The sequence below is a fragment of the Onychostruthus taczanowskii genome, unplaced genomic scaffold (genome assembly GCF_017590055.1).
Source record: "Onychostruthus taczanowskii isolate IOZ18803 unplaced genomic scaffold, ASM1759005v1 scaffold22, whole genome shotgun sequence".
Classification (NCBI taxonomy): Eukaryota; Metazoa; Chordata; class Aves; order Passeriformes; family Passeridae; genus Onychostruthus; species Onychostruthus taczanowskii.
The window spans coordinates 4494605-4612522 of record NW_024499462.1 but is presented as its reverse complement, the minus strand read 5'-3'; the positions used below and the strand labels follow the sequence as shown (position 1 = coordinate 4612522).

The window sequence follows — 117918 nt, the reverse complement described above, 5'->3', positions numbered from 1 at the left end:
GCTGCCAGGAGAGCATCCCGGGCAGGAGAGGGAACACCGTGCTGCCAGGAGAGCATCCCGGCCTGGAGAGGGAACACCGTGCTGCCAGGAGAGCATCCCGGGCGGGACTCGGAATACCGCGCTGCCACAAGAGCTGCCAACACCAGAGGGCACTCCCCGGCTGGAGAAGGAGCACAGTGTGTGCTCGATAAGGCATATCGGCAACAAACATTTCAGCAAATTTAACAAGTCAAGCATCTTTCTGGTAAGATTATTAAGAGGAACAGATAAAAGAAAAAAAATCCAAAGAGCTCACATTTTATTTTCTTTTAGCCTTTTAAGTCTTCCAAGCTTGAGGGATTTTTGTTGAAGTGTGTAAAACCTAACAGACAAGGAATAGCATGAGACAGGCACTTGCTAAAAGGACCCAAACACCAGTGGTCCCACTGCCTCTGAGATGTCAAACCAATCATTAATGGAGCGAAATCTCATATAAAACAAACACTGTGGTACTGAGGACAGTCACAAATTTCATCATGTTCAGGTGGGGAGTCTTATTTCAGGCACAATCTGCTCAGCAAGCTCCTATTTCAGGCGCCCCACCTCTTCTCCTGTAGTGCCCTCGTACTAAGGGACATCCTCTGGAATATCACTTCCCTGACTCACCAACGTTTTGAGACTTAACCTCCCACTGGAGCTGGATGCCCCACCTATACTCTGGGACACACAAAACAGACTGCAGTTTGTCAGGGCCCTTTTTGGGAAGCAATTTGGTCTGACCTTGTAGCCTCTGTAAGAGGCTAAGGATTTGCTTATAGGGGCCAGGAGCCATCCCCAAAAAACTGCAGAGCCTCACCTATACTGCTTTTGCATTGAGGAAAGCTCTCTGAAATTCTACTTCTCCCCCTCAAGTTTACAAAAGCATTTGAACAAGGACAGGGCTGACAGCAGAGGACACCAAGCCAAAGAGCCAGAGATGCTGTTTCTTTCTGCAGATGTTGGTATCAGTGACACAAGAGGGGCTTTGACAAGGTGGCATAGAAGTTCAGATTCAAAAAGATGGTTTCAGACTCCCATTGTAATGTGCTCTGAAAGCAGAACTCGGTAGGAAGGGAGACCTCCAGGAGCCAAGGTGAAATCAGAAGAAAACCATGAAGACTCTGAAAGTAATGAGGTAAAATTCACTTTTGTTAGGAGCTTCTAAGGAAATGAAGGGCCAAACCTGAATCCACATTTTGAATCCAGCCCACATTTTTTATAAGTTGCCTACTGTGGACAGGAAGCCTATTTGCCTGGACAGATTTGTCTGGAATGACATTCATTTTCAGAAGGGCTCTGCAAGAGCCTTGATAAGGGCTTCCAGTGAGATACATTAGTCCTGACCCTATCCCACAGCATTTTCCAGGCACCAGCACCATGGTGGTAACTGATACCAGCAATTTTTTCATTCTCCTTCCAGCAGCCAGAAGATTATATTTGATTGAGCTTCACTACTGATTAATTTCTGTCTCCAGGGTTCTCTGCCAGCATACAAACCCACTAAGCCCCTTTAGCCTGTGACTCATAGGAGAGCCCAGCATGCAGTGTGTTTTCTGCTCCAAGACTATGATCCTAAGGAAATACTCAATCTGAGTCTCCTTTAGAGGCCTCTGAAAATAACCACACACAGTCCACTGTCAAGGTAATGTGCTGTTAGACCTGGATCTCACATATCTGCTACATGAAAAACACCACAATACCCAAACAGGGCCTCAAAGCAAATAGCCAAAAATCTAGCTTCCCTGCTTTTCATTTTCCTCTGGGACACAGAGTTCAAAAATCAGCCCAGCAACACCCAAAGTGGTACTAGCCAGCACAGCTGAGGTGGTACTAGTGTTAAGAAAAACTTCAGTTTTAAAAATAAGAAATCCAGTGCTGGGTCCCACACTTTTTGTCAAGGCAGGTGATGGTTTTAAAAATATTAAATGCAGCTCCACTCTGAGCTTAGGGCATGATCTGTCTCACCCAAGGTTGCAAACACAACCAGAGAGTTAGACCGAACTGTTGCTATTGACTGCAGCGCTGACAAGTGTTCATCTCCTGAGGCTGCACCCACTGAACTCCCTAATTAGGGAGTTAATTCCTTCTTTCCTTTCTCCATTCCTGATACACAGAAAGTCATCATAAGCATGAGCTATTTGGCTTAACATTACCTCAGTGTCATGACTGGGGCCAGGTTCATGACTTTCAAGCATTTGGAGTTGACAGTTACCCATGACTGGGGTTTATGAGCTGCAGATCATGAGGGATCATGAAAGCCAGAGCAGTTTGCTTACAATGACAAACAGGAAGGATTAAGATGTTTTCTGTACATGGTAGAAGGCTTCAACTTGAATTCTTTGGCCTTTTTTTCCTCTAGAAGAATCCCAGCCAAAGAGGGAGCCAATATTAAGCACTCCAGTCAGTGACAAGTGCCTTTGAGGACAAGAGCCATCCACCCACAGAAAAGGATTCTTTTCTTTATCTACAGTTCAAGCAAGGAAACACAATTTTATTATTGGGTTGGCCTAAAAAATAAAAAGAAAGTACTTCTATTCAGGCAGTTAGTTTCATATGTGGGCCAAACCCTCAGCTTTTGTAACATGGTACAGTCCTCAAAGCCAGATTTTCAAAAACAGAGTGCCAGTTTCTCAGCTCAGACTGAGAACCCACAAATTGGCCAGACCATCAGCAGTGTTTTGCACATATTATCTCCTATTGGGACAAAATCTTTTCAAATCTGCCTGTAACTCAATGAAACCACAACAGTTACATCTGCAAACAATTTGGCCCACAATATTTTCCTCTCTAGTCATGCTTATGCAAAGGGAAAAAAATGCCACTTTCATAGTGACTACTTTATCCACGTTATTCACATGTACTAATGCCCAATAGCATTGTTTTTTAGAATACCCAGGAAAAAGCAGAAAGGTGTTTTATTTTATTCCTCCCAAAAAGGAATTTCCACAAAAAAGCAGTCAATTCTAACTCCAAAATACAACTAATCTATAGCTAAGCAGCAGAACAGCTCACTTGGAAATGAAACTTCTCCAAAAGAAATATCACAATTCCTACTCATGCAAATGGTTTTCATTTGCAAGAGTGGTTGTTCTTGAAGAAATGACTCCACAATGGAATTGAAAGGTGATTCAGAACTGTAAGTCTGGTGCTAGAAAGGACATTAGAGTAGAAATCTGCAGCTCACATTGTGTTGGGCACAGACAGTTCTGGCTAGAATAACTGAAAATTACGTTATTCAATGGCCTTTCGAATCTCAGAAGCTGGCAGCAAACCTACTATTTCAGCTATTTGGATAAAACTGTTCCTTTTCTCTAGGGTATTGCTGTTTATTTGCCTCAACTCTATTAATTCCATCTAAACCAGGTATTCAGAAAATGTGTGATAGCAGAATTGATCAGTCAAAACATACCGAACATTCTTTTCCAGAGGATTGTGAAACAGCTCATTTAAGTAGTTCTTTTGCAACATCTTTTGGCTGCACTGTCTTTCCCACCAGCTTCTTACAAGAATCATAGAATTACATTTATTATTGCCTCACTACACTTTCTTTCCCTACTGATTAAGATAAATTATCACCGAGTATTCTGAAAAGACCTACAAGGATCATCAAGTCCAACCCTTAAGTGAATGGCCCATACAGAGATGGAACACACAGCCTTGCCATCATTAGCACCAGGCTCAAACCAATGGAGCTAAGTATTCACATGCATTTTTACTTTATTTAGAGCAGGAAGTTACTTTTTCTTCCCTAACAGAACAGTTCCCCACCCGTTCCAAGAAAAGAAATAAACTGTCATAGCAAGGCCCCAGGTAAAACTGTAAGCGTGCTCACTTCCCACTGCTAGAGCATATTTAAACATAGGCAAATGGAAATAAAAAGATAATGGAAAGACAAAATCTTAAAAGGAAAACTAGAAAGCTACCCACAGCTTGCAGACAGGAAGGAGCCAGATCCACGTACCTTCAAGGTTACTTTGGGCAGGTAAAGAGACTGGCTTTCTGCACCTTGCCTGCCCGGTGGTGTGTGCTCACTGCAGCCATCCACAATGCTCAGGGGATATGGAAAGGGTCAAAGTGAGGGGCACTGTCCACTTCTATCCTTACTGCATTTCCCACAGTCAGAGAGGCATCTCTCCATTTCCTGGAAAATGCAGCATTGTGGCAAGACTGCAGAAAAAAAAAAAAAAAAAACGAAAAGAAAAAAAAAAAAAAACAGCAAAAAAACACAAAGCTATATCACAAATCTGAATGTTGGATTCCCAGCAGAATAAGGGTGAACAGCATTTGGCTTTTAGGAAATTATGGGTTACTGTCAGAACACAGCTTTGATTTAAGCTCTAGTTGGTCTGGTTCAGGCTTGTGTTCAAACCTTTTAAAAACCAGTTCAGTTAGAATAGTTAAAATACTATAGGGTTTACTGCACTTTTTCCTTTAGCAGTGAAATGTTTTGACTGGAAGCAATGAGGGTCAGGAGCCTTTTATTATTACATGCATATTCAGGCCACAACACTGATCCTGATGGGCTTAAGTGCAGCGATAAACGTGGTGATCACCCATTGTTTATTCTCATTCCAGAGTAACTGGACAATTTTACCATTAGGTGGCACCAGAGAATATTTGAACATCACCAGGAAGAACAATTAGAACTGGGATCTGGGATAGTATTAATTAACTATAGTCCTCTTTGCTATGCATATGAGCTCTTTATTTACTTACTACAAGTGATACACAGCTCATCAGAACACATGTTGCAGCTACAGCCACGATTTATTAGCAAGTGGTCTTTAATCATACATGAGAAGTATTTTACATGAAATTGCCATACAGTTGGATTTAACTGAGATGAACGGCTTTGTGGGGTTTTATTTGTCTTACTGAAAAGAAAAATATATTTCTGCCCAGACAATTCCAAATGTGGGCTGTTAAAAAAGACCCTTTCAAGAGTCTCTGTGCATATCTGGTACAATTCCAGCAAGGTCTATGAATAATTTACTAGCTAATGAGCTCTTTTCTGTTTATGAAATAATACTCTTAAGAATAATAAGGCAGGACATAAGCAGTAGCCATATGTTTCTTCTCAAGTTCTAGCCAGACAAATGACCTGAAAATTGCTGTTGCAAGAACTTCTAAAGCATATGGCTAAGTACAGGGAATTTGTTAACTTCTTGTGTCAGATCCAAGAGTTTCTAATTATCAACAAAAGATGGCATACCAACCCAATTACTCCTGATATATTCCAGTCAAAGACAGATTCCAAGTAACCATAGCTGTGTGGGTGTATGTGGTTTGAAATAACAGGAATCACTGCAAATTTAGTGTAAATAAAAAAACTAGACCCACAGATCACATCCAGACAAATGTGTCCCAGTGTGCTGAATGTACTTTCAACAGGAAGCAGGAATTTTTAGGCATTCTACCAACACTGACTTTGAGCCACCATAAACTATTAGAGGTACATTTACTTTCCAGCACTACAGAAAACTCCAGCAACAGCTTATTTCATTTGTCAGAGAGGAAAAGAAATGTATCTTTCTTACTTAAAAAACCCAAAAGTATACTAAATATTTGACAATTTTTAAATTATTAATTACAGATTGCTTTTTAAGACAGCCTTCTCATCCAGCTGGATAAACACCAGGACACTGGTATATTTTATGTATATTGCTGATACATCTGACTAAGCAACTGAGTGCAGTGCCATGTTCTCACTCACAGGAATCCTTAGCCCCAAACCCCTGGACACAATGTGTTTTCATACCATGCCTGAATCATAGAACCTCCAGCCATTCCACTTGACAGCAAGATGGAAAAGCAATGACATATTTACAACAATGGACCAGAACTCATAAAACCTCTAAGGGAAAAACATGAGGAACCCATTTGTACACTAAACAATATTTCATATTCATACTAAAATTTATTACATCATCTTAAGAGCCATATAAACTGTCAGGGATTATTCCCACTGTACTGGGTCAGTGTGTCAATCCAGGTCAACAACAGCATATTCTTCACTAAGTTAAGAACGTTTCTGGGTTAATTTTTGTTTTAATCACACATCTTGCAAGGAAAGTGAAGGTCCACAGGTCATTGCTGTGCTTATGTTTGAATTCAGCATGTTGAAAGTCACTGCCTAGGTCCTTTTTTTATTTCGCTTCCAGCGACTGACTGTTCAAGGCTTATGACATGGGTGGCGATAAACACACAAAATGCCAATTATCCACAGACCAGCCAATGACTGGGATGCTTTCCTCAGTCAGCCACAGCCCTGCAGGCACTTCTCAAGCCTGGGTCCTCTTGGGTTGAGTTGCTCAATCCAGAGCAGATTCCACTACACTGCAGAGCTGTGGCTTGCTCCAGGGAAGTAAAACCTGACTAAAGGATGCTGGAGAATCCCTAACAGGCCACAGGCTGAGCAAAAAGAAACCATGACACTGGTGAAGGGAGAGCAAAAACCCTACAAAGGCCCAGAACCACCTCCTCTTTCTCAGGATTTCCAGCCAGACAAGTTGATAATGAGAGAGACTGATCCATTCCAACGAAAGTCAGCAAAATCTATGGAAAATGATCGCCAACTACTTAGCACAGACTAAACATTAAAGTAACTGAATGGACAAAAGATGTGTGAGAGTCTAGAAACGCAATCTTTTCCTAATGGCTCAAGTTTCACTTGCATGAAATTGAAAAAATCACCAATTTAACGAATCCTTCCTTTATTATACTGCCTTAAGAGTAGTACCTGAGCTGTAAGCATAAAAATTGGCATTTTTTGAAAAAAGCACAACCTGCTCTAATTAATGCATAAGAAAGAAAACAAAAGGTGAAAAATCACACTTTGGACCTGCCTAAATTTCTATAACTACAGTAGAAAGATCCCAAAAAATCCGAAAAGTAATTCTGAAATTTGCTCTGTCCATGCTATCTGACTGTACATGACTGATGTATTTCTCCCAAACACAAGATTAAGACTAAACTGTTGTTCCTTATCATAGCAAATAATACCTGGCACTGTTCATAGGCATTTCCAATATTAACCCACCTGTAAACCAAAGAAAACATTTTCTCATAGCTCAGGAATCACAGTGCCACAGCAGCTCATTTCTAAGACCCAGGAATGCTGCTTGTGAAACTTAACCTGGTGTGAGCACATGGAAACTTTTCAATGATTAGCTATTGTCTTATCAGCTCCATGACAGGAAAAGATGAGTTTTCACCAGAATGGTAATGATATTTAACTGATAAAGCTGCCTCAAAACCAGACTATAGAGAAAATACTAATAAATACAGAGAAAATACAAATAAATAGTATTAGTAGCCAACAGCTTTTCCTCAGTGCCCTTTTACAACTTTTTTCTACTAAAGTAGGAAAAATACTCTAATGCCTGTGCCCCCAATTAAAATACATACTTTTAAGCAGGAAACAATCCACCTTCCAAAACCCTATTCCTCACTGGATGTTACATTCCACTTGTCATGCTTTGTCTCTTTCAGACTTGTGTATAACAGTCAAATATAAATTTTAATCTCCTTCTCATGCCATGCTGCTGGGGATCATGCTTTCCTCCTGAACTGCATTGTTTCACATGGCACAGCTGGAAGTATCACTTCCTTCCAGCAAGAGCTACGCAGACACATGAATTCAATCAATTAAACCTATGGATTTTGGTGATTTTGTTTGTAAACATGAAGCCAGGCTTAAGTACCACAGTGAACAATGCCTTTATCATCCCACACACTGTCCACAACCATCCAGCTATGTTAATATCAAGGTATGCATACACAATCAGTCAGCCTGAGCTACTTCACAACAGTCGTGTCCATAGAAAAATACTAATAAATATATTTATATAATAATCTATAATCATATATAAATAAAATATATAAAAATACTAATACGTGTGTCCATGGTTTTGTGGTATTAGCCAAATATTGATGCTGTGGTATCCCTAGGTATCTGAACCCTGCTCTCCCTCGCCTCCTGAGGGACAGGACACTGCAGGTGTGTCTCGTGACCACTAGACTCTGCAAGGAGGTTCAGGAAGTCTGTTCTCAGCACCACTGCAATAGTTGTTCAACCACTGGGGGGGTTTATCTGTTGCACAGTATTTATTATTTTTTCAATATACAGTGATCAAGTACCTTCCATCTTCCCTCACCTGTATGCCCTTTGCTACTCCAGCACTGTGCAGCTTGTTACAGAAAATGGGTTCAGGAGAGGCACAGATTAGTTAAGGGAGCATCATTTGGAACACAGCACCTGTACAGAATCCCTTGGGCTGCAATATTCTCAGTTACACCTCAAAACTGAGAGCCCTCACCTCCCTGCTCTTACAGCACTCTGCAAAAATCACAATGCTCTTCCCAAACTCCAGCAGCTCCTTCTCAGGCATGGTGGCTGTATGGAAGAGCATTGCTCTTGTCAGTTGAAATCCCTGCTGCACCTGTTTGGATTGATTTAGTTCAATGCTCTCAGCCAGTGCTTTTGTACTAGATTCAAAAGATTTATTTTAAATATCCCAACAGAGTCAGATTAAGACACACTCGGCCCATTTCAGCATAAAATGCAAAACGTTCTTAGAGCAAAATGTGCAAAACTCCCACAACTATTTAAGTTAATAATTAAAAGGCCTTCCCCTAGGGTTAACCAAGTCAAGTTAGTTATTCATCTCATTTAAAGTGCACATACTAGGACCAAAAAGGAAGACTGTTGGATGATTTTGCATTTCATCCATGCAGAGCTGTGCATTATAACCACATACAGAAGTGCAATATGCTTCCAGAAAAGCACAATATTGCTCCATACTTTGGCATTTGTGACAGAGTGCAGCAAGCCACATACCTTGAAGCCCCCCAAGCCTCTCAGATTGCTCTAGAAGCCATACCTGCATACCTGAAACTGCTCTGGTGGCTGCCCCATCTTAAACAGCAAGGCATTCACATGGAATGTAGGCAGCTGTACATATAACAATGCATTTACAACGTTACTTGCCCTTCACACCTGCTGTATAGACACCTTTCTACCTTACACCTATGGGGACTTGCAACTGTCAGCCCCAGCCAGCCACTTCTCCAAACAATGCTTTAAAAAAGCAAAATTTACTTTAATCCCAGTGCTGGTCCCAGCTTTGCAGGAAAACTAAACCATAGGAAAAGGTAACACTCTCCCTGTGAAAGTGCTACAGTAAATGACCACCCTTAAGGTGATCATGTTCTGAATAAAATCTGTTCAGGACTGTGTGCTATCCTGTGCCCACTACCTCCATCCTGTCATCAGCTGACTGCTTTTTTAGAAAAACAGAAAAAGAAAGGCTCTCAGTCAGGCAGCCCTGCTATCTTGGCACACTGGAGAGTCTGCTGAAGGCAACAACAATTATTCCAGAAAAACATCATTAAAATAAGTGCTTAACTTTAGAAATAAACACTACATTAGAGCATAAGTATTTCAGATGATTCTAAAATGTCACAGAATCTTCTGGAATCTCAGGCTTTTCCTTACTCTTTGTAGCCTATACATGCACAGGACAGAGAGCATTCCTACATGATTAATCTTGCTAATAAATGCATATAGAGGCGCCCTTTTTTAAAATTTTTTTAAGGGCAGTATAAACATTTGCCCAAAAATAAACTTTATATAATAATCGGTTTTTTTTTTTTTGGTTTTTTTTTTTTGTTTTTTTTTTTTTTTTTGGACAACGAGTCTTTAAAATTAGCATTCTAGCATTTTGGGATTCGGGTATTTATTAGGAAAACTGAAGCACATGCTTGATGGCATTACCAAAGAGCATTCATTACACTGAGATCTCTGGATCAAATCTTTATCTGTTTCATGTCCAAAGGCATTTACTCCAACATATCTGTGTGAAAACATCCAAGAGCAAGATGTATTCCTAACGTTCACTGGAGTTCTTGGACATTTGCAATCACTGACCTGCAAAACACTATTACAGACTTGTTTTAGGAATGTTATTCAGTCCTTTCAGTGCTTCCTGTCTCTGCCTCTGTGGGCTAGTAAACTTGACTTGAACAGTTTGGTTACATTAACCTAGCTTTCCTTGCCATTACTATGATATTTTTCTTTCTTGTGAGTACTGTGAGTCATTTCCTTAAATCTTTGCTGGTTTGGCTGCAGTCTTCAGGATAGTAGGAACTGCCAATGCTCCTCTCCTACTCCTGGTTTTAATTGAGCTCTGTGCAAGAACTATTTCTCTATTAGAGTAGTTTTATCTTTTTAGTTGAAACAATTACATTTTTGCCTAATGCAAACCATTGAAGTTCAGTTGCCATCCTAAGTTCCTCAAAGCCATATAAGGTTTCAGGTGTTGAGGGTCTGAGCCCAATTTTTTGTGACTATTCTGACAAAACCCCTGCAGACGAGCAGAGAGCCTTTAGAAACACGGCCATGCCACTGTATCCTATCATACCTTCATTTAAGCAGAACAAATAGAAAGAAGTTTTTACACCTAATTATATAAAGTCTACCAATGCATTCCAATGGCTCAAATACTCCTCTGTGTATTCCTAGGCCTTGGGCAGAGGAAAACACACACACACACACAAAAGGAACAAGAAAACAATACATGAAAACCCATCCAGGGAGCCCCTGAGGTAGCAAGAAGGGGCAAGACAGGGAACCACCTACCTGTAACACAGAACCAACACCAGCTCAAGGTAGAAGCAGAGGCTAAGAGCCAGGGAAGCTCAAACCAGGAATGAGGTCTGGGCTAAGCTTAAGTGGAGCTCCTGCACCCATAGGGACAGGGTGTAGGTGTGGCTGATCAGGGCAATTAAATCCTGTTAGACACGGAGGGAGCCCTGGCACTGCGGGAGAGGGGCTTCCCAGGGTTCAAGGATGAGTAGCTGTGACAAATAAAAACAGCCATGTCCTGAGTGCTAAATAAATCCAGGTGCTTTTTACAGACTAGTGACTCACCAAGTGCAAACAATTTTATAATAAAGAAGCCACATATTAAACTTGTATGAAAGAAACAAAGCAAAACAAGAAATCCTCCAATCCCATTTTTGTTCAGTTTCTGATAGAGGCCCCAAAGCTAATCTCAGCAGCCACTAGCTTTTACTACTGAAGGGGAAGTGCAATAATTACTTCAGCCATACAATGTGAAAGCCTTGAGAGACTGAAGGAACCCCTGCAGTGTAAAGATTTTTTTCTTAGTTGAGGGACTACACAATAATGGAGTAAATCTTATCTGCTGTGACAAGAATAGATTTTTTGAAATGCATCATTGTTAAATGCAGCATTTTAAGGATGCTAAGAAGGATGTACACTACATCATATCCCAGCAAAAGAAAATCAGAATATTCCTAATAAAGAAAGTTGATCCATTTGGAATCTGAATCCAGAAAACACTTTTATCTATCTGTAATTTTATTTTCATTCATTTTGGAAGAAACAGAGAAAAATGGATTCAGTATGTATTTATTTTAAATCAAAGTATTAACTCCAATTGTAAACTTATATCAGAATTTAGTTCAGATGCCTCCTTCAATAAAACTACTTTTTCCTGTTTGACACTTTATGTGAGTGAAATAGAAAGAATTTAAAACACCTAAAAATCACCTGGGAAGATTACAGTGTAAAGAGGCAAGTTTCAAAACAGGAATATTTTTTCTTAATCCAGGAGAGGTTTTTTCCAGTGGCTTCTGAAGAAGAGAGAGAACCTTTTTTGTTTTTAAGTAAGGAAAGAACATGGTTATCAAGTTCAGGATTTAGATTAGAAACCAATTTTTCCTTATTTATAGATTAGTAATGCAGTTCCTTTAACAGCAATGTAGGATGTTGACATCTGACATGACAGGAAGATTGCCAGTGCAGGATCATTGCTCTCATTCTTTTTGGTTTTTTAGAGTGCCATATTAAATTCTAATTCATGCTCTTCTTCATTAACTACTCTCCTTACAAATATCAATCTTCTTTTTCTAACTGGTAATATTTAAATCTCTTGTTATGGTGTTTTCTAATTAGATTTAGAATGTGAACTGTGACTTTGCATCTGAGAGCCAAAACAGACAGGTTTCGCTCTTGCCAGAAAGCGCCCGTGCCATTTCCAAGAGTGAAAATTCCTGGACTTCTGAGCCTTGTACATTTGTTTCCAATTCTCCTAACATTTCAGAAAAGACAAGGTTCACATAATCCATCTGTTGAAAAATCTTCCAGAGATTAAGATGTTTAAAACTGCACGGCTCTAATAAATAACAGTGTGTATATAAGGTTATACAGCACATTGAATGTTACCAAATGTTAACACCTCGTGTGTGATCACTAAAACTTTTAAGCTGAGATCCAATGGTTTTCTGCAAGGTTCACCAAGGCTGTATTTATTTCCCTGCTCATTCTTACAGCCATTAATGGCTCTCTTTAAAATCCTTTGGTGATGGGTGAGTCACCAGAAAACAGAAAAAGATCAAACATAGTGACTGTCTGTAAAAAGGCAGAGAAGGAACCAATAAATTCTAGATTAGTCAGTTTAACTCCTTCTCCCAGAAATATTCTGGAGTAAAAAAAGTGGTTGGAACAGGTAATTGGTACAGGTAACCTAATAACAAGAGTCACACACAGCAAGTATAGCTACTACAAGAATAAATCCTACTAGACAAATGTGCTACTGTAACAAACCAGGAATGTCTGCAGCAGCAGCCATAACTCAGGACTTCAGCAGAGTTTAACTCCTATTTCCTGTAACATTCCCATAAAATACAGCAGAAGTTGTCAGTGACATAAAAATGTGCAATAAGCATCCCCACACAGGATGGTTGTGACCATTAGGATGGAAGGATGTATCAAAATAGACAGATATTCTGTCCTGGGCCCACATCTGTTCTGTGTTTCACTGATGATTCTATAAGAAAACTGAAAGTATGCTCTGAGGGGTGTAAAAACTGAAGCTGCAGAAGTACAGCAATAGTGCAAATAGATGTCAAAAAACAGGAACACAATATTTAAGAAAAACCAGGATCAAATTCATTCGGGACAAGACCAGGAGAGCATGCTGAGCAACAGTACTCAACACCAAAATACACCAAAGAACAATCAGCTGGACCATGGTATTTTCAGAAAAGGACCTGGAGAGGGTTACAGTTCATCAACGCGAGCCAGTAATGCCATGCAGACAGGAAAAGCACAGGATAAAAATGAATATTCAGGAGTACAGGTTGTGAGCAGCAGGTAAGATCATGCAGTTCTGTCCAGCACTGGCCAGGCCTCAGCTGGGGAACTCTCTCCAGTTTTGTGCTTGTATTTCAAGAAGGATGTATCTTACTATGGAAAGAGTTTGTTGCAGACCAACATCAAATATGACCTCTGAGAATGAGCTGAAAGACTTAGGAGTATCTAGCTTAATGAAGGTAACTCTTAAAGATTAATCAGTGCTTGATGAAAGTATTCATAAGCACCAAAGTCTGATAGAAAGAAGAAATAATTCATTCAGTGTGTCCATGGTGGACAGGACAAAAACTAACAGCTGTAAGTTGCAGGAAGAATAGTCCAAGTTACTTATTAAAGGGAGAAAAATTTTCATGATGGTAAGTGAAACACAGGAATTTCCTGGATAGGTCATGAAGACCTCATAATTAGAAATTGTAAAGGAATGAATAAATAAGTATCTATCAGAAATTAACTCAGCGTAGTTAGGAGATACACAAGATAACCTTTTTCATTATCTTTTTCAATCTTTTTGTTTTATGGTTCCATAATTCTGTATCACTAAAAATATGATTCAGAATCTCTCTGCCCTTTTGGTTAGAAAAAGAATTTATCTGGGGAATTTCTAGGGGTGGAAGAGTTTTTGTAACGGCTGTGGAAGATGTTTTATTTATTTGCTGGTGGGTACACAGTACTTTAGAACACAGTAGGACACATTATATTATTCTGAGAAATTTAAGTTATTGGGATTCAAAGGGGGAATATGGCATAACATCATGAAAGACAGAATATTATAGGCTCTTACTTCTGTAAAATAGTGAATGCAATAAAGCCTTTCAAAACACCACCAGCATTAACTTTCACCAGCAACAAAACTATCCTAAATAACAAACCCCAACTTTAGCACTCCTTCTAGAAAAGCATTTCTAGACACTAGAGATGATGAAAGAATCTGTGTACCACCTTCTCTTTCCCCACCCTCAGTCTGCACCTTTCCAAGCTGCCCTTTTTGCACCCACCTCAGGGAACTACAGAAAAGAGCACTTTGCTTCATTGCGGTGCTGTGAAGCAGAGAAACTTGAGATCAAGAACAATAAATAAATGCAAGCTGCGTAATACAGACTGTGCTGTATGAAGGGTAAGTTCCACTGTCATACTCTTTGTTTGTATTTCACTTCTCCTCCTGCAGACACAGCCAGCTATCAGCCCCACGCACTGGGAGCAGCCCCAAAGCAGACCTGAGCACATCCAGTGCTGCTCCCTGCATGGTGACCCTCACTTCTCATCCCCAGGGCCAAGGGCAGAGCCACACGCTTCCCAGGAGAGATCCTGGGATTTGTGCAGCCCCAAACATGTGGGATTTATTACTGTGCATCACCCAGTTCATGAAGTTCCTTTAAATCCCAGGATCTATTTCCCCCCAGTGAATGTGGACCCTGCACAGAGGCTGAGTGTGACAATGAAACATTCTCCAATTCAGTGATGCTTTTTCTGAGATTTGCAGATATTATGTGTGTGTGTGAGGTGAGGGAAGGAGACCAGGAGGAAAAAAGAAGGCAGAGAATGTAGCAAAATAGACATGGTACACCAGAATGAGAAAGATCCTGTTATTCTTTTCTTTGATCAAGCTATTGGCCCCAGAAAAAATGGCCAATATAAATTATATATGCCAAAGTCAACTTCATCTGATGTTCTTTCTAGCCATTTGATCTTGTATCTGCCAACTTCTACCCATTTCCCCAATTTTATCCACATGTAATATTATGTAGCCATTAAAAATGTGTTTTTCTACTTAGTTCAAGTTTTCTGTGTAACAAGCATTTTATTCTTCCCCTGCAATATACTATGAAAATAAAATGTCATTTATTCAATAAGTGGTAGAGTACTGAATTTAACTACCAATAATGATGCCTAACCACTGTATCCTTTTAAAAGCATTTATATGGATCTAAGTAGGAAATCAAAGAGTTTACTTCTTATTTTTTAATCTAAAAGCACATTAAGAAAGGGTTCTTTTCAGTGAATAAAAACTAAACTGTGGACAAAATTATTTTTAAGAGGTCTTTGATTGATTATATAATTTTTATGGCTGCTGAAAAAAAGATCATTTCTGGGTTCAACTAACTGATGAGAAATAAGGTTTCTGTGGCTGTACTGTAGGGATAAAACACAAGGAAAGAGACCACCTGGACTTCCTACACTGTAGGAATCTCTGGCTGTAAATCTCACTAATTTAGAACTGGAAAATACCCAAATAATTGTTTTGCTCAAAGGAGCTAAGCACCTGTAGCTGTTATGGATTGTAACTGGTGCTGTCAACACTCCTCACTTGTGAATACTTGGATTGTGCAACTGACAGGTCCTGGCATCTAGAAGACACACAACTCCAGCTGGTGTTGCTCTGGGGTGAGGCAGCACACTTCCCTGAATTTCAAGTGTTTTGATAAGGACAATGTTCACTTTCTCATCTAACAATAAAAACAAACAAAAAAATCCGAACAAAACCCCAAACAAACAAAACCAAAACAAACAAACAAAAGGTGCTTGAGGACTGTAAACTCCTCAACTGGGAAGGAAAAGACTTTTAGTCTTTCCTGAAACTGCCCCACACACTGATAGTGAGATCACACTACAAGAAAATGTTAAGAGAAAGGGAGATTGCACTGTTTTCAAGACCTACATTCATATTTTGTTCTAGAGTTATTGACTTTAGACACTTTATTTCCTGGGGCCATGGGAAGTATCAGAGGACCTTGTGAGCAGTGTGTTGTTACCTGCAAGCTGCTGGCTAGCATCCACAGAGGCTGAGAATGCCTCACTCCATGCACGTAAGGCACAACTGGAATCCTGGGTGTTGTAGAATTCATACTGTCACGGAACTAAGTGGGAAATATGTGAAGACTTGGTAAGCCCAAACTGGAACTATATAAAAATGAGCACATGTTGAGACTGGGCACAGTGCAGGTCCCTGGATCTACCTGGAGTACCAGCAAATCTCCTCACAAATGTTAGCATGGTCCTTCAGGCTGATGTTATCAACAAGGTGAGGTTACCATCACATCAGCTGTAATTTTTGTACTGCCATCCAAAATGCATCCAGTAACCTGGTTTGGCCACCAGAAATGCATGGATGCTCCAGCTCTGGAGGAGACAGGCATCTGCAGCACTGCAGTGTAGGATACCAAACTCCAGACTGCTGGATCATTTTCTGTCTAGCAGACTGGAAAACAGCAGAAAACAGTGATTAAATGAAGCAGAAAGCTTTCGTTGGAGTGTGTGGTATGCAACTTTTTGTGTCAGGAAGGACTTCTCTGATTCAGTAGAAACCAAGCAGACCCAAAGACAGTGGAGTGTCTGTGCTTCACTCTTTGTCCAGGTGATTTGGGCAGTCACACTTGGGCAGTGATGGGCCTCCCGGGCAGTGTCCGGCTGTGGGACCAGCAAAATGCCACCAGGCCAGTGTGGCAGCTCATGTTGATGTTTCCTCTACACCACTGCGTGCTTCTGAGCTCAAACTGTTTGCAAAGCGGTGTGAACTGTGCGGGAGTACATCCAGCTGGGATTCTGGGTGTGGATAAACGCAGTTCTGCTGGGAGGTGAGGGATGCGTAACCCAGTCTCTCGAGGTGCAGCAGCAGCAGCAGGCACTTCTCCCTGAGGAGGCTTCGTGCAGAGAAACGCCCGAGCGGGAGGGGATGTGCCAGCCGCGGCACCACGCACTGCCTGCCGGACACGGCCAGCCGGTCCCTGCCGCCCTCGCCGGCGCGATTCGGGATCGGCTGTGGGCGCGGTGCAGCTCAGGACCGCCGCCCGCCTGTCCTGTGTGCCGCCCGGCACCGCACGGTGCTGCAGAGCCGCTCACAGGCTCGGGGGTCGACGGATGCGGCGGGATCCCGGCTGACAGCGTGACCCCGGCCGGCACAGACCCCAGCCCAGCGCCCGGAGACGGGGGCCGTGCCGCTGGGGGCGGTGGCATCTCCCCTCTCCTCCCCCGCCCTCCCTCCGTGCTGCCCGCCCTCCTCCGGGGCCGCGGCGATGCCCCCTCCCGCCGGGGATATCCCCGGCCCCTCCCCGGCGGGCGGCGGCCCAATGGAGGTGGGGATGCTGTGCGGGCTGCGGGCGGGCTGGGGCGGGCGGCGCCGGGGCTCGGTGCGGCGGCGGCTGGGATGCGCCGGCCGGGCGGCTGTGGGGGCAGATAGCGTCCCGCGGGGAGGCGGCCGAGTGGGGCCCGGGGCGGCGGCCGCCGGGCAGCGCCATGGCGGCGCAGTGCGACCCGCTGAGCGGGTACCTGCCCCAGCCGCTCTCCGACCCGGGCTCCAACAGCGAGCGCAGCGCCGATTCGCCCGCGCCCGGCTCCGAGGAGGACTCGGCCGGGCCGCCGCGGCCCCTGCACAGCCCCGAGTGGGGCGAGGAGCGATTCCGGGTGGACAGGAAGAAACTGGAGGCCATGCTCCAAGGTGAGGGCGGGAGCGGCGGCGGTGCCTGGGGGGCGCGGGGCGGCGGCCGTGAGGGGCGAGAGGGGGCCGCGGTCCCCGCCGTGCCGTGTCCTGGCTCCCCCTTCCCCGCCTGAACGGGAGCCCCGTCCTGTCAGCCCCTTCCCCGGGCGCTGGACGCGGGCCTGGGTCGGCGGGAGCCCCGTGGGCCGGTCCCCGCTCCGGGCGCTGTCGTGGCCTCTCCGGCCGGGGCTGCTCCCGCTCTGCCGGGGAAGCGGCTCCCTGTGCCCCCGGAGCGGAGCCGAGCGCCCCGGGCCCGCAGCCCGGACGGCCAGATGCCGCTTGGGCCGGGCCGGCCCCGGCGTCGCGGGTGGTGCCGCTGCCCGGCCCCGCCGGGGCTCGTCCCGCGCCGCTGCGGCTCGGAGGGTCCCGGTCCCTCGGAGTTCCGTCTGTGAGAACGTGACATCCCGCCCGGGCAGGGCGCTGCGGGCTCTCGGCTTTCGAGGAACAGCCCGGTGCACGGCGAGCCGCTGGAGCCGGGCGTCCCGGCCGGAGGAGCCGGGACGGCTCCGCAGGGCTGACAGCGGCCGCCGCTGCCGTGGGACCGGCTCGGCCCTTGGCTCCGCTGTCTGGGGCTTTTTTTTTTTAAGGTTTTTTTCTTTCCTTGAGGCTACATATTTTATCCCAATATGTTTTGAATTATCTGCTCTCAGTGGAAGTTACGTAGGCAGCTTTTGACAAAACAGGAGTAGTAATTGCTGGTTTTGTTGCTAAAGAGCACATGAGTGGGTTTGAGCCAGCTGAGGATGCTGCTGAGCGGGGTGATTCCCTCGGGGTGTTCCCCGCTGTCTGGTCTGAGGAGCCCGTGAGAACCGAGGTGAGTTTCAGGCCTTCCAGTGTCAAATCTCAGGGTGTGTCTGGATCAACAAGAAGAGACGGTGGTGGTTTCAAGAGGGCGCTTTTTCCTTTGGAAGTACTATTTTGTAAACATTTAATGTTACACTAACGTGGTAACTCACATATTTGTGTGCATTTTCAGAACAAACCCTTGACAAATATTTTACCTGGCATGTCACAGAGAAGGCGTTTTGGTCACTTACTGGAAGTTTCAGGTGCTCCCTACATGAGCATCCCCTGTCAGGGCACCTGCCTTCCTCCTCCTCGCAGCGGTGGAAGGGAGGCTGTGGGAGCGAGCAGGAGCTGGTGAGTTGGGCTGGTCGCTGAAGAGCTGTGGTTTGACTTGATGACTACAAAGATTGGAATTTTTTTAATTGAGATGGTCTCTCCTGGGGGTGAGTTAATCTTTAATCAGTTAATACTTTAGAGCTAGTAGAAAAATCTCGTTATGTAATGCAGTAAAGAGAAAGGAATTTGGAGAAACAGAGCAGCAACAACTATTTATAAAGATGTGCTCATCAAAAGTGTCTGAAAACCAAAACCACATGGGTATTTCTGTGTAAGAAGTGGTAGAGAAGGGTCAAAAGTTAGAGTTCTGTAAGAAGATGAAGGTTGCCTTCACTTTTTTCTCTAATAGCCGAATAAATTTCCATTATCTCATCCCTCACACGGTCCTTTCTTCTACTGCCTGAGGTACTAAGCATGAAGGAGTAAACAAAGCTCCCAAGCAGAAAACAAATATTCTGTAGGTTGTGGCACCCAGCAGTAGCCAGTGTCAAAATACAAGATTTTTCTTTGCTCCTTTTCAAATTTTATTTCTTACCTTTGTAAGAAGAATAAAGTAGTAAAAAGGATATGAATGATGGAGCGTAGTGAGTAAATACAAGCAGAATACTGCCTGTTTTTTGATATGAGGTTGCTGTATGCCCCGTCTAGAACACACATTCTTCAGGTGATGGTTTGAGGAGGGTTTGTGTCAGATAGTTATCCTTTTTGTGGTGCAAAGTTTATATTGGACTTGGAAATAAGTGGCTTACTGTTAATGAAAAACTGTTTATTAAGAAGCAAACATAGTAGTTCTTTCTGTGAGAAAACCGAACTGTTTGGTAAACATTTTGTCAGTTTCTGTCAGTGCCCTCTCAGTTTCCTCTCTGTGCTTTACGAGTATTTGTCTCATCTCTTGACTTTCAAGAACTTCAAGCACCAAGCAGCTCTGTCAGGGAAAGCATTGTGAAGCCAGATCTGTACCTGGTACCCAGAAATTCAGTCAGCTGTGCTGCTGATTACAAGCCAAATTTGATTTTATTTTTTAACTTCTCCCACCCTCCCCGCCTTTTGTTTGTGTCTGTCTGTTGGGAATGAAGCTTGGACTTGCCCTATTAGGAAAGGGACAATGGAAAGGAAGCAGTGTGAACCATCTCCAGGAACAAACTCCAGTTAGATAATTTGTAGGGTTGTGTTCCCTATGGTTTCTAATAACAGATCCTTTACTGGAAGTTCTTAAAATATGCAGAAATTGCATCATAGAAAAGAAACATCTTTTCAATCTGAGTCATGATGAGCAGATTTCTTATTTCGAAAAGTTAGCCAAATTTTACGCTTTTTGAAACATTTCAGGCTGGTGTTGATACAGCTTTTATTCATATTAGATGCTTAAAGACTCCTCTTTTGCTTTTGCCAGCTACTAGATAGCTTGTTTACGTTTGGAAGAGTTACTTTTAAAACTATTAAAAAACTCAGAATATCTTCTAGAGATCACCACACCTTTCTTCTATTATGGAAGAGTGAGAATGTACATCTTTAGTTCAGTTGTCTTTGAAGCCAAGTCTGAAGGAGCATCTGTTGAAGGAACTTATCAGGAAATGTTCTCATTCTTGCTTGGGGGTGCCTCGGTGTTTTTTGGTTTTTTTTTTGCTCATCAACATCTGTTGTTTACTGTACTAATCGTGAAATGTAAGAAAAACTGTCTGGGAGAAAGGATATGCAGCAGCTCCATGTTCAGCTCAGTGCTTCTGTTACTTTTTGCACTGCTGAGTTCTATATGTGCTGCTGCTATGGTTATTTTCATGTTTCCCAGTTTGTGGGCAGTTTCCTGAGGGCCAGGGCTGATCCCAGCGAGGCTCACCTGGGAATAGCAGATTGCAGCTCATCAGGGACTGGGGCACCTCCCTGAGATATACAGAGTAACTGCAGTAAGTGCTGTAGCGAGAGCTCTGCAGTTCTCTTTCAAAAAAAGAGGTGCAGGTAGTTTGCTACCAGCTGTATCTGAAGCAGAAATCAAATCAGACTTGAGATGTCAAAAAATTTTGGTAGATTGAGGATGCTTCTGCTACTTTTTTTTTTTTTCCTCCCTCCACTTTAAAATAATTGGTATTCCCTGAATGGTTCTGTTTGGAATATCAGAAATTGCAAAAGCTGTGGTAAACCCCTTGCAAATAAGAACTGTTTTTTCCTTGTGTCCATCTTCCGTGTATGACTGTGTCATTACTTGCATGTAGATGACTGGAATTGTGTCCCATAAACAAATCTGTCTTTACAGTGGGGTGTAAGCTCTCTTATGCCTCATGTCTTCGTCAGTTTCTTGGTGAACAGATACTTTTAGAATAATTTTTTTTTCTAGGAGGCCAATATGAGTAAAACAGATCAGCTTCTCTTTTCAGCAGTGACAGAAGATGGTATTTCCTAGTAGCCCAATTAACTACAGCTGCTCTGCACAAATTCTGGTTAATGCTCAGGTGACTTCATATTGTGGGATGATTTACTTAGTCTGTGTGTGCCTGTTACCATAGGAGCTGAATATTATTGTAAAGAGGCAGAACTGTAAACTTAGGAAAGCTGTCCAAAAAGCATAATCTATCAGCTGATGTTGCAGCAATCAGTAGGCTTAGACAAGTTGGCCATGAACATTAAAAAAAAACCAAACCAAAGAAAGCAACACCTTTTTTTTTGCTTGCATGGTGTCTCATCCTTGGTTACAAAATGTTATGCCAATCTTGCATTTCAAATAATCCTTTTTTCTTTGTCATGTTCTTCAGCAGATGTAAGGGTTTTTTATGTGGTATGTGTGGTTTAAGCACTCACAGTTAAATACTTTTTGACTTTATAATGTACTATCGCACGATAGTAGTTTGCTAAAGAAACAAATCCATGCTGTTTTTAATAAGAGTCTAAATCTAGCAATGGTGTGTGGGCCCATATTATATATGGCTCTTTCATTGGAGTACAAAACTGTGATAGTTAAAATTCTGCATTTCCTCACTTTGTTTTATATTTTTTGTGCATTATCTTTCATTTTGAGGACTCCTCAGGGTAATTTTAATTAGGGATCTAAAACTTTATGGGTGGTGGTTTTTTTGTTCTGGGTTTTTACTGGTTTTGTTGGGTTTTTTTTCCTTATGAGACAATTCAGCATTTGTCTGACTTGTTATTGATAAACACATGAAGAAAAGCACAGACCTGCCTGCCCAGCAAACTCTGAAGAGCACTCAGTTTGCTCTCCAGCTCATCTTACAGAGCAGGTTGTGTTGCTACCAGGTGGGCACCTTGGAAAATAGCGCTGGGTGTGGTGCTGGCTGTATTGGTTATGTCGCAGTTCAGCTGGAGTAGGCCAGAATTAGAGGAATCATGTAAATGCTAAAGGTAATAGTGGATCAGTGGTTACTTTCCAGGCAGTAAGAGTGCTGTCACCAATTCAGTATGAGCAGTCAGTGCAGGCTGCTCATTGAGGTGCCCTTGTGTAGCTCTGTCCTGTCATTGCAGCATTGAGTGAGTTCTCCCCCATCCTACTCCCTCTGTTTTGGTGCTCTTTGCCTGTCATGGGGAGCTAAAATAATGTTCAGCTACTAATTTTCTTCCAAAACAACCCCTGATTTTTTTAGGGGGAAGTGACATGAATACTTAGTTAACTTTTTTTGCATGGTTTAATCCACACGAAACTTACAGTAAATTGTTCATTCCTTTGCCTAAAGGTCACCCAGAGACCATTGTCAGATCTTGATTGTACTTATGCAATGCCTCTTTCTGATGTCTGGATGATAACCAGCTTTTGTTTGCTGATCCATCAGGTGAAACTTGTGTTTAAACAAGTATATTTTCCCTGCTTAATGCATAACTGTTGGAAAGTTTACTTCAGTACTTTTCATAGTCTTCTGCACTGGATTGTTTCATCTACAGAGAATGAGAAATCAATGTGTGGCAGGCAAAACTTGGGGGAAATGGAGTGAGGGGGAAGAAAAGCACTTTTATTGGAATGTGCCAAAGAAGACAGATATTCTGAGAAACTCAGGCTTCTGCTGAGTGCTACAAACAATGGTTTTATTAGAGGCTGGACCCTGAAGATACAAATTTTGGGCAAGTTGGCTGCTTAACAGGCAATTGTAATGTTCCTGTGATGGTGTATGTGCAGGGAGAGCAAGTTCTGTGTTAAATGTATTTTGGAGTTTTATGTTTAAGTGGCTAAGCAGGAATTACTGATATTCCTCTGGATTTTTTGGTTAGTTGTGATGGTGGTAGAAATCTGTACAATATAACTTAGTATACTGTGGTTCTTCAAATAAGTACTGTACCTTGTTTGCAGCTGAAGTTAAAAATACTCAGGCTGCTGGTGATTTACACTCCTGTTTACAGTTCCCATGTCCCTCTTGGAGCTCCAAGGGTTGTGAACTATGTCTTGTCTATGACCAGATTTGTACTGAAATATCGTACTCTTTATTTTAGTAGGTCCTAACCACAGCTGCTTTTCCTAGAGGAAGCAAATGTTGGGTTTTTCTACTAAATTGTGAGATTTCTGTTGGTGGTTTTTATTATATTTTGTTCCTTGTAATGTGTCAGCATAACCTATACAAGGACATAGTTGTGGGGAAATTGGAACCTTCCTAATAGCATTTACATTTGGTTTTTAACTTATATGTAGCAGGAAAAAAGAATCCAAGTTCTTTGTCAGGTTTTCAAATCCCCGAAGTGCTGAATAGCCTATTTCTACAAAAAATAAATACATGAAATGAATTTCTGTGACTTGTAGTTCTTGCATTCCACTATTAACAATTGTAATAATACCACTTTCTCAAGTTTCAGTGTTCAAGTAGTACAACGGACTATCATGGTTTGGCATGAGCTGCTGAGTTAAGTATTGCTGGCTTGCACATTCCTGTTGGTTATATTGTAATCTTTACCTCCACTGGAAAATATGTCCTATTTTGAGTACTCATTTCAGGCTCTTGGCTTTATGCCTCTCAAACAATGAAACATGCTAGTTTTCTTTAATTTCAAACCTCTTTGTCAAAGAACTAATAGCTTTGTAAAAAATATTTTTACAGTAGTGACCTTTGCTGTGAAGACTCTTTGGTGACTTTCATGAACTTTGAGCTTAAAAACTGGTATGACTACACGAGTTGGAGTTCAGCTACAGAAAACACATACACATAATAAGCTATCTGAAGGAACAAGCACTTGATTTAATGTTTAATTCTTTAAGATGCTACCTATTAATCAGTGGTAGTTTCTAAGATAATTTTGACTTAAGCCATTCAAACCATTCTTTGAACATAGCCTCAGATCTTGTTCAGTATTTGTTTTTGTTTTTTGCCTCTGGCTCAGAGCAGTATGAGTGTATCTCATGAGGCAAAGGAACTCTTCATGTTTCGGTGACTTTTATAGCTGATTTAGGTAAAGATATCTTCAGTGATATCCTCTTACTGGAATAAACAGTTTCATGTTAAAGTTCTATTGATGTTTTGAAGAACCACTCCAAAGCTGAGAGTGTTATCTCACTAGATAATACAGTCTAAGGAATCTGAGTAATCAATGAGTTCTCTCATGTGTGAAAGCGGGTTTTGGATATTGGGTGGAAAAAACTCTTGATGTCTCTGCAGAAAAAGATGGGTGTGATGGATAGGGGATTGAAAACAAATCCGTAACCATGAACACTAAGTGTCTGGATAAGTCACTTGCCTGGTAGCATAACTCCATGTAATTTTTCTGCTGCAAGTCAAATTTCATGGAGAGGTTGATGGGCAGGTAGCAACACTGTTCTGTCCTAGCTGTTCTTCTGCTGTGCAGCTCTGCTGAAGTAATAGACACCAGGGCACAGAAATTGGGAAGGCACACCATAGGTGCCTCCAGGACTGCTCCAGGAGAGAACCCATGAGCGTGGTACATCCCTGAAGCTGCTGATGGGGATGCATGGGTGGCAGACAGGTGGAACTGCAGGGCTGCAATCTCCCTGAGGCTGGATGGGTGTGGTGGGATAGATTTGGGGTCTGGAGTCCTTCAGTGACAGGGTCTGTAGGGTGCTCAGAGTGGGATGCTGAGGAGGAGGAGGTGTTGCCCTTTTGTGTGGGGGAGTGGCAGGATTGCAGGGAGCTCTGCCTTGGAGCACTCCACCAGCCATTTGAGAGTGCAGGCTCAGGAGTGCTGGCTGGTTTTACGGGTGGCTGCTACAGAACACCTGGGTGGGAAGAAGCAGCACATGAGCCTTCGAACAGCTGGAGGGAGGCTCCTGTTTGCAGTCGATCCCCATGGAGGAGTGTAACCCCTCTGTTCTCTGCTGAGGCAAGAGCCTGGCAGGACAAAAGCCATGTAGGAGGTTTCTGGAATGTTTTTGTGACAGCTTCCAGACAGGTGATCAAGAGACTGAGAGCAGGAACTAGTTAGCTGGGCTGTTGCCTGGCCTTCAAGGAAAAATTAATCATGAATGTGAAGATGGAGGGCAGCCATTCAGAGGGACCCTGGCAAGCTGAAGAAGTTGCCCAAAGGAATTCCATGAAGTTCAGCAGAAGGGAACATGAAGTGCTGCAGGCAGGAGGGAAAACTGTCATGGGCTGGGGCCTGACACGTTTTGCAGCTACGGTGAGACACATCAGGAGTGCTGGGTCCGGCCCTGGTTCTCCAGTGGCAGAGAGACATGAGCATTCTGGAACAAATCCAGCAATGGGCCACAACGCTTCTGAGGGACTGGAGAACTGACAGAGGAGGGGAGGCTGAGACATCTGGGATTGTTTAGCTTTAATCTTGAGAAGGCACAGGGAACACCGTATAGAATTGTGTGTGTCAGAGAATGTACGCAGATGGATCCAGAGTCTTCTCAGTGGTACCTAATGAAAGAACAAGCAGAAAAAATGTCATTTTATGACTTTTCCTCTTTTTCTGAAAAGGAAATAATCCATAAAATCTGGAGGCTTTCCAGTTTTTCCAGTGTTCAGTGCTGCAGTGAGGTCACTGGTGTCTTTTTCGGACAGCAAAGGAGTTAAAGAATTCTTAACTACAATTTCAATTGTTGAGTTAAAATACTAAATCTGAAATTGGACTGTAATATTAAAGCACACTGTTTATTAATGTTAGGTATTGGAGATGACTAAAAATACATTTTTAGGTAAATCCTTGATCAGATAGCAGTATTAAAAATAGCAGTTTGCAGCCTGAAGCACTCTCCATAGTTGATAAAATTGTGATTGAGTTAGGGGTCAATTTGCCTTCCTCAGGGCATTGAGAAACATCTGCTGGGAAAACGGGTCTGTAGACCCCACCTTTGGCAGTCCTGGTGGGATTTGGCTGTGCTGGCCCCCAGGAGGATCCCTGCAGGAAGACAAGATGATGGCTGGGTCACGCAGCTGCTGCCAGGGCAGGTCTTGGTTCTCATGCACAGGAGGGGTGCTGGGGGCTGTGTCTGGCTGCCAATCGTGGTGTTGGGGTGCTCTGGCTCACAGGAGCACAGCTGGAGGGTCCCTGCAGCCTGGCTGGGTGAGCTGGGACATGGGTCTGCTGTGGCAGCACGTGAGTGCTGCTGCTTTGCTGCCTTCAGACAGCTTTTGATTTGATAGTCCTACAAGGATGTAGCTGTGGTTATGTCTGAGCCTCCCACCTGCTGGGGGGTTTGCTGAGCTCTATCAGGGTTTGCTCAAGGGATGGGATAAACTATCTGGGTGCTCAGGGGCAGTGGTGGGAGCTGGCTGTGGGCTGCAGAGCCTGGCTGGTTCCAGGGGTGCAGTTCAGGGACGCCATGCTCTGGATTACACCACATCCTCCCAGGCTTTGTGTTCCTGCTGGTGCTATGTGAGCAAGCTGTGAAAACAGGACCTGGGAGTGCAGCTGGGCTTGGAGCACAGTCCTGTTATCTCTACTGCTTGGATTCTGTTGTGTAAACCACAGAAGGACATGTTGCTCAGTTTATCCTTCCTGGAAGTGTCTTCCTTGCACATGTGAGTGACAACAAACAGGAGGTAACTTGTTCTTTAGGTTTCTTTTCCTTCGAGGGTGAAAGGTTTTTTAAAAAATACATTTATAAATGTATCACTTGTGGTGAGAAAGACAATAATAGATGATGCATTTAAAAGGCATGAGATTTCTAGTCATTCTGACTACCTCCCAAATGGCCAGCTGCCAGGAGCTGTGTCTTGAATTTGGCATCTTGAGATCAACAGTTTAGAAATGCTGTGGAGTAAAGCTCCTTTTTATTGCTTAGATTTTTTTTTAATTGCCCAGGTTGATATATCCTAAACCTTTAAAGATTAGATTTTGTCCCGTTCCTTTAGGGGCTGTGAACTTCTGGGGCACGCTGGTGGCTTGAGGAGGTGCTTTCCAGGACACCCACACAATCTGCCATCTGAAGATGTAGTTAGCCCTTGATAAGTGATCATTTTGTATGCAGCTAAATGTTTTAGCTGTTACCCTTTCTAGAAGGGTTCCAATGCAGCCTGGTAGAAATTTTATTGGACGGGAAGGAATATTCTCTGGTTTGCTGCTTTGGGACTTTGAAAAAATTACTTTTCTTTGCCCCATCTGATTTGAGTGCTGAGCCTTTTCCCAGAGGTGGGAAGCTAGTCAGTGTAGCTGGTGCCAGCCACAAGGCAGCTGCATTCCCTATTCTGTTGCAATTCCAGGGCTTGCCTGGCATGTAAAAGTTTCAATAAAACTTGTGAAAAATACTCCTTGTGCATAAAACGTGATAAATTTGTATGGAGAAGCTTTTTCTCAAATGTATGAAAAGAGTGATTCCCCTTTCCTCTTTTGGCTCTTTTTGCTTGTTGGGAACATGTGTAGCTGCAAGTGAGGCATGAGCCATCCATTTTCCATTTACTAAACTTCTCTGCAGGCCAGGTCTGGGAGGCTTTGCAAAATCTTGGTTCCATTTTCCCCTAGAACTAACTATGTGATATGAATCAGGTCTGTCAGAATGGTTTTCGAGGAAAAATAAGCAGCAATCATTGTGCTTATGTGGTTATTGTCAGGCTTGCAGTATGTAGGTGCTGAGGAATGTTTGTTATACTGAGGTTTTATAGGTACTTCTTTTTGCCCATCTCACAGACTAGTTTTTCTGGTTGGTTGGTTGGTTGGTTTGTTTTCCTGTGTGCCTGCCCAACATGTTAAGAAGCTATGGGTTGATAATTTTTTTATGTCTTTCAGCCCTTTTCTACAGCTTTTTTAACTTGCAAAAGTAACTTCTGTTTGTAGGAGTTATAATGGAACAGGATTTTGATTTGGCTGCTAAGATATTACAGAAGTTTTGAAAGCAAAAAACTATAAATGAAAGTGTCAAGGAAAGGAAAAACAAAGCCTCATTCCAGATCATTCAAGTGAAATATATCTGCAAGTTCAAATTATGTACTTAAAAAGATTGAGCTATGTGTTTTCTCACTTACTTGGCACAAAGTCTGTGTAAAAGCTTGAATGATTGTCCATACTAGTGATGAGATGACAAGCAGAACAAACCCAAAATACCATTCTGCTGCTTGTGGAACAGCTCAGATCATGGGCTTCGTCTGTTTAAACTTGGTTCTTGGAAAGGAATTATGCTAGATTTCCTTGTGAGGAGAACTTGCAACATTTTTATAATCAAGCTGAGCTAAATGGTCTCCAGTACGACATATCTGAAAATCAGTATTAAGCCAAGTAAATCTGGTCTGAAAGAAGCAATGTTAAAAGATAACTGGAGAGGGAAATGGGTAACAGTAATGATTTATCCTGTTGTTTTGAAGTGTTGCTTTTGTTTTCTGGAACATGTACGTGTATCTGTGCTGTTCTTAGCTCACACATCCCAGAGTGGGTCAGGAAAGGAGTGCAGGGGGTCACTGGTCCTGCCTCCCTGTTCATCCTGCAGCACATGGCACAGAAATGTGTCCAGCTGGGTCTGGGACATCTCCAGGGGGAGGCTCCACACCCTCTCTGGGCAGGCTGTCCCGGTGCTCGGTCACTGCCCAGTAAGGAAGCTCTGCCTCGTGTGCAGATGGAACTTCTGCCATTATTTCTTCTACCTTGCTATATAAACCTTTAAATTTTTTGATTGTTTTGATAGTCTGAAGTTCCATGGTGAGGATGCCACATATACCAAATTTTTAAATAGATTTTCACCTCTTTCTTTTTTGTTTATAAAGCATTTTTTAATTCTACGTAGAGGAGATGATTTTTTAAATTTTTCTTTACATTTTAAGCAAACTTTGGTTTGGGGAATCTGTGTTACCACTCTGAATTAGTGGTTTAACCTTTAAGTATGCCTTTTACCTTACTGCAAATCACTTTGTGTGAATGGAGGGCTTTGATTATGTCTATTTTGATTGGCTCTGTTCTGTTCAGTCTGTGCCTGCAATAAATTTATGGCAGTTGAATATACAGGATTGGTAACTTAAAACCAAGCATCTTGAGAGATGGAAAAATGAAATCCATAATTCCAAAATAAATATTAAGTCCATTATAAGTGATGCAGTGAAACATTTTTATGTTTAGTTACATTGATGTCTTCTGAAGATATTCCCCATGTTCTTTATGGTGAGATTGTGTTCCTTGAGGGTGTATGAACTGGGATGTTGTGTAATTAAACCAGGAGCTTTGTTGTGAAGGAGTTCTTGTGCAGAATATTACACTGTGGTACAGAGCCACGTGCTGAACAGAAAGGGGTTAAAGTCACCTGTATTTAAAACCATGTCTCTGTGTGTAATACTTACATTTAAGTGGAAAAAACACACATGTATTTATGTGTAATTGAAATGAAGGATACATTTGCATGTCACCCTTGCTGGGATATGGAAATCCTTTTCATTGAAGGAATATTGGACTTGGTGTCCCTTTTTCAGGATGTGAAAGCACATCCGTGGTTGAAAAGTGCTATAGAGTGGTGAAATACTAAATTACATTAGATGGCCTTTGTTTATATGCAGCTGGAGCAGTTAAAATAGCATCGATTTAAAGAGTCTGAATGTGGAATACATTTTTAAAATACTTTTTTATATAGTGGAAAAGAATCCTGGTATGTCTTTAGTTTTTTAGTTAAACAAACACAAGTGCTGTTTTTCCTTAGTAAATTTACTTCCGGAGTGTGTATAAAATAGTGGATAAGAGAGAATCTGTTTCTAATCTGTTCCATGTGCAGAAACAGTGAATAAATTTGATCAAATCTTTAGTTCTTTATAAGCAATTCCTTTTTGAAATAAGAACATATTCTGCAGAATTTTCTTTCCTTCCTCTGTGTGGAAGACATTACCATCATTAGAGTGCAGAATACATGGACTCTCAATATGTGTGAAATTTTTCAATGCACTAAACAATTGAACATGTAATGATGTTTTCTGGGTTGCTTAGCAGCACTCAGGTTTTTTACTTTAAGTGGTCTTCAGTGACATCTTTAGATTCTTCAGAGACTTGGCAGAAATAAAGTCATTCCAGTGTTTGAGACATGAGGAATCGTTTAAGCTGTGGAAAAAAGAGTAGGGTATTGCAAAGTTTTGTATGTATTTAAACATTTACAAAACTTTATATTCTGTGTTCTTGTAAATGTTTGGGGGAAGCTAGAAGATTATTCTGCTGGATTTTAAGTATGGTTTTAGGTATTTATCATCTGAGAGATGCAAACTTAGACAACAGATGAATTTTACCTTTACAAAGGCCATCTAATCTAATTTAATATTTCACCACTCTATAGCACTTCTCACTCATGGATGTGCTTGCTTATCCTGAAAAAGGGACACCAAGTCTCATATTCCTTTGACTGAAGTTTTTTAAATTGATTTATATGTCGTTGGAAGTATGTTTTCTGTGTTTATGTAGAGAGCTGAGGGTTCCTGGTGTTTTGACTTGAGAATATAAATATGCAAATCAATTAAAATGTAAAATGCTAATACACTTTTTTTCCTTAGAGGATACCAGCTGCATATTTACAGGAATCTTTTCATTGGGTGGCTCTCCTGTATCACTGCAGAGCTGCTGTTGGCACTGCCTTTCCTCCAGGCTTGAATAGCCAGCAGAGAGTTGGAGACTGGTTTTAATAATGTGTTAAAGAATTAAGTGCTGTCAGCTTCGTGCTACAGCTCTGTGCTGCCTGAGGCTGCTTTTGGTGTCTCTCTTCCCTGCTCCTGCTTTCTGCATTGCGTGAGTTAAAGGAATGTTCATCTCCAAGTGAGCAGTGGCTGGGTCTGGCCAGGGCAGGGCTGAGCGAGGCGTGGGAGCAGCGAGTGGCTGGGTGCAAGGAAAGAGTGACACAATGCCCCTGCAGGTTGGCCAGAACAGAGGGTTAGAGCAGGGCAGCACAGCCAAGTCTGTCAGACAGATAGGAAATTTCAGAGTGGGAAATCTCAGGACCCAAGAGGCGAAGTGAGACGTGACTAAGAGGATTATTCAAGTCCAGTAGCTTTGGATGTGCGCAGGAAGGATCTCCCCATACATTGCACAGCAGCCAGGCACGCAGTCTGGAGAGGAGCTGCTCAGTGCTTCTGTTCAGCCTCTCTCCTGCTCTCCTTCTGTTTGTAGTGTTTGATGGGAGGAGAGGAGGAGGAACCACTCACCAGCTCTGTTCTGTCTCCTCCCAGCAGCGTGATGGATCGAGATCACTTGAAGCATGTTCAGCCTTTCTGCACCTGGTACCCAGACTTTGGGCTGCTCCTCTTCATGTGAGTGAGAGCAGCCCAGGGGCAGGCAGGGAGAGCTGGGAGCCTGCAGGGTGGATGAACACAGCCTTTTTCCATCCTCTCCTAGCTGCCCTTTCAGATAGAGTATAGATCATTGGTGAGCACTGCATTTGAGAGTAGGCTTTGGTGTAGATGCTTTGCTTTGTCCCTGCGCAGGATGGGTTCTTTCTGTGTGATGTGTGTCCCAAAACAGCTACTCTGGCTCATCAGACCTGCTTCACTGCATGGAGGCAGTGGCAGGATGGTTGGGATGTTTGGTATTTGGGTGCATTTTGTTTGCTGCAATAAGGCAAACTCAGATGCTGTGGTGCATGTTGACTTCCATGTTAAAGATGTGAACTGGAAGACCGTGGTGTGGAGCTGCTGGTCAGCATGGATTTGCATTTCTCTGAAGAGAACAGCCACAGCCGTAAAAGAATTTCTGCAATCTTCTGGATAACAGTAGAGGCTTAAGGAGTGTAGTCACTTTGTAAGGGATTGGTGTTGTGCTGTTTTGCTCATCTTAATTACTTGCAAATGATTAAAAAATAGTTGGTGGAATACACATATTTGTAAAGTAGCTCAATTTTACCCAGTAGAGTGAAGGTAATGGTAAACTTATAGATGGAGCTTCTCATTCTGAAACACTTGAAAGTACTTAGGATTTAGGATTTTGTTGTAATTTAACCCGTCTTCTACCATTTTAATAATCAAAGTAAGAATGTGCTCTTAATGTCTGAGTAATTTTATATCCTGTAAAAGGGTTTAACATCAGCCTAAGTGAAAACATGGTTGTCTAATTATAAAATATAATTATCTTTGCGGTCTCTTGTGATTCCCAAGTGATGTCATCTTCCTTCTCAAACATTCTGCTCTTGGGCTGTATTACTTTTACTTCAGAAATACAAAGTCAATTTCTCTTTTGAGGTAGTCCATGATTTAAACCTTATTGAATTTAAAGGGAGAGTATCTCAACATTTTTAAGAACAGTAGTAGAGGTGAAGAGGGTATTTAGGAGGAAAACACCTTTAAAGTTAATGAGTTAAATATCTCTTAATTAAATTTCTTTAATGTGCTCTAATGATCCTTGTTTGTTCTGCTGTAAGTGCTGGTTACTGCTGCAAATGGATCCCAGGTCAGTTCCTTTTGCTCAAATACAGACTGGTTTGGGATGGTTCTGACAGGAACTGGTCAATTACTGCAATACACCTTGGGGACTGGTGCTTGAGCTGTCTCAGCTCCCTGGTGCTGTTTCTTCAGCAATGGAAGAATGGTTTCCTTTCCTGGAGAAACCTCTCTGATCTGTGGGCAAGTGGGCTCCATGGAGGCACAGTGAGAGCTGGTTAACATTTCACTGTGACAGTTTAGGCAACAGAAATTTATTTGCTTTTCTAAAACAATTTTCTTCTTCTGACACCTTAAATTTGGTGATTATTTTTTATCAGGTTGCAGAGAAGATTTGTATCAATTTCTGCAAATCGGTTTTGCCAAGGCTGTGGGTTTGGAGTAGCCAAGCAGTCTCATGATTTCAGGGTAGAACTTAAAGAGCTGAAAAGTATTTTATGGTGAAGTCTAGTTGAGCTGTAACAGAATACCCAAATTCAACCAAAATCAAAACAGAAGAAAAAAATGCAGACAGGAAACATTGCTTTTTTTGGCGGTCTTAATAATAATGGTTTATGAACTCCAGAAATGGAGTACACCCTCCAGACTTTTACCTCTATTAATTCTAGATGGTTTGGTTTTTTTGTTTTGTTTCGTTTTTTGTTTGTTTGTTTGTTTTGTAATTATGCATGGTTGAGGTAGGCAGAGACTTTCAGAGTCTAGAGAGCTGTTTGACTGTAACTTCTGTCTGTTACAATGTCCTTTCCTCCACAAGAGTAATTTATAAACTTACATGCTTGTCCTTACAGAACAATCTACTGGTCTCCATACCACTTAATTAGTGCTAATTGTATGCAATACCTCATTGTTTTTAGTAATGTGCCAAAAAAAAAAGCAAACAATAGCCAAATTCTGTTATAAAGAAGCAGCTCAAATAGTTGAACTAGCACTAGTAAAAAAACAGCATGAAGGAAGAAGCATAAATTAAGGGATAAAGTCACTGTTGGCACAGTAGGAAGCACAATACTCTCATGTTTATCTCAAGAACAGCATGAATTGTGAAGATTGGAGCCATATCTGATGGGTCATACTTGTACTATGGCATCTGTGCAATAAACTATATGCAGCTGATACTTCTCTATTATTTTTAGTCTCAAGATTAGGTGCTATTGATGATGGTATGTATTGTCTTTAGAGTAAATAAGGTGTATGTATTTATAATTTTGGTTTTTTAGAATATCTGGATTTCAGTATCAGGAGGTTGTGTTTGAATCTTGGGCTAGCATTTCTCTGAGTATGTGGATTTTTTTCAACTGCAAAAACAGGCTTGGTATAAAAATCACCCAGTCTCTGCAAACTTAGGAACTTGGAAAATTCCTAGGGATTAATTGCAACTCTAGGAAGACCCAGTTAAATAAAGTCAATAGTAGGAGGCTTTGCTTAATACTTATCATGTGTGGGTAGGGCTGTGTTTGCCATTTTTCTGCAGGAGGCATAATGCAGTTTGTTCTGAGTGGACGCTTGCACTGTGGGGAGGATTTTTCTGAGCTGGAAATGCCCATTTTCCCTGGTGGTGTTTGTGTGTGCTGTGTGACAGCAGGGCTGAGCACGGCTGCAGTTCTCTCTGTGGGGACTCATTCTTACCCTTTCTCAAGGCATTTGTGATTTAGGATCCCTGACTCTGCCAGTATAACTTAGTGTTTAACCTCCTTCCTCCTCCAGTGCAGTTTACTCTGCTTAAAGACTCCTGAAACATGAACTTTCCACACATTCAGCACAGGAGCTAGAGCAGCAAGTCCTCCATTTTTTTCCTTTTCTGCTTGGTTTTAAAGCTAATCCATTTTAACTGCAGGAAAAATGTAATTTTTCTGTTGGCTGCTTTGCACTGCTTTGGTTCACATTGTGGAACATCTTGAAATCTATATAATTGTAATGGAAGAAGAATGTTTGGAATCTTTTGTGGACAATTTTTTTATTTTTTTTTTAAGCAGAGCTTTCAGGATGGTGAAGAGCAAAGGCTGTTGTGGCTTTTTTAACTTTTCTGTTCCTCAGTAGCATTTTCGTATTCAAGGGCTCCATGATCTATCCTCTCCCTCCTTTCTTAGGAAAATAATTGTTGGGTTGGCAATTTTGAGTGAAATACTTAATCTTAAATTTTCAGTTTTCAGCTGATGTTACAGCTTTGTTTTTATTTTTCTCCTGGATGGCTTTGTGGCTTATTCAGCATTATTCCAGGCTTTGCATAGTTCTTGCAAACCTGTGGGACTGCTGACCTGGCTTTTTGGATCCTGAGTTGCTCTGTGTGATTAAAAATGCTGAAATAAAGGTCAGAGCCTCACTATATTGAGAACAACACAGTTTAGGAGGTTGCTTTGTGGAGGGTGTTTTTTTGGTTTTTTTTTTTGTTAAATTACAAGAGGAAGGAGCATTAAAGGTTATTTTCTGTTATATATATTATGTGTTTACTTTTTAAAAAAACTTACAAGTTAACTTACAGAATTTCCAAGTCTAAATCTCACCCCCCCCATATGTCAAAGACTTCTTTCCTACAGGCTTGATAAATCTTTGAGGAAGTAATGGGGGACTTGGAAAATGACAGGTTTTTCTGGGATTGTGATACTTGCATGCATGCATTGCAATTTGGTGTGGTAAAATTACATGGCTTGACATCAGAGAGGAAGTGAGGCTGAGTTACAGTGTGTTCACCTCTTACATAAACTGTGTGATTTTTATTGGGGCTGTTTTGTTCCTGCTATTCACTGTTCATCATCTACTCCTGTTGCACATTTTGATAGAGAATGAAAACCTAAAGCAGTTTTTTTCAGTATTCCTTAGCTGGGTCTGCTTAGGACTAGAACAAGGCTTTATTGCATGCTTAATTTTGTTTTTAAAATGAACTACTAGCTGGTGTTTACTGGAAACAGTAGCCAAATGTGGGCACATAAGGGGCATTGACCAATCTGCGCTCCAGGGTGGTGATTGTTTTTCACTGAAATACAAAGCTAAGATCCCCTTGGCTGTCAAGTGGCAGCAGTGCCATTATATTTTTACTCTGCAGCAAAACCGAGTGCTTGAGGCTTGGTTTATTGTTAATTCTGTCGAACATAAAACACTCACATGGTTCGTTTTTGGTTGAAGAAACTACTGATGGCTGTTGCAAGCACACATATATTCATTTTTTATTGATGGGTAACTTGTTTCTTTTGCAGAAAGCTGACCCCAGCACATGCTTATTTATGTCTGGGAATGCTGACTTTGAGCTAGTTCCCCTGCTCTCCAGTGGACTGTATTTCCTTAGGAAGGTTTGCAGTTCAAAGCCCCCTTGCCTGTTGGAAACAAAGCTGTTGTTTGAGTTAGAAATCACGCGTTTGCACGGCGTCCTTGCTTTCCCACATCCCAGCACACAGATGTGCTTATTGTAAATTAAAATACCCTGTTTGTAGGACTGAATTGGAAGTACCTTATGTATGTGCCTGCATATGAGTCACACACGGTTAGGGATTTCTCAGGAGCAAACATGGCTCCATAAACAAATAAAAGAGCTCTTTTTCCCATATTTGCTGTCTTTATCATTCCTAGCTAGAATTATTCTCAAGAGCAATCCCTTCTAGTGTTCCCTGTGTATGGCTCTTGACTGTGCTTATGTTAAAGACCTTTGGATAATATTTTTCCTTTTGCCAGGCTTCTTTGATACATAAGTTGATGTTTTATGATACTTATTTCTTATTCTTTTTAAAAGAACCTCATCAGTACTTTTGTACCTCTTTAGTAAAAGCTTGCTTTCCTGTGTTTTCCATTCTAACTGATCTGCTACCATGGCAATCTAATCATTATCTAATTATCAGATGACACTCTGCTAAGATTTTTATTGTCCAAAAACTGGCTGTGGTTTTGGTTTTATTCACTATCAAGTTCTGAGAGTGACATGCTGTGATTATAAAATTGCTGAGTGTGCCATGTCAGCTCAGCCTCAACAGATCTGGATGTGTGCATTAATTATGTTGGTTAATTAGGGTTACTCCAAAGAACACCAACTGGCAGCTAACAGGGCAAATAGCAAGGTTTGAAAGTAGACTTGATTTTTCTCTTTGGTTCACTGACATTCTTTCCATGTTACTAAGCTTTCCATGTCACTTAAAAAGTGAGTGTTTTGGCAAAAGCTTTATGAAAGCATGAAACACATGGGCAATATTTATAAAAACTGGGATATTTTGCAAGTGCAACATGTTGAGGGATGTTACACAATGCTCAGCCCATAGTGGTTTTTATGAATAGTGGTAATGTCATTCTGTGTTTGGTGATAAAGAATTGGTTTTGTATTTGTTACTGGAAAAGGAGCTGATTTTTGACGTAATGCAGAAAAATAACATAAACTTTCACGGATTGAAGATTGAAATTGAGTAATGCTGAGCAAAAATGGCAAAACAGTCCTGAAAGCAACATTGCATTTAATCAGCTGCACTAACATCTTGCTACTTAAGCCTCTTTTTGTTTGCAAAAATATGATATTTCTTCAGCTAAAGCCCCCACGCACGAACTGGAGGCAGAAGTGGGCCAAATATTAGTTCCTTACTTGTTATTGTTTGTTTTTCTAGATTTTGGCAGAAATTGCACATTCTTTGTTTTAATTTTTCACTTCCCCACACTTGACATTTTATATCCTTTAAGTTTATAAGTTTCTTTCCAGTTTATTTTGCATGAACTTAAAGGGTTTTGTATTGTATCAGCTCTTCTAAGCAGGATTTTCCTGAGTCTTGAACATAAAAAGGGGAATTTAATATCAGAAATAGTCAAGGTTTCTAGATAAATGAGTTGCGTAACTCAGAATTACAGTTGTCTAACCACAAAACAATGCTTTCTTGTTTACTTGTGGTCATTAATTTAGCTTAAGCATTTCCTGCACTGTATCACAAGGTTGTGTAAATGCAGCTTTGTAGAGTTTTCCTGACTTATATATTCCTTGTAAACAGCAGTAGTAGAAATAGCTTTGAGTCCATAAAAATACAAATTAGATAGCAGGAGGCCAGATGCAAGTCTTTGAGATTGTACACTGTAGTCAGTGATTTGCTTGTGCTTGAGAAGAAAGGAATCTTGGGATTTGAGGAACATATTTTGGGCCTGTTTGTGTAGGCAACATAACTCCAGCTCTTCGCTTCCTGCCCGGTCCTTGAACGCCTCGCTCGGTTTCATGAGGTTTGGATGAAAGGGTCAGCAGCCCACAAAGGCTGGCTTTCAAGTCTTGGGGCACACACTCCCAAGTGATGTTTATTCAGGGTTAGTCTGATGCCCATAGCAGAGTTGGGATAGGTTTGAGCAGTCCAGGCCTCTACTGGGGGTTTCGCCCCTCTGTGGGGTTGCTTCCCGAGTACTGAAAAGTGCAAATGAAGATTCCTCTCTCCTCGCAAGGGTAGCGGTTCAAAAGTGTTGCCAGGACTTTGCAGTCCCTCAGGAGAGTTTCAGCTACCCTGTGGCAGGACCTTGCCTGTAGGAGGTGGCAGTCACAAGGAATCCAGTGTTTAATGCAGCTGGATTTCTAAAGACTCATCTCTTTAGAGCCTTTAGGTGGAGGGAGCTGTGCATTTCTATGCATCTCCCCTGTAGCCAGAAGGAACAGCTTGGAAACCAAGAAAAATTAACTTGAGCATGTTAATTTGTATGAAAGCATGGCCCAAAAATACATACAGGATTTGACAGCTGAGCTATAAAGTTGTTCATAATCTTTATCTCTATAAGACGTTAATTTATTTTTATTTAAGTACTTCAGAATTTGCATCCTTGACTAACTTTGTTTTCTTGAGATAAACCCAAGTTTGGGAGGAGTCATCCTGTGAAGAGGGCTAACAGCCTAGATCAGTGCTTTAAGGTGAAGGGGCAGTTAAAACTTTTTTCTGTGTGTAGCCTTTAGTGATGTGTGCTTCCAGCATGTCTGTGTTCAATTTCAGAAAGAGCTTTGGGATCTTTGAGGGACAAATCTCAGTACCATTGAGGTATTTGGATAAATATCACTGTATGTTCTGCCAGATAAGATTTTGGTTTGGGTTTATTTTAACCTTTAGGTGACTGTCTTGTGGTCTCTTTCCTTTGACTCTGTCATACACAGTCTGAGCTCAGTTTTGTAATACTTGAGCCATGGTGCATTCTTTGGAGTGTAGAGCACTTCTGCATGAAACAGTAATGAATCTATGACTTGGCTGCTTGCTTGTGTAGCTTGAAATTCCACTTGTCTATGCCACCTTACCCATGGTTTGGCAAGAATGCTCAGGTTTTCTGAAGGAGTATATAGCAAACTAAATACAGCATTAGCATGATTTATCCTCAGGTGTTCAGCTCCTCTTCCATTGTAGTGGAAACTGTTGTAGGTTTTCTGTAGTTATTGATGAAAATTGAGGAATAGATGGTGAAATAATGTAATTCTTGTCTATTTGAATTCCACAAGGGTTTTCTACCATTCAGCAGACCTCTCCTAGAAGATTATTTAATTTGAAAAACTCATTGGTAATAAAAACAAACGCGACCAGTAGAAGCACAGAATTTCCTGTGCAGTTGTATCTTTTTGCCCGAAAGTGGCTTTCTCCTGGTGCCAGCTTAGAGCAGTGTTTTTCTGGATACATACATCTGCTAAGTCTCAGTCCAGAGCTGTTTATATCTGTAGTGCTGCCTCAGTGAAAAAGCAGGTAGGATTTCCCAGGTGGAGTAATTTCGCTTAGGAGATTAAAACTAACATAATTGGTTTCATTTATTTTTGTTTAACACCCTGAAATCAGAATGCTATTTCTTGTTTAAAGTAGGTGTCCTCTTTTTTGCTAAACATTCCACAATTCTAAATTAAAAGCTAATGAATTATTCTTAACACCTTATGCAGTCCACGTCTCCTAATGTGCCATGATTGGAGCTGGTGTGGATGCCAAGCTTCTGGCCAAATTTTACCAGTGTAATGTAAACCAGTGCAGGCTTTTATCTTACTGTAAACTGTGTCTAGAAATCCTAATTATACAGCTTGGCATTCTTGATTCACTGTGAATGTGTATGTTTTTGTTTACATGCATGCACATAAATGGAATAATTTAATGCTTTGGCAGCTGTGTATAGCAGTTGTGTTTTTTTAATATGAGAACTGTTCATAAGAAAAATTCATGTAGATGATGAAAATGTGGACATAAAACCAGCTGTGAAAATAAAACTTGTTCACCTTTACCAGAAGGGTCTAGACTTCTGTTGTGCTTTGATCTTCTTACCTAAACAATTACTTCATTTCCTTAGTTTCTTAAAAGCAGAAAGATCTTGGTGTTGTGAGTAAACTCGATGGCAAAGTAACTTTTATCACTGTATTTTTGTGCTGGTACTTAATTTGGATTTTCATGCCTAGCATGGTAAAATGGGTGACAAGTTGGTGCGCATTTTGTTGTGGTGATACACAGCTCTAGACTGGATGGCTGGGTGAATGTACTTCCTCTGCTTCCACCCCTTGGGGGATCCATCCCACTCTCTCTTCACCAATCTGCTTTGCAATTTCCTCAGTGATGTTACTTGAACAAATTGTTTTGGTTCTTGGGTCAAACTGATGACCTTGCCTTCTTCAGATGTTACATGGATTATGATGTTATCCCAGAATAAACTGGCTCCCTTTTTTCTTGTCTTTAAAGCTATGAGTTGAGACATAGGGTGTATTCCTGAAAATGGGGTTGTATGTGACTTTTACCTGTATCTTTTTTTCTTTTTTTTTTTTAATTAACTGAATGCATCAGCCTTGCACCAGTGCTTATGCCTGCACTTGCTTACATTTGTTTATTTTATGCTTTTCTTCTTGGTTTTTTTAACTTTTTGTCCTTTGCTACTTAATGCTGGTTTATAGCTCAGTTATCCGTCTCATGAAGTGTTTAAGTGGGTTTACATTTTTCTGCATGCATATTTAAACTGGTGATTTTCATTTAGAGGGAATACAAGATGCAAAAAGTTCCAATTTACTTTTTGCAAATACTCAAGTCCACAGCTGATGTCAAGTGGGCACTGCTTCAGTAGTACTGTCAGTAGTCTAACACATTACAAATTTAGTGTACAAGAGTGACTCTCAGTTTTACCCTGAAGTGGAAATTGACTGTTCTAAGCTGAACAGCCCCCTGCTAGAATTCCTCTATTGCCACATGCCTTAGAATCTGGAATTAAAATACAGCAAGAAGCCTGAATTGGATTTTTATCTGAGGAAAAATTTACATCTAAGGCAATCAGTGTATTTTGAAACTGATGAATGCAAAATAGAAGACGGCAGACATTCAAAATTCTCAGGTTAAGGCAAAAGGAGATGCCAAGCAGCCTGGGTGTTTAGATTTGCAAGTGTTACCAGCTGTATGGATGTGCAGGAACAGGAGAATAGCTGCCTAGAAAAGGGCTCACAATATGTGTCATTTAAAAGCTGAGGCTGTTGGGTTTTTTTCTTCTGATTGAGACAGAAATTTAGAATGAGTGGGTTTGGACAGAAAAATGAAACTCATGTTTTGTTCTCCAGCTATTCCAATTACATCCAGGAAGCTGGAGAGTATGGAGTTGGTTGAATTTTAGAAAAGCGGGGGGCTTTGTAATTCCAAATAATGTGAGTTTTTTGTCCCTGTCAAATGTATTCCAGAATCTTGTTCAGCATAATGGGCACATATAAAGGCAGTGTCTCCTTACTGTTGGAAAAGGCCTTGGAGCTCAGTGCTTAACCTGCTTTGCAACAGACTTTAACTGGTTTCCTGTATAAAGCTTTGTCTTTGACTTAATCTTGGCTTCTCTGCTTTAACTCCACATCTGTGAATGACTCATAACAAGCAGGACCATCAGAAAAATATTGTGTACATTTTTATCCAAATCTGTAGGGCTTTTGTTTCTAATTTTTTTACAGCCTTGCTGCATTCTCCCCTCCCATGCAATGAATCGTGCAGTATCTGTACTCATACCTGACAAGAAAAGTGATTGTGCATTGAGGGAAAGTTGAATGCTAAACAAACAGAAAGAATATCCCCAGCCATCAATCTGCTGAGAGCAGAGCTTTTGCATTTGGCAGGTATCCTCTGTCAGCCCCCAGGGCACTGCTGATATTATGATTTTCTTTCCTCCTGTAAACAGCCAGTCCTGTTAAATGGATACTCTGGCTTGGGGCAGAGTTGGATCTGTCAGGCACTGGCAGCAAGGGAGGTTCTGCCTCCTGAGGTACTCAAAGGCTCATTTTTGGAGCTGTCTCATCCAGAGTCTCAAGGCAGTCCCACCACAGAGCTTTTTAGAAAAATGCCAAGCTTTACATGTCTTATTTCTCCTGCCTTTCCGTGAATGTTTTGGCTCATTTCCAGATGTGTGACAGCACAGGGGCAGCTCACTCAGCTGTCCTGTCCCTTGTGGAGTGTTTACAGTGGCCAAACTGAAGGGAAGGGGCAAAATAATACACCCTGGGTCCTTGTCTTCCATATTTTTATTTTAAATACTTTCCTAGGGAACCACAGCCCCCATATTTAGTGCAGGTTATGTGCATGGCAGCTCATGCACTAATGATAATGGGGGTATCAACTGAGGCAGGCAAGACGGAAGAAGGGCTGGAATGGCTTCATCCTGTCACAGTGTTGTGGTTTCTTCCCTTGGGTCAGAGAGGAAGCCTGGAGTAGTGGAGAAGTGCGTTGCTGGCATAAATATTCATAATTTATATTGCTGTGCAGAGAAGTCTTTTATAACAGCAGTATGGTGTGGTATGGTGAGTTGGTGAGTGTCACATTGATATTTTCTTAAAAATCCCTTCACCCAGGTTTTTTCTCCTGGGAAGCTGAGAAGCCTCAGAGAAAAAAGAAAATAATTCTCATTTGCTTCTCCTGTTTTACTCCTTTGGAATGTGGTTGGAGGTTGTTTAGCAGCAGGTAGTTGTTTCATTGGTTTGTCATGTGAATTATTTTGACTCATTGGCCAATCAGTGCCAAGCTATGTCGGGACTCTGGAAAGAGTCATGAGTTTTTATTACCGTCTTTTTAGCATTCTGTAAGTATCCTTTCTGTATTCTTTAGTAGTATAGTATAGTATTCTTTAATATAATATAATGTCATAAAATAATAAATTAGCCTTCTGAGAACATGGAGTCAGATGCATCATTCCTGCCTGCCACGAGAATCCCTGCAAATACAATAGGTGAGATCTTCCTGCGGCTGCTGGAGCTGCCCATCTCCAGCTGTCTCCTCCCAAACTGCCTCTCTTTGGGTAACAGGTCAAGGGAATTGATAACATCTAAGCTGTGTTTGAAGTGGCAGAGTGCTCTCACGGCTGGCTGCACGCTGCTGCTGTCAGTTTTTCACTACAAAGATTTGGAACAAATTAATACAATATGAATTTTTTTTCTGGCCAGCCTATAATTTTGGCTACAGAGTTCCAAATTTCCTAGAAAATTGAAATGCTGAAAGGCCTGTTTGAAGGTAGGGAGGCAATTAACTAACACCTTGATGAAAATATTAGAAGCTAAACCACATCACCTTTCCTTTACACATCACAGTATAGGTGATGCTTTTGGGATGTGACTGATTCCACTTGCATCTCTCAGGGAGCTGCTTGTCAAAGATCAAAGGAAGACTGAGGTCACAGATGCTTTATTTTTATATATACAGGCAGCAAAAATGCTTTATAAACATGAAAGTCATAGAATTGTTCTCTTCCCTTTTTATTACTGCCTCCAGTATTATTTCAAAGATATTTTTCTCAGAACTGGGGGAGCTGTAGTGCTTGAATGTACTCTAATGTAAGGTTTCAATCAGGTTTCACTCATGCTCATAGCAATGGGTTTTAACAAAGCTGTCTCATAATTCACTTTTTGGTAGGCTCAGTTATAAAAAAGTGATTATCAGCACAGATGGAAATTTTCTGTCTTAAGGGGGTGTTCAACTATTAATAGGGTGTTCAACTTGGCTGTTATTTAGGTGTCAAAAAGCCATCTTCAGCCATTGATTAAAATGGAAGAAAAATGTAGCTTGTAGTGTAAAATCTGAGGATAATAGTGGAATTATTTAATGAAAAATAAATAAGTCTTTCTTCCTTGGAATTCTCGTCTTCTTTCCTACAGCCTGGCAGCTGGGTACACTGTTTGCTTGGATATTCTCCTTTCACAGTACCGTTCAAGTGGTTACATACTTGAAATGGAGAACTTGTGTCCATTTGAGACTGCTTACACTTTCAGGAAATCCTAAGTGAAGTTATGCCTTGTTTGGTTTTGTTTTTCTTGTTGACTTCAGTAGAATTTTATCAGTTAAGCAATTTCCAAGAAGCCCTCTGCTGATCCCAGAAGCAGGATCATTGATTTACTCTCTGTCAGTCATGGGAATGAAGACTTCAGTGGGGCTTTGAAAATCTGTTTGGAAGCATCAGCTGGCATATCTACTGTAGGAAACAGCAGAAGTCTTTGAGTGCATCTGAAGGGTGATGTAGGAGACTTCCAGGAATATTTTACCCAGTTAGAGAGATGATGGAGCATTTGTGGCTCTAGCAGTGAACAAGTGGCAGCCAACAGAGCAGTTTTAATCAGGTAATACAGTGCTGACAGCCACTCAGTTTCCCTGGCTTTGTTCTGGAGTGCCTGGCAGGAAGCAGAGCAGTCACCTCATTATCCTCATTAACTCCTCAGTGCAGTGCCACCACTCCCTGGATGCTCCACATCCCACCAGGCAGCGCTCCTGCTCCTGGGGATGAGCTGCACCCGTGTGTGCCTCTCCAAGGAGAGACGTCCACCAAGGAAAAAGGGCTCCCAGAGCAATCCCAGCTTCACTGCCTGCCTTCAAGCTGTGACTTGTCTCTAAAAATAAATAAACAAGCTGATTTATTTCTATGCAGACTCTTGGCAAGGCAGCTTTTTCCCCAGGGATAAATTTGTTTTGCAAAATTAGAAAAATCTGTTAGATAGCTTAAATTTACAGTTATGTATTAAATTATTGGTTTTAGATAGAGTTTTGTAGTTAGGCAACTCAAAAAATATTGATGGTGGAATGGACAAGGCAAGCTGCTTTCTGTATAACCCAATTATTTTTTCCTTTTTTCCCTTTCTATTTGTTTTTCCCCTTAGCTTTCAATCACTAAATCTGCCAGGTTCCTACAAATACTATGAGGAAATCTAGAAATATTTGTTGAAAATCAATGTCTTTTTGGTCCTCAGAGTACGTGTGTTGGTTTTTTTTCTTGCATGCTTTCTTGGCAATGCATGCAGAGCTAGTGGAAGCAAGTGTAGTTTATTTTAAGGTTTTTCTTTTTCTCTGTGTTGCTGTTCCCTTTATTCATCACAAATGATGGGGGAAGCTTCCTGAGTTCTGGTTGTAGAGCTGGTTTTAGTTATTCGCCAACAATCTTAATTTTAGTATCAATGATTTAATTTTAATATAGTATTTGGGGGAGTTGAAAACTTAATATTCTTCTACGTGAATATGACTAGTATTAAGGGGAGAACGAAGATGATGGATGTGTCACCTGTGTGTGTTTACAGTCACATTCTGATGATGCCAGCCTTGATCCAGGGATTCTCCTCCAGCTGGCTGAGGGTCCAGAAAGAGCCCCTGGACCAAAGGGGCTCACTGACCCTGCAGCAGGGTAAAAGCACCCCAGACTCAGCCAGCTTTGTTCCCAGCACTGGTTTGGTGTGTCAGATGCTGGAGCACAGCTGGCCTCTCTGTGGATAGCTCAGCAGTTGTGTATTGAGTAACAGGAGGAGATACACTGGAACTCACCCAAAACCATCCAGATATTTGACAGGCTACTTATTATCATTTACTGAGCATGCTGAAATTCTTCCAGATCTTCCTTGGCTGCTCTAATAGAGGAAGAATGCTCCCTTATAAACATTTTAAGTTTGTAGCATGGATGGTTTTGTTTGGACTGCTAAATTTTTTTATCTGACTTCTTAATAAAAGCTGACACTTTCACCCTCAGTCCAAGAGTCCTTTTGTCACAAAATGTGTAGACAGTGGATAGTTTCTGTAATATTCCAGATACCATTCAGGTCCTGACTTTTTTGTCAGCTTGCTGTATGGACAAGTATAGTTTGGGTTTTTTTCTCTTTTGTTGAATGTTCCAGTAGTTTCTCAAGGATTTTGGAGCTTTTCTCATTTTGCTCAGTCTCTTTTGCTGGTACCATCAGTTGACTCTGACCTGTCTATAGTGAGCATCATCAAAACCTGAAGATTGCTCTGTATATAAGTTTAAGAACATTTGAATGTCTGATTTTCATTCATCAGCTCTGGAAAACTCCATGAAATAAGACTCCAAAATAGTGAGATTGCTATGTGTAACAGGTTATTTTATGAAGTTTGTTATAATTAATAAAGTTAAAAGAATACATTGAAAAGCCAGTTAACAGTCTCAAATATTTAGATTTTTCATGCAGATTTCTTTCTTGTTTAAGCCTTGTTACTTCTCTTGCCAGACTCTGTATTTTAGTTGAGTTGTCTCTGAGACTTCTTAGTTCCTAAGCTGAAAACTGGAAGTGAGGCTGGCTTTGCAATTACAAGAAAAATGGAAAATTGTTTTGTTTGGATTTCAGCAAATTCAATTTAAGGTCAGATTTTTTTCTTTAACAATGTACGCTCTATCTTTTTATTCCTAAAGGCATATTTTCAGCAATTTGGCTTAACTCTGTGGTCATGGGGGTGGAATTCTTTATCTTGGCTTGATATAAGCAAGCTTTCAGAGCATGTGTGGGTTAGTCTGACTTGGTGCACAGGAAAACACAATCTCTTTATCAGGTGGTTTCTGGTTCAATGAAAGAAGTTTTTGGTTGGGTTTCTTTGTATATGACAGCAGCTTGGTAACTTTGGAGAAAGAGCTCAGGCTTTCAATACATAACTATCCATTCCATTTAAAAAGTTAGGAGTAAATAAAAATCAACACTGTTATGCAGCTAGCATTCTTCCATGGCAGTTTGAGAAAAAACTCAAATCTAAACAACATGAGAACACTCTTGACATAAATGTTATGAAATCTTTCTCATTCAGTGGATAAGAAAGGTAAAGGAGAATTGAGCGCTTACCTTCGGGTGTGTTATTCTACAGGTTCTTGAGATCATGCTAAGTTGATTTCTGTAGATGAAATGAAAATAATATCTGGTTATCTGTCATGTTAAAGAGTATTTTGATGCAAGAGATGATTTTTTTCATCATAGTTGAGAGCTGAAGAGCAAACCATGCTTTTTTGTTCTCTTAAAAATGTAGTCTTTCAATGCACACAGAGGAGAAAGTTTGGACACTAATCAATGTAAAGGCAAAGTCACCAACTCAGTCACACTCAGTTATCCTGAGTTTTGGTAACTTCAAGAGTTTGGAAAATAAGGCACAAAACTGATGTGTGAGATCAGCGAAGTTACGGTAATTCATTTAAAGACTTGACTTAATCGGTGTTTCTTGGGTTCCCTTCCTGTAAAATATGACCTGTATTGTAATAACTTTTTTAATAACTGAAATAACATTTGAAATGAAAGCTCAAATTCGTTTTTTCCATGTGAACCTAGCAATTACATTTGGGCCTTTTTATGATTTGGTGATTGAGTAGACAAATGGTGCACTTCTTGGGTACCATAACAGTTAACACCTGTTTCAACTGTTTCATATTTGTATTGGATGGAACCTCAGCAATCCAATATGTCTTGAAAAGCAAAAATCTAATATAAAATATTTCATGGTATGGAAGAAATTACAATAAACAGACTATAGCTTAAAATATAAAATGCTTGTTATGCACATTTACGTAGGTTTCATCTGTGTTTCTGAAACCAATGTAGCCACCTTGTGTAAAAGTAATCCTAGTTTTTGTGAGGGTTGGTTAAGTGATTATTCAATACCATAAAGTAAATACTGTTTTCTAAGAAAACAGTCTTTTCTGAGTGAGCAGAAATGAAGCAGTTTGCCAGTGAGGGGTCAGGTACAAGTGGATTAATTAGCATTTGATTTGTGATTTCTCTCAAACCTGCTTTGGGGACAGGGACCACTGGCAGAAAGGTGGAATGGTCTCTTGTGGCACGTGCCAGGCAATGATGTCACTTTGTTGTTTGTTACTGGTGTGGTATTTTGAATTCTGTAATTTCAGAAAATGTGAAACTTTGTTCATTGAAATCTGAAAGCTTATTTCAAGTATAGTAGAGATGAGCTCTGTTGTACCTTCCATGCAGCTCAGGTACAGCACTGCTGGCCCCCTCAGCCTCCCACAAAAGGCTTGTTGGCTGTGGTCTTTGGTAACTTGAAAACTTCCTGCTTTTCTGAATAAAGCTTGGCTTGGAAATCTAATTGTTATTATTAAGATTACAAAAATAATTTGCCAGAGTGCATTGACAGATGTAAATATCGTGGGCTTCTTAATATGGTATTTCAAAGTTGAAGTTTATTTTGAGAGTTGGGGTTAATACTCTCAAGATTTGTTTAGAAAATGTGATCTTGGCATGTGATGACCTAGGAGATTTTTTTTCCTAAACACGAATTCAAGTTTGCTTTTATCTCAGTTTATCTGATTTGAGGTAAACCTCAATGCCTTACTAAATTGTCTCTGTAGAGAACACTGCAAATGATTTGCATTTTAATGGCTTCTGCATACATTTCATAACTCTGCAGTACTTCTCTTGCTCATTTCCCTGCAAAAGATGCTGGGTTTGTCTGGCTATAACAAAATCTGTTCAGCTTTTCCATTATAAGAGAAATGGATAAATTTGCCCTTGGTTTTGGCTATTCCTACTATTTTCAGAATTTTCAAGACTTCCTTTACCTACTTTAGAGAGCAGAAAGGCTTCAAGATAATTTCATATGAATCATAAACATTTCAGACACATTTGGAAGCTTTCTTAAACATAGGTACTTACTTTGGGAGTAAACATACATGCAAATGTAGATAATGGTGGGTAGCATTACAAAATTCATAAACTACTGATAGAAGTTAAATTTCTTTAACTGCAATTTCTCCCCATAAAAGCCAGAGGAAATTTAGGAAGTAAAATAAAAGAGTAAGTAGATAATTGGTACAAAGAGTTAGATCATATGAGGAAGGAGGGAAAAGAGAGACAATCGCTGGAAAATAGCTGACCTCAAAAGAAGCATAATACATTGATCTGTGTAGTTTGTCTTCAAGTTTTTAGGGCTTTTCTCTTTTATGGTGAAATATGTCAGTCTAAATATAACAAAATACTTTAAGCCACAATTCTGAGCATCTTTTCTTTATTAATTCAATGCATAATGGAGATGGTAATGACTAGATCACCTTAATATAGAAGCATGAGGTATGATCAGAGACATACCTCTTCCTGGATTAAATAGTGCTGCAACTTGGACATGAAGCGACAAAATTCCAACAGATTGCAGTATCTCTTAACATGTGAAGAACAATTCTGAGGGATAGACCTTCAAATTCAGTGTCTTTCCAAAAATCACCATACTGTCTGCCTTTCCTTTTCATAGCTATCACGAGACCTGACAAATGGGTTATAATAAAGCATCTTATGTGCTGAAAAGTCCTAATGAAAGACCCTATCTTTATAATATGTTGTAACAACTAAACCTCCTAGTTACTAGCTAAAGGTTTTTATAATGTGCAATTTGCTCCAACTTTCCTATTGTCTCTGCTGTTGTGGGTTTTTGGGATGTTTTCATTCCCTCTTCTTTCCCACTTTGTCCGTGCTTGTTGGATTCTTTCTGTTGTGCCATCAGTTGTTGGTGGGGCCAAACTGTAAATCAGGTCACCAGAATGATTCATATTAAAAATAAACCTACAATAAAAAGCTTGGAATCCTCTTTGTCAGCATTCTACTTAATGCCCTGCAGAGCATCGCTGCTATTATCTTAAGCCATCTCTTGTTTGTATTTCAGTTTGGAAATTATGCATTTGCAGCTGGAACAAAATCTGTCTGTTCTCAAAACTGTGGCTTCAGCCACACATCTGTCACGTTCTCATCTCCAATTTATCTTGTGTACCCTCTGATTAAAAGCATGTTGGTCCCATGTTCCACTTGCAATAGAGTGGTGGTGCTCCTCCCTTCCCAAAAACATTCCCTACCTCTTCCTCAGTTAATGGAAAACATGTCAAGAAATGTGCACCTATCAAGGGGTTGCTTCAAGGAAGTTGTCTTTTTCTGCTTGTATCAGTAGCTTGTAAATCTGGAAAACAAACCTTCCCCAGTTGTTTTCTCTGCTTCCAGAAGACCTTGTTCTGGTGAAATATGAACCAGTTTGCTCTTCTCATGAAGGCACCTAAGGGTTTTGAAGATGGGGAGGGATTTTTTTTTCCTCAGACTTGTGGAACTGGGGAGTCTGGAATTGCTCTGCAGCAAGATGAATGCTTGACAGGCTTCATTTGCTGCCTCTGTTCTGGCTGCACTGGAGCTGAATCATGAAGTTCTGAACTGTATTAGATAAATCTTGCTAGTGAGCTCTTCTCTGTGGTATTTACGTGTTGTTATTGAGATTTTGAGAAGCTTATTTCAAATGTAGTGGCACTTCTTCCTCTGGGGTAGAAGTCATCCCTTGCCTCCAGCCTGTGTCTGCTCACTTGCATTTGCTATCACATTGTATTAGCTGAATTAACAGTTCCTCAAGAGTTTGGAATTGGTTGTGTAATTGGAGGAGGAGGGCAGAACTAAGCAGTTGAAACACAGCTTTGAAGCCAGGGTGATGGGGTGAGCTCAGGGGGTCTGTTTTGTGCATGAGAAATACAAAGTTGCTTCAGTAATCCTGTACCATCCAGGAAACTTTTCCACCCTTGGAGTTCTTTTTGAAGGCATCCCTTTCTCCAGGGAAAAGGAAATTATCCTCTTTGTAATCAGTTTGAGCTGCTGTGTTTTGAGCTGGTTGCTAGTTCAACACAGATAACCTACAGCATAAGCTATGTGCAAACAGTTGTATCATTTTAAGTGCAATAATGTGCATTAACTAAATTTGCAGTTATGGGTTTAAATACAAGTGGGAGATAATCCAGGTCGTGGTCTTGAGATCACTGAATAATGTGATACTCGATACAGAAAATCTTGTACTCTCCTAGCTTTCTTTTGATCCTGCTGTTGGTAGAATTGCAGGGCAAAGTATGCAGTGTGACTAAATTGTTACACTTAGACCATGTGGATTTTGTAACTAAAATATCTATCAGCATGTTAGAGCTCGAGTACCCAAATACGAAGAGTTCAGACTCTGTCCTTGGCAAGTGGCTTGTGAAAGGTTAATCTGGGTATTACTCAGCTGTTGACAAATGTTTATTGCATGAGAAAAAACACCCAGAGTTACTTTACAGTAGCTTGTACTCACTGAGAATTTCTATATGTAAGCCTGCAAATTGTCTCCTGTGTATTTAGTAACCAGATCCCACTTTGTTTTACAGCTGCTGCAGAGGGCAAAGGGAAAAGTGGGGAAGACTTTTTTCAGAAGGTAAGAAAGATATTTCAATTCTATAACAGCACCTAACTAGAGAGAAAAAAAAAAGATACCAGTTATTCATGCATGTGATCAATTAATTAAACTTCACCTGCAGTTTCTGCCATATTGACCAAATTTTTAAAAATTTTGTCATTTGAAGTGTCTCCTTGCTACCAGCCATGCATGGAATGAGATGAGGAAGGTTCTTTGGTGTATGCTCCTGTTATCCATGCACAAAAACAATTTTACAGTTATAACAATTCTTATACTGAAAATGTTAAAATATGCATGATAAACATTTGTTATGCTTAATTGTTAACCCAGAAGATGTTGTGAGGTGGTCTTAAGGAGATTGTCTGTGGATAAATGCTGCATCCTGTTATTAAAATAATGCCTTGAAACTTACTGTGATATTGTTGAAAACATAAATATTTGGTTGAGAAATGCAATGGGCTTTTAAGAAAGAGATGCACAATCCACAGAATGATTCAACAAAGTTTGTGGCTGGACAGGAGGCACGGAAGGACTGGAAGAAGGAGTCCTGCAACTAAACTACAAAATAAAGCATGGTCAAGAGTAATGACTTGCAAATTATTTTTGCAAAGCAGCATAGTATTGGGGGAGTTTAAATGAAAGCTGGTATTGGTCTGCATAATATTTGGTGCACCTGGGTGTTGTGGTGCGTTTTGAGGTGGGGCACCCCGGGGATATCCCTGGAGGGCCCCCTAGGCTGTGAGTTGGCTGGACAGGAGGCACGGAAGGACTGGAAGAAGGAGTCCTGCAACTAAACTACAAAATAAAGCATGGTCAAGAGTAATGACTTGCAAATCAGCATAGTATTGTTTTTTTTTTTATCTTTTGGTTTTGGTTTTTTTCAAGAATAGTATGAAGAACATTATGAATTATTTTAATGAAAAGGTGCATATTGCAGGCTAATAAAAATGAGCTGTTTTGTCTTTAGTACAGAGAAGACAGTGCAGACTTTTCTGTATGCTGAAATGCCTTGACACTCCTTTTGGACTTCTTGTCCATTGAAATAATTTGCTGTATTTTGCTATAATTTTAAGTGGTCATTCCAGAAAGGAAGATGTGAAAAGTTGCTTTACCCTGCATGTGACATTGCGGGATGCCTTGATAAAGGCTGGTGAGGAGGAGTGTATATGCTGCCAAAATGTTTGGATTTTCAGATTTATGTTTCTCTTAACTAACAGTAAGAGTTATTTTTCCGGATGTGGTGGTTAACTGTCTGATATTAGTGTGCACAGAGGAGAATATGTCAATAGTGCCTCCTTAGGATTTTATCAAAATACTTTGATATTTTTAACTTGCTGAAACAAAGCTAAACCATAGTAGCCTATGCTTTATTCTAAACGTTATTCATTTTACCACAGTGTTTTCTGTCTCTCAGATAAGTCTGCTCATAATTCTTAAAGATGTAGATGAACTATTTATTCTTGAGTGCCTTATCTGTTTGACATGTGTATTTGATTACTTGAATATTTACTGTAGATATGATGTACCTTACAATTATGTAGTCACTAGTGTAATAGCAGAAAATACTGTGTTGAATTCCATAGGAAAGCCAAATAGGCTAAACTTAAGTATGTCAGTGAGTGCACTCCTTATCCACACTGATGATAGAGTGGCTATCGTGGCATTTAGGTCTTGTCATATTTGTGCATAATTATTATCTAGGCAGAGTGTGGGTGCTGCAATAGGTTAAAGCTGCTTCATTTTAGCTGGCATTCTTCTTAAAATATCGTCAACTCCAGAGTGTAGATTTCTGAAGTTTCTGAGCACATACACACAATGCTACAGCTAATAAAACCAGATGGAAATTATCTCCTTTGAGTTCTCTTTTTTTTGGAAGAAATCTCTGGAAGGTTGCTCATAGCTTACTCACCGTCTCTGTCTGTGCAATTTCCTTTAATCAGGGTTAAATTTTTCCTCTCTCATGTGAAATGAATAAGGCAGAGTATGTGGAGGTAAAATGAAGACTCAATTCATGTGTTTCAGGTTGGTGCAGTGAGCAAGAAAGTGATTTGTGGCATGAGAAACACATTGCAAACTAAGGCAGCAGGACACTTCACAAACTCAATATGAAGCTGCAGCAAAGGCACTTTTTGGAGCAGTTCAGATAATGAGACTTCAGGACATTATTGGCAGGATTTTGAGGGGAACAGGGAGGGCGAAGTGCATCCTTGAAAGGCCACATCTAGAACATGAGGGCTTTATTTGCAAAAATAATGCTGTGTTTGGTGTGTTCTGATGAACCGCCCTCATTGTGGAAGTGGTTGGAAGTGGTGTGTGAGGTGGTAGAAGTTTTTATAGGAATGCTGAAATGGCAAGGCAAAAATTCAGGAAGGTTATTCTGTATGTCAAGGCATGCAGACCAAGAAGGAGGAGAGATGATGCTGTGCCTGGGGGGTTGGCAGAGACTCAGCCTGCATTGTTAAGCTGCAGAGAGGCTTTTGAAGAAAATTGATACAAGGGTTTGATGCTAAGCAGTCTTTTGCTGGTCTTCAAATATGTGAGAAAGCAGTATTACCTGGATTTTCATAATCAAGCAGAATCTCAGTGGACGTGAACTGTTCCTACCAACTTTCAGCTTCCAGAGTTTAATAAAACTTTAAATGTCAAAATGCATTATTTCACTGAGTATTTTAGCAGAAACAAGCACATGTAATGCAGTTGCTTGTGGAGTTACAGAATAAGCCCCAGTTCTTGGTGAAATTCAGGTAGTTTTTCTGCACTTTTGTGTCAGGGAAGATCAGGTGAAGAAGTGTCCCTTCCTCTGGTCCTAAATTCAAGTGAAAAGTAAATGTCTTTTGGTAGTGTCACTTTCAAAAGCCTAAAGACTTTATCATATTTTCTTCTAATATTTCTAACTTTTAGAGGGAAAAGCCAACATCATCTAATGAGGATTTTTCAAAACCACTGGGAGCTACTAATAATTTAACAAGAAATAAGTTAATAATGGCATAGTTTTCTCTGTAGAGCTTTTGGATCTGCAGTTCAGCAACAGGTAATCCTAAATAAACATGGATTGCTCTGCTGTTTGTTACATGCTATTTATGTAAAAGATCCTTGTGGGCCTTGCTCTCTAAATTGTTTTTCTTATTTATCCTGTGAGGAGAATACATAATATGAAGTTATTACATGTCCTTGATACAAAGCCCATTTTCGGTTGATGGTGGATGTTTTCCACCGAGTTCTACAGCATCTGGTTCATGCCTCATAGGAAGCAAGACCCTTTCCCCAGCAAAGCCAGGACATTGTTCCAGGGAACAGATAATTTATGTAGCCCTATAGAGGTGTGTGGCACTCCTATATAAAATGTAAGAAGGTGGTGATTCTCTGTGCTGAAGAGTTCATAATCCAAAACAGGTGAGGGTTGGCCCTGTGGACAGAGAGGAATTGCATGCATCATTGTGGTTTGAATTTAGCTCTGTCATCATCAAGTTGGTTTCTTTTCTTCTTTTTAAACACTTGGGAATCTTAGTGCTGATGGTAATCTTTCATTCTGAAACTTCTTTGGACAGGAGTGTATCTGTAGCCTTCTCAAGGGCCTGTGAGCAGTAGGGTGGGTGATAGGTGAAGATTGTGGCTTTAGTGGAATTTGGGTGGAGTCCCTGGGACTGCACGTGCAGAAGGTGGTGACTGGAAATCATGCACTCATGGTGCTCTGCACGGGTCACATTCAAGCTCTTCATTTCAGTATTATTCAGTGTGCATGTGTTAGTGTGGGCTTTGGGAGTATGCCTGGAGGGGCTCCTCAGCTCTGGCTTTCCTGGAGTTTAGAGTTCATTTGCAGAGCTTGGTTTTGTAAGCAGCTCAAAATACTACCAGCCAGCTGTAACTTGTGTGTTTTACTGGTCCAGAGTGTTTGGCATTCTTTTATGTTTTGGGTTTCTTCTGTACCTTTATTAAGCAAACAGAAGTGGTGTTTGCATGCATTTTCCCAGTTGCAGATAGTTAGGGTTTTTTAAGATATCTCTGGATTTAGGCAAAAAGTGTATTTAAATGCTTGTGTTCCTCTTGGCTGCAGTCTGTTATTCCCTGAGGGAGACACAAGTGCTTGGAGCTGTGAAGTTGCAACTGGGCAAAAGTTTTGTGTGTGTACTAAAATATCTTCTGTTAATTATTAGGAGATTAGGAATGTAAAGGAAGACTAGTGCTTACATGTAGCATGTTTAAACTGTGGCTTCTCATTTTATTAAATGATTAGCACTGTAGAAGTTACTGAGGCCACTTTGGAAACATGATGTGGTGAAACTGTCCTTTAAAAACAGGTGCTCTTTCAGTCCAGGTATTTGGAAACAGTAGTAGCAAGAGACTAAAACAGAAAACAAACAAACAAATGCCTAACCAAAGTCAAAAAATAAACCACCTGTAATTATTTGAAGATGTGAAAAATAGCTATATCTAACTGCATCTTTAATCATATTTCTGTTAAAGTCCTTTATTAATGATTGTGCATTTTTATTTATTTAGGAGGCTCTGGCAGCAAAGGCAGCAAGGAATCTTCCTCAAGCCCTGTTTGCTTATCTAAGATGTAAAAGAGCTTGGTTTGCAACATCCTGTGTTTTCTCTTGTATCTTTGAAAAATATCTTTTATGTTGATCTGGGACAAACCTAACTGTTGCAATATTCTTACACGTGAATATATTAATACAGTGTTGATGTATGCATTTTGTAAGTAGGTAGTATATTCTGATACAAAATAAATTTAATTTTCTGCTTGCAGTAGGTCAGGCTGGAAGTGAATCAGTCTCACTTTTTAATCTCTGAATGTGAAGCATATCTAGAGCTTCAAATGCAAGTGGCTTAGGGCATTTTCAGGCATTAAAAATACTAATCATTGACCTGAGACTAAGATGTCTCAAGCTAATTATTATCCATGTTCAGGACCAACTTCTGAAGGTCTTTTCGTGTGTCTTCAGCCATGACTATTCCCAAGCTGCCTATTTATAACTGTAGTTCCCCCAGGGCTGTGTTTCCATTTCTGGTGGCAGCTCTCTGTTTCTTGCACTGTTATTTATCTGGTGGTGAGACCTCATGAGCTGGTGGTGATCAGATATTATCATGAGTCTTGTCTCTGTTTCAACCACACCAGCAGCTTGGAGCTGCAGGAACTGGTTCCACACATTCCACTTTTTCTGGGTAGAAATCAGGATCTGCACTAGCATTAAAATAACCTCTTGATGTAGAGTTTGGCTCATAGCATGTGACAAGGATATATTAAGGCCATACGTTTCCAGAGCTGGCTTCAAGTGCCTGGCTGGGATGGGACTGCTGGCATCCAATTGACACTGAGCTTCCTCTCATTTAGCTTCCTGGGAAGAGGAAGTGACTGCTTGGAGAGGGCAGTGTGGATTAGAGAGCTGAAAGAATGTCAGTGCAAGTTAACATTTGCAGGAAATCTTGGGATTGAGACATTTGTCTCCCTTTTGGCAAAACCCCACCCAGTGGAAAGGAGACTGTTTAGGTTGGATCAGTTTCTCTAAAAAGGTAAATCAAGAATGCTTACTTAACTTTTTGCTTAGTTCAGGCAGAGCTGAGTGGTGGGAAGGCTTCATTTTTGTGGAAAATGGCACTCATCCCATCTGTAGTATAGTGACCATTCTTCTAAGGCAATGGAGTAATTCCAAGGATTTTTGGGGTTTTTTTTCCATTTCATCTCCAGTTTCTCCTGTGCTGCTTCTGATAACAATGGGTACTATCTTGATATTTTGCCTGTAATATGAAGTCTTAGTTGATAAAGTTGATCTTTATGCCACTTTGTTGCTATACTTAACACTTTGTGCAGGATCTCTTGCATTGTAGAGCAGTAGAGAAGGAGTGGTTTGTCACCACCATCTCAACTGAGGTGCTCAGTGCTTTTCATTCTGAGAGTCAAACCCTCCCTCAGAAGAGAGGAGGGATTTCCTTCTCAGAAATGTTTGTACTTTTACCTTGGGGGAAAAAATACATATACAAGGAGACAAGTATGATAATGATACTACTCAAGAATATACACTGGGTTTCTGGCTTCTAAGGAGGAGAATTGCTGATTTTGGTTTCAGCGGAGAGTTGGATCCATATTGGTGTTTTGAACAGTGTTCTGTGGGACTTGATTTTTCACTGGTACTTTTCTTAGAATTTTTTGACATTACTTGTGTAATTCATTAATGCTATACAGACAGAAACTTCTATAGATAATTTTTTGCATGCTTAAATATTCCCTATTTTTGACTATGCTGTGTCATGTATTTAAAACAAAAGTGTTACCTGTGACCCTTGACTAGTATTTCCATTGAGGGTAAAATAAATGTTTAAATCAAGTGAAGGACTTCAATGTTTTTCCATAGGTAAGGGCATTTGATTGATTTTTACTCTCACTTAACTGTTCTTGCCGTATTTGCAAATTAAGTGCAAAGTTCTGCAAACATTTTTGTTGCAGAAGGTTCACTTAATGTAGTTTTTGGATGCAGCAACAATACTGCAATATTTGCTTAAACAAGACCATTGTTTTAAGAATCATCTTATTTATTTTCAGGTGAATTGTAGGTTAAAACAGAGATGCAGTGTATGTGTGCATACATGCATTCGTTCTCATCCTTTCTAGGCTAAAAATCCCTTACTGGAAATGGAAACAATAAAAATTCCAAAGCCATATCCATATAGGCAGCTTTCCCCAATTCCATCTTTAGTGATTTAGAGCTTTTATGTACAGTCTGAAAGTTTCATTTTTAAAACCGATGTATTTTACTCCGCTGCCTTTTATTGCTTTTATGCATAATCTGTTCATTAGTTTTAGTATTTAGTATAAAACTTTTGATACACATTGATCAAAACTATGAATAAATACATTGCCCATGATGTTGACCTTGACCTCTAATTTTAGCTTCAGGACCTCTTCATCCTGCACATGCTTGCCTTAATTCTTGGTAAGCTCTTAGGAATAGCTGTGAATGCTTTGTGAAGATGGTAAATTTGTTAGAGTCAGTATGGGTTAGGATTACTCCTTGACAGCAAACAGCCTGTGTGCTGCTCTGGGGAAGCCTCAAAGTCTGCACAAAAGCATTGCCCCTGAGAAGTTGTAGGGAAGTGTTGTTGGTGTTCTGCTTAGCTTGACGTGACACTGTGTAGCAGTATGCAGGTGGGAAGCAGGCAAGTTTTCCTTGTTCCCCTTTTATATGTCAATCAGAAACACATCAATGTTTTTTGACAGTTATTTTAGCATTTAATAAGAACTTGAAATAAAAATCACTTTAACAGAGATGGACAAGTGAGTAGGTAAAGATAAATTTCCTGCAGTATTGAAGCAAATGAATTGCAGTGGAAGCATGAACAAAAACATATGAGAGTATTGATCCTTATCCATGCTGCTTATTCCAGACAGTAATGTCTAAAATAATTTCCCTATTACCTTTTTCCAAGACAAGGGAAGAAGGACTAGCCAAGCAGTCACCTTTTCTGAAAATGTGTCTGGGTTTCTGACAGTTGGACTATAAAATGGGAAAATGCAGAGCCCTGCCCTTGAAGACACAAAGGCACTCTCTGTTCTTGTGTGTGGGAAGACCCTGTTGTCCCACTACTCCTTTCTCTACAGACACTCAAGTGGAGCTTGATCCTTGTCCTACTTGTGCATCCTTTGGTTGTGTATTTTAAACAGATTGCACTTACCATGTGAGCTGTCAGTACTTGACACACTGCAGTCAGAGCAAAATTTCTAAAGCATTTTCTGTGTTTTATGGTTTTAATTCTGGTTCTCTGCATAGGAGGTGGGGGTTTTTTGCCACACAGGAGCATAAACTGGAAGCTCTGGATAGTGTAATCTGGAATGTGAGGGTGCCTGGGGCCATTGCTGCTTCTCAGGAACAGCCCCTGCTCCTTACCTGCAGAATTAGTGCTTACACAGGGGAGTCAGACTGTACTGTCCAACTTCGAGTAGTAGATGTGACAAACTGTGAATTCTTGATTGGAATTTCTTATGTAGATGACCTCAGGAGGAAAGAAACCACAACAGGGCTTGGGATGTGAATCCATTGCTGTTACCCACAGTGTTGGCCAGACTTCCATAAGAGCTGCGCACTTGCACCAGGCTTTGGGCAAAGTTTTGTAATCTCTTCTTTAACTCCTTATATTCTTCAAATTTCCTCACCAAACCAGTAGTCCTTGATGCTGCCCTGCTAATGTGCTCTGGCAATGCAAGTGCTTTCTCTGGCCTCACCAGTTTTGGAGTTTGAATTCCCAAATGGTAACTTCACACAACCCTCTTCTGAGTCTCTTTCTTCCTTCCCATCCTTGTTCTTGCCTTACTTTCTCCTCCCCCAAACCAAAAAAACAACAAACCATTAAATATCGTAATTCTGGTTCCATCTACACCCATTGCTGTGTCCTTGCTGCCAAAAGTCATGTTCAGGGATTAGTCATCCTCTCAGATTGTGCCGCATCACCTCTTATCCATTGCAAGAGATAGAACTAAGGATCACCCCATGCAGAATTTCACATGTCTGCTGTGACTCTTCAGGTCTTGTCCTATAGAAATGCATTTTCCTTTAATTTTCATCTAAGTTATATTCCATGATTCAAGTATACCATAAGCATGAACTTGTTTATACAGCTGTAAATGCATGCAGTCTGAGGGGACTAAGACAACTTTCCTGAAAGCTGAAGATGCAAGATGAACACTGAAAGTCTGTGAAACCAAGTATTCTGAGACTAGGCATAACATCTTCATGGTGTAAGGTGAGATTGTCTCTGAGTTACTTTCCCACATCATATTGAAGTCCAAACTTTTATTTGAATTTGTCCTTTTCCTCACTTGTGTGGAAAAAGAATCTCATTTAAGTGGGAAAAAGTGGAGAAGGAATTCAGACTGGGAAACTAGAGAAACCCACTAGTAGATGCAGGTTCCTGTCTGACCCATTTTTCCTTTCACTGTGATTAATACCTGAGGCAGAAAAGGCCAAGATGCCCAAATCCCAAAGGTGGGAAGGTCAGAAATAGGTATCTTACCAACACTAACTATAAAGATTAATACTTTGATTTAATGTGCCTGCTTTAAATGAAGAAAGGTCTGTTATATATGTTGTTCTTGTTCATCCACCGTGTGTAAAATACTTCCTTTGAATTCTGAAATACTTGTGGGCTTTGGGGGAGTTTTGTTTGGTTGGTTTTGTTGCATTCAGGACATTCCAGTTTCCATCCAAAATCAGCTAAGCAAAACATACGGCATAAGAAAAAATAATTTCTTACTATCTTTATGTAAAAACTCCCCAAAGTGCTTAAACTATAAACTTTTCAAGCTGGAATACAAGGAAGCCAAAAGCTTGTCTTCCAGCTGCCTTACAGTTAGGCTTCTTTTCTTTTTTCTTGAAGGCCCAATGATTTGCAATTGAAGCCAATTTTTTCAGGGTCAGAGTAGAATCTGATTTGTTTTGTTGGTGTCTTCCAGTGTCTTGTCCTCTTCTGGTTTTTCTCCACTGAGAATAGCTTACATATTTTGGCTTGTAAACACTACAATTACACTTGGGAAAGGGGAGGAAGGAAAGTTGTAGAAAGACAATTTCTTAGGTTTTCCTTTATTTTGAGAAGAAGCACAACATTATTTGTTGGGGGTTAAACCTTGCTGACAGATATGCATGATCTCTTTGGTCAGTTGATCCCTCAAGGCGAGGAGAGCACTGATTAGTACTCACTCTATCTCTTATTTTGTGTGGGAATAAGGGAAGCTATGCAGAGGTGCTGTTCTGCAGAGATCATGAACTCTGAGTCATCCCTAGGCTGAATTTCCTCTAAATGTTATGTAACTCAAGTATTTATACAATTGGAATGCATGTATTATAGCTGGAGCACTTGTGAGTTCTCGTTTTCATGTGAGAGCAGAACCCCTGTTCTGCTCAGGGTGTGTGCCATATAATACTGTTTTCACTAATGAAGCCATTCCATTGCAACATGCACTTGAGGTTGCCATGGAATTATTCCAGATTTTTCGGGAAAAAAAGTAAAATCTTGCCACTTCAAATTCCCTGGGTTTGAATGGTAAAGCTGAAACAAAAAGTTGATGCAAGAGTGATCTATGCAGTCTTCAATATCATCTTTACTTTCAAGTTTAACTGCTCTCATAAAAACTCAGCTCCAAGTTTTCCAGGGCTTTTGGGACACTGCTGTTATAATAAATACAATACATAAGTAGTAACTTAAATACAATGATAGTTTAAGAAGAAAGTGGTGTAGTTTAACTTCAGGTGTTCTTAGCGAAGTCCTGATTTATTGTAACATTACAGCCCAGAGTTGAAAGCCAGCACAGACTGAGCATTTTGATACTTTAGTAAATGTACTTCATTTAAATGCATCCTGACTTTTTTTTGTCTGTCTGGGATAGGAGATAAACTTGCCTTTGTAGGGACCAAACTGAGTTGTCTTTTTTGGTCTAATGTGGCAATTTTGAACATTACAAAGAGCTTAAGGATAGTAGATGGCCAAATCTCAGTGGCTGGCAGTCAGACTGCTTTTCCCTTGAAGATCTTATATGTGTCTTTCTCATATGTCCCCAGAATGTGCAGCTGTGAAGTTGTGGGTTTTCCTTTTATTTTAGTTTAGCACAAGAAACGGGGAGGATAAAATTTCTTCAAGACAGAAGTCTCCAACCTTTATTAAGAGGGTAAAGGACTGATGGGATGTAACACTTGCCCTGAATGATATGCATTCTTCTTCTGTCTCCTCTCTTGTGGTTCCTTTCATGTTGGATCTTCTATAACTCGGTCCTGCACTGTTCTTTGTTTTAGCATCTCCCTTTTCCTTGTAGCTAATGCCTTCCAATTTTCTGTGTATTTCACTGCCTGTTGCACAATTAAAAAAAATCCTCGCCCAAAGCCTTTTATCAGAGACAAGTGAATTCTTTGAAACAGCTTTTTTCACATCTGGATTCAAAAATGGTGAAAAGTATATGTATGTTGCTGGTAGAATTTCACCCTCCTGGAAATGTTTTATTTCAGCTGTAACTTATTATCCAATAGTGCTGAAACCAAAAATATAGTATAATGAAGTCTGGCTGACGCTTTCAGTTTTTCCACATGGCATGCTAATCTGGAAGTTGTTATGGTGTCCTTGGGATTTGGATGTAGAAGATAAGAATTAGGAACTGTTAGAGAAATCTGCCTTAATTCTAAAATATACTGTTATGGAAAACTTACTGGTATAGTGGCTGTTTTCTTAATGCGTTACACTTCTTCTTGGAAGTGGCTTTGCTAATTATTTTGACATTTTAATTGCTTTCATTCCATCTGAAGTATGATGAGAGGTATGCGCTTAGCCATGCTTGTTGGTGAGATCTTGGTGCAAAAGAGAAGCCTTTAGTGTCAGTAGACATGCCCAGCATTTCTAGGAGCTGGATTTCTATCCATCTGTCTGAAGTCTTTGGTGTCAAGCAGTTCCTTCTCCTGTGTTACAACTAAATTGGGTTGGTGAAGCTCTGTAGTTCTGTGCCAGGATGAAATTTCAGTATGATCTGCCTGTAATAGGGCTGGTGGAGTTTTCACTGAGCCAAAGGCAGCAGCAGAATGAGAGCTGACACTGAGCTCAATGCCTGCATGGTTTTCACAGTGTAAGAGTGTGTGCATAGTTTTTCCCTGTTGGCTGGTTGGAGATGTGCAGGTAGGTTACACACTGTGTTATAATAAATAAAAGCTGTCAAATGTCTGCTCTGACCTGCTAAACTGAGAAGTAAAAATTCTGGAGTCTGGAGAAGTTTATAATGAAAAGCTGCTTTTGAGTAAAGATGAGGCAAACCAATATATTTTGACTTATGGAGACTCAGAAAGACTCAATTTAAATTTGATAGGCTTTACTTAAAAACCATTTGAAGGTAACTGAAGAAATATTTGTGTTGAATTGTAAAGGTTTGAAACTCCCTCAGAGATAGATGTGGAGTCTGCTGTAGCTATTAGTGGTCATTTGAACTTCATGGAAGCTGTTGAGCATTTTGGGTTTGCTCTGTGGAATTCTTTTGAATGATCAGAACTCAACCATGCTTATTAACAGGTAAAAGTTCTCAAGAAAACCAGAGAAGCAGTTAATGGCTTGTGTTATTTCAAAGTAATAACATTTAACAGTGTTAAAAACGCTAAGCATTGTATTTTCAGAAAATGAACATATGCTTTTGCAGGAGAAAAAAAAATGAATTTTTGCAAATACTTTCTTTTTTAATAGATTATGGAAGAAACAAACACACAGATTGCTTGGCCATCAAAGTTGAAGATCGGAGCAAAATCGAAAAAAGGTATTTTATGTTTTTCTTATTATGGGGTGAGATTAGTTGTTAGCATAGTAAAACCAAAGAATAAAGAATTTTTAGAGTCATACATCAATACTGGTCACCTGAAGTATTTCCATTTCAGTCTGCTGTTTCTTAAAGAAATTTCTTGTTGAAGTTATATTGGCTTTATATAGGTACTTGATACACCAACCTATTTTAAGGAGCTTGCAATTCTGTGAATATTTATTTAATCATAACTGCTGTATTAAGCATGTGTGCCTTCTGCTGTATAATTCTGTATCTAATCAGAACAGTTCTTTATTTTACAGCAGCCAAAGCCAGTGTTTCTGGTAACATTTTGGATGAGTGGGTGTTTTGTGGGGTTTTGTGTTTGTTTCTGTAGAGTACAAAGACGAGTGTTGGCCAAGCCCAGCAGAACAGTAAATACTCATTGTGTCCCTGACAGGGACAGCCTGCATGCTTTTTTGGGTTCTCTAAGAAACCTAAGTGGAGCTGTTTCTTAGGAATGACCAGTGTTATCTTTTAAATTATGTTGCTTTTGGAAATCCAGCCTCTTAGTACTAAGTATACAGTCTGGACATCTTTCTTTGAAATAAACTTTCTTATTCTGTTTTTAAGGAGTCATACCTGTGACTAATTGAAAGCAACACTTAATTTCTCTTCTGCATAAAAAATTGAGATTACTGCATGTGTTTCTGTCCAGGCTGATACATATTTAAAAACCAAAAAAGTGAACTTCAGATCATTTCTCTCTATGTTACATATAGAATGTGTAGGTGGGAGTGTGGGCTAACCTTAGTAAATGAATAAGATCTCTTGGGAAGAAAAATTATCTTTTTAGAAAGGTTCAGGATTAATAAAATTTTTATGGTGTAAAGTGAGATTGTTTCTGAGGTACTTTCCCACATGGTGTTAAAGTCCAAATTGATTTTATTTTTTCTTTTCCCCACTTGCATGGAAAAAAAATTTTCCTTAAGTGGGAAAAATTGGGGGAAGGAATTAAGACTGGGAAAAGTGCAAGTGTTCTGTATGTAGGTATTAGTATGTGGAACTAACATTTACAATAATGCAGGAGTGACAAGGTCTCTGTGCAAACCTGGGGAGTTCTCTGTACCCTCTCCTTGGGCTGCTGTGAACTGATGCACACCTAATGCTCAAGAGGCACAAGAGTTTGTTTTTCTGCTGAGGACAGAAAAGAAGAAATAAAGTGGTGCTTGTAAATTTTTTCCCTCTAATTTAAATGGGCTTAGTTCTGAAGAATAAAAGTGAATGAAAGGCCAAGAAAAGAGGGGTAAAAGGTGTTTGGTTGGGTTTCTGCTTTGGTACTTGGAAATGCAGCTTTAAAGTAAATTAATTTAACTTCTTTATTAGTGACCTCAAGTAGAAGGTAATGTGGTGAAGCTCTATCAATGAATTTGAGTGAATTCCCGTGAATTTGAGTACCACAGGAAATAAAACAACTAAGAGTTATGAGCTGATAAAACTAAAAATTGAGGAAAGGGAGCACATATTCCAGCTGGGCATACTGAGTGTATCTGCAGTGGGAATGATTATCCTGGAAAGTCCTTGTGCCAAAAGAAACTTAAGATAGTGAGATAGTGATGGGCTGTAAACAAGACATTTTAGCAACATGTTAAACTATTAAAAAAAGTGTTTCAAATGCCTGTGAATTTCAGGGTGGCTCTAGAGTTAAGACTTGTACTCTCTGGCCAGCTCTGGTGTGCTGGGTTGTGTGTATATACACCTAAGATAGTAAATTACAGCATGTGTACAAAGAACCTCTTAACTCTGAGGTTCCTATTCCTTGTAAAATAAGGTGTAGTTTATATGTTCTGTTTACACTTAATACCAATTGTTTGCAATTCTGTAACTTTCCATTTGCAACTACAGCAGCTGTTTATATAGGGGTAAATATCCCAAGTGTTTAACATACACTTAGCTTCACTTAATGACATTTTGTGATTGAGAGGAGAGCCTGCAACAAATAACTGGCTGGCTCTCCAGGGACTTGAACTCAGAACATGCTATCTGTGCCTGCCTCCTTGGCTGGAGCTGAGTGCCTGAGTCATTCATGGGGGAGCAGCAGCCATGGATGGACAGTGCTTTACCCTGCACTGGACCAGTCATCGCCAAGATATCCCAGGTTTTCTGTATAGTTTTATACTTTTTTTGTATAGTTTTATATAGTTTTTTTGCAGTATACCTGCCTGTGGTTTCAGCAGCTTTACATCCTGTGTGTAGTCATTCACAGCTTTCCTCCCAATATAGGGGGAAAACAATTAGGAAAACTTTGTTTTTCTTTCTGTGATATTGGTCAGTCTGTCGTGAAGCACTTAGGGCTCAATGGTATCGTTCTTCTCACTGCTGGCGACAGTTTTAATTAGACTATTGATACTAAAGCAATAAGGAGAGACTTGTTTTGTTTTGAATTGAAACACAAAGGTATTGAAATTTACAGCCAAGGTGTGCATAGTAGGATTCAGCGAGGATATGAAGAATAAGTTCTGTACAAGATCCAGAATCTTTTCTTGACCTTTTAGAAAAAAATGTGCTATAGTGAAGCTGAAGCACCAAGAGTAGATGACTTGTGAACCTCTGTATCATTTCTTTTCTGTTATATGGATTACAACTTTTAAATTGATGGGTCCAAAATTCTATATTTAAGTATCATAAAGGTAATTCATTAACTTACACTTGATAAGTATTTTCTGATTTTTTTTTTGAATTGCAGAAGACCAATGTCTGAATTGAGCATAAGCAAATTTTAAAAATTTGCTAATTCATATTCATTATTTAATGTGTTTTCTAAAACACCTCATCACAAAGCTAAATTTGAAAAAACTGTTATCAACTCTTAACAGTTTCATAAGGGCAAAACAGGAATTTCCTGGATTTAATGAACACCAGATGCTGTAGCCTTGCTCTAGTGATGAGGAGGGTTAAAGTATTTTGGAATAGATGTTTAGAAAACACACAAACATATAAATCTTCCACAGCATCTTAAAGCAAGCCATTTGTTCAGGTTGCCAAAGAGATTCCATAACATTAAGGATTTAGCAGGGGAAGTGAACAGTTTAAAGCTCTTCATGACTGATTCCATTAGTAGTGAAAGAATTGGCACTGGCACAGTTTGCTCTGCTTTGCACTGGTGCTGTAGAGCTCAGGGTGTATCAAAACCTCATGTTCTGGAGGTCTGGGATCTTCTCTAGTCTGGTGAATTAAAGACCAAATTGAGAGACAGTGACTTTGGCTCTCAACATGCTTTTTCACTCTGTTGTAGTTACTGTTCCTTTGGAATGCTGTTAATTGTCTTTTAAAGATTTATTCAGTGGTATGATGGTGTGGGCAGGTTGCCAAATCCTAAATGGTCAGATGCTGTAGTTCCACAAACATTTTCCAAGCAGGCATAAGATAATGGGATTTTCCCTCTCCCTTTCTGAAATGCTGAGCTGTCTTGTTCTTGTTTTCAGCCCTTTCTGCTGTGCTATCATTGGTGCTCACATGGGGGACCAGTGTGGCTGTTCCTAAATTCTAGCCATGGATAATTTTAACTTTTGGAGAGGGGGTGTCCTTGTTCATTTGCTAGGTGTCTGAGCCCTAACTATACATGCTCATATGTTTCCCCATCTGTTTGTATGGAACTGGAATGCTTAATGCCTTGGAAGCAGGTGAATCAGCAGCAGTGCCTGTGGATGGGTATTGAAGCTGTTCTTTAGGAAATGGATATATGGCAGTTCAGATTTCACCTATATTCCTTACTCTTTTTTGTTTCTCAGTTCTCCCTCCCCCATACCCCTGTGTCCCTTTGCATTCCAACAGCCATAAAGAGGCTGTGGGATATATGTGTGTCCTCAGAATGCAGCTTGGAATAGCTTTTGGGGAACAGCCACCATAACAATCCCATCAGCTCTTGGAAACTTAGTGGCTCTAAGCAGCAGGATGATCAGAGAATTGGAGCAGGGAATATTTTGGGAAGTTAAAAAAGATGGTAAAGGGAAATGCAAGATAAATTGAACATGCAGAGCAGGTAGAACTCTGGGGTCTCTTCCACCATTCACTTTAAAAAAGAACTTCTCTTGCTCCTTTTTCTTCCTCTTACTCCCATATTTTCATTCCTCTTCGGTTTTCTTTAGTTTCCAGCTCTTTATCTGTATCATATCCTGAAATTACCAATTTATTTTCTTTCTCTTTTGAGCTGCTGTTACTTTACCTCTTCTCTTATTTGCTGTTTCTGGCATTGTGACTTTTTGTTTTGCCTTTTTTCTGTTTTTCCTGTCTTATCACTAATGCATTTTAAGTTGGTCAATAAAAATCTAGTCCATGTTCTATTTGTACTTTTTCCATTTGTTTTTACTTTTTACCAAGTAAAAAGTAAAATAAAATGGATTTTTGCTTTTTTCATCTTTTTTAATAACTTCAAAAAATTTGAACTGGTCTCTGTTATCAAAACATTTCCTACATGCTGTTTTTCATTAGCATATCTCCAACACCAGTACAGAGCATGTTAAATTCATATCCAAGGAGAATAGCAAAAAACATAGTGGTACTGAAGGCACTGGAGGAAGGCAGCAATACCTGGCATTGGGCCCTGCTGGCGTTCATTGCCTGGCAGTTTGCTTTCATTATTTTTCATTAAACTTTGCCTTTTGCAAATTATCTTGCAAGTGCAACTGTTTCCCTCTTTGCATCCTGAGCTGTGAAGGTAACAGGCGCAGTGAAGTTAATAACTGTAGTACCAACCTTGAGGCAAATAACCAGAGGGACTTCAGCCATATCAGTAAAACCTCACTCTGGTTTATTGGAATGTTGTTTAGGTACAAGGGAAGCGTTCTGCCTGTTTCAGGAGGCTTTGTGATAAAAGGTAGAGCCTTCTCTTTTCTTAAAACAAATGTCACTGCTTAGTGAACTCAAGGCCAGACTTGTGAGTTACTGCCTTTGATATCTAGAGTAAGCTAAAATGTTTGTCGTTTCAGACCTTTAAATCAACTTTCAGTTGTTTCCCAGTACTGTGATAGAAGCTGAAGTTTATATTTTCAGATGAAACGGGGAGGGAGAGAGCAAAGAACTGTGGTATCAGGCTGTGCAGCCTTAGGAAAGTGTGCAGATAAAATGCCAGGTTATTTCTTCTTTTGCCATAGGCTTTCTGATACATCTGATTGTAGGCTTTTAGATAATTTGTTTTTCTTTTCAAAAATACCTAATTTTCTCAATTCAGTTTGTCAATACAATCTTTTTTGAAGGGAGTGTGAACTACTTTTAAAGCTAAACCTCTAGCAGTAAAATATCCCAGGAGTGGTTAGTCTATGAGTAGTTCAGAGTTGTGCCTGCCAGTTCAGCATCCCATTGCAAGCACTTCATCATTTACACACGTGTTCCATGGAGGGATTACATCACTGCTTAAAACAAAAGTGCATCATAAGTTATGCAATATTTCTCTTTGTACAGCAGCTGAGCTGAATCCCACATTTGTACAAAGGAGAGACTGCCATGCAGAAATTCCACAGTGCAAAAAACCCACCTCAGATTAATTGGATGAGAGTAGGACTTTGACAGTGCATGTGTCCAAACCCAGTATTTTACTATTAAATATCAGTGATCATGGAAGAGTCAGTAACCCCCCACAGCATCATTGTCTAGGTGTCTTGTGAACTTTAAACATCACTGTAACCTCTTGTATTATGTCTGGAAGTCTCTAGAGTTTCCTTCCTCCCAGGAAACACCCAGCCTACCAAAAACCACAACCCCAAAAACCTCCACCAAACCAAAACACGCCTAAGCAAAGTGAAGGGCTCAATGATGCAGATGTTGAGAAACTTTGAGTACAGGGAAAAGCACCTGTGTGGTGTCATTGGGGTTTGGACCCTTGCTTCAGGAGATTCTCATTGCATTGATGGTATTTTGTAGTAAATGCAAAGTTTGGTGGAATTAATAGATTTCTCTGCTTTCAGTTATTGTTGGGATTGCTGAAACACTGAAAGGATTTTGGTCTAGGCCACTAGATCTACATTACATACCTAATCTTTTTCTAAATACCAGGTGTCTTGGTGTTCTTCAGATGCTGGCATGTCTGCAAAGTGCAGTTATATAACCTGAAATTTCCCCAAGAAATTAGCCAAGTCCTAGTTCAGTCAAATAAACATAAAAACAACTGAAAAATGCTTCTTTGTCTTCTGTAACTCCTAAGCAGATAATGCTGTGCTCTGTGTTGTTGTGTGCATATCTTCACTGAAGGAGTGGTGAAAAATGGGGAAATTGCAACAGGGAAGTGGTGGAGTTGTCATCCTTGGAAGTGTTCAAAAAAAAACCCCACCAAGCACTCATGGCACTCGCTGCCATGGCTTAATTGACAAGGTGGTGTTCAGTCAAGGGTTGGGCTTCATGGTCTTGGAGGTCTTTTCCAGCCTTAAATCCTGTGATTCCATTTAAAATAATCACAGTTAGGATTGCCTTATTTTTTTGGTCTTTAGTGCTTTCCTTTTCTTTAATGCTTTACGTACATGTTACTCCTTCTTAATATAGTTGCAGCCATAACACAGGGTTTTAGTAGTTTCCTTAAATGACTTCCTTCTTCTGGGCCAAAGAGACATCAGTTATTTTTTTTCCTTTTCCACACTGTATATATATTATGCCTGATTTTAATTTTATTAAAAAGTGATTTGGAACTAGCTGTATTGTGGAAAAACCACAGAAATTAAAGATTGTGGATTTCAGAGATGGTTCAAGTTGCATGAAAACATTTTCTTGCAGAAGCTACTTAGTCATAGTTGATTGTTCTTAATTGTTTCAGTAGAGAAGTGAATCCTGCCACTTTTTTTAAGACTATGCCCAAGTAAAATGTGAGGTAAAAGTACTCATGTTAATAGGATTAAAAGTCCTCCTATAATTTCATTCACTTCTAAAATTGCAATCTTTGCATTTGTAGCCATATATAACCTTTAAATGTGCATTAAAGTGTTGTGAATAATAGGAAACAGAACTTCATGTGCTGGAATTGCATGTGTGCCTGCCACTACTTACCTGTGTTGCTGACTTACCAATTTTAAAGGAAAACACTTTAATATTTTAATTTTAATTTTTTAAATACTCTTTAAATTACTGTAGAAGAAATTGATGTTGTGTGTTTCTGTAAATGCAACAAGGCACTGAGTTTTATTTTGCACCTGAGTCTTAAATGCTGAATTAGCCCCATCTGGGAAGGTCTCACAAGCATCCCAGGACTACCAAGTACTTCAGACCTGCTAATGAACCAAGAACTCTAATAGTGGTTTTTCATAAGTTGGGTCAACTCCTGCTCTTGACCTACTTTCATATCTTTGTGTGCTGTTTCTAGTTACATTAAAACCCCAAAATCAAACCTGATCAAGTGAATGTGGGATGTAATCAACTAATTTTCCTGCCTTAAATTCAGTGCTATGAATAGCCACTTAATTGGTTTAGAGCCTTAAGCTCCAATTAATAAAAAGGGGGTAGGGGAATTAATCAGGTCTTTGGAGACCTGCACTGATATGTGTAGTTTTTATGACAAACTTGAGCTTGTCACCCACTAAGAAACTTTTGAAAACTGTGCTAACTGAAAGGCTGTAACCCTAACTCTTGCTAGGAGCCAAGCATGTATGGAGTGATGACTCTCCCTGTTCCTGGTCTTTAGCTAGGGATGAAGGGATGTAGAGTGATGGAGAGAAGAGAGCATCTAAACCTCTGAAGTGCCTGGATGCTTAAGCAAACAGAAGTAACTTTTGTATTGGTCTCTTATCAAGGTTTAATTTGTTTAGTCTCAGCACTGATTTCAGTGTGCACATCAATAGAAGTGTTGGCTCAACTTGCCCCAAGTCATCCTACAGCTTACAGAGAAAGTAATGTACTTGATCTCAGCTGGAGCTCTGCCAGCCACTTAAACCTGCTGCTGCTCCGGTGCCTGCCTTTGCTCATGTGGATCCCCACCCTTCAAGGCAAGGAAATAGTCCTTTGACTATTTTCTGTCCCTGCCTGATGCAGTGAGATGAGGGGGGGTGGTGGTTTGATGGCTGCTGAGGGCCCCTGTTCCCTCAGGAGAGTAGCTTTTCACCTGGTTACACAGCAGGCAACAGAAAGGTGCTGCAGGATGGCCTTTAGAATTCACTTCATGAGTCTTTCCCAGCTGCAAATGGAAAGGGGATCCCAGTGCCCCAGTTTGAGACACCTTCCTGTAACAGCAGTAGGCACAATAGGTTTTGATCACCAGACCCCAGGACAGCCTTATTCCACATGTTGTGAATAGTGATAAAGGTGCACTCACTTGTGCCTTTTCCAAGGGCTGGCCAAGGCAAGACTGGTAACTCCTTCTGCTAGAAACAAAATTGGGGGAGGCATGGTTGTTTTCACAGCTGGCAAACAGCACAGATGTGGTCTTCCCTCTCTCTCCTGCCTTGCTGCGTGCTTCCAGCCTGCCTCCTGCCTCCATAGCTCCCTGCTGGGCAGCCCAGCCCTGCAGCCTGGCATGCCTGGTGCCAGTCCCACTGACGCAGGGGGCATTCAGGGCCGCTGGGCTATGGGGGCCAGTGCTCTTTTGTCAGCAGAATTTTTCCTGAAGCTGCTTAGTTTTGGTTCCCAAGGTGTAAAGTTTTGGGTCTGACTTCATACCAGTTCAGTAAAGGTTTTCTCAAAAATCTTGGCATTTACATGCCTTTTCCTTATTGGTGCCCATGACAACAGAACCATTGGTTTGGGTATTCTGTGTCAGCTCTCTCTGTGTGCAGCAAAATTCCTTTGCAGCTCTTAATTGACCTCACTGAAAAGAGGAGAAAAGATTCACCCTGTTATGCAGTTGTCCAGCTAAGGACTGTGTATATAAATAGATTTCTTAAAAAAAAAAAAAAATCTGCTCATATCTTCAAAGTAGATAAGTTGCACATATGATTCTGCAATGGAATTGAAAGTTGCTCATGCCAGGAGATAAAGTGTGCTCTGCAATGTTTCTTGAGAATGCTGGCAGTATTTGGGGAGGGGGTAGTAAGATGGTTTCTTATCTATGCAGTTGCTTCATAAAATAAAATTTCAGTCAGATCTAGTAAAGGGTCTGGGAAATTACAATTTTTTTCTGTTCCTTGGAGTGGCATTAAACTTATTTTTGTTTGACCTTGTTGCAGCAAAACTAATGGTATTTGTATTACTCTAGTACTTTTTCCTTTAGAGAAGGGATTATTCATCCTCTTGAGTACTTTCCGTGAGAGAAGATGAACTCGGTGTTAAGCGTCCATAGTACATTTTTGTTCTTTTGTCACCATGTACTTTTTCTTGGGTTTGGTTGGAGAAGTGTTAAAAAAGGGCAAGTGTCATGTCTCATTTTTTTTTTTAAGTCTGGCATACTCCTATTTCCATGTGTTTCAATCCTAATTGTTGAGAAGGCATAAAGGGATGCTGAGAAGTTCTTGCTACCAAAATAGTGTATTACTGAATGAAAATATATTACACTAATATGAGTAACTGAGGGTGCTAATTTCAACACACCAATTATGCATTAAGCACAATCAAGCATTGTTCAGTGAGTGGCAATGATATGTCAGGTTAGTAAACAGAATTTGAATTCTTGTTTTGATTTGGAACAAAAAATGGCTTGAGTGGAGGAGGCCAAAACCCTCCAGCTCTCAAAAGCACAGAAAAACCAAGACGAATGACAGAAATCTACTTTAGAGTCTTGGAACAGTTTGAAGGGGAAAAGATCATATGCCCTTGAATATTACTGATGAGAACACTACATTTTTATACTTTGAAGCAATTATATCTAATGTGTGATATTCTGTAGCTGACCAAAACAATTATAGTCTTTCCAGTTTCTTGATACAGTGTTTTTGTAACTTCCCCAAAGTGGCTTTCCTGGGGACAGCAGCACTTGCAGGGAGGGCTGGCTGCTGCATTCCCTGCTCCAACCCTGATCAAGTCCTATAAACCTTCTGAAATTACAGGCTATGTGAGTATCATCCTCTCCCTGCAAATTTGATGTATTACTAGGAAAATTCTGATATTTTTGTGTGCTTTGATTTCAAGCATTCTTTATACTGTGTATTCTAAATATAGACAGAGTCCGTGCCAGAGGCAAAGTGCAAATTTACAAAACCATCATTGATAGAAATTCTACTCTCTTTAATGACTTCCTCTGGAAACTGTAATTTGAATCATATGATTTTTCTGAAGTAGCAGTAGAAGGGAATATCTGAAAAATAGCTGTAACACAGTTTTCAGAACTTTAGACTTTTGATCTGTACAAACTTAACCTTGCATAAAACTGTGCTGGTCATTTAATTCCATGATTACTTGGCAAAATTATTTTGTCTGTAAAGGAACAAAATCTAAAGAGAACAAAATCCCAGGCATAGCTAGTGTTCTGGTAATTTTTTTGGTCCAGATTGTAAATGTTTAAAAGAATTTGTGGTTTTATGGTAAGTGCTTGTTAAACACTCTGGTAGTTTTGGTTTTGAAATTGGTTTTGTTTAGCTGGGGAGACCAAAACCATCTGGCAATGCTTGCTAGCCATGGCCAGTCTCAGAGGCTGTTGGCAACATCTTCTCCCTGTATTAACTCCTGTGAAAGGCAAAGGCAAATAAGCCCTGTTAATGGGAACAAAGCTGTGGGAAAGGACAAAGTTGGGAATGAAGTGGAATGGAGAGAGACACGGAGAGGAAATGAGAGGCTGATGAGGAGACTGAAGCCAGTTGGAAAGAGGTAGGTGGGATGACAGGAAATGTGAGGTTGGAGTGGGAGTCTTAAACAAATGAAGATTTTGAAAGAATAGAGTGATAAAGAGTTAGTGCCAAAGATGGTGCAAATGAGGAAACAGATGGGAGGTGTAAAGGAGAAAAGTGATGAGAATGCATATTCCAAAAGGTGGAGGGGAGGGTTACAGCCTTCTGTTCATAGGTGTCTGGCATGGATTTCCAATACATATCCTTGTCTTGGAAATTAGATCAGACACAATTCTGAGGTTTTTACTTAATGAATATCCTATGGAAAAACTGCTAAATGCTGTTGTATTGATGTTTTCCTTAATTACTGTCCTAAACCAGTGATTCAATGTCTACCATGTCACTATTCCTATTTGATGTCTTTGTGCAGCTTCCATAAAGTTGCAGTTTTGATGGCTGCAATTTAAATTTGTTAAACATATACCAGATGTCTGGTCCTCTATCAAAACATATGGATGACTTAAAATACCAGGAACGCAAAATATGAATTTCTAGTACATGAGAGCTGAGGATACTGGCAATTTCTACTAAAAAAAAATCACAAAAGAGTTAGAATGTGTTCAAGTAAACCAAGATGGCAATAAAAAGGATTAATTTTGAGTGCAGCTTTCATCCAGCTGATTGGATTTGTGTCCAGTGCAATGTCAAATAATGTAAACTTGGTTTTGCAGTGCTGGAGGAGAGTAGTAGCCAAGAAAGTAAGCTGTGAAAATACTGGGCTTCAGCAAAGTGCAAGCTTTTTTTGTGGAATTGACTTAAAATCCTCTAATGCCAAACAGCTCCTACTGAGATTTCCAGCAGTAAATTTGTAGCTGTATGTGTGCAAATTCCAGCGTGTAGTTCCCCTCTGCTGTTCCTGCTGCCCTGAGTGCAGTATGCAGTAAAGCTCCTGCTCAGCTCTCCTGCCTCTCCATGTGCAGCCTTACAAAGCGGAATTGACTTTGCTCATCGACACACATTTGGTCACATCAAAGAAATCTGAATTGTCACATTGAACGTGTGCTTGCTGTGAGGGGAAGGAATACTGAAAGTGGCTATTTGGGTGCATAATTTCTTTATTTTCTTCTTGTGGATTTGCTTGCTGAGGGATGCTGCAAGAAGGCGTGCCTGTAGGAATGCCATGGCAGTGTACACAGGTGCATTCGGGAGGGGAGCAGATTTTGGATTCTACAAGTAAAGATGGAGGTTCCAGAGTGATGGGGTTGGGAAAAAAAAAAAGTTAACCAAAATAAACCACTATAGAGAAGTTCATTTATAGCATGAATTACTGATGGAATGCCAGAAAAAGATAAGAAATCTACTACAACATGGGTTATGCTTTTAATCAGCTGACTCATAGTGGAAATTGCTTCTTAGCAGTGTAAGCAGCATATCAGCCCAAAAGAAGAAATTATCAAGAAGTGAGACACTCTTGGCCATTAACTTTTTTCTTCTTTTCCTAGTATACATTAACAGACACAGATATTTTTTGTGTATTTTCCACTCCATCTTCTGTTATTTCTACAACTAAAACTTTAACCCCACTCATTGCCACCATCATCAGCTGCTGAAAATGAACATCTGCTAACTTAGACCTGAGTGCCTAAACTGCAATTTCTAAACCTGTGTCTGCAAGTGGTGCCCTTTGCTGTTCTGCTGTCATCTGCTGGCAGGGAAAAGATGTGAGCAAGAGGTGGTTCTCTCTACTTCCTGATAATATGATTTTTTTGTCTTGCTGACTTCTTTCAGTTGCCAGTGCCTTAATCACCCTAATGACACAGCTGCTCTTTTTTTTTATTATTACTTTTTTTTTAAAATTTATTTTTATTTTTGCATGGGCAGTTTAAAGGTTATCCAGAGAGTGAGGGATGTGAGGCCATAGCTGCTAACTATATTGACATTAACCTATGCCCAGCGTTGCCATTCAAGAGTTAGACTGGCATGGTGGAGTATGAGGAGTGATGGGTCCTATTTTGTGCTTTTTCTCAAGCAATTCTCTGGTTTTTAAGTCTAATGTTTGCTGGTAATTTTTGAAGTAACTCTCATGCCTGGTATAATACATGAGTATTTACAGAACTCCTTTGTTTTAATGCTGGTTGAAACTTACCCAAGTAAAATCAGTTGCAGGCAACTTTATGAGTATAACATAAATGTATTATTGATGAAATTATCAATTTCAGGAGTTTTTGCTATACTTGTGAGCTAGAATTTGATTTTGCTACAGTTAATGAAAGGTTTGTATTCTCCCATAAGTATTTAGACAGCTAAACTGTGGGGACAATTTTCAGCTGACTTATGTTGTTTGTCCACAGCTGTCACTACGTTTTCCTGATGCAAGTTGGTGGGACATCAAATATTTCCAGGAGATGATTGAAAAAGGACTGTAATAATTTTTTTTTCTTTAGAGAAACAGTTACTGGAAAACTAACATAGGGATTTTAATTTTTTTTCTTCTTCCAGCTGTGGATGTAGAACTTGAAGCAAGTCAGATTTTCTTTGTTTTTTGTCAGCATTTCAAATGGAACAGCACTGCCACCATTTTTCTGAGCGGCCATACCCTCTGTCTGGAGGCCCAAACTTCCTATGCCTCACTTTATTCTAGTCTAGTTTTTTAATAGCTTGCCAAGAGTGACAGTGTTTGTGTATTTTGCCATTTGAAATGAGTGCATGCACGTGAATTACCCAGTTTTTCTTTGGCCAGTTTCTGCTCTCCTCAAGATGAGATGTAAAGGTGGAAAAATTCCACTACTTCCTGTGTTTATGATGTTTGGCTTGTGAATATTGTGAGGGGAAAAGTCTTTAGTTTAAGTATTTCTCCCAAGTATTCACTTTAAGTACTCTGTGCTAAGCTTCCTAATTAACCTACACAGTACCTGTTGCAGCTGAAGGATTTCTTACCTCAGTGCAACTTTGTACATGGTCAATTTCTGTAATGCCTTGCTGTTAATCAGTCTGTAATTGACTTAGAGATGTAAAGTGAGTCTCTTGCTGACATTGTGTTGATTGTTTGGAGTGCCAGATTAATTACAGCACGTATTGTAGTTGCTGTATTATGGCCTACATCTGCTTTTTATTAACTTTCTCTGTAAATGAGAAACTGTCAGTGCATACTTTTTCTTACATTCTGAAGAAAAATTCCCCCAAACCCCACAACTGTGTACTTTAAAAATTAAAGAACAGTTGTGTTTAGATCACAAGTTTGTTTATTTCTTTTGTTTCTGGAGCAGCTGACTCAAGCACAGATGACTCCTCCCTGTTTTGCAATAAATAAATGGACAGAAAGACCATCCCAGGCCATTTGAAACTCGGCCACAGGAGTTGGTGTTGCTTCTCTCTGATCCGAGCAGTTAGACACGCACAAACCCACAGCATCCCTTGTGCCAGCAGCTGGCAGCAAATCCCTCATTTGCTGGAGTCACTTATCCCAGACTGCTGCCAGTTCAGAAAGCAGCCCCAGCCGTTAATTCTGCGGGGTAGGTGACAGGCAAGGAGGCTTTTAAGGAAAGTCACATTTGCTTGAGCTTTTTATCTCATTTCTGTGCTCGGGGGTGTGTGCCTGCAGCCACCAGAGCTTAAATTCACAGGTTTGTACTGGCTCAAAGGAAGATTAAATGTGTTTATGGTCACTGGTGAATGTTTTAAGGAAACTAGGTAGCCAAGGAGCTAGTGGGTGAGCATTGTACTGTAACTGCACTTACATGAGAGTGGTTTGAACTTTGGTCATTCCTGTAGGAACAGGAAGATTTTGGGCTTTTCTGGTTTTGATCAGGGCTTGCTGTGTTTTCTGTGAAGAGCAGTGATTTGCTTACACTTGGCCAGATAAGGGAGGGGTAGAATACAAACACAGTTGTAATATGAAGGGAATTATCAAGGGGCTTAACATTCAGTGAGTGTGCTTGGCAGTAAGTATAGTAAAACTGAAATTTCAAGCCCTGGAATGTAGTTATATAAACTTACTGCTGTAATTGAATTACTTGAGAGTAAAAATTTGTCACGATCTTTCAGTGAAAATTGGAATTAGTTGATATATCAGTTTTGGATTTTTAGGAGCTTCTAGCAAGCAGATACCTTGCAATGTGCTCTGCACTGCATTTGCAGGTAAACTGAAAACTGAGAGTGTTCCACTCTGATGCCCATCTTTCTATTTAAACTCAATTTTTTGGACACCAAATGCAATTTATCAGAGTGACTGCTGAAATTCACATTGCGGAGATGCTTAATAATTTCTGATGTTGATTAATTTCCCAGAGGTGAGTTTTGCTATTAATGTAATACTGGGAGAGACAGATGGACAGAAGTGATGCAGAGAAAATTCACTGAGAACAGCTCAGGAATGATTTCTTGATTTGAAAGGCAGCACTGGGCATCTTTCAGGTGTTTGGTGGTTTTATTTCTCAGTTTATCACAAAGAAATTACCCTTGCAGAAGAAGCAGTGTTTGCTTGCTCTGAACCCCTCCATGAAAAGAAAAGCTGAAATTTTTAAGTCACTGTTCTTTAGGAGATGAAGGTTCTCTTCCCAAATCAGCTGCTAAGTGCTTGTTACACTGGTGGTCCAGCCACAGAATTCCTCCTTGCAGTGGCTGTGTCCAGAGCAGCTCTCACAGTGGGTGCAGTCAGACACTGAAAGGTGCAGCCAGGGATTGGATGTGGGAGCACTGCAAGGAAGGCTGAGCCTCAGGCGTGAACTTCAGATCACGAGTCAGATGATGTTTTTTATTTAGAAAAACGCAGTCACAAGGACTAGTTTGAGAATGTGTGTGTGAGAAACTAAAATTATCTTATGATTTATGCATCAGAATTGCAACCCTGAGTATGAGTCCGTGTGCAGTGAAGACACAGTGGTGTTACTTCTGATAGGAATGTTGTGGCTGCTGTCTAGGTCCTCTGTTAAGCTGATCTTAAAATACTATAGTTTTTTTCTTCTCTGTATTTCTTATTTTCTTTCCCAGGCATTGTGATTCTGTGTTTGTGCTTTGAGATACAAAGGCAACAGACATTTAAGTCATGAACTGTGAATTTGTTGTGTCCGTGCTGAAAAAAAAAAGCCGTAACAGGCTTTGTGTCCTGCTGAGAGATGCGCTTGCTTTGGGCGGCTGCTTGAGCTAAAGGCTGGAGAGCAGCTGCCCAACAGGCAGCAGAAGGGCTGCATGGCATGTGCCTTTTTGTGGCTGTCTGTATTTGCAAAATGCCTAAAGGCTCTTTTTAGAAATAAAATAAGGGATTGAAGCTGATCGTGGTGGTAACTAAAGTTGTGTAACTGAAATGTAGTGTCTCGGTGATTACAATTAATTCATTCTCATTTCTTCTTTTCAGGTTTTCTTCTCCACCTTGGCTTTCCCCTTCTCCCTTGAAATCTGGTCACTTTTCTGTTTAAATTGCCATATGATCTGTTACCTCTTCCTTGTCTTCCCTCTTTGCTTATCCTTTAAGAGAAGTCTTTTCAACTTCATTTCCTCTGTCAGTGGTCCGAAATCTGGTCATCAATAGTTTATTTCTCCAAACGTAATATTGTACAGGTAATCTATTTTTTAAAGCTTATCTGATGTTTCTGGCTAATTTTCACTTAATTCTGGGCATTCTGAACATGATTTTTCAGTGTTCTGCTGAGTTATTTCAAAGCTGCTAGGAGATCCAAATGTGGGATTCAGCTATGATTCATGTACAAGAGCATCTCATTTCTTTTAATTTGTGAGGCTTACATCAAACAGATACTTCACTCTAAGAGCCATTTTAAGTAGCCTGTTACAGATATTGATGTTTTCTTTTGAGCTACACTGAAATCTTTGAGAAACAACGTTCTTTTCTCTGCTCTACCAGATGCTGTGCTGCATTTCTTCAGGTCGGTGTGTTACTCAGTCTCTGCTTTGTGAATATCTGTATGTCTGCCTGTGTGTGTGTGTGTGTATGGAAGTGTGTCACTATAAATGGTGGAGAGAAGTGAGGAGGGGATTGCTGGCTGCACATCACGAAGTTGTTACAGGGCAGGGTTCAAAAGCAGTGCTCTGGTAGTTAATGCTCCTCAGGTGACAGCATGGCAGCAACCAAACTGTGACAAGAGTGAAGGGCCGCGTGTAAACTGCCTTCCCTGGAGGGAACAGCGTGCAGAACAGTGCAATAGGTGTTTGCCTTTTCTCAGCCTCCTTCTCATGTCCTGAGTTGAACAGAAATTCTTCTAAAGATGGTTCAGAGTTAGGTGCCAGTAATGGGGAAAGTTAAGAGTGAAAAAATGCTGAGAAGACAGAGTCTTTCAAATGTGTGCTCACATATAGGCAGTGGCTCTATTTCCTCCCAGGGACATTTCATAATCAGTTGTTTGTCCACAAGAAAAGAGATCTCCCAGAATGCCCAGAGCCTCAGGATATGTCTCCTCTGAAGACACTATTAATTGCTTGCAGCCCATGTTGAGGTTTATGATGCTCTGAGTAGGCTTTTGATCATGCCCAAGTTAGCTGGGTGAAATCTCGTTCAGACAAAATGATGCTGCAGTCTAACTTCAGCTAAAAAGCAAGAAAAAAGACAAGCCCCAAACTAAACAAACTACATGTTGTTCTTGAGTGATACCTCTGAGAATACTCAGGAGTCTGCAGTAGGAAATGGCTCATTGCTTTCTGCCTTAGTACACGAGTAGCTTTTTCCTTCTGTGGTTTAGACACTGGGAGGAGAAGTGAGTGCCCTGAGTTGTGTTGGAGAGAGGATAAGAATTCTTTTTAACTGGTAAGCCAAGAGCACCACGTGCCCAAGTGCTGAATTTACTTTTTTATTCAGTCGAGCTCCTTTGCATCTGCCCTTAATCCTGAGCATTTGCACCATGCTTTTAGCCTTAATGTTGCTTTTCCATGGCAATGTTTTGAGCCTATTTCAAGTCTCTTGGCTATTGCCAGTCACGTTTTTCGTTGAGGGTATGTCCACTCCTGAAACTGTATACACAGGATTTCCTAATTTATGAGCATTAAGTAAATTGTTTCAATTTAATTATCCTTTGTTCCATATTAATAAGAAGCCTTAATTGACCTTTTTGTTTATTTCACTTGTTTTATAGGTCTATGTTTTTTCATTTTATTGTAGGGTGATCAGTGTATTTGCCCTTTCAGATGAGAACATACCAACTTCTATGCGTTAATTTGTTGTTTGGGCTTTTTTTCTTTTTAACTTCTCACATAGCTTAGTGTGTTTTTGTTGGTACTTTTGGGACAGACACTCTCATAACTTGTCCCTTAAAAATGCTGGGTCTCTTTTGTCTTTTTGTTTGAATGGCTCAAATACTCTTGGGCTATTCAGATCTTAATCAGCCACTCCTTAAGAATGACTGTCATCTGCCCTGGTGTTGCCCAGTTGTCTGGCTATTTTTAGAGTAGTGGTATTTCGGTATTTGTGTTACTTAAGGCTGTTCATCCTGTAAACAAGCTGGATGCATAGTCTGAAGAGCTGCCCCAGACATTAAATGTAACACTTGGATTTCAGGAGAGGCCTACACAGTTAAATGGCTTCATTATTAGAAATATTTCGTGCCTGGGAGAAGTTGGTGTAGATGCATTTGCACTGGCACAAATACACTTTTGCTTGGAGGAGTTTTGTTTTGTTTGCTGAAGTGTCACACACAATAGTAGCAATAAAGCTGGAGGCTTGCTGGTGTAGCTGTGGACAAAGACTGGGGAGGTGAAACTCTGCCAAAGTGTGGAGTGAGGAATTTGAGGATAGGAGCAATAAAAGACCACTTGAAGGCAGGAGTCTGGCAAAATGAAGATTGTTAAAAAAACTTCCAGCAGTGTCTGTTGTGTAACTTCAGCTTTCTATTCTATGTAAATATTCCTCCATTCTTTTTTTTTTGGGGGGGGGGGGGGGGGGGGGAGGCCTGTTAAAATTAATTTTTTTCTTTTCCATTCCTAAAGAAAATTGATGGAAAATACGGATTACTATAGAATGGCATTTTTAATAGTTTGCAAGACAGTAATCATGTTATTTCTTATGATTTAAAACCTTTAACAGGGTCTGATACTACACTTATTTAATGTGTTAAAGCCTTATATGCTTCTAGCACACAGACCTCTTCTGAAGCCTTTGTTCTGTGTTTGCAAATAGCTTGCAAACTTTAGTGTCTCATGTCTTTATTTATGGTAGGCACCTGCTCTTTGCTCACTCCAGTTTTATATGGAGCATACTCCCAGTTATACAATGGAGCTTAAAGAACAATCTGATTTTATTTTTTCCTCCTCAGTAAAATCAGGCATCAAACCCCGTGTTCCTTAGGGGTGAGGGATGACTTAGCATCACCTGGAGAGAAGTTCATGGTTGTGGCCCCAGCCAGGGGAGTTGTGCTTGTCTGCACTGTCAGCTCCAGACACCGTCACACTTGGCACAGGTTTGTGCCTGACAATCCTCTCCACACTTTGGAGAGTGCCTTGGAGATTTTTGGGGGCTTTGACAGTGCATTGCTGCCATCACACCTGTAGGTAACTCAAATATTAAATATAGAGCTTTAGCCAACCAAGGTTTTTGTCTTAGGCACTAAGACATGGTAGCATTTTTTTCCTAAATTAAATGTCATAGTTAATCCGTGGAATCAGCTGCAAAGCAAACAAGCTATTTGATTCCATAGCTATATTAGGAAATTTTGTTTCTGTAATACACAGAAAATCAGGTTATTATGATGTAATTGTCTCTCTAAATTCTTAACTGATTGCTGAAATGATCTGTTTGTTGGTTGTTATTTGGGTACCTGTGCCTTTTCCTGCAGATCATCCCTAGTTTCAAGGTTCTTTCAACTCACGCAAAGCCAATTCAAACACTACAAAGTATTTTAGTTACAAGTAACTCTTTTCGGCCCAATTTCATGAGGATGTTGTATTTAAATAGTGTTTCACCGAAGGAAAGAGTGAACTCTCAAAGAAAGAATTTCTTTGACTTAAACTGACCTGCTTCATATCCATTTCCAACCACTGTGTCCTTTAGAAGTCAATTAAGGAGAGGGTACTTAAGACCAATTTTGAAAGTTTTGGTAGCACATTTTGGAATTGTTGTTGATATCAGAGGATTCTTTTTTTGCTTTGTTGGTTCCTCTTTGTTTTGTTTTTGTTTTTGGTGGGGTTTTTTTTGGTTTTTTGGTTTGTTTTTTTTTTTAGCTGAGCAATTGAGCTTTTTTTCATCTTAAAAGAACAAACAAGTGTAGAAATACAGGATGTTTGGCTGAAGCTGTCAGTATCAACAGAAAAGAGGTGTCCACCTGAGATGAGAAATGGAAAAAATAGGTATTCTAAACTGTATTTTCACTCATGAGTAAGCAAATAATATTATGGAATGATAGTCATTTCCTTTGGTACTAATAGGATGCCAGGCTTGATTTTAGGTAATTTCTCTATATATAATCAAATGTGTATTTAAATACAATGTTTGCAATGTTTACAAGTATGTGAAAACCAGCTCCACAGTGGTGGTGATGGTCTGGGCTTGTGTTTTTCCTGGTTGCATCTGAAGAGCACTTGGAGCACACACAGTGTGCTAGAATCTGCTTCTGGGAATTTCTGACTGCAATATCCACTTCAAATATGATTCACAGCTTAAATGCATTAGAACCACATGGCTTCCTGTCAACTTTAAAAGGAAAAGAAAATTTGCCCTTAAGACTGTTTTGTTGGGTTTTTGTTTGACTTTGCTCCATTGTGAAAGGCTGAAGCAGCAGATTTTTGAAGCCTCTCTAGGTTCTGTGTGTGTACCATGTTTTTGTGACTATGGTTTTTCCATTTTAAAAAATAAAATACATCAGTTTCTCAGAACTCAAAATGCTGCATTTTTCTTGACTTTCATGAAACTTGGCAGTGAATCCTGTGTTCCTTCAGTGTTTTTGTATCCCCAGCTGAATGTGCTCAGAACTTCTCAGCGGTAAAGACTAGAGGCTTATTTTTACTGTTGGAATGAAAAGAGTATCCAGGCATAACTTAGAGTTTCAGTTTTCAATTGAATAGAACAGGTTTACAACCTCAAGTTGTGATATTTCACATTTCTTTAGCAGGGAAGTGATTTCAGTCATTCAGATGATGTGAAAGGCAGATCTCCTCTGCTACAGCTGTTTTCTCCTGCCATTGAGCATATATTTATTTTTATATTCCCTAAGATGTATGTATTTGCCTAGCATAATGAATTACATTCATTCAAGAGTCAGAAGAGGGTTGAGAATTTTTGTTTTAAGAGCAGTTCATTGTATTACAGGAGAAAAAGGCACTGCAGAAGGGAAGACTCAAGAACAGGGGAAAGAGGCATCACCTGCAATATCATACCCTTGTTTCTAACACACAGAAATGTGGGTGGTAGTTGGGCATTTCTTGGTTTGCTGGAACTGAACTTACATTTAATGAACTGAACTTTTTACATTTCATGTTCTGATGGTAATTTTGCACTGTGGCACTTTGTGCTCCTGGACACCAGATGGTGCTGCTAAACTGGCTGATGTGTAATTTTCACACTTTTGTAATTGGTCCTTGATTTAGTTCCAAAGTCAGGTCTCTGCTCTCTGACCAGGTGTGTATTATGGGATGCAGAACTGCACCTGCTAGCTCAGCCTGACACCTTGTGTTGTTTGAGGATAGTGGCCTGAAAATTATAATGTAAACCAAGTGGGCTGTAGAATCGGTATTTTAGATCTCATGGGCAAAACCCACCATCAGCTGGTGTTCCTGCTAATTTATGTACTTGAGTTTCAGCCATTTGCTGTAATAAAGTGTCATTGAAATGCCATTTGATAACTGCAATCAGAAAATTTTGGGTGAAGACACCTTTAGTGCCAGGTTAAAACTGCGAAGAGTATTTGTAGAGACTAATCAAATGTATCAAAGTGATCATGAGGGAGGGTTTGTGTTTGGTGGGCTGCCAAAAAGCTTTGAGTTTTCTATTGTTACTTTTGGTTTGAGAAGACGTGGCTTAGCTATGTAATTGCATTGTAGGCCATGTTTATGATACTGTGATATGCATTTGGAATTTGATTTCTATTTTAAGTTGGTTCTCATGTTTAATAAATTCATCTGGTAATCCTAATTGTGGGGCAGAAGGGATAGAATAAGACATTTTGGCCTTCAGCTGAATCCCAAAGGCTGGTGGTATGGTTTATCAGTGAATTATAAATAATGGGCTCAAATTTATTTGAGCAGTGAGGAAATTTTTTTTTTATAGATATTGTGCTGTATTTTTCTTACAAGCTTATTTCTTTTATAGATCCCCATATTAAAGTTTCTGGAAAAAAAGAGAACGTTAAAGAAGCAAAAGAGAAAATCATGTCTGTCTTGGACACAAAAGTAAGAAAACTTTCTTAGAATGACACCTTAGCCCTTAACTTTGTGGTGACATTGATCTCTTTAATAGGCACATTTCAAGAGAAGGTATTTATGAAGCTATGAAGAAAAGTCTGCAATAAATGCCTTGCAGATGTTGATATTGGTGTATACCCACATATTTAAACATTTTGAGAGAATAATACTTGCTTGAAGCAGCTTTTCCAGAACTGAATTATATAGAAATAATATTTCCCGCCGTATGGCTAAAAGCATAAGTGATTTGTTCATTGAATTGGGGTTTTACTTCAAAATCTGAAATACAGCTTCACTGCAAGGAATAGGTTATGTAACCACTTCAGACAGCCTAAAATTTTGTTTCTGTTTGAAACTTGATTTTAGGAGCATTTATGCTGTTTTATATTTAACAGTTGCTCTATTCTTACACTCTGAAACATCAGGACCAGAATTCTAAAACATCTAGATTTTGGCCAGGGGTCTCTTCTCTTCATCAGATATTATTTTCATTCAGCAGCAGCTCTTTTGGGGCAGTGTGTATGGCTCCTGTGTGTTTGTGTGGCACCTTCCTGGTTCTCTGAGCAGATTGCCAAGAGGAACACTTGAGTGATAAGCACCACTTTTGAACAACTATTAACAACATTATTTTGAGCTGTTAACAATAGAGCTTTTAAGAATAGCTGTAGGCAGTGTTTGTGTGTCTTAAAAATTCATGTACCAAAAAAAAGTACTGTTTAAGGAAGAAAAAACAGTTACTTGGTCCCATGGCTTTGATTTGCAAAATTTTCATAATGTATTCCTTTCAGATCAAACAAGGGTACGTGACTTCAGTTGAAAAAATACAGAATTAAAAGAAATCAGAATAAATTGCAAAAGGACACTTAAGTCACAGTTGAAGAAAGTTCAAGGGTATTTTATAAGTATTAGTTGTTTTTGAAGATGCATCTTTGGGGTATTTATTTCCACTATTTATTTCCTCACTGGAAAGAAAACAAGACCAAATTAATATCCAACTGATTCCTATAAAAAACATCATCCTTGAGTAGAAGTTAAATTATAGCAAAAATACTTCAGAAATACAATTTTGATGTCATTCTTGAAGTTACATTACTCTTAAAAACTGAAATACTCAGGTTCTGCTGTGACCAAGTCAAACTGTGTCTGCTTCCTTTCCAGAGCAATCGGGTAACCTTGAAGATGGATGTTTCACATACAGAACATTCTCATGTGATAGGTAAAGGTGGCAATAATATTAAAAAGGTGATGGAGGAAACGGGATGCCATATCCATTTTCCAGACTCAAATAGGAACAATCAAGCAGAGAAAAGCAACCAAGTAAGTGTTGTTTAATACTGAGCTCGTTTGTAATTCCTGAGAGTACAGAACATTTCTAAACTTCTCTCATCAATATGGGTGTTTTGGAGATGGTGTGTTCATGTTCAGGGAAATAGATTTTTGGTTTTTATACTGTGTGGAAAGTACAGGGCTTCCTAAGTGAGCAAATCTTTAAAAACAGATGGAAACAATTTGTGATGGCTCATGAATCATTTTAATTTTTTTAAGCTAAAATTACTTTGCACATACAGAAGTCAGCAACTTAGTGTGAATGGTAGAGAAGTGGTATGAAAAAATCTGCTTTTGTAATTTTTTTTTCTTGTTCAGCACAATGACTTATTCAGCATATTGATTGATTTTTTTGGTGCTTTTTGCTTCTGGTGTAACTTTGTTGAAGACTAAACTTAGCAAATAGCCAGCAGAAATGAATGTCCTATTGTAAGGGTTCAGATTCATTAGAATAAATCATTGAGCCTGAATTGTTCATCTTTCCTAGTGCTAATATTGGTGGAATGTTTACTTTCAAGTCTCTCATCTTTGTACTTAGAATTCCCACTTGTGCATCCTAATGGCTGCTGAGCAAAATGCAGTAGTTTCAAAACATTCAAGAAAATTTACTGTTGTTTGAATATTAGCACTGAACACATGTATAGAATAATAATTCCATTATTTAACTAAAACACTGGTTTTTTGATGTAAACTTTTTTCTAGTTGCTTAAATAAGATGCTGTAAACTTTTTTAGCATTGGCTATACTTCTTAGCCAGCGTTTAGAGAGCAATTAACATGTCAGCAAGTGTGAGATGTGCTGATTTTTTCCTAAGGGTTTTTTATTTTGTTTTTTGGGTTTTTTTTTGGTTTTTTTTTTTTTTTTTTTTTTTTTTTTTTTAAGGAGAGCACAGCTATCTGAATAACTTCTCCATGTCTCACTTGAAAATATGATCCAATGCTTTTCACATTCTTGCTCTTCCAGGTGTCTATTGCAGGACAGCCAGCTGGAGTGGAGTCTGCAAGAGTCAGAATTCGGGTAATGCTCTAGCTCAGTGTAGTGTACCCCTAAAAATACCTGTCAGGGGAAAAATGCATAGTTTTGAGAACCCCAGGGTTTTCTGCCTCTGTCTGGTGACAGCAGAAATGTAGGAACAAATGTGAGTATCCATATGAGAAATATGCCAAGGATGTTATAACAGTGATTCACATTCTGGCTGAATTTTTAACTGGCCCAAAGTGGGTCTTGAACACGAAGTCTACACTCTAAGCACAATGTAAATTAATTCCATACTGTGTAGAAAATTACATCTTAACTTACCTACCACAGATGGCTTGTGGAAGCTCAGGCATCCTGTGTGAATCTATGACTTGGGAAAGGCAATTTCTGATTCTCACATTTTAACCATTTTCATGTATAATTTGTGTAAATAATTCAGTGTCATTCTCCACTTGTAGCTATTTTCTATTTTTTCCTTGTAGTTTCAACTCCTGTGTGTATTTTGGCATGGATAATGAAAAATCAAATAAATTACCAGAAGCTTACAGCAATTTTTGAACCAGACATGTCATACAACCTTTTTCCAAATGCTGCTGTTATTTTGGAGAAAAAAATAAACCAAACAAAACTCAGGAAAGCTTCTGCAAAAAAAAGCCCACTCTAGTATTCCTGGAAAAAGAGGTGCCTTTTTCCAAGTGACAGTATATTTTTATCCAGGAACTCTGAGCTGAGGATGTGTTTTGTCAGTTAAATCATCACTGACCAGTACATTATGATTGAGGAATAAAATTGTTGTGGTTTGACTATGGATCTGGTTTTCCATATCTCCTCTTCATTATTGTTGTAGGAGCTGCTTCCATTGGTACTCATGTTTGAATTGCCTATTGCTGGAATTCTCCAACCCATCCCAGATCCTAATTCTCCAACCATTCAGCACGTGTGTCAGACATACAACATTTCAGTTTCCTTCAAACAACGCTCTCGAATGTATGGTGCTACAGTCATTGTCAGAGGGTCACAAAACAACACTAGTGCTGTGAAGGTAATCTCTGCTCCTAAAAACCTTTCTGAATGTCACATATTTATAATATCTATGTCTAAGATGGTATATCTTGCCTCATCAGCACGTTATTGCATAATTAATTGCAAACCCTGAGGCTTTGAATTTTTTCCTTTATTTAACTTACACGGGTGAAATGTAAAAATGCATAGAAAATAGTTTTAAGTTTAGGATTTAGCATTGTTGGTGGTAAGGTTTTAATCCGGTGTTCACCTCCTGCACACTTGCTCAGGTTTTTGGCAATTCTGGAATATGTGCTGGTCTTACCCATCTTTTAATTCAAAAACAATGCAAACAAAAACCACAAAATACACCTCCCATCTCAAATTGTTCATGCTGAGCTTTTCTCAACATGCACATAAATACATAACCTTGAAAGTTATCCAATCAGTCAATAAAACTGAATCCAGTGCTTTGGTGTGAATTTGACAACCAAGGCAAGGAGCTGCCAGGAGCCTGTTCATCTTAATAAAGTAAAAAAGTGTTCTTGTTAGGAACTGGCAGTAGGAGAGATTGATACAGTCCCAGATGGGTGGATCTCAAGCCAGTGAGAACATCTGAGCCCAACACCGAGAGGAAAGTTTTGCAAGTGTACCTACCCAGATAAATCTCTGTTGACTTTCTGACTGCCTTTGTGGCCACAAAAGGTCTGTTGGGACCAATCCATGTGGCATTGTCCTACTGCCTGTTTCAGAGTGGCAATTAAATGTTGCATTTGACCATAAAATGGGAGCAGGGCAGAGTTTTGTTGCCTTTAACAAATCAACTGTGGTTTTAAACCCAACAGCGTTTCCTTACCTTGCCTGTGGAGTGCATGACAAGAAAGAAAGCAAGTCTGAGTTCTCCTTTTGTGTGCCTGTGGGCCTGTTTCACTGGTTTTTCCCATCTCCCCCCAGGAAGGAACAGCCATGCTCTTGGAACACCTGGCTGGGAGCCTGGCCTCTGCAATCCCTGTGAGCACGCAGCTCGACATCGCAGCACAGCATCATCTCTTTATGATGGGTCGAAACGGCAGCAACATCAAACATATCATGCAGAGGACTGGTGCTCAGATCCACTTCCCTGACCCTAGTAACCCACAGAAGAAATCCACTGTCTACCTCCAGGGCACAATTGAGTCTGTCTGTCTTGCCAGGCAATATCTCATGGTAAATACTTTCAGTGAAACTTGTGTGAAAAAATTGCACACCAGATTATGGAAAATATGCTTGCTCTGCCTGTATTTACAGCTCACATGTAAATTAGCCTTAGAGAGGAAGGATTGCTATTCACACTGCAAACATCTGAATCCATTGTTGTCAGGGTTTTGTCAGTGTTTGTAGTTACTGAAAATACTTGTAATCTCTGGTAACATGACTCAAAAAATAACCTTTTTAATATAAATGCAACATAAGTAATTTAAATTTGCAATAACAATATGCCTCTGAGGCATATTTCTGTAATATTCTGTGAGTGTTGGGTGATGGGTTGTGTTTTATTTTGCCAACCTGTCTTTTCTGTGTTTGTCAGGTAAATAGGTTTCTGTTGAGGGAAAATGTCAGGAATTCCTTAGTTCCCATGTAGGCAGGTGCTCAATGAAATTGGGAAACCATAGGGAATAATTACTTATTTTGATGTCTTACCTTCTTTGTAGTACCACAGCTACAATTCTATAAGGCCTTTTGTAGACATAGCTCTGGTGGTGAGTATCATTATTTGTGGAGATTTTTGGTATATTGGTCTTTAAACTTCACAGCAGCCTTTAGCCGTTATTTTAGTATTAACATATGTACACATTTTTCATATATGTGAATACTGAGGGACAAAATGTGTGAGGACTGGACCATTCAGTTTTTGGGGTTTTTACTCTAAACCTTTAGTATTTCAAGTGTGTTACTGATGTTATCCATATCACTAGAGAATATTTACGTAGCTGGCCTAGAATGGGGAAGAGAAAGGTAAAAGTTAAGACTTAGGCAATGGTTAATTAGATTTTTTTACTAGTGTTTTTCCTGATTTTGAATAGTTTAATGGGAGACTTGTAGTATGGGTGTCCTGCCATCATTTCCTGACAAGACTGTGCTGATTGGAATGTCAAATATTCAGTAAATCGTTTTACCCTTGTGCTACCAAACTCCTTGTCCAGGAAGAATTCTTGCATACAAGGAAATGGCTTTCCCTAAAATGTCATCCTTCCTATTTTTTCTGAACTTAGAGGTTTCCTTACATCAATATCTGTAGTTCAGCTTATTGCTACCATTTTCATGGGAAAATGGCCAGTTACAAGTGCTAGCAATTTTTTGTGCCTTTCTTTTCAGGGTTGCCTTCCCCTTGTGCTCATGTTTGATATGAAGGAAGAAATTGAAGTAGAACCACAGTTTATAACACAGCTAATGGAGCAGTTAGATGTCTTCATAAGCATTAAGCCTAAGCCAAAACAACCAAGCAAGGTTTGTGCAAAGCTAATATTTTCCTTTTAGGCTTTCATGACAAAGTTTTAGAGCTGATGAGTTCATGTGTGCTCTTCCCCCCCAGTTTAATGGGTTGTAAACTTGAGAAAGCCATATGTATTTTATGCTTGAAATACCAGTTTAAATGACCCAGCAGCTCTACTTTAGGGTGATTTGACTTTTCATTAAATGCTTAATAAGAAATTAGCTTTTGTATAGAATATATTGATAAAGTAGAAGGTGTTTATTGTAAAATATTGAGGCCAGTGTAGATAGGGGACTCTGTTGTATAAAATGCCAAAGCAGGCAGAAGTGTTCAAGTTTTAAATGATTATTCCATTGTGTCAGTATGTAAGCTTCCCTGTGTAGGGATATATATAATCAATACAAAGAAACATCCTGTAGAAAATGAGCAGATGTAGAAAAGAAGCAATGGGGTTTTGTAATTTAATTTTCTAGAAACTTATTACCTTATTCTCAGACAGCTATGAATTTAATAGGTGAATTTAATACGAACAAAAAAACTGGGGTTTTGTCCACTTCAAGGTATGAAGCTCAGCTAAAAGAGAAGATAAGAGATTAATTATTGATTCAGTTATCTAGCTCTTGAGGTGCTTGACATTTGGTCTACCAAGTAGCACTAAGGTACTATGGTAATTAATTTTTTGGAGAGGTGTTCCATCATTCTCATTGCAAATCCTTATGAAATCCCTAGTCTTGCTCTCCTGAACTTCACCCCCCTCAATTTAAATAGTTGCTAATGGATGTTAGCTCATGCTGTCTCACACTGCTGTGGTTGTGGGAGCCATACAGTGGTGTGAAGAAGAATTATCTGTGTTGCAGGTCTGTGTTATGGGGAACTGATATTCACTGGTTTCCCTTTTTTTGTTGTTGTTTTCTTTCCCTGCAGTCTGTGATTGTAAAAAGTGTTGAACGAAATGCCTTAAATATGTACGAGGCACGGAAATGTCTCTTGGGACTTGAAAGTAGCGGAGTCACCGTAGTATCAAATCCCTCTACTGTCTCATGCCCTGTTGGTCTGTCTTGTCCTGGTTTGGATATTTTGTCCTCAGCAGGACTAGGACTCACTGGGCTTGGTATGCATTCATTATATTTATATTTTCTTTAATATAGTTTTGTTTTAAACTTAATTTGTACTAGAAAAAATTACCAGAGGTGAGTTTTGCATAAGGAATCGTGTTCAAGTGTCGGAGAATTACAACAGCCTCCGGCCTCTCAAGGACTTGTTGTTATAAAACTTCTCCAAGGCTTTTGTAATCAGATGTGGGACTCATCCCTGTAGAAAAAATCTCTGGAAGTGAGCAAACCACTCAGCTGAAAGGGAGGGAAATACAGGTGAGGTGGGGCATGGCTTTTTCAGCTTCTTTGGCTGTGTAATGTCCCAGGCTGTCCAGAATTTGGGTGGGTGCTTAAGCCTGGTAACAGTACCAGGAAAGGTAACATAGCAAACACCACATTTCAGGTCAGTATCTCACTATAATTGAGGGATCCACAGGTCTAGTTTAGACCTTACCAAGAGGAAATACAGGACAAAAATGAGTAAACTATTTATCTTCATTTTGTAGAAGCAGTTTGTAGTCCAGACTGAAATTACCTTTTTATTTTCAAGCTCTGCAAATACCTTTGTATCAAAAATGTATAGATAGAAAAACCAAGTAGTCCCAGAAGAATGTAGTGACAAATCTTGACACAGGTCCTAGAAACTGAGTTCTCATGTAACCAGCACTGTCCCTTGTGACCTGCCGTGCAGGAGTGCTGTGTAGTTCCATCTCACATGCTTCCCTCGGGTCACACAGTAGAAAGTGTTTGTGCCATTTGACTGTGATTTTTAATGCTGCTTCTGTGACTGGTCTTGTCATACTGCACTTGGCAGGTTTGGGGTTTTTACCTTTTCAGTGTGTAGTACTGAGCGGCTTTATGAATGCTTTTACATGAAGAGCTGGTTTGGAGGAAAGTTTTGGGAGTGATCAATGCATTTGGGGGATCATTTTCAGCCTGTATTGAAGGTGCAAAAAGAAATTGAGTAGTTGTTAGTGTGCAAGTAGTGGTTGATTCACAGGAGCTTCTGAGGAAAAGGTTATTGTATGAAATGAAAGTGAGATGGTGCAGTGCAGTTCCTTTCTTGTCTCTGTGATGCTGCTTTGAAACAAACCATCAGAAGCAGCAGAGGAGATACAAAGGGACGCTGGGGCTGAGAAGCAGCCAGTGCAGACTCTGTTATGACAAGAGTTAGGGTCCAGTAGAAGGACATAAAAGATGCTCCAATTTTTCTTGGATATATCATTCCCAGTTTAAGAACAAGACTTCTTAATGTGCACCAAATGAGCAGCAGGTTTAGTGTTAAAATTGGTTTGTGCAATACAGGGTGGTGCAAATTACCGGGGGGTTTGTTTGTTTCTTTTCAATTGGTACTTTTGTGAAAAATGTTTTCCTGTAAGTCAAAACTAAATATTCATCTTGCATAATTTTTTGCAGGCCTATTAGGTCCAACAGCCCTGTCAGTCAACACCTCAACTACTCCAAACTCTCTGTTGAATGCCCTTAACAGCTCTGTGAGCCCTCTGCAGAGTCCAAGTTCAGGCACGCCCAGTCCCACGCTGTGGGCAACATCTCTCGCTAACACAAACACCACAGGTCAGTGGAAGTTTAATGTGAATTAAATTAACTGTGCAACACCAAGTCATTAGAATTGCAGTTGACAAGTCAAGATTAATTAATTATTTGGAACCTTAATTCCTACACTTACCTTAGCACGGATGAATAAATATGCAAATTTAAGGTTATAACCTAATATATGACATGCTGTCACAGGCAGTGTTTTCATCTGTTTTAAGTAGAAAGCAAAGTTAACCTACCCAGATAGTGCATTATGGTTTTGGCATGAAATTCTAATGGAAACTTTTTAGTAAAGTATCATAGGTACATAAAGATTTAGATAAAGTAGCATAATGTCTGAGGAAGTTAAATGAGACACTTAATCAGAACATAACCAAATTTTGTTGCAGGTTTTTCTGCTATTCCACACCTCATGATACCATCTACTGCCCAAGCAACTTTAACTAGTATTTTGCTGTCTGGAGTGCCCAATTATGGTCAAAACACTCCATCTCCACCACCAGGCCTGACTCCTGTTGAAGTCCACGTTAATGGCATGCAATCAGAAAGTAAAAAAGGTTCACCTTCTTTAAATGGTCATGTAAAGGTAAGTGATACTGCACTGGAGAATCTGATTTCTTTATACTAGACCTCTACTAAGAAAAGCTGAAAGAGAAACTAGCTATATTAGTAGATTTTTAAAGCTTCTAAGTTTAAAAATAGACAACCAAGTTTTTGAATATGACTTAAAGGTGGAGAAATAGAACATTCAAAGATATTGTTCTGTACCAGGAATGAATTTCTCATTCTCCTGTACATATAGAAAAGGGAAATTGTTTCAATATTTCCTTAAGCATAATAATCACTTCAGTGATTTTTGACAATCTTTTCAGGCCTCAAATATCAAGTATGCTGCACTGTCTGCCACATCGCTGGGAGAAAACATGTTGAGCACAAGCCACAGCGATGGAGTAAGGCAAACAAGTGCTCACGGTGCCTCAGAACAAGTGGCTGCCAAGGCAAATAGTGAAGAAGGTGAGATTTGGACATTGCATTCCTTTGTCTGGTAGTGTTTGTACAATCTGTGTACATTTAATTATACAAAAACGTAACAATATTCTCTCTGAATTGGTTTTGCAACCATGTTTAAGGAAAATATTGCTGGATGTGCCAGGTTCATTGCCAAGGAAGGTAAATAGAACCTGTAGTAACTGAACTGTACTGCTGATAGAAACACCTTAAATTAACATAAATGTACTTGCAACATTTTGCTTATTCCCTAGGAGCAGAGGGGAGATAACCTATGAGGATTTTAGTGTTTTTTACAGCACCTTAACCAAACTCTACTGGTTTAAATGATGTTATATTTTTTGCTTTATAAAAAAAGGAAATTATGTTACTGAGAAGGTTTTTTGCATAAAACTGTGTAGCTCTAACCTAGATGACACTGGGAAACAATTTTGTGTGTTTTGCAACAGCATTTCACTTATGCTGCCCTTCAGAAGCTAAACTTTCCCCATCATTCTTGGAGCGGGGAAGCCAGCTCCACTTCAACTTGAGCAAATATGTGTAAAGGCCTTGTTTCCCTTGTAAATACTGATCAAGGAGATCATCTTTTATTTAGGATTGTGGTCATTTGAAATGTTGATTTGAATAAAAGGTACATTGCCAATTTAGGGTGATAAATATTTCTAAAAACATGTTCTAAAGGTATTTGAACATAAAGTGGGGGAAGCTCTTATTCCAGCAGAAATTACCTAAGCATCTGGCAAAGTCTATTAAAACTGGGTATAAAATCAAATTTCTTCAGAATATTTAGTCACTTTGAATTTTCAGTCTTCACATTTGTTGTTAATTAATATTACTTAAATATTTTAAGAAAGAAAATACTTAGTGTGACTACTATATATGTGAATACTGACACCTTTTTTGTGCATTTGAACTTGCACATCTTGACTGCCTAACCTTGAATACAGTCAGGAGGAAGAGGAGGTTTTCTCCCCTAGTTATCATTTCCCCAGAGAGCTCCCTGGAACACAGCAGGGTGGTTGTTGAAGTCTCTTTTCCTGGCCTGGTAGGTTGCAATGATGCTTTTGTGGAAGTGGGCATGCCTCGGAGTCCGTCGCACTCGGCGAACACCAGTGACCTGAAGCAGATGATGAGCTCTTCCAAGCAGGCCTGTGCCAAGAGACAAACGGTGGAATTACTGCAGGGCACCAAAAACTCCCACTTACAGTAAGCTGGGTGTATAAACACAGATCAGGGGAACTTCTGCAGCATAAAATTACTTCACACGTTTTTGTACACAGAGGGAGTGGTTCAGTCATAAGATATTCCAAGAACTGATTTATTTGGCCTTGATTTTCCATCACATTAGGCATTAATATAGCCCCCTATTTGTCTGGTAACTGCAGACTTTGAATGCTTTTTGTTCATCCTATTTGGCTTTGGGTTTAAAAATGTCTTTCCTCTTCCACAGCAGAATGGAGATCCTTGTCAGAGGAACTTTCATTACCTGTTTCTAACGTACACACTTTGCACTTTGCTTCTTTATTGGTTGCTTAGAGAATAATTTCTGACAGCTTTTTCCTTTTGTGTATACCTGAGGCTGTTTTCTTCATAGGAAAGCTGTGTTCAGGGCATATCAGCATGTTCTCAAACACTTGTCTCAGTGATGATTTTGATTGGGTTGGCTCTTTAATGACCCAGCAGTGGGGAAGGCTTGCTTGAGTCATAATACATTTTGGCAACACAAGTTTTGTTCGTAATGCAGTGTTTTTGTCCGATGTACTCATGTTCTCACTGTTTGTTTGGGAACTGTTTATCGCCACTCTTTTGAGACACATATTTTCTTTTGCTTAATTTATTTACACTGTTAAGGCTGTGATATGTATTTAATTCTGCTTTCACAGTTTAAAAATCTGAGGAATCCTGCTAACCAAATTTGGTTTTTTGTGTGTCTTGTTCTTTTTTTTTTTTGAGGACATAGTGCTCACAGTTTCTTTGGGGGTAGTAGTTTACAGCTTCTAAAACATGATCACTTTTTAAAGTAAGAGTTTATACTGTTCTAGAGTAGCCCAAAATGTGGGCGAGTTGAGGGGGAAAAAAAAAATTGCACCGAGAGGTAATATAGGCATGAAGGACTGCAGTTATTGAAGCTGTGAAAGCAAGCAGAACCTATGTCAACTTTCTTAGTCCCTGTTATGCAATCTCTTTTTATCTTACAACAATGAACCTGTTAGAACTGCTGGCCTGAGCAAGGCTAAACAGGAAATCACACTGTGTAGGACTGCATGCAATAATTCCAGATACCAGACAGCTCAAAACTGAGTCCATAAGCTATGCCTTGTATTCGGTAATACAGGAAGGAGAAGCACTTGTTTTCCTTCACTGACAGAAAAAGCCACAGGAGAGCTGAAACGTTTGGAAACATTGCTAGAAGCGCTGAGATGTTTCTGTGCAGACATGTCTCGAACCTGGCTGCCAGGCTTCTCAGGGTAAAGGCCAGTTAGCAGGGCTGCACTGAGGTGAGCCAGGCCGAGGAGAGCGGAGCTAACGCTGCCTTTGTCCCGCAGCACGGCGGACAGGCTGCGGGCAGAGGCCGAGCTGGGCGCCCCGGAGAGCCCCGTGGCTGACAAGAAGGCCCCGGGCAGCGAGCGGGCGGCCGAGCGAGCGGCAGCCGCCCAGCAGAACTCGGAGAGAGCACGTCTGGCTCCGCAGCCCTCCTTTGTAAATATGCAGGTAATCTTGCGAACTGCAGAGTGAAGTTACCATAAAGTGCAGAGGTGGCTGGCCCTGGAGACTGAATTGTATTTACCAGTTCAGTAAAAGCATTCACAGGCAAGGCATCAGCTGTTTCGACTGAGGAGTGGGTTGTCAATGAAAAGTCTTGGAAACAGAAAAGCTCTTATGCTTCTGTTGAGTAAGAAAAATTTAAGTACAGAAAATTGTGTGGCTGTATTTGTCTCCACAAGCATCATTTGCCTGTTAGAAATCTTACATTGTCGCTTGGAGAAAATTATAGCTACAAAATACATATTACTACTTTTCATATGCAGTGACAGCTCGGTTAATTACAGCCTACACATACAAACTATTGCCATGTTACTGCAAATCTCCCCAAAGAGGGAGGAGACCCCTTTGACTGTTTGTCAGGAAGCAGTAGCAGGATTATTTTCAGACTAGATCTGTTGAAGCGTGGGCATAACCAGACTGTATGGAGCAGTGGAACAAGAGGAAGACTAGTGTTTTGCAGCCCTTCTCTTCAGTTATTCCTCTAGTTCCTTTCAGTAGAGAATGCAATACTTCAGGCTAATACAGTATTTTCATCATTTTGTGTTTAGATTTCCTAATTTGTACTTCAGCAAAGTGTAGCTTGTTTAGTCAGGGGTATTTAAACTTCACATCTTCCCTTGACATAGGTAGAATACAAGCAAAAGTTTTTCAAATTCTCTCAAAACTTATGTTCTTTTCCTTTCACAACATGAGTGCATGGAGGAGAACCAAGCCTGAAAGATTATTGAAAATAACTGTGGTGCCTAGATTTGCAAAGATATATTATCTTCTTTGTACTGTTAAAGAATGTTTTAAATGCTAAGAACAGATAGTTAAGGAAGAGAAACTATGCTTGAAAGATATTACTTTAAAAAATTGAAGAAAAAATTCTTCCTAAGCAGTTTGTAAATACTGCTGCAGCCTGACTCATATGGAAATCAGATAGTTATTAAAAATCTTTATCTATGTTTGAGTGAGTGAATGCTTTAAGTAACTAGGGTTCTAACTGGGCTACCATGAAATTATTGTGCAATATTTCAGGTTTCTTCTAGATATATTCCCTGGCCACTTTGAAAATGTTTGTTTTCACAGGAATGAGTACTGGAGTGACATTTAGTTAGAATTGCAATTAAATTATCTTCTGTGTGTTTAATTTTTAGGCATTTGACTATGAACAGAAGAAACTACTAGCAACCAAAGGTATGTGGGTGAACAGTGACGTCTGAAAAGTTTATTAGCATGTGGGTGAAATGATTTCCTGAAATTTCAGTTTTGTAATCTGATTTTTAATAAAATCTGAAAGTGGTAGTGAAACATTTGTATATTAGCTTTATGTTAAAAAAAAAACCTCTTAATACCAACCTAGTATAAAATACAATATAAGCAGCTTGCAGATGGGATGTGTAGTACATCCATGTGCAAATAATAAATATGGTTTTCAGAGAGCTTATTGCTCTAACACTTCGCTTTATTTGGATGCAAATTAAATTTTAAAGTGTTTGCCATATCAGCTAAATGGCCTCTTATTTCAGGGATAAATTAAGTTGTAGAATTGGTAAGGGACTTACCCATATCTTTGACCCTGGTATAAAATAAACCATATTACCTGTTCACCAAAAGAAAAACAGAAGGTTCTCTCTTTGAAACAGATTTTTTTTGGCTTCCTTGCAGCCCTGTGGGATTTAACTATCTTCTGGCAGAGTAGACTGCTTTAAGGAAGGGTAGGATTCAAGCCGTGTAGCGAGTGGGGATGTTTAGGGTTTGCTGTTTGCTGGGCTCAGGCTGTTAGCAAACACCACTTCAGTATTATGTTCTCAGTACGTTGACTAAGGCTGAGATCTACTGATTTGTCTCTATTTTCAGCTATGTTAAAGAAGCCAGTTGTAACAGAAGTGAGAACTCCAACAAATACGTGGAGTGGTTTGGGGTTCTCTAAATCCATGCCTGCAGAAACTATCAAGGAACTAAGAAGAGCAAATCATGTATCATACAAGCCTTCCATGACAACTACATATGAGGTATATAAAAGTATACTGTAATGAAAGTTTACTTTCAGTGAATGATACAGTTGTTTCTCTTGAGAAATGTCTAACTTCTGTAAAAACAAAGCCTTGCAGATAACTGTTCTAAATATTTTTTTATGGTGAAAAATATTTCTTACATAAATATTAAGGCATATGGAATACATTCAGCCCAACACACCAAGTTACATCTGTTTCACAGATAAGTCATAGAGCATAGACGTCTGCTTCTTAAAATGTATTTGTTTAAAGGAGCTTTGAACAGCTTACAGGACCAAACATCTCAGTAGTTGCAAAGCAGCAATAGGGAATTTGTAACCTAATGAGAACAGAGTATATGTGACAGATAAACTATATCATGTGTATCACTGCATGGTGGAGGAGAGCAGCAGAACAATCAGCTCATCTTTCCTTCTGGGGACAGAACTGGAACAGCTGTCTCTATTTATATGTAATTAATACTTGCACTATTCACTGGGCTCAGAATTTTCCCAGGCAGAAGGCAGACAGAGTCCAGGAATTCTCTTCAGAGTCCCAACATGGGAATCTTGCAGGGAGTTTGTTTCATTCTTCTCAAAGGCATGCTGAAATTGCTTTTTAGTGTGTTTCCTTGCTCTAATCCTTCCCAGCTTCCATGAAGACACCTTTTTCTCTTCTGCTTGTATGCTTCTTGAAGTAGGGGACTTCATAGTCCTCTAGGATATACCTGTCTGTTAATGCAAAAGAAATATTCAGCCACAATAAAAATGTGTCTTGATGTTCTCCACTTGCCATATCAACTTTCTGAGCCATTCAGCTACGTGTACTAGGCTTGGCTACATGGAATGCAGTAGTAACTAGAGAAAAGAAAAAACTGCAACCAAAATCTGCAATTTTCTTTTGCATACTTTGCTATCTTGGTTGAGTTGGGGTGGGGTTTTCCCCCAGGCCTTGACGTCTAAAATCTCTAGACAGGTCTGTGATTCTAACCAAGAGCAGTGTTTCTTCAGGGATGTCAGTTTTACTAAATAGTGTAAAAGATTGCTTCCTAAGTGATGCTTTTCAGCTGCAATTTGATACAAGTTTATAGAATTAAATTGTTATTTCCATAGTTTTTAGCTCATGTAAGTATGTGATATCCATAAGGTAGAGTTCTTTTGGGTATGTTCCTGTGGAATACTGCTGCCTTGTTCTGCTACATTCTGACTCTCAGTGATGAGACTTGATAATAAGGATTTCACAGGTATATGAAAATCTATTTAAAAAGACTCCAGACAAAACAACTACAAATTCTCACAGTATTGCAGAATTGTTATTGTAGTATAGTGTGCAGGACTGTTGTCAAGTAGTAGGTACTTGATCCGCTTATCTTCAGATAAATGTTCTGTTTTGTTCTCTTCCCTGTGAAGGGATGTAGTCAATAGACTGCTTTGTCTAGAATTTGTGTGGGAATTTGATACCATGGAATGTTTTGGAAACAAACTTGGAAATACCGAGCAATTTATTTTGAATCATGGTCTTTAAATAACTTCTGCTTAAAAACTGTAAACTGCATATGTTTTAAGCACACCTGCTGTTTTCGTGTCCGGTTTGCAATTATTTGCCTATTCATCAACTGCCAAAAGAATGTTTGCGAGCGTTAAAAGCTGCTTTTTAAGCAAGCTGCTTCAAAGAAAACATCTGAGTCACAATGAAAGCTCTGTGTTCAGCCCAGATTTTCTTTCTGTGGTTTGCAGGGTTCATCCATGTCTCTCTCCCGGTCCAGCAGTCGGGAGCACCTGGGGAGTGGCAGTGAATCCGATAACTGGAGAGACCGGAACGGGCTTGGACCCACTGCTCACGATTTTGTCTCCTCAATTGGCAGCCCCAAACGGAAACAAAACAAATCAGGTTAATAAGCTCTTATTATCTGATTAAAAGAAAATAATCTTTTTGATACCAGTATTTGTTTTGATATGAATGTATCCTGACTTCATGATGGATTTAAATTACTGGCACCCTGTAATTACTTTTTTGACAAATTGAGAAGTGTAAGCTTGTGTAACATGATAATACAAATAATGGTCCAAAAGGAAAACTTAAGGATATTGGTTAAATGCTGGACATCCTTGCTGAAAACTCTTTGCTGTCATGGAGTGGGTTTTTGAAGGTGTACTGAAAGCAGACCTGTAAAAGGGCTTATTTCTAGACCACTTCCATTCTGCTGTGTTGCTGGTGCAGCAGCAGCCCGGGCTTTTTTGGGCTGTTTGCTCACTAGTGAAGTCATAATCAATCCATGCTGAAACTGGATTTTAAAGCATGAGTCTCCTCATGGGGATAAAAGTTACAAGAACGTGTAGTAACAGGACAAGAGGGAGTGGCTACAAAGGTTTAGTTCAGGTATTATGTATTATGAAAAAATGTTCCCTGTGAGGGTGGGCAGGCCCTGGCACAGGGTGCCCAGAGAAGCTGTGGCTGCCCCTGCATCCCTGGAAGTGTCCAAGGCTGAATGGGACTTGGATCAACCTGGGATAGTGGAAGGTGTCCCTGCCCATGGCAAGGGGCTAGAATGAGATGATCTTTCAGGTCCCTTCCAACCCAGACAATTCTATGAAAAGAAGCTTGTCCATGTGTTTGGCATGGCCTAGCATGATTTTAAGTACTGGTTTCTGTGGATACAGGCTGTATGTTTTGCAATTACTTTTTAAAAAATGTTGGAGGTTTAAAAATTGAAATTTTACTTTAGTTGAACTCTTGGAAATTTTATTTTTTGAATAAGTTAACAGATGTCTTTCTGAAAGAGTGAAAACTGGAGGTAGAGAATACTAAGTCCATACCACCTGTCGCTTTATGGGGAAATAAGTATCGTGGCTGTTTATACTTTTTGTTCTTGCTTTTTCTTTTAAAAGTGAATAAATCTAAATCCCAAATTCAAAGTACGCACATAATAAAATTTGGACATGGTAAGAAAGGATAGCTCAAATTAGAGAAAATATTCAGAGTTTTAAAAAGCACATTAGTTGAGCTGTGAATGGCTGCACATCATATTCTAAGTACTTGAAGAACTGAAGAGATGACAAGTTTATTTGAAATCAATCTATTGATGTTTTCAACCTAATTGGACAAAAATGGGAGTTCTAGGTTGATTAAAATAATTAAGGATTAAAAATGTGTTTACATGTGTGTTAGAAGAAAATTACAAACACAAATACATTGGCAGTGAAGGACAGTGTTCTATGGCAGCTGTAGCTTTCCCAGAAAATAAAATGTGTGCATAAAGGATAAAAGAAACGGTGACAAGTTGGATGGATGAAAGTAGGTCTGTAGAAAAGAAACACCAGAACTTGACAAAAATAGTGCTTTTTGTTGTTCATTCTCTCGGACCACTGGGAGGCTTTTTTTTTTTTCCTGAAAAATAAAGATCTAAATACTTTGTAATTATAATGATCTACCTGAATACAGTGTTGGTGAAAACCCTTCCCTTCTGTGATGTGTCTGAAATGCGCACTTGTTCCCTTCCAGCTGAACACTATCTCAGTAGCAGTAACTACATGGACTGCATTTCCTCGCTGACAGGAAGCAATGGCTGTAGCCTCAACAGTTTGTTTAAGGGATCTGATCTGCCTGAGCTCTTCAGCAAGCTTGGTTTGGGCAAATACACAGATATATTCCAGCAGCAAGAGGTTGGTGTTCCTTTGACAGGCAGCTTTTTTGTGTTGGTAGGATGTTTTCCAGCACTAGTTGTGCTGTCTCTTCACCAAAAGCCACTTAGAGCTCACTTTGTGACAGGATTTTCGGGAGCTGTTCTTTCAGAGCTGGGTCACACATCTTACAATCGTGGTAAATACTCAAAACCTCAAGACTCATAAATAAGGCTAACTGATTTTCTCAGCTTTTCCTGAGCTGGTTACTTTTAAATTTCTCCTTTTCTGTCACAAATGTAGCAAATTGAGCAACTGTGTGAAGCAGCTATTGAAAAGCCATGATTGCTGTTTACATGAGTAACTGGAAAATGGAGCAGGGAAAAAAAATTAAGCTATTCTGAACCACATTTATTACTTAATACTTTTGTGGAAAGACTTGTTTTGCATACTTTTCATATTTTTTTTTATTCTAGATTGATCTGCAGACATTCCTCACTCTTACTGATCAAGATTTGAAAGAGTTGGGAATTACCACTTTTGGTGCCAGAAGAAAAATGCTGCTTGCAATCTCAGGTGAAAAACACAGAATACCATTTATTGATTTTAAGCATTGTTTGTATTCTTCTCACCCAAATTGTGTGTTTATAGCCAACAAAGGGAAAAAAAAAACCTTGGAAAGACTGAAAAGTAAGACTAGAGTCTACAGAGGTAATATTAGCTTGCCCCTCACCAGAGGTGCTTAAACCCAGACTTTAGAGAGCTTTCCCCTTACCTAATAGCAGCTCACTTGCAATAGTCCTGTAAAGCTGCACCTTGGTAGAAAAGTTCATCTAACATGAAGTTTGATGCCCCACAATTGTGGGTCCAGGAATTTCTGGGATTACTGTGGGTACTTGCAATAGTCCTGTAAAGCTGCACCTTGGTAGAAAAGTTCATCTCACATTATGAAGTTTGATGCCCCACAATTGTGGGTCCAGGAATTTCTGGGATTACAGGCACTGTGGGGTCTGAACAGCACTACATACCACTCACAGCTGGCATTTTCAACATTTTGGTTCCCTGTCCTCCATTTTATTGATTAGCAGAGCAGTCATCCTACTGGGAAAAAGTGCCTACTTTTAAGGGGCTTTGTGGTTTGTTTTGTTTTTTTTTTGGTTTTCAAATGTACTTAGTTCAGTAGCAGTGTTGAAAATCCATGGAATCTCTCTGTGTATCTAGCACAGAGTTTGTTTACAAGAACAAGAAAGTGGGGAAAAGGAAAATATTTTAGATGAGCTATTACTAATACAAGAGTAGGGTTCATGTTTAGATGACAGGTGAGATCTGCTTTTTTTCTGAAAGTCCTTGGTAAAATGCTGGTTCAGTTTTATGTTTAAAATAAAGAATTGTGCATTGAGAAGTGATCAAGTTGGTCACAAGCTTTCCTGTCAGTCTCAGTCTACACTGCATGGTTGGGCTTCCAGGAAGATTGCAGCCTTTGAGTATTATAAGAGAAACTTCTAAAAGTTTCAGCTGTGTCAATTTGATCTAAATCAATGTTGCAGAAAGTTATTTACTTCACACTGTATCAGTGCCATATAAGAATTGTCCCAGGTAGAGCCTCTGAGTCTTAACCTGATGCTCTTATTATCCTGTTGGACTGTTAATTGAAGGAGTACATCAGAGATATTTTCAGCGCATACCCTGTCTGAAATACTTTGTCAAGTTTAAACAGAAGTTATGCATTTGGTTGACATAAAGCATTAAAATGAATTTCTGATGGGAGATTTCTGTGGGTGTGCTTGACCCCTGTAGAACTGAACAAAAACCGAAGAAAGCTCTTTGACCCATCAAACATCCGTGCCTCGTTCCTGGAAGGTGGAGCCAGTGGGAGACTGCCGCGCCAGTATCACTCGGACATTGCCAGTGTCAGCGGGCGCTGGTAGCAGGAGGCTGGGCTCAGAAATCAGCTGGAAAGATGGACATGGCAATCCTGTGGACAGCCTTCACTGCACACCACCCTCTGCACTTTGGGAGTTTGGGTGTCAAGGACCAAAGCGTTTTGTCTGCACAATACTGTGCCAAAAAATCAGAGAGAACACGTTTTGTCAGTTGTCTTTCGAAACGCCAAATGTGGGTTACGTTCTACTCATGTAGATTGGACAGAACTTGCAATAATAACAATATAGGGTTCTTTGTTTAGTATTTTATTACCTATAACTATAATGTATGCACTGAATTTTGTACTTTGTTGAATGAAGGAAGAATGAAGAGCTGGGATGCCAGAGAGCATAGATTTGGCTTTATCAAGATGGATTTTTCTGGTACTGCTTAAAATAATTATTGAGGTCTTTCTGCACTTTACATGTTCTGATTTCTTGTCCTGTGGAAATTTATTTCTCTTTCATTTCCATATCAATTTTTATATTGGCACTAATCAAATTTTTTCAGGTGTTCCTACCTTAAGTCACATCTCACTATAATGGTACTAGAAACTGGTTCTTATGCAGATTTTTGTTTTTCCTCTCTCTGTCTCCCAAGTAGTTATCTGAAGAGATTGTTCCAAAATCAAGTCACTTGGTAGTGGACCAGTCCTGTTATGCTCTTATAAAGCAGTCTAATGCTGCCTGCAATAATACTCACTGTAACAAATGCAATGAAAGACCAAAATGGACCTTGCAATATTAACCCATTTCAGTCAACATATTTAACTGCTGCCTTTATGCTAAAACTGTTTTTAATGGTTGTCTCAAAGCAAAGGGCTATTTTTAGTACCCTGCCACTAAAGGACACTTATTTATATCAGACTTTTATTTTTAGATTCTATACACCTACAATACGTAACAGATTAAACTGATCTACTGCACATTTATGGTAGAGACCAAAAGGCATTCATCAAACTAGAGCTCTGGGCTGTCAGTTTGATTAAACAGACAACTAATCTAATTTGACAAGACAGCACTGTTGCCATTTAATAAATGACACATATTACTTACATGACTATGCATGCAGCAATGAAGTGACCTACATAAAATAGGTGTAATAGCATCTGTTTTGTTCAATCTAGATTTGTAATTGTCAGCTGCAGAAGTGTTTGAAACTCTGGAGATGAACTATTTCTGAAACAAGTTATGTTCAACAGAAAGAGTCCATGTTATAAGTGGCTAGAGCTTAATTTTGCATTCTTATACTGTGAAAGTCCGAAAGATTTGGCAATGTTACTCCTTTGTCTTTACAGGTGTTGTGTTATGGGTTTATGAAGGGTTTCAGTGTAATGAAGGAATCCATAAAGTGCCTCTTTATGCAATGCTATGTGTAGTTTCTAAGCATTAATTGAAAGGCATTCCCATGAGAAATATTGTGAATTACCTTACCTCTACTGTAATGTATTATTTATGTTCAGTGTACAAGCCTTTTGAGATGGACATAAACCACTGTCAAGTGCTCTTAACAGAAGGCAATAGAATAACATTTACAGTAGTTGGGGTTTATGCAAAAATGGGTGAGAGAGTTTTGACACTTTCCATGGGTAATTCTTTCTTTTAAGGTGAGAATGCAAAACGATGTATGGCAAAAATTGCACACACAAAGGGAATTTCAATAGACTATTACTTGAGGGCATAGATGATCAAGCAATAATATAAAGTCTTGTGGTTAGCTAAAAATTGCTGCTCAGTGCTCATTTCAGCCATATCTACTTAATGGTGTATACCTGGGTGACTTCCCCATAGATCAAGTATGAACTTTGTCTGGTTTTAAAATGGCACTGCAGATGTGACTGTATGTGGTACTCACACAGTTGTTCACAGCAACTTCCTCTGCTCAATGCCAAGAGTCAATATCCACGTGTCTAGGAGAGATGTGTGTGTGTTTATGCATTGCACAGGCAAGAGCAGCTTCATGGAAAGCCTCTTGGAGCCACAACTTCTCATTCTAAAGCTATTTACACTTGTGCTTACTTCTAAGCATGCAGATAGTTCCATTCACACGGACTATTTACGTGCTTACAGATAAGCTGTTGTTTAAATGTTTGCATTTGCAAGCCCAGTGCTCGCAAATCAAATTGTATTCAGACTCCTTATTTCATGAAATGTTTTTAATGAACTAAATACTCAGCAACACTTGGTACGGAATTTTCTGCAACCCCTTCTTCCTTATTTTGCCTAAACTTAAAAGCATCCAAAAGTTTTGCACTCAGATTTTTAGTCTTTTGTAGGTACGTGTTATCCATCCAGATGGTACTATACTCAGAAACTGATTTTCTTACAGTATTAAGTTGATGTGGTCTTTTGCTGAGCAGTGCTTATTTCATCTACACCAAAGTGAAGAATTTCCCATGAACAACATTATTTTTCTGTAGGGCTTCACGTTAAAAAAAAACCACACTGGAAGTAAAGAAAATTCTCACTTACTTTGATTCCACAAAGGGAATATAACAGTACAGTGTATCGTATTGTTAGTGTTACATTATGCACAAATATTTGACTTGCTACATAAAATGTTAGTTTTAAATCTGTGCCTTAACAGTGACCAGTTATCTGTAAATATAGAGCAGATACAGATTGTATTTTTGTGGGTTGTGTCCTTTTAGTGATTTTTTAAAAAAAAAAAAAAATGAAATTTGAAATTAAAACATTAAAAATGGAGATTTTCAAAACTAATCAGTGTTGCATAAAATAAATTTCTATAACTCCCTTGTATTCTGATTGGTTCATGAAGTATTTTTATATAGACCCAGTTCCAGGGATGCTTGCTTGTTAATAAAATATAAAAAGCACTATTTGACATAATGGCAACATGTTTATTTCACATGTTAATGCTTTATATGTTTTACTGTTCTTGTTGTATCACATGCGGTGTCTTTGTCTGGCTTTAAGTGAGAATGCTTTTTTGGGGTGCCTCTCCTTAATCTGAGAGGAGTTAAATTATGACAGGTTCAATTCTTAGCAGATTTTAGTGGTTTGGCTCATTAATTCTGTTCTTCCTTTGGTCCTCCCATTTTAATGACTGTTTTGGTCAGCTTAGCAGAGTTGTGTGTTTTTTCACGATGGTCGTTGTATTGTCACTTCCACTGCAGGAGTGAGGGGCGGGGAAGGGGAAGGGAATTCTTTCTTCAGGCTGCTGGGACACGAGCAGTGAGCCTGGCCGGAGGCACAGCTGTCACACTGAGGTGACGTGCCCACGACAGGCACAGTCAGTCCTGTTGTTTGCTCTGCAGCTGCTGGTACACGTTCAGAATTGCTCTACCGCTCTCAGTGCTCTCAGGCATCTCGTTATCCCCACCTACTGTGGTCTCTGTTTTACAGACACAGCTCTCCAGTGGCTGTTCCTGGCTCACTGACCTTGCGAAACTCAGAGTTGTTTTTCTGAGTACGTCCTGAGAAGCGAAGGTGTGGGAACAAGTCTGTAAAGGAAATAGATCAACAAACCGATCTGCTGAGCACGACTGAAGGGTGTGGTGTGCTGAGCACCAATTTACCAGGCATTGGCATAAATTACATGGGAATTTACAGGCAGGTGGGCTTGCAATTTGCACAATGTTTCTGATGTCTGACCAATAGCGAGCTACGAGGGTCTGAAGCAAAGTAGTTTCCTTTGTGGGCCATTTATTTGCTTCCAACAGCTTTAGTCAGTAGAGTGTAAAGCTGGTGTGGGACAGAGAAGCAAGTGATAGAGCATTAGAGCTTGTTGGCTGCTCTGCTTATGGTACAAGCAGTGTTCCCAGCAGCTGGCATGGCACAGCATCAACAGGATTGCTCCCTGAACAAACTGGGCATGTGTCTCTCTGCTACCAGTCAGTGGAACAAAACTGGTGATTTTCAGTCTGAACAAAAAGCTGCATTCTAAGAAATGTTGCCAGTACACAAGAGAAAATAGATGGCGTCTCCAAGCTCTGTAAAGATTAAAAGTGAAGCATCTCTCTTTGCTGTTGAATTCCACTCCAATCTAACAGTTGCTGGAGAAATCTTGTTTCTCCAAAGTCCTAGAAAACACCGTTACACCAGGTTAATGAGTGCTGTTGTAAGCTGGTCAGTACAGGTGTGATGGGCAGGGGTATTCAGAAGCTTGTGCTCCTACTGGAAAGGAAGCCAAGGAGTATTTGATTCCAGGCAAGCCTGGACACTTGGAGCTTCATTTTATCCTTGAAGAACCAGCTTCCTTTCCATCACAGATACTTGAGCAGAAGGAAGGTTTGGTTTTATCTGGAGATGCTGCAAAATTTTTGAGTGTGTCAGAAGATGTAAAAACTGGGAAACTTGCAGAACAAGTTGCAATATGCATGGTTGGTGTCATGTTGACAGCTGCTTTGAAAACGGTGAGCTGTAAGGATGTTTAAGCAGGTGGAGGGAGTATTTTAGCATGGTTAAAGATAAAAGAGCTCTTATTTTGAATTAGGTGTAGTTGTGAGTGAGGACTATCTTGTAATCTGCAAAGCACACAATAAACTTGTGCTTTGGTATAAAATTCTTTTATTTTTATTTGGGTTAAGATAGCATCTGGAGCAGAAGTAACAAGCATCCAGAAATTACAAAAGGCTTTTTGTAGATGATATATTTGTATTAAGGAAAATTTGAGTTTTATCTTTGTTTCCTGTGCTGCAGATGTACTTTTTTATAGTGTTTATAATTTTAATGTTTTACATGCTTTCATGAGTTAGTAAAGCAGACTTTAAAAATTAAAGTAGTGGAGCAGTGATACTTGCCAATTTTGAATATTGACACAGCTATTAGGAGCAGTTAAAGGTTAATAAAGATTTTTCCACTCACTTTGAATAAAGGGTACCGTTAAAGAAACAGACTCAAACAATGTAGAAAGTTTTTGCATTAAAGCATCATCTAGTGTCAAATTTCCCTGCTCTCTTAAGGAGTAAGATTTGGGGAATATTTTCTCTGAGAAATGCAGAATGATTCCAGATGTTGATGAAAATATGAAGAAAGATGAATACATTGTGATGGAAATTCCCCAGTTTGTGCCAAAACTGTGTTGCAACTTCATGGAAACTAACAGATGGAAAAAGCAAAACATAATATGAGAAAAAAAAGAAAAAAACACCTAAAATAATTATATAATGAAGCAAAAATTTGTCACTTCTAACAATGGGTGATTAATGTTTTAAGAAATAGTGTTGCTACTAATTTAATAACCCTAGGACCATAAACTGATATGGATGTTGCTACACTTCTTCGCTGTGACAAAAATCACAATTTGTCACCCACAAAGGACAGAAGAGTTGAAGAGGCCTGAAATGGACATGGCAATAACTTATAGTCCCAAAACTAAAGCCATCCATGGGAGCTGCAATCTCATGCTGTGTATATACAATATCGAAGTGAAGAGGGGGTGAGTATTGTTGAGATTGAGAACACAAGAAATCTTCTGTAGACAGTAAAGCTTGCTGTATGTTACAAATGAATACACTAAGGGAAATCAAAATGGACCCCAAGGATAATTTCCTTTTGCTTTCAGGTGATCCAAAGTTCAGATAAAACAAAATATTCACAGCCCTTTCCTTTAGCAGGAGTTTTTTCACCATGCAGCTGAACAGTGTGTTGGTTCCTCGTTATGTAGCTCAGCATCCAGAAATCACTACGAACAAAACTGACATGGTGAAGTTAAATTGGTGCAAGATTTGAATCTTGCTTGGAAACTGGATGGGAAACAACTAGGCAACTAATCCCTGTGGGGCAAGAGATGTTTTGGTGTGGCTAAATTAAAACTAGCTTTGTGCCAGCAGTGTTTTTCTTTGAACCAAATGGTGACAATAGCCAGCAAACTGGAATGCTGAGGGCATCTGTCATGTAGGAAGGCTCATCCTGAGCATGCCTCCAGCACTGGTTATCTTCCATCTTCACTGAAATTAGTTGCAGATGCTCCACTGTTGACTCTTTCTTTCTTTCCATTATACTTTTGGACTCCAAATGCTAGAAAGGGCAAACTTTTAAATTTTACATGCAGCTTGATGAGCTTTTTGCTTGCACAAGCATAATGTTTCCTTCCATCTTCACTGAAATTAGTTGCAGATGCTCCACTGTTGACTCTTTCTTTCTTTCCATTATACTTTTGGACTCCAAATGCTAGAAAGGGCAAACTTTTTTGCTTGCACAAGCATAATGTTTTCTTCTTTTCCTAGGAGTGATTAGTGTGGAAGTATCCAGAACCACTAGAGTGGATGAGAGCTTTGAAAGATTTTTTTAAAGGGATTTAAGAGTCGTGAGTGGAGACTGGAAATAACACTTCTGGCACTGCTGCCTTTCCTGGCCGCTGGTGGTGTCTGCTCACCTCTCCTAGATCTTGGCTCTCCCCTGCTTGGCTCAAGTTTCTGCTCTCTTCTGATCAGCACTCAAGTTTCAAACAAGTACTTCTGGGAAGTTTGAGGCATTTTAACTTTTCAGGCAGCCTGGTGTTTGCTTTTTGTGTTGGACTTTAAAACTGTGTCAGTGAGGATACAGGTGCTAATGGTCATCTTTGGCCAGTGTGAGGAAATAAATTTGTAAGCACAGCATAAACAGCACGTAGTGGTTACAAGGCTGGAGTAGATGAGGGCATAATTTCTTCTTGTGGGCAGTTGTTTGTGAAGGTTAAGTAAAGGAAATGTTAGTTTGGTTGGTTGATTTTTTTTTTTTTTTTTTTTTAATTCATAGAAAGAGCATCCTTTTGCATTTTCTCATCACAGCTTAAAAATGATTTTGCAAAAGTGACTCCACAGGGCCCTTGCCTTAACCAGTAATAAAAGCACAGTTTTTCATAGACAGAAGGATTCCTAAGGATCCATCCACTTCAACTTTAATTTTTGGAATACAACAGCACATTTCTTCCTTGCTTCCCACCTGCCTGTAATATTTCTCCTGAGGCCAATGCATCCGTGTTCTTCAGCTGCATTTTTTGTGTGGTTATTCTGTGCCCTGGCTCTGCTGCAGACATGAGGTAATGAACCCCCCTAACAGAATTGCATCTGATCCAGTTCCTACTGCATCTTCTCACTGTGTAAACACATCAGGAAGTAGGAAAGCATTTCTGGAGTGAACAGATGTGTTGGTCTGCTGGAAGCTTTGAAACCCTGTATTTTCAAGTCCTCCTTAATCTTTGTGATGAATTTGTAAGCTTCAAGATGTTTTACATCTGGTTCTGTTTGTCAAATTCCTTTCAAGTGTTCAGTTTTTTGTGATTATACCATCCGTGATAAAATGGGCATTAAATCAAATACTACATAAAGATTCATTGTCTGTTCAAAGCTATACTAGAAATGGAATATTTTGTATTTTGTATGTTTAGCCTATTTTGGGTTTAAGTGAAATTTATAGACGTTTCAGAATTTGTGTTTATACATAAAACTCCAAATTGTTATGACAAAGAATCACAGACTCTGTTCCTTCCACCTCCCTTCCTGAAAGCAGATAAGTCAATGTTTCATTTTAAAGCTTTTTTTTTTTTATCTAATTGAGATTTTTCAAGCTCACAAAATTTGGCAGAAAACAAATCAAGTTTTTTATGGTTCCTGAAGGCAAATGACTTTCTGATAAACACTCCAGTGTGTCTTCATGTGCTATTCAACGTGGGAGGTGTGCAGAAATATCAAAAAGATGTTGAAAGCTTTCTTGCTTGACCTCTTAACTCTTCACCAGGTCAACTTTTCCTTTGGCTTGAATCTGGTGAAATTGTTCTGTGTTTAAGCACAGAAAAGAAATCCATGGTAGAACAATACTTCCTTCCTCAGCGCATGCTGTGACCTTGGCTGCCTTTTTTGAAAACAAGTTCTCCAGGCTTCTAGATAGTACGCTGTATGAAATGTCTAGTTGCTACATGTTCACCTGCTCAGAAATGAGAGGCTTTGCACTCCATGGTGAATGGCTTTTAATTTGTGTACCCAAGGGAAGCAATTATTTCATGTGTTTTATGCTCAAGCATGGAAGGGCAGCACACCAAAACAATATAAATGTTCAGATCTTTCTTTTCCCATAAAAGCTGTCTCTTGCTATGCTGCTTTGGTGCAAGTAGAGTCCTTTCAGTTCCTGGTAAATAAAAACGCCTGCCCCAAATTTGTCAAAACAAATGTTATGGTTTATCTCCTGGCAGCTACTCAAGTCTCTATAAAACTGAGTTTTACTCCATGGGGGCCCATAACTGAACCCAATAGTGGCATATGCTTTCTTAATGGTTTATTTTCCTTTTGCAGCATTTACAGCTCTCATTATGTAACAATCCTAATGAAGAATTGAGCCAGCATGATTTCTTATTATTTGGAAGTGTAATATTGCTATGGTATAAACAAAGTGAGGAGCTGGATGGTCAAAGGTTACCATGAGCAACTATTAGAAAAACTGTGGATAACAGTCTCCATATTTGAATTTGGGAAGAGTTGCTTCAACAGGTCTTTAAGGGAAAATATTGCAAATCTTTGCTTTGCCATTGCTTATTAGTTGGAGTTTAATACTTAATGATTAGGGGAGAAAAGTGGCTGTGTGGTGGTGCACCTTTTAAGAAACATCACCAAATCACTGCTCTGAAGAGGGAGGTAATGTTTCATTAATGTTCTTAGTATCTCTTCATTAACTATTAAGCCCATATTATATAAGTGTGGGTTCATTCACCTACTGAGAAAGTGTTTGAAAGTTTTCAATTAGAGCTGACAACAAAAATGTCCACTTTTCATTTTCTGATAGGCCACTTTTCAGTGGGGTTTGGAATGGACAAACTCTTCTAGGCAAAAAGTCCAACCTTACTTTAAATGCAGATAAAGTCAGAATCTGTTTCAATCCACTTCTGAATATTTGTCATATAAATTACATAACATCATACCTTGGATTTCCCCAAGAAGATACTTAGGTTGCAATAAAGTCATGCTTTGATTTCTGTCCCTGTGGGTTGGCTAGATGGGATTTCGCTCCTCTTCCTGGAGGTTTTTGGATCACTGTAAACCTAATCTCTATCTTTTCCATGGTCTGGTCGGCTGGTTTACCTTCCCTCTGACTATTCCCCTTTGCAAGTCTCCCCGATAATCCTTCGCTGTCCCAGCCCTAAGTTGGGTGTCTCATAGGACAGGGTTTGTTGCTGGGATTTGGGTGTCCCACAGGACACTGCTGGCTACAGGGTTTATTGCTGGGGTTTGGGTGTCTCAGGGGACACTGCTCACAGAGGGTTGATTGCTCTGGTTGGTACGGTGTGGCCAAGCTGTGGTGGGGCAGCTCTGACCAAAGTCAGGTGCCCACCTCAGCAGGGCCGTGCCATACTGGGTGGCGATCAGAATGGGGATCTCCCTCACTCTGGACCGTCACATGAGGAATGGATTCCACCTGGGGAAAACTGACTTCATTTCTTGACAATTAATATACCTTTGGGTGGTGAGGAACAAAGGGAAATGAACCCTGTTGCCACCTCTTTCTTCCCGCTCAGCCTCCCTTCGTCCCCCACTCCTGGTGCCAGCAGCGTTTTCCCGCCTCAGGCCCTGGCAGCCAGAACTGGCCGGAACCGGCCGTGACCCACCTGAGGCAGCTCCGCGCTGCCCTCACAGCGACCCTCGGCCCTCTGCCGCCCCAGGGACCTGCTGCTGCCCCAAATCCCACCGTGGGCTGGCCGAGGTGTGTTTGGAAGTGGCCCTGGACACCTCAGACACAGAGGACACTGCAGGGGTCAGGGGGCTGCCTTCAGCACAGGGAGACAACACCTGGGGCTGCCGCTCCCCTCACGCCTCAGGCCGGGGAGCTGAGTGCACACAGGTGAGGCTGGCCCGGCTGCCATTTGGGAGTCCAGGTGCACCTGGAGGGGCTCCTGGGGAGCTACCCAGGTTGGAATCATTTTGGTGATGAGTTGTCCCCACCCCTTTCCTTCCCTGGGCAGGATGGGGTTCCTCAACACCGTGGTTTGGGGTCGTGGACAGTGTGGGAAGCAGCTGCCTCCATTGCCACAAGTTGCTGCCTGAGTCACCCGGAAAAGGAGAGTGTTGGCCCTGGTGAGCAGAGCGGGAGCAGTGCACTCGGAGTACCCACAAAGGTAAGTCGTCTCTTGAAATTGTGTAGAAGAAACAGGCTGATTATGAACCTCGGGCAGGATGGTCCCTCTGAGCTGTCTGTTGTATCCATGATGAGGTGTTTCATATCAGGGTTTGGGTCTGCTGTTCCTCAGCAATGTGTTGTCTCTGTGCTGGGTTATCCTGAAAGCCTTTAGTGTGTGACCACAAAGGGACTGTAGAGGATATTTAAGTCACCAAATACTTGATTTTCCTTGCTTTAAAATGCTTCTTTGTAGCCAGGTGTATTTTGAATTGCAATCTGGCCTCATCCAAGACTTGGCTTGTCAGTGTGAGTGCAAATTCATTAAACCCAAGAACACCCTGAGGAGGTTCCCTGCACTGCTGCGTGCTCAGTCTCCAGCTCTGGGTGCTGTCTGGGCAGAGGCAGGGTGTGTTTGTGTAGGATATTCTGTGGTTTGAAATTACATTCCAGTGCAATAACTTGTGTGATGAATTTAGGGCTTGGCTTTGGGAGAGAATTGTGTGTTGTTCACAGGGATCAAAAGTCATCCAAATCATAGTGTAAAAAAAATGTTTTTGTAAGAAATAGGCTGTTGAATATATTTAGTTATTTGCTAGCTGTATAAATCTGACCTTGCATCTTTATCCCTTAATCTGTGCTGATTAATGCTCACATGAACACAACAAATAATAAAAACGTTCGTTATTTAAATTGACACCACTTCAAAACGTCTGATAAAGGAATTCCTTTCTTTTTAGTCAGCGATACTTTTGTGAGGCCTGGGAGGAAGGGCAATAGCAGATGGCAGAAATTTCCAGCAGCGGGCAGCGTGCGATGCGCACCGAGCCTTCCCAGCTCCCCTGCCGCGCAGCACATGGAGGGCTTGGCAGGGCGGGAGGGCGCTGCTGTTGTTCTGCCTGCTGAGCCAGGGCTGAGGGAAAGGTGACAAATGCCAAGGGAGGGGATGCCAGAAGCACCGCAAATGCTTAAGCCAAACTCGTAATGATGCTTTGAGGTTTTCCTCTCTCTAGACCTTTTATGGCTTTTTCCAAAGCGAGAGATCGGAATTGTGGCTTTCCCCCAGCCCGGGCCTGAGTGCAAGCACACACACGGAGGTGGCGTTTCTGCTTTTTGTAAACCTCTGCAAAGCATTCAGAATCTCCACAACCTGTGTTGTCTGAGACAAAACGAACTTAAATATAAGAGAGCTCATCATTTAGTTAACTGCTGTCACCTGCACTTGCCATCAAGTGTTTAAAATAATGCCTAATTATGCTAGGAAAGGAGCACACTTTTTTTCTGTTACAGCTTTGATTTTTCAGAGCTGGTAGAAAATTTTATGGAAGCTTATAGGTTAGTTGCTATTTTACACCATGCATTGTGTTTTCTGGCAACCTATTTTCATTCAACCCATCCAAAATTATAGGATTTTACTCCTCTTTTTAAGTGATCTCTGTAGAACTGGTACTTGAAATCGGCGTTCCAATGGTCAGATTAGCATGTGCAAATGCTTGCTCTTTAGGTTTGTGTTGATGAGGTTGTTTATTTTAAAATTTGACCTTAAAATTTAGGGAGCTCACCTTTGCTCTGGTATGGTGCAATGAGAAATGCACATCCTCTGTGCTGTTGGACTGGTCTATGGGAGGCTAAAAAGCTCCTGGAGTCAAAGAGGAGTACAAGCAGAGTTGCAGCTCATGTTTAGGTCAGAAGCAATAAAATAAACCTCCCCGAGTGTTACTGATTAATCATTAAAGTGAAAGATTTTTTTTCTTCCTTTACATGTAAAGCTACAATATGTTAAAATTGCACTTTGTGGGTTAGTACAACACACTTAGATCTAGCTGAAGCTTTGTCTGAGGACAGTGACCTGCGAATTGTATTTTTAAATCTGTCACTGAGCTTTCAGGTAGCCAGGGGCACTGTCTGGACTCGTCAGGAGTCGTGAAGCATCTGTATTTTATGAGAGTCTGGAAAGCTGTCGGTTACAGCCTCACAAACAACGTCCTTTGGCCGAAATTATAAACTTCATTAGGTCAATATAGCTACATGTACTGAAGAATTTTAAAGGTACTTTTACAAGGCTACATAAAAACATCACATGCCTACAGGCTCCACAACTATTAAAGACTGAGAAAAATCATCTAGTGCTTATTAAACCTTCTTTTGTCTTCTGAATTAGGTAGCTGAAGTAGGTCAGTGTTGTTGAGTATTTCTCTCTTACTTTTTAACCAAAGAGAAATTAAACATTTTCACAGTTTAGAAATTTCTAGACTGAATAAATCTGCATTTTATATGGCTTGTGAAATTTCAGTAACAGCTGCTTCATTTTTTGTGTCTGAGCACATGATTTCTGGAAGTTTGAGAAGGCTGATAAAGGCTTGAGGTTAGGGAGCCAATGACTAATGTTTTATTTCTGTGAATGTTGTGTTGTGTTCTAAATAACTTTAGCTCTGGTCACAGGGAGAAATCACAGGGAGTTGTTGATGTTCTGGTATATTTATCCCTGCTTTTCTCAGTGGTGAATACTGAATATGTCGTACTGGAGATGGGAGATTTCGTGCATCTCCCGTTGTTTGTACAAAAGCTTAAGGTAGATTAAGTGTTGTGATAAAAGCTGATTGCGAGAGAGTTAATGAAAGCGTGGGGGGGCTTTGTTTTTGTTGTCTTAAACCACTGAAAGGTATTGTTTGCATGCAAGTGGGAATGTGGGATTTAAATGCAGGTTTCTACAATGTAATACTTTTTTACTTGTTTTAAATTTAAAAGATTAGTAGACCGTCCATCTGTAGAAGACCTGAATTTGCAAAGAGGAAGATCTTCCTGACAATACATGAGAAATGTATTTGTGCTCCCAAGCAATACGAAAAGGAGAGATAAAACTTTTATAAATGCAGTGTACTGCACAAATATGCACTATTTTACTTTTATTTTTAGTACATACAGCTGTATATACAAAAAAAAAAAAAAATCAACTTTGTAAAGCCCTGCCTGGTGGAAGCAGGCAGTGGCATACCTGGGAACAGCTGCACTGGGGTAGGTCAAGGTCCAGCTGGTCCAGGACTGTGCTGC

The 117918-nt window shown here is 39.9% G+C and overlaps 1 protein-coding gene across 2 annotated transcripts; it reads left to right on the top strand.

The window, feature by feature from the left end:
* The first annotated feature begins 17298 nt into the window (after nt 1–17298).
* On the top strand, nt 17299–107660 carry BICC1 (BicC family RNA binding protein 1). Of its 2 annotated transcripts, XM_041405021.1 has the most exons (21): nt 17299–17630; nt 50804–50850; nt 63037–63106; nt 85004–85083; nt 86254–86412; nt 87385–87438; nt 88247–88441; nt 89356–89607; nt 90757–90888; nt 91799–91985; nt 93385–93543; nt 93915–94111; nt 94398–94539; nt 95583–95739; nt 97080–97245; nt 98439–98478; nt 99142–99296; nt 101015–101168; nt 102780–102940; nt 103375–103474; nt 104696–107660. In XM_041405021.1, exons 1-21 carry the CDS (start codon nt 17429–17431, stop codon nt 104824–104826), a joined length of 2940 nt encoding a protein of 979 aa, XP_041260955.1. In that variant the 5' UTR covers nt 17299–17428; the 3' UTR covers nt 104827–107660. The 2 variants fall into 2 exon arrangements, with proteins under 2 accessions (XP_041260955.1, XP_041260956.1); XM_041405022.1 differs by lacking the exons at nt 17299–17630; nt 50804–50850; nt 63037–63106 and adding an exon at nt 79204–79317.
* The last annotated feature ends 10258 nt before the right edge of the window (nt 107661–117918 follow it).

Excerpts from the sequence above, each read along its gene's own strand:
- BICC1 (XM_041405021.1), top strand. The coding sequence starts at position 17,429 with ATGGCGGCGCAGTGCGACCCGCTGAGCGGGTACCTGCCCCAGCCGCTC. Across the intron at positions 86,413-87,384 it reads AAGCAGAGAAAAGCAACCAA|GTGTCTATTGCAGGACAGCC; the intron begins GTAAGTGTTGTT and ends TTGCTCTTCCAG. Across the intron at positions 103,475-104,695 it reads AATGCTGCTTGCAATCTCAG|AACTGAACAAAAACCGAAGA; the intron begins GTGAAAAACACA and ends TGACCCCTGTAG.